The sequence below is a fragment of the Salvelinus fontinalis genome, chromosome 37 (genome assembly GCF_029448725.1).
Source record: "Salvelinus fontinalis isolate EN_2023a chromosome 37, ASM2944872v1, whole genome shotgun sequence".
Classification (NCBI taxonomy): Eukaryota; Metazoa; Chordata; class Actinopteri; order Salmoniformes; family Salmonidae; genus Salvelinus; species Salvelinus fontinalis.
The window spans coordinates 15,832,597-15,969,566 of NC_074701.1; the positions used below are offsets into that span (position 1 = coordinate 15,832,597).

At 41.9% G+C, this 136,970-nt stretch overlaps 4 protein-coding genes across 11 annotated transcripts; 2 read left to right on the forward strand and 2 right to left on the reverse strand.

Moving 5' to 3' along the window:
- The first annotated feature begins 5,568 nt into the window (after positions 1-5,568).
- Positions 5,569-59,408, forward strand: LOC129836228 (synapse differentiation-inducing gene protein 1-like). 7 transcript variants are annotated; one of them, XM_055902103.1, is made up of 5 exons: positions 5,569-12,964; positions 13,599-13,689; positions 19,042-19,696; positions 21,656-21,793; positions 54,936-59,408. In XM_055902103.1, the coding sequence occupies exons 3-5, from the start codon at positions 19,148-19,150 to the stop codon at positions 55,092-55,094; spliced, it is 846 nt and encodes a 281-aa protein (XP_055758078.1). In that variant the 5' UTR covers positions 5,569-12,964; positions 13,599-13,689; positions 19,042-19,147; the 3' UTR covers positions 55,095-59,408. The 7 variants fall into 7 exon arrangements, with proteins under 7 accessions (XP_055758078.1, XP_055758081.1, XP_055758082.1 ...); XM_055902106.1 differs by having other exon boundaries at positions 5,569-11,204; positions 12,689-13,689; XM_055902107.1 differs by having other exon boundaries at positions 5,569-11,204.
- A 23,000-nt stretch (positions 59,409-82,408) lies between these two features.
- LOC129835946 (cystatin-F-like) lies at positions 82,409-85,010 on the forward strand. The gene is made up of 4 exons (XM_055901640.1): positions 82,409-82,514; positions 83,571-83,734; positions 83,905-84,027; positions 84,247-85,010. The coding sequence occupies exons 1-4, from the start codon at positions 82,475-82,477 to the stop codon at positions 84,349-84,351; spliced, it is 432 nt and encodes a 143-aa protein (XP_055757615.1). The 5' UTR covers positions 82,409-82,474; the 3' UTR covers positions 84,352-85,010.
- A 684-nt stretch (positions 85,011-85,694) lies between these two features.
- On the reverse strand, positions 85,695-95,492 carry apmap (adipocyte plasma membrane associated protein). The gene is made up of 9 exons (XM_055902110.1): positions 95,201-95,492; positions 92,808-92,924; positions 91,831-91,946; positions 91,088-91,180; positions 90,566-90,685; positions 90,143-90,317; positions 89,762-89,896; positions 88,582-88,774; positions 85,695-86,770 (listed from the first exon to the last, which is right to left on the reverse strand). The coding sequence occupies exons 1-9, from the start codon at positions 95,290-95,292 to the stop codon at positions 86,561-86,563; spliced, it is 1,251 nt and encodes a 416-aa protein (XP_055758085.1). The 5' UTR covers positions 95,293-95,492; the 3' UTR covers positions 85,695-86,560.
- A 14,986-nt stretch (positions 95,493-110,478) lies between these two features.
- acss1 (acyl-CoA synthetase short chain family member 1) lies at positions 110,479-131,912 on the reverse strand. Of its 2 annotated transcripts, XM_055902111.1 has the most exons (14): positions 131,367-131,912; positions 130,988-131,084; positions 129,052-129,251; positions 127,140-127,315; positions 126,131-126,283; positions 125,130-125,277; positions 124,115-124,252; positions 123,548-123,640; positions 122,443-122,555; positions 118,483-118,609; positions 112,969-113,096; positions 112,740-112,803; positions 112,105-112,226; positions 110,479-111,767 (listed from the first exon to the last, which is right to left on the reverse strand). In XM_055902111.1, the coding sequence occupies exons 1-14, from the start codon at positions 131,725-131,727 to the stop codon at positions 111,588-111,590; spliced, it is 2,100 nt and encodes a 699-aa protein (XP_055758086.1). In that variant the 5' UTR covers positions 131,728-131,912; the 3' UTR covers positions 110,479-111,587. The 2 variants fall into 2 exon arrangements, with proteins under 2 accessions (XP_055758086.1, XP_055758087.1); XM_055902112.1 differs by lacking the exon at positions 130,988-131,084 and having other exon boundaries at positions 131,367-131,454.
- Between the last annotated feature and the right edge of the window lie 5,058 nt (positions 131,913-136,970).

The window sequence follows — 136,970 nt, forward strand, 5'->3', positions numbered from 1 at the left end:
CAGCAAGCAGCCACGCAAAACTGTCTTGAGTGGCAACCAATCTGCCCAATTAGCTGTTATGTTTCCTTACGCCCACTTACACTGAGTTTACAAAACATTTGGAACACCTTCCTAATATTGAGTTGCACCCCCTTTTGCCCTCAGAATAGCCTCAATTAGTTGGGGCATGGATTTTACAAAGTGTCAAGCGTTCCATAGGGATGCTGGGCCATGTTGACGCCAATGCTTCCTACAGTTTTGTCAAGTTGGCTGGTAGTGGATCTCTACTCCAAATAGTTTGTGTCCAGTGTTTCCGTTCCTTAGCCCACTGCAATTGCAGTTTCTTGTTTTTTGCTGAAAGAAGTGGAACTCTGTAAGGTCGTCGGCTACCATACCCCAATCGTTTCAAGGTGCGATGAGTTGTGCATTCTTTTATGGGTCTTTTGGCACCAATATTGTACTGGACTGTCAGTTGACTAACTGTAGCCTGTCTGTTGCTCTAAACAATTCGCATCAACCTCCTTTGTCCTCTTTTGTCAATGACCCATTTTCGACCACTGGGCGGCCATTGGTTGGGTGTCCTTTGGGTGGTGAACCATTCTTGAAACACATGGGAAACTGTTGAGCATGAAAAACTCAGCAGCGTTGCAGTTCTTGACACACTCAAACCGGTGCACATGGCACCTATTACCCACAATGGACTGATGACACCATTGCCCAGCTCCAGGGGTCCCTCGCCTGTATGAACTGGGATGCACACGTGTCTGGTTCCAACAACAATATTGATCAAATGGTTACCACAATAACGGACTATATCAAGTTCTGTATACACTGTGTGATCCCCACGAGAACAACCATGGATAAATGGCGAATCAAAAACGCATTACGCATGAAGATTGCATTCTCCCATTTGGATATGCAGTCCCTACACCAACTGAACATACCATTCAACAAGCCAAACTAAGGTACAAGGACAAGATGGAGGAGGAATTCAGCAACATGAACGCTAAGCATGCCTTTCAAAAAGTCAGGAAGTGTGCAGGCTACTCCGAAAAACCATCTCCACAGGCTCATGATGACACAAAGCTAAGTGCAAGGCAGCGGGGCCACAAGGGACACCGGGTCGAGTCCTAAAAGCCTGCGCTGCTGAGCTCAGCCCCATCCTCCACAGACTGTTTGACCTATCACTATCCATCAGCACAAAAACATCTACCATTGTCCCCATTCCTAAAAGTCTCCTCAGACTGAGTTCAACCATTACCGACCTGTTGTCCTCACTTCACTGATCATGAAATGCTTGGAAAGACTGGTTCTTAACATCCTACTGCCCACCATTCACTCCTCCCTTGATCCCTACCAGTTTGCTTACAAAGTGGGGAGAGAAACGGATGACGTGGTGGTCTGCATGCTGCACAGGCTCCTGGAACACTTGGAGGGAACAGGGAATTGCGCACACATCTTGTTCGTGGATTTCAGCTTTGTCTTTAACACCATCCAACGCCACACTATAATCCAGAAGCTCAATAACCTGGACGTATCTCCCACCATCAACCTCAGGCCGTGAGGATAGATGACACCCTGTCCTCTGTGCGCATCACCAACACGGGCGCACCGCAGGGTTGCGTTCTTAGTCCGTTAATCTACACCCTGTATACCAATGACTGCCAAAGCATGGACCACAATACACTCCTTTTCAAGTACCCTGATGACACATACATCCTGTCCCACCCCCTCTCCTTCCAGCAATATCAATCATCCTTTACCCAATTCAGTGAATGGTATCGCAATAACTACCTGGATCTCAAAATCTCCAAAACAAAATAAATACCAACCAACTTCCGCAAAAAAAACGTGACAACCCTTTCCTCATCAACTGAGAGGCCATCGAAATGGTTCCTTCATTCAAATATCTCGAAATATCAATAGACCACAAACTCACCTTCGAATAACACACCACTGAAATAACTAAGAAATCACAGCAATGTCTGTCTGTCATCAGATGTATGTGCAACCTGTCCGTCAAACTCAAACTCCTTCTGCTACTATACCGGAGCATAATTGAACCACTACTCATCTACGGCAGCATCTGTTATCACAATACGCTCAGAGTCTCACAATGCAACAAACTAAAGAATTTAAACTGATTGGCCTCCCCGTTCTCAACTCTCCCTTCAGAATGATCGCCCTATCCACCGCAAAGCCCGCCACATAATCTTCAGCCCGGACCACCCACATCACCTTTTACTTTGATCATCACCTTTGCTTTGATCACCTCCCATTAGGTCAAAGAAACCGGTTGATCCTGTGGTGCACTGAGCATTTCAGGAGGAGTTTCATTCCGGGGGCTATCACCTTAGTGAACAATTCCATGTAATTTCTCCCATGAAAGGGGGGGGGGGGGGCACTATTTATGCCTGACTGTTTTTTTGTGTGTTATTACATGCCACCAGGTGGGTAGGGCTGCTACACTGCGTCCGAATCAGGTCACCTGGATATAATGAAAGCTACCAAAACACAGCACACCCATTGCCACACAATAACATTAACCCTGGAGCAGTACTCATAGTTCATAGTTCAATTTGCACTCAATGTCCAATAACTACTCACTCTGTCATGTTGAAATGTTATGTTGCAGCTGTGACAGTCACACCAGGATCCATACAGTAAGCAGTCCTGCAGAAGGGAGAGGGAAAGGGCAAACACGCAGGTGGTTTTCTGAAGCCATGGATTACAGGCAACATCCGCACTGAGCTAAAGGGTAGAGCTGCCGCTTTCAAGGAGCGGGACTCTAACCCGGAAGCTTATAAGAAATCTCGCTATGCCCTCCGACGAACCATCAAACAGGCAAAGCGCCAATACAAGACTAAGATCGAATAGTACTACACCGGCTCCGACACTCGTCGGATGTGGCAGGGTTTTCAAACTATTACAAACTACAAAGGGAAGCACAGCCGAGAGCTTCCCAGTGACACAAGCCTACCAGACGAGCTAAAGTACTTCTATGCTGGCTTCGAGGCAAGTAACACTGAAACATGAATGAGAGCATCAGCTGTTCCGGACGACTGTGTGATCACGCTTTCCACAGCCGATGTGAGTAAGACCTTTAAACAGGTCAACATTCACAAGGCTGCAGGGCCAGATGGATTACCAGGACGTGTACTCCGAGCATGCGCTGACCAACAGACAAGTGTCTTCACGGACATTTTCACACGGGACAATATGTACATAAAGATATATGAATGAGTGATCGAATTATAAGCTCGCTTTGTTAATAGGTATATCATAACTGCATACGTATTTAGTAACGTTTTCAACATTTTCATGTCTCTGTGTCCAGTATGAAGGAAGTTAGACGTAGTTTTTCGAGCCAATGCTAACTAGAGTTAGCACAATGACTGGAAGTCTATGGGTATCTACTAGCATGATCGCAATGACTGGAAGTCTATGGGTATCTACTAGCATGCTAGCAGATAACCATAGACTTCCAGTCATTGTGCTAACGCTAGTTAGCATTGGCTCATAAAACTACCTCTAACTTCCTTCATACAAGACAGAGAAGGGAATTATATGCCATCAAAATGAACATCAAATTTGACATACCAATTAGGATCTGGCTAAAAATACTTGAATCAGTTATAGAACCCATTGTTCTTCATGGTTGTGAGTTCTGGGGTCCGCTCACCTACCAAGAATTCACAAAATGGGACAAACACCAAATTGAGACTCTGCATGCAGTATTCTGCAAAAATATCCACTGTGTACAATGCAGAACACCAAATAATGCATGCAGAGCAGAATTAGGCCAATATCTGCTAATTATCAAAATCCAGAAAAGAGCCGTTAAATTCTACAACCACCTAAAAGGAAGTGATTCCCAAACCTTCCACAACAAAGCCATCACCTACAGAGAGATGAATCTGGAGAAGAGACACACACACCCCACCTCACAAACACACCCCACAGAGCACCAGGACAGCAACACAATTAGAACCAACCAAATCATGAGAAAACAAAAAGATAATTACTTGACACATTGGAAAGAAATAACAAAAAAACTGAGCAAACTAGAATGCTATTTGGCCAGAATACCTGACCACTGTGACTGACCCAAACTTAAGGAAAGCTTTGACTTTGTACAGACTCAGTGAGCATAGCCTTGCTATTGAGATTGGCCACCGTAGGCAGACCTGGCTCTCAAGAGAAGAATGGCTATGTGCACACGGCCCACAAAATGAGGTGGAAATTAAGCTGCACTTCCTAACCTCCTGCCCAATGTGTGACCATATTAGAGAAACATATTTCCCTCAGATTACACAGATCCACATAAATTCGAAAACAAACCCGATTTTGATAAACTTCCATATCTACTGGGTGAAATACCACAGTGTGCCATTACAGCAGCAATATTTGTGACCTGTTGCCACAAGGTCAACCAGTGAAGAACAAACACTATTGTAAATACAACCCATATTTATGCTTATTTATCTTCCCTTTTGTACTTTAACAATTTGTACATCGTTACAACACTGTATATATACATAATATGACATTTGTAATGTCTTTATTATTTTGGAACTTCTGTGACTGTAATGTTTACTGTTCATTTGTGTGTTATCTACTTCACTTGCTTTGGCAATGTTAACATATGTTTCCCATGCCAATAAAGCCACTTGAATTGAATTGTATTGACATACAAATGGTATCCACGATTTCATCTGACTCTGGGGAAGTAGATAAAGGGCATCATTGCCAAAATCCCAAAGTGTTCCTTTAAATAGAAAATATCATACAACTGTCTCCCATACTTTTACTTTTAGATTTGTGTGTACTGTTGTGAATTGTTAGATACTACTGCACTGTTGGAGCAAGGAAAACAAGCATTTCGCTACACATGTAATAACATCAGCTAAATATGTGTATGTGACCAATAAAATTTGATTTGATGTGCACAAATAGAGCAAGCGAAAGCACTGTCCTCATACACAAAATGTTCTTAATGTTTTCAGTGGTTATGTGGTGGTACTTCGTTGCCTACAGATTTCTTCTCCCTCACTATGCTGCTGCACACACTGGGCTCCAGGCTGTGCTCCAGTGCTAGTGCACATGTATTAATGGGCTCCTGAAACCGGAAATAGCAAGATGTCAGCCCCCACAAATTGGTGTATGCAACCATGAGTAGATTAAATTGAAAACAATGGTCGGCCATCTTGGAGGCTGTCTCTAGTTCTTATTAAAGCTCAATGTTCCAAACCTGGGACTTGCAGTACATCAACCCTTATTATTTGTTTGACGTGTAGCCTACACCTGGGGGCAGCATTGGATAATTTGATAGGAGAAACAACAGCGAGGTAGAGACCGAGGTCAATCATTCTTCAACATTCACAACATTAAATTGTGTTATTTGTGAGTCAATATACAATTCAGTATAGGATTTACCTATAGTACCAGATGGGTTACTAAACCATAGTTTATTATAAACCTTTGATATTGTAATCCCTTTGAAATATGGCATAAAATCCCTATTTCAGCACAAAAATATTTTGAAATAACAGGCATTCTTTAGGACCATGGGGTGAACTGTTCCATTTGATTGGTACCTTCACACTCACCCAGCACTAGATTGATAGCGGGTAAGGTCTGAAATGCTGCTATTTGACACTTTTACACACAAAGCACAGTGCAGCTGCCTTCACTTCACAAGTAAGAACTGTGGTAGCTGTAGCCGGTGGTGTGTGTCTGTCTGTATGCCGCACGTGTTCCCCGCTGTATTCATCCCATCTGAGCAGAAGATAGAATGCAACACCCCCTTTGCAGGCACACAAAATACAAATGTCATTGATGTTTTTCTTCAGGGTGGACATCGGACTATTGAGGCTTTGGCTAAACACTTTTTGTTAGACTAGGTGGAGACAGAGTCCTGGATAGATTTATATGGGATAGCCTGTAGAGAATTCCTACTGTAAGGGAAGGATCGCTGACGGATTGTTAAACCCTCGGTCCACTTATGTTTCCGACGGGATCTAGTCTACTCGCCGCAGAACGCGCTTTCACGTTGGAAGGTAAGTTTGTGTGAATGTCTTGCCAGTCAGATCACGAACTTGCAGGTTACAGCAACAATTGATTGCACCAAGATGACACCAGCGCATAACCGAATAACACTGTCTTCGTAAATTATTCGCAATGCAAATAGTGTATCGTACATTTGTCAAGTTTTCTAGAAGAGACTGCGGAGAACACAAGCAAGCTAATAAATGTTATTTTCAGTGATTCGTTTTGGGTGATTCTGGTGAATTATAAAACGATAAAGGGTATGCATGTAGACTACTAGTTAAAAAAAAAAAATTATATATATATATGTGTCACTAACAAACATTGCCGCATCTCCGCGTGGGCCATTGGGCCATAGCCTATAAGGCAATTTTTTCTTTCTTTATAGAGTGAGCTGTTTGGGAACTGTTCCGTACTCATTACAAACACGGTAAATAAAGGACCTTGAATGACAACTCCATGGACAACTCCTCCGTTCACCCGGAGACTTCGTGCAATTATTTTGATCCGCCGCTGACCACGTTTTAGCCTACTTCTCTGTTTACATTGTGTCATAGGTAGTCTATGAATTACAGTGTAGGCCAGGGCTCTTCGACCCTGTTCCTGGAGAGCTACCGTCCTGTAGGTTTTCGCTCCAACCCGAATCTAGCACGCTTGAATCAGGTTAGTTCAGCGTTTTTCAAACTCTGGGCTGGAGACCCCAAGGGGTGCACGTTTGGGGTTTTGCCCAAGTACTACACAGTTGATTCAAATAATAAAAGCTTGATGATTATTTGAATCAGCTTAGTAGTGCTACGGCAAAACAAAATGCGCACCGAGTTTGGGAAACGTTGGGTTAGTTAAGTCTGGGGTTGGATTGAAAACCTATAGGAGGGTAACTCTTCAGGGACAGGGTTGGAGAGCCCTGCCCTACACTGTAATTCATTAAACTGAACTGGATTCCTTTACTTTACCAGAATTGCAATCCAGTGCATGCACCTTTTATGGAATTAAAATTCTAGGAAATTGTGCAACCCGTAGGCGCGCTATGTTACCCGTTGCACACAACCCACAAACTAAGAGTGCATTCAGAAAGTGTTCAGACCGCTTTCCTTTTTTATTTATTTTATTTTATTTTTAATGTATTTTTTTACATTACAGCCTTATTCTAAATAGATTCAATTATTTTATTCCCTCAATATACACACAATACCCCATAACGACAGCGAAAACAGGTTTTTAGAAATTTTAGCAAATGTATTTGTTTATATTTTGAATATGTTATTTACGGAACTATTCAGATCCATTGCAATGAGACTCGACATTGTGCTCATGTAACAGTATAACTTTAGTCCTCGCCCCGACCCGGGCGCGAACCAGGGACCCTCTGCACACATCAACAACAGTCACCCACGAAGCATCGTTACCCATCGCTCCACAAAAGCCGCGGCCCTTGCAGAGCAAGGGGAACCACTACTTCAAGGTCTCAGAGCAAGTGACGTCACCGATTGAAAGGCTATTAGCGCGCACCACCGCTAACTAGTTAGCCATTTCACATCTGTTACACTCAGGTGCATCCTGTTTACACTGATAATCCTTTAGACGTGTCTACATGATTGGAGTCCACCTGTGGTAATTTCAAATGATTGGACATGATTTAGAAAGGCACACACCTATCTATATAAGGTTCCACTGTTGACAGTGCATGTCAGAGCAAAAACCAAGCCATGAGGTTGAAGGAATTGTCCGTAGAGATCCAAGACAGGATTGTGTCGAGGTACAGATCAGAGGAAGGGTACCAAAAATATTTCTGCAGCATTGAAAGTCCCCAAGACAAGTCCCCCATAATTCTTAAATGGAAGAAGTTTGGAACCACCAAGACTCTTCCTAGAGCTGGCCGCTGGGTCAAACTGAGCAATCGGGGGAGAAGGGCCTTGGTCAGGGAGGTGACCAAAAACCCAATGGTCACTCTGACAGAGCTCCAGAGTTCCTCTGTGGAGATGAGCACTTTCCAGAAGGACAACCATCTCTGCAGCACTCCAACAATCAGGCCTGGTCTTATGAAACCAAGATTAAGCTATTTGGCCTGAATGTCAGGCGTCACGTCTGGAGGAAACCTGGCACCATCCCTACAGTGAAGCGTGGTGGTGGCAGCATCATGTTGTGTGGATGTTTTTTAGTGGCAGGGTCTGGGAGACTAGTCAGGATCGAAGGAAAGATGAATGGAGCAAACTACAGAAAGATCCTTGATGGAAAACCTGCTCAGGAACTCAGACTGGGGCGAAGGTTCACCATCCAACATGCGACCCTAAGAATACAGCCAAGACAACGCAGGAGTGACTTTGGGACACGTCTTTGAGTGGCCCAGCCAGAGCTCGGACTTGAACCCGATCGAACATCTCTGGAGGGACCTGAAAATAGCTGTGCAGCGACGCTCCCCATCCAACCTGACAGAGCTTGAGTGGATCTGCAGAGAAGAATGGGAGAAACTTCCCAAATATGGGTGTGCAAAGCTTGTAGTGTCATACCCAAGAAGACTCGAGGCTGTAATCGTTGCCAAAGGTGCTTCAATAAAGTTCTGGGTCTGAATACTTACACTACAGTTGAAAAGTTTGGGGTCAATTAGATATTTCCTTGTTTTTTAAAGAAAAGCAAAAAAATATATATATATTAAAATAACATCAAATTGATAAGAAGTACAGTGTAGACATTGTTAATTTTTATGGAATATCTACATAGGTGTGCAGAGGCCCATTATCAGCAACCATCACTCCTGTGTTCCTATGGCATGTTGTGTTAGCTGATCCAAGTTGATCATTTTAAAAGGCGAATTGATCATTAGAAAGCCCTTTTGCAATTATGTTAACACGGCTGAAAACTGTTGTGCTCATTAAAGAAGAAATAAACTGGCCTTCTTTAGACTAGTTGAGTATCTGGAGCATCAGCGTTTGTGGGTTTGATTACAGGCCTAAAATGTCCAGAAACAAAGATCTTTCTTTTGAAACTCATCAGTCTATTCTTGTTCTGAGAAATGAAGGCTTTTCCATGTGAGAAATTGCTAAGAAACTGAAGATCTCGTACAACGCTGTGTACTACTCCCTTCACAGTACAGCGCAAACTGGCTCTCACCAGAAAAAGGAGGGGGAGGCCCCGGTGCACAACTGAGCAAGTGGACAAGTACATTAGAGCGTCTAGTTTGAGAAACAGAAGCCTCACAAGTCCTCAACTGGCAGCTTCATTAAAGCGTGCCTGCAATTCCCATCCAACCTGACAGCTTGAGAGGATCAACAAATACAGGTGTGCCAAGCTTGTAGCGTCGTAACCAACAAGACTCGATGCTGTAATCGCTGCCAAAGGGGCAGAGTAAGTAAAGGGTCTGAATACTTATGTAGATGTGATATTTCATTTTTATGTTTTATAATTGAGCAAACATTTCTAAACCTGTTATTGTGTGTAGATTGATTGGGGGGGACAATTTAATCAATTTTAAAATAAGGCTGTAACGTAACAAAATGTGGAAAAAGTCAAGGGGTCTGAATACTTTCCCGAATGCACTGTATATTGCTTTCATGGGAAGTTAGGATAGCCTATCAGTCGACAACTTAACGTTTATGTTTTAAAATGAGTGTTATCTGGCCTGATTGATTACTTCCTTCCCATTGTCATCTCTTGTAACCAATATGTGATACCGTTGTGTTAGGTGACGTTGTAACCGTTCAGATTTATAGGCTATAGCCCCCAGTTCCCACTGCATTTTTTTCATTGTTCCCCTCTAATCAGGGACTGAAAAGTGCGGTAAGAGCTGGCAGACGCAACACCTGTGAAAAAGCCATGCGAAAATGTGATTAACATGACATGGCAGGACTATAGCCTAACAACTGACTATAATGATTTCTGTCAAACCTACTGAAATTCATATTTTACAACTTCATATTCTTTACATGGAATCCGACCTCCAACAAAACTGTCATTGGACTTTAGGGGAAAATAATATAAAAATAAAAAAAGTTTACATTGTATTTTAGTGTTGAGAGGTGGGACTGATTGTCACTTCACATTCTCACTTCATTGATTTAGATTCTTGTCAAGATGGAGCTATAGTCCCTTTCAAAGTGGCCAATCTATACTGAACAAAAATATAACGCAAATAAATTCATTATGCCCTAATCTATGGATTTCACCTGACTGGGAATGCATACAGTATATGCATCTGTTGGTCACAGATGCCTTTAAAAAACAAACAGGCATGGATCAGAAAACCAGTCCGTATCTGGTATGATATGACCACCATTTGCCTCATGCAGCGCGATACATCTCCATTGCATAGAGTTCATTGTGGAATGTTGTCCCACTCTTCTTCAATGGCTGTGCGAAGTGGCTGGATATTGGCAGAAACTGGAACATGCTGTCGTACACGCCAGTCAAGAGCATCCCATACATGCTCAATGGGTGACATGTCTGGTGAGTATGCAGGCCATGGAAGAACTGGGACATTTTCAGCTTCCAGGAAATGTGTACAGATCCTTTCGGGAATGAGGGGCCGTGCATTATCATCTACTTCCGGAGCCGACCGAGATGGCCGCCTCGCTTCGCACAAGCATTTCGCTACACTCGCATTAACATCTGCTAACCATGTGTATGTGACAAATACAATTTGATTTGATTTTATCATGCCATAATATGAGGCGATGGAGGCGGATAAATGGCACAACAATGGGCCTCAGGATCTTGTCACGGTATCTCCGTGCATTCAAATTGTGACGACCCTCCCACTCTGTCTGCTGTATTCTTTCTCTTTGCTCTTGTTTTACTTATTAGGATGTTCGGCGGGAGGAGCTGGGTGAGTCGTCAGCGAGATGGGGACACACCTGGGCTCGGGTGTGTCCCGGGATAAATACACCTCTTCCCCATTCATTGAGGAGACTCTCTCCATGCAGACACACTGTTATATTTTGGTTATGGCATTTTTGTGGCTGTTTACTTTGGCACCTTTCAACACCCATCATAATCACATTTTATGCATGCAACCAGTCACTTACACTACTGATTACAGACTACACACACCATTGTCAATTGTATTCACGTTACCTCAGATAATAAATATGTTTTTGTTATTCCTTATCTCCACGTTGTCTCCCTTTTTGTTACGGACTTGGAGCCGGTTCGTGACAAGTGGGGGCTCATCCGGGATCTTGCAGGTATGGTGTTTGGGAGAAAACGTGGAGTTAATGTTTATCTCTGTTGGTGCTTTGTTTGCATCTTTTGTTACAGCTTTTTTGAGTTGTAACGTTTGGTGCTCAGTACTGGTTGCCTTTGTTTGTTTGGTAAACTTGACATTGCGGTGGATAGTTGGTTGTGTGCTGCATTGGAGAGAGTATATTGGTTAGTTTCCAGGCCCCTTCCCAGGCTGGAGACTCTTGCTCTACTCGCTGTTGGGACAGTGGTCAGAGGAAGTGAGTACAATCGGCTGTGTACCTCAGTGGGAGATTTGGGTAGGGTAGTGACACTTGCTACCTGAAGCTATAGCCTTTCTCTTTCCCCTGTTAGGCTTAGCAACGGAATACGTTGGGCATGGTTTCACTATGGAATACGTTGGGCATGGTTTCACTATGGAATACGTTGGGCATGGTTATTTTGTTTGTTATTTTTGTGTGGTGTCCGTGAACTGAGCAGTTGTCTCGGGGGCACATTCGTGGCTTGGAGGGAATCTGCCAGCGTGCTGTTTTTTTTATTTATTTTTTTAACCTTGCCAGCGGGCTACAGTGCGTAATTACTCACCACAAATCCGCACGAAGACTAGGGTTGAGTTATTGTGGGGTTTGGGCAATCTCCATATATATCTCATCTCTCTTCTGTGGTGCCCAGTGTGATTGGCATTTCTCTTGTTGTGGTCCGGTCTGGTGTGCTCAGTGGAGGGGAAGAGCGAGATGTTTTTTGTTTTTGTTGTATTTACTTGTGACTATGGCGTCTAATGTAGACAAGTTCATTCGCTTTCCATCAGAGGAACTGTTTGAATTATGTACTAAAGAACAGCTGTTGAAGATCGCTGAACACTACAAGATTGAAATTAGTGATAAATGTCAAAATAATTCTGTTATGTTGATATTGAAAGCCAATCTGATTGAGAGTGGTATTCTTGAAGTTAACACTGGGGCAGCCTCTGCCGAGGACTCGCCACCTCCCCAGCCGTCTCCCCGTTTCGTTACAATGGCCGCCCCATCTGTTAGACTTAGTGGTCTGTCTTTTGAACAACAGAAGGAACTGCTTCTGTTACAACTAGAGCATGGTCATGTAAAGTGTGAAAAGGAATTGGCATTTACACAGGATTTGGAGCATGCAAAAATCAAGTTGCAACAAGAGCGGCTACAGTTGGTTAGGGAAGGAAAGCTCTCAGGTGAGAGTTTCCTCTGGGAAGGTGACCCAGATTTACCTAGGGGTTGCTCCTCTCTCGGTCATGCCCCTGACTCATTTGATATTGTTGGAAACTTAAGGTTGTTGCCAAAATTTAATGAGAAGGACCCTGAGACGTTCTTTTCGTTGGAGCTTATTGCTGACGTTCTCTCTCGTGCGCCCTGTTTCTGAATGTCTACGTGCCTGACCATTGTTTATTTTGTTTGGTATTGTTCTGTTCTGTCGCTCCTGTCCGCTCCTTCTGGTCTCGTTTTCTTCTTTCCTCTTAAAGGTTGCTTCCTGTGCGCAAAGGTTGCTGAAGTCTGTGGAGGACGAGGTTGGCTGGGGCAAGTGGAAGTGTGAACACATGGATTTGGGACGCTGGTTGGGTCAATTTGGGATGCAGGCTGGGTCTTCTGCTAGTATCCATCCAGGGCAGTATTTTGTTTGTGTGACGACTCTCCCACTCTGTCTGCCGTATTCTTTCTCTTTGCTCTTGTTTTCCTTATTAGGATGTCGGCGGGCGGAGCTGGGAGGGTTGTCAGCGACATGGGACACCTGGGCCCGGGTGTGTCCCGGGATAAATTCACCTCTTCCCCATTCATTGAGGAGACTCTCTCCATGCATGGCATTTTTGTGGCCGTTTTGTTTGTTTGCTTTTGCACCTTTCAACACCCATCATTATCACATTTGTGCACGCAACCACTCACTTACACCTACAGATTACTGACTACACACACCATTGTTAATTGTATTTACGTTACCTCAGTTAATAAACATATTTTTGTTATTCCTTATCTCCACGTTGTCTCCCTTTTTGTTACGGACTGTGAGCCGGTTTGTGACAAAATATAAAATGCAATTGTGCTCGTTGTCTGTAGCTGATGCCTGCCCATACCATAACCCCACTGACACCATGGGGCACTCTGTTCTCAATGTTAACATCAGTAAACCGCTCGCCCGACACAATGCCATACACGCTGTCTACCAGCTGCCCGGTAAAGTCGAAACCGGGATTCATCTGTGAAGAGCACTTATCCAGTGTGCCAGTGGCCATCGAAGTTGAGCATTTGTCCACTGAAGTCGGCTATGACGCCAAACTGCAGTCAGGTCAAGACCCTGGTGAAGACCAAGAGCACGCAGATGAGCTTTCCAGAGACTTTTTCTGACAGTTTGTGTTCTTCTGTTGTGCAAACCCACAGTTTCATCAGCTGTCCAGATGGCTGGTCTCAGACGATCCCACAGGTGAAGAAGACAGATGTGGAGGTCCTAGGCTGGCGTGGTTACTTGTGGGTAGGGCTGGGCGATATGACGATATACAGTTGAAGTCGGAAGTTTACATACACTTATGTTGGAGTCATTCAAATTAGTTTTTCAACACCTCAACAAATTTCTTGTTAACAAACTATAGTTTTGGCAAGTCGGTTAGGACATCTACTTTGTGCATGACACAAGTAATTTTTCCACCAATTGTTTAGATAGATTATTTCACTTACAGTGAATTATATCACAATTCCAGTGGGTCTGAAGTTTACATACACTGTTGACTATGCCTTTTAAACAGCTTGGAAAATTCCAGAAAATTATGTCATGGCTTTAGAAGCTTCTGTTAGGCTAATTGACATAATTTGAGTCAATTGGAGGTTTACCTGTGGATGTATTTCAAGGCCTAACTTCCAACTCAGTGCCTCTTTGCTTGACATCATGGGAAAATCAAAAGAAATCAGCCAACACATCAAAAATAATTGTAGACCTCCACAAGTCTGGTCCATCCTTGGGAGCAATTTCCAAATGCCTGAAGGTACCACGTTCATCTGTACAAACAATAGTACGCAAATATAAACACCATGGGACCACGCAGCCGTCCTACCGCTCAGGAAGGAGATGCGTTCTGTCTCCTAGAGATGAACGCACTTTGGTGCGAAAAGTGCAAATCAATCCCAGAACAACAGCAAAGGACCTTGTGAGGATGCTGGAGGAAACGGGTACAAAAGTATCTATATCCACAGTAAAACGAGTCCTATGTCGACATATCCTGAAAGGCCGCTCAGCAAGGAAGAAGCCCCTGCTCCAAAACCGCCATAAAAAAGCCAGACTACGGTTTGCAACTGCACATGGGGACGAAGATTGTACTTTCTGGAGAAATGTCCTCTGGTCTAATGAAACAAAAATAGAACTGTTTGGCCATAATGATCATTGTTATGTTTGGAGGAAAAATGGGGAGGTTTGCAAGCTGAAGAACACCATCCCAACCATGAAGCACGGGGGTGGCAGCATCATGTTGTGGGGGTGCTTTGCTGCTGGGACTGGTGCACTTCACAAAATAGATTGCATCGTGAAGAAAGAAAATTATGTGGATATATTGAAGCAACATCTCAAGACATCGGTCAGGAAGTTAAAGCTTGGTCGCAAATGGATCTTCCAAATGGACAATGACCCCCAAGCATACTTCAAAAGTTGTGGCAAAATGGCTTAAGGACAACAAAGTCAAAGTATTGAAGTGGCCATCACAAAGCCCTGACCTCAAGCCTACAGACAATTTGTGGGCAGAACTGAAAAAGCATGTTTGAGCAAGGAGGCCTACAAACCTGACTCAGTTACACCAGCTCTGTCAGGAGGAATGGGCCAAAATTCAACCAACTTATTGTGGGAAGCTTGTGGAAGGCTACCCAAAACATTTGACCCAAGTTAAACAATTTAAAGGCAATGCTACCAAATACGAATTGAGTGTATGTACACTTCTGACCCATTGGGAATGTGATGAAAGAAATAAAACCTGAAAGAAATAATTCTCTACTATTATTCTGACATTTCACATTCTTAAAATAAAGTGGTGATCCTAAGGGAATTTTTACTAGGATTAAATGTCAGGAATTGTGAAAAACTGAGTTTAAATGTATTTGGCTAAGGTGTATGTAAACTTACGACTTCAACTGTGTGTATGTATGTATATACAGTGGGGCAAAAAAGTATTTAGTCAGCCACCAATTGTGCAAGTTCTCCCACTTAAAAAGATGAGAGAGGCCTGTAATTTTCATCATAGGTACACTTCAACTATGACAGACAAAATGAGAAAAAAAATCCAGAAAATCACATTGTAGGGTTTTTAATGAATTTATTTGCAAATTATGATGGAAAATAAGTATTTGGTCACCTACAAACAAGCAAGAATTCTGGCTCTCACAGACCTGTAACTTCTTCTTTAAGAGGCTCCTCTGTCCTCCACTCGTTACCTGTATTAATGGCACCTGTTTGAACTTGTTATCAGTATAAAAGACACCTGTCCATAACCTCAAACAGTCACACTCCAAACTCCACTATGGCCAAGACCAAAGAGCTGTCAAAGGACACCAGAAACAAAATTGTAGACCTGCACCAGGCTGGGAAGACTGAATCTGCAATAGGTAAGCAGCTTGGTTTGAAGAAATCAACTGTGGGAGCAATTATTAGGAAATGGAAGACATACAAGACCACTGATAATCTCCCTCGATCTGGGGCTCCACGCAAGATCTCACCCCGTGGGGTCAAAATAATCACAAGAACGGTGAGCAAAAATCCCAGAACCACACGGGGGGACCTAGTGAATGACCTGCAGAGAGCTGGGACCAAAGTAACAAAGCCTACCATCAGTAACACACTACGCCGCCAGGGACTCAAATCCTGCAGTGCCAGACGTGTCCCCCTGCTTAAGCCAGTACATGTCCAGGCCCGTCTGAAGTTTGCTAGAGAGCATTTGGATGATCCAGAAGAAGATTGGGAGAATGTCATATGGTCAGATGAAACCAAAATATAACTTTTTGGTAAAAACTCAACTCGTCGTGTTTGGAGGACAAAGAATGCTGAGTTGCATCCAAAGAACACCATACCTACTGTGAAGCATGGGGGTGGAAACACCATGCTTTTGGGCTGGTTTTCTGCAAAGAGACCAGGACGACTGATCCGTGTAAAGGAAAGAATGAATGGGGCCATGTATCGTGAGATTTTGAGTGAAAACCTCCCTCCATCAGCAAGGGCATTGAAGATGAAACGTGGCTGGGTCTTTCAGCATGACAATGATCCCAAACACACCGCCCGGGCAACGAAGGAGTGGCTTCGCAAGAAGCATTTCAAGGTCCTGGAGTGGCCTAGCAAGTCTCCAGATCTCAACCCCATAGAAAATCTTTGGAGGGAGTTGAAAGTCCGTATTGCCCACCAACAGCCCCAAACATCACTGCTCTAGAGGAGATCTGCATGGAGGAATGGGCCAAAATAGCAGCAACAGTGTGTGAAAACCTTGTGAAGACTTACAGAAAACGTTTGATCTCTGTCATTGCCAACAAAGGGTATTTAACAAAGTATTGAGAAACTTTTGTTATTGACCAAATACTTATTTTCCACCATAATTTGCAAATAAATTAATAAAAAATCCTACAATGTGATTTTCTGGATTTTTTTTTCTAATTTTGTCTGTCATAGTTGAAGTGTACCTATGATAACAATTACAGGCCTCTCTCATCTTTTTAAGTGGGAGAACTTGCACAATTGGTGGCTGACTAAATACTTTTTTGCCACACTGTATTTGGCCTATTTTTATTTTGTTTGCAACTATAGTTGAAGTGTTTTCTATTTACCTTTTTAGATTTCTTACATTCATATTTTATATTGTTACATGCTTAATTGAAAATGTGCACAGGTTCTAAATAAAAGGAAATTAAATATGAGTAAGTACCTTTTTTATTTGTTGAGTGTAATTCAAAATGTAATAAGAAATAGGCATTTACATGTGGTCATTTTATGTAAACTATTTATTCATTAATAATAGAAAATGTGCTATATCGGGATATGAGATTTTGTCCATATCGCCCAGCCCTACTTGTGGTTTGCGGTTGTTAGGCCGGTTGGACGTACTGAAAAATTCTCTAAAAGGACTTAGGAGGTAGCTTGTGGTATGAGAAATTAACATTCAGTTCTCTGGCAACAGCTCTGGTGGACATTTCGGCGTCAGCATACCAATTGCACGCTCAACTTGAGACATCTGTGGCATTGTGTTGAGTGACAAACATTCTAGTGACCTTCGATTGTACCCAGCACAAGGTGCACCTGTAATGATGTTGTTTAATCAGCTTGTTGCTATGCCACACCTGTCAGGTGGATGGATTATCTTGGGAAATGGGAAATGCTCACTAACAGGGGTGTAAACAAATTTGTGCACAAAATTTGAGAGAAGTTTTTTGTGCGTATGGGACATTTCTGGGATCTTTTATTTCGGCTCATTAATAACATGTGAACAACAGTTTACATGTTGCGTTTTATATTTTTGTTCAGTGTAATATATCTTCAGGAAAAGGACTGTGCCATTATTGTCCTTATTGCAATTAGACTCAGTTGTGAGTTAAGCCTGTAAAAGCTTGTTCTTGTAATGGCCACTTATGTTCAAATGCTCAGATATAGCACTGTCATTGAGCCAAAATGTGACCAGCTAGATATTCTCATAATCTAAATAGAGATTTTGTAATGTTGAACAGTTGTCCCTTCTATAGGCTTTAGCTTGACCTTAGCTTTGATTTTTGAAGGGGATAGAAATGGAATAGTGGCAGTCCATTTTAATTCCACTGGAGCCTTTAATTTGCTAATGAACCATTAATTTGCTAATGTTTTGATATGTGCTTAAAGGCTGTTGGTTTACTGTCCCTGAGGCATTGAATACAAAGCAGCATGTTGAACTCTTTTGCAAAATACAAAAAAGAAAACAAATAAAGGTTTGAACTCAAGCCAAGGAAGTCCCAATACCTCCCACATTCAGCGAGGTGTCTAATTTGTCACAGGATGCTGCACAAGAAGCTGCTCTCACACACTGTGGCAATACACTTAAAAGCTGACTTGGACATGGCATCCATTAGAGCCTCATCCTGCACACACAGTTTACTGCTGAACTTAGCAAAAAGGGCCTTTCTGTTCCAGGCCTTGGCAAGGTATAGCATGCAGATAGATAATGCAATTGGTGGAATCTATGGCTCTGACATGCAACGTTACTGCTTACGCAGGGACTATATTGGCATGGTTGAGGACCAAAAGCTTGCAGGGCTAAGAGGGAATGAGGGGGGTGAGGTGTGTGCATGTGCACATGCAGTCATGTATGTGTTTGCCAACAAAATGCATTTGTTGGTACACACCCCACCAGATGAAATGCAAAGTGATGTAGGCCGGGAGTTAAAGTGCCTTAGGCAGCACCGAACCTCTCAGGATTTAATGCTTGGCAGGGTTGATGTTTTGTAACTGGCAGCTAGCTGTGCAATTAAATCTTCATAGAGATGGTGGATATTAATTGACAAAACACTCTTCACTTTTTGATAACCCCTTTACCTGACCATGTTTCTGACTGAGCTGGATTTACCAAAATAACTCTGCACAATTAAATACATTTACAACTGAGTGCAAGATTATATGAAAATAGGCAGAAAGCCAATCACTGATTAAACCCCCTCAAAAAACTCAGTTTTTCTCATCTGAATTACCAATTCAGTAACATGAATAGAGGAAGCATGTACAGGCTTAAAGCTCTGTCGGTGTTTTATACTGCTTTTGATGGAGGAAAAAACAACAATGTAAATCGAATACAAAAGCCCTTTTTTATCTGATAAGCCATTTTAATCTGACCTCCCACAGGAGAGTGCAGCCTACCATCCCATGCCTTCCCCAACCCAAGGCCCCTATGAGAGAGACCTTTAAAGAGGAGGGGATTTGACCAAACAATCCAGCTCTGTAAGTCAGGATGGAGGGTGGACAGGGAGCAGGGTCGTGCTCCAGCCAGGCTGTGGAGGCTGAGTACCCCACCCAGGGGACAACTTCTCCAGCCAGCGGAGGAGGGGATGCAGGGCTGAGCTCTTGCAAGCACAACGGACTGATCAATACACGCAGCTTGATGGTGGAGACTGAAGGGCTGGTGTCGGTGTACTCGGCCCCCAAATACCAGGGTCACATGGTGGTCAACCTATCCCCCCAGCAGGAGCAGAATGGCCGGGGAGTGGGTGGAGGAGGGGGACACCCACAGCTGCTCAACCCCAGCGCTCTACCCCAGGGCATGGACCCATGCTTCAGGCCCGACCTGATCCTGTACTCTGAGAACACGCTGCGGGCCTGGGGCGATGGAGGAGTCGGGGATTGCTGTGAGACCACCTTCATAGAGGACTTGGCATCCGGTTCCTCTGCCGGCTCCAAGGATACGCTGATGTTTGCCGATGGCAAGTTCCTGGACATGTCTGTGGAGGATGCAAAGATCCAGACCCTGTCCTATGATGATGATGAGTTCCAGGACCTGGAGGTAAGGTTTGGGGCTCTGTCTTTTATCATAACACATTACGCTGTAAGGTATGTAAGAAACGCATGAATATATTGCTGTATGGTTAGACGTTTGTGTTATTGCATTTAGAGCCAAATAATAATGGACCAGATGGATTTCTGAGGTTTTTGTTTGAAGGAGAAAGATCTCTTGGGTCCTTTAAGATGTCTCAACACCTCTGATTCAGCAGGCATTTCCCTGCTCAATAGGCCTCAGCACAGACCAGGCAGGGAAAAATATGTACATTATGTGGGCTCGGGTGGATATATTGTTTCCCTATCCCTGGGTCTATGTGACCTTCAAAGACTAGTTATTTTAATACTAAATGTTTGCAGGAAACATTTGAGTCGTCACTAAATTGTTGGTTTCTGGTGTTGCCATGGTTTCTGGTGGTTGTCACTGGAGCAATCAAGGTATGCAACATTTTTATAGCTCATTCTTAATTAATATGATCTTTGTTACAGTATGTTGTAAAATTCTAGAGAAAGCTAAAAATACCGCCACTGCTTCATTTGGCCTTTTATTCACTACAAAAGTAGCTCCTTGGATTCTCATCGTGGTTTGTTTGAAATACACAGCAATTTAATAATATGTGAGGTTCCCACAGAATATTTGTAGATGACGACCATCCTTAAAATGTATTGCACATACTATACCTCATACTTAGAGATTCTCTGGTAGTTTTCTATACTTAGCCAGTAGCCGGCCTTCACAAGCCAAAAGTGGTCCCCGAAAATTGCATACTACGTCACGTGTAGATATGTGCACACCGTTATTGCTCTCTCTTTCACTCTGCTGTGTGTGCATCTTGCTAGCTGTCACTCAAATAGCAAGGGGCTAAAGCTCATTGGCTGGAACTCAAATTGCTTGGGGGCTGGCCCACTTGGGGGAACATTTTGGGAAAATGGTGCTGCACAGCTTCCAGTAAACAGTCACTTTCAAACTAAGGATTTTGTGGCTAATTGAGGTAAAAGATGAATTCTGTTTATAGATTATGCATTTATGAACTACATATTAACACATCCAGCCCAAAGCGGGAGGTTTTAAAAAAGACTTACCAGTCGCCAAAGTTCCAGAGCATGTCAACATAATTCCCCTGGGTTTACAGTATTGGACTGCCCTTCACAATGTTCTTGCAGTACTTGTGGAGTAAAACATGTCTAAACCTTCCAAATTTACATAGATAGTAACCTAGACAGCCTAAGTCCTTTCAATATCTTATAATTTACTGTGCCCTCTGACCTTTTTATTACCGTCAGATTTAGGCACTGTGTGTGGAATGAGATTAGTGAATTATACATTTTTGGCGTCTTGTTCCATACCCATCTGAAGTTAATCAGCTAGTCTGAGGAGGTGTAATGATTTTAATGTCTTACTAATCCACCCTCCAGGGCAAGAATGCCCTCATAATTAGGGCCACGCTTTTTGGGCTTTTTTGGGGGCATTTTTCTTTTACCGGTATTTCAAGCATGATCCACTAGGTTTGCTCAAGCTGATTGTAGCTAAAAACAGGTACATTTAGGAGCAGTTAAATGGGAGAGTCAATGAAACCAACCATGGAAGTATAATGTTGTGAATTCGGGGGTAGCCCAGACCGGTTTGAGATATACTGTGTTGGCTTGGCAGTCGCTGGACCCGGGTTTCAGTTTGCCCATCATTGTCCAATTGGCATGATTGGTTGTGCCCCTGTCTGGTTGAACATATGTACAGTGCCCTCTCGGTGCAAATCGACTGCTAGAGAGCACAGCGGTGCAAGCTCAGTGCCTGAACAAATGTGTTGAGGTGAGGAAAACCAGAGCCATCTGAAGTAAAGAGAAGTAACATTTATTTCTACAACACATCAGCAAGACCACCATATGCTGCGATATAGTGCAGTCTTCTGTAAACCTCTCGCCTTTCTTGACCTGCATCTAAAAGTAGTCACTCTTTGTGCTTTCACAGAGCGAGTACTCGAGCGACTCAGAGAGTGAAGACAACTTTCTCATGATGCCACCGAGGGACCACTTGGGCCTGAGCGTCTTCTCCATGCTGTGTTGCTTCTGGCCCTTGGGGATCGCTGCCTTCTACCTGTCCCATGAGGTAAGGACTACTACACTGTCAATGACACTACACACACCACGGTTGCGTCACCACTAGTAGTTACAGTAAATATCAAGGCAGTCTTAGGAGAATGTGTATACTCTCACACAATAAATAACCTAAAGAAGTAAATCATTTATAGTTTTAGGTCATCATAGTATTAGGTGCAAGGCTCAAAAGTTCAGTGCCTAGTGAAAGTCTACACACCCCTTGCACACATCTTCACATTTTGCTGCCTTAAAATTTAATCTAAAAAGGATTCCATTTTTATTTAAAAAATGTATCTACACATTTTCAAAGTGTCCTAATTAATACATGTCTTGATTGTGTATGTCCTCACACCCCTGAGTTAATACTTGGTGGAAGCACCTTTTGGCAGCCATTACAACATACCGTGCCTGCAGAAAGTATTCATACATTTTGTTGTTACAGCCTGAATATATATTTAAAAAGAAAATGTTTGCAGATTTATTGAAAATAAAATCTAAGAAATATCTCATTTACATAAGTATTAACACCACTGAGTTATTACTTTGTAGAAGCACGGTGATTACAGCTTTGAGTCGTCTTGGGAATGTCTATATCAGCTTTGCACCTTTGGATTTGGGGATTTTCTCCCATTCTTCCTTGCAGATTTTCTCAACTCATAATTATCAGCTTCCATTCAGTCAGCGCATAAAACCACCCCCCCAGGCCAAATGTATACAATATTAACAGCCTTTATATCTATTATAGACATAGGCCTTCAGTGTGTGACAGGTTGGTGATTCTGAAAGGACAGCAACCGTAATACCAGTGCACTCATGTAGGAGAGTGCAATTTCTGTTAAACACAAAGGGCCAATGGTGTAGTGGAGGGTAAACGCAGGTATAAGCTGCATACCCACTTTTTCAGTGGGCATTGCTTATACTCACTTCTTATTCCCTACTGATGCATATCCAAATAGTGTAGTGGAGGTATACGATTTATCAATTATGTAGAACAACAGGGAAATCATGCACAAAGTAACCTACACAATCGCAAAGCATGTGAAATATATTCACATAGCCTAGTTTCAGCGGAATATCATTTGCAGGCAGCAAGAGTGTGCATCTCTCAACTGGTTTTGGCATGGAGCAGCTCACCGAAGAATGACATCGGTAGCCGGTACGGTAGCAAAGACGTTTGAACTTATATCTACCAGTAAATGCTAACTAAGGCAACAATGGGTATGCAAACCAGGTATGGAAAAAGTTAAGTCCGAAGTGTTGGTTAGTAGGCTATTTGTGATGCGCAACTGTCATATGCTGTTTGCGTCAGGGGCGTAGTTATGGATCGGGCCTGGGTGGACAGGGGAGCCAGGCCCTGACAGGCACACCCAATCAGATTGATGTGGTTTAAGCATTGTTGTGGACAGACCATTACATGTTTTTATTTTCATTTTATTTTAAAAAGTGTGATTTTGAGAGTGGGGGGAAAAAACAAGAAAGAAAAAACTTTGGGGCAAAATTAGAGTATACCCACTTCTCCAGGTACCACTACACCACTGCATAGGGCCGATGGAAAGCATGATGTTAAAGGATAAGCAGTCCATAAACTAGGACATAATAAGCCAGTAGGTCCCAATTAAAATAATACAAAAACACAACTTAACCAGCTCTGCTACAGCGAGTAAAAAGGTCAGACTGAGGTGTTCTCTCATTTGTGTCTGGAAGTAGCTAGCTAGCCAACATTAGCCAGTTAGCTTGGGTGATTTGGTTGGGACAAGCATGCATTGGCTGACAAGCTGCAGAAGGACGAGTAGGCTATAATTCCCCATCGTTTATCAGTGCAATTGTGACAGCCAATTGGCTGAATTTCAGAGGGTTTGTCTAATGTTCCTTTGTTAGATTTGAGCTCATCTTGCTCTGGCTAGCATTAGTTGTTGATCTTGTTGATGTGCATAACTGAGGGAGAGCGAGAGTCTACCTTTTCATGGTTGTTTGATCAATAGAACTGTAAAGTTCCCAAAATTAAGAGGACTCCCGTTGTGTTTACATATTTCTAGAAATCCATTCAGGTGTATTTTGTGGCTTTTGGCAAATGCTTTCTAATGATCTAATGTCGTGCTGTTGCAACTGCCTGTAAACACAGTCTAGTTCAAAGTGAATGATGGCAGGCCCATGTTGCAAATTACTTATTTGTATAAAGGTCTATTGTAGTTCTGATTGGCTATAGCACACCGGTCTGTGTAGACTCCGGTACTGGACGAGACAGATGTTTTTATTTTATTTCTGAGGTTGTATTATAAACATATTTCAATAAGATTTAATGTTGATAAAATGCTGTCAGTTCCACTTTAAATGCAACAGTGTTTCACACACACACAAGTTATTTTCAAGGAAATGGCTAACAGCAAGTGTGTTGCAATAAAACAAAGTTCCACTCACCAGGTGATGATCATTTGAAATGTAACTTCTTGTTGAAAGTTCTTCTTGAAAAGAGAGAAGCTAACAAATTAGCAACAACATCCTCTTTAATAACACCTGCTATAGCCGACAACGAAAGCTAGCTAGCTAGACCATGGGAAAACTACTGCTCACTATTGCGCAGTAACTTGTTGGCCTTCAAGAAGGCAGAAGTTTCCATACGTTTTAGTAAAAACTTGAGATTAAATCCGAACAGCATTGAAAATAATACAATTATCATTATTATAATCATTATTTTATAAATCCTTAGCCCTTCTCTGAAGGCGTAGAAAGCCCATTGTTCCCCACTGTGTTTGGGGTTAGCAATAATTTGTAGAGTTGCTCTATTTTCCCTCGGCATGCATCTTTTCACTATTCCGAATGTCTAAAGAATCCATATGTTCTGAAATATGAATATAGAAATACTGGACATTTTGAACTCTTATGGTGGTGATTTGACACAATTACAATCATGGTCTTGAATTGGACTCGCATTTTTCTGGTCTCAGTCTCGCCCCTCCTGCGGTCTTGGTCTTGACTTGGATTCGATTTGGTCTCGAACACAACACTGCTTCATGGTAGTGATGGTGTTGGACGGTTGATGAACTGTGATTGGTTTTCTCCAGACATAGCGCTTTGCATTCAGGCAAATTAATAATATTTTCGTCTCATCAGACCACAGAATATTTTTCCATATGCGCTCAGTCTTTCACATGCCTTTTTTGCAAACTTCAGGTTTGCCGTCATGCTTTTTTCTCAGGTGTGGCTTCTGTCTGGCCACTCTCCCATAAAGCCCAAATTGGTGAAGTGCTGTAGTGACTGTTGTCCTTCTGGCAGGTTCTCCCATCTCGAACAAGGAACTCTGTAGTTCTGTCAGAGTGGTCATTGGGTTCTTAGTCACCTCCCTGACCAAGGTCCTTCCTGCCCTGTTGCTCAGTTTGGGCGGATGGCCAGCTCTAGGCAGTCTGGGTAGTTCCATATTCTTTTCAATTTCCCCTTTGATGGAGACCACTGTGTTCTTGGAAACTTTCAACACTTTTAGAAATTGTTTTATACCTTGTATGCCTCATCACAATTCAATCTATGAGATCTACAGACAGTTCCTTGGACTTTATGGTATAGTTTCTGCTTTGACATGTACTGTCAACTGTGGGACTTTATATAGGCAGCGTTTCCAAACTATCATGTACAAACAATTGAATTGGCCACAGGTAGACTCCAATCAAGTTGTAGTGACGTCTCAAGGATGATCAAAGGAAATTGGAGGCATCTGAGCTCAATTTAAAGTGTCATAGCAAATTATATATTCTGTATTTAATATTCAATAAATTTGCAAATATTTCTAGAAACATATTTTCACTTTGTCATTATGGGGTATTGTGTGTGTGTAGATGGGTGATAAAATAATATTTTTTTAAATGTATAATTTGTTCTGTCTCAGTACATTTATTAGCTAGCTAGCCAGTTAATTAGCGATTAGCATTAGCAGCTAACACGATTTAGGCCCAACTTGCTAAGAAAAGACAAACTAGCTGTTTGCAGATGTAAGAAATAGAAAATACAGTGGGGAGAACAAGTATTTGATACACTGCCGATTTTGCAGTTTTTCCTACTTACAAAGCATGTAGAGGTCTGTCATTTTTATCATAGGTACACTTCAACTGTGAGAGACGGAATCTAAAACAAACATCCAGAAAATCACATTGTATGATTTTTAAGTAATTAATTAGCATTTTATTGCATGACATAAGTATTTGATGCATCAGAAAAGCAGAACTTAATATTTGGTACAGAAACCTTTGTTTGCAATTACAGAGATCATACGTTTCCTGTAGTTCTTGATGTAACGGTCCTGACCTGTTTTATGTTGTTTTTTGTATGTGTTTAGGTCAGGGCATGTGTTTTGGGTGGGCAGTCTATGTTATCTGTTTCTATGTTGGTTTTGGTTGCCTGGTATGGCTCTTAATTAGAGGCAGGTGTTTTGCGTTCTCCTCTAATTAAGAGTCATATTTAGGTAGGGTGTTCTCACTGTTTGTTTGTGGGTGATTGTCTCCTGTGTCGTCGAATGTATGTACCATACGGGACTGTTTGGCTGTTCGTTTATTTTGATGTCGTCTGTTTCCTGTCCGTGAGTTTACGTTTAGTTATGTAAGTTTATGTTCAGGTTTCGTCAACGTCGTTTTCTTGTTTTTGTATATTTGAAAAAGTGTTTTGTTTTTTCGTGTTGCCATCGTCGTTAATAATAAAAAGATGGCTTATTTCCCGAATGCTGCATTTTGGTCTGATGATCCTTCTCTCCTCTCCTCGTCCGAGGATGAGGAGAGAGACAGCCCTTACAGAATCACCCACCAAACGAGGACCAAGCGGCAAGGGAATGCTCAACTGAGCAACAAGGACTCCTGGACTTGGGAGGAGATCCTGGACGGTAGAGGACCCTGGGCTCAGCCAGGGGAATATCGCCGTCCCAAGGAGGAGTTGGAAGCAGCGAAGGCTGAGAGGCGCTGGTATGAGGAGGCAGCGCGTCGACGCGGTTGGGAGCCCGTGAGTCAGACCCAAAAATTTCTTGGGGGGGGGGGCACACGAGGAGTGTGGCAAAGCCGGGTAGGATACCCGAGCCAACTCCCCGTGCTTACCGTGGAGGTAGAAGGCGTCGTACTGGTAAGACACCGTGTTATGCGGTAAAGCGTACGGTGTTCCCAGTACGCGTGCTTAGCCCAGTGCGGGCTATTCCACCTTGCCGCACTGGGAGGGCTAGGTTGGGCATCGAGCCGGATGTCATGAAGCCGGCCCAACGTATCTGGCCTCCAGTACGTCTCCTCGGGCCGGCGTACATGGCACCAGCCTTACAGGTGGTGTCCCCGGTTCGCTTGCATAGCCCAGTGCGGGCTATTCCACCTCGCCGCACTGGCAGGGCTACGGGGACCATTCAACCTGGTGGGGTTGGGGAGGCTCGGTGCTCAAGAGCACGTGTCCTCCTTTACGGTCCGGTAGACCCGGTGCCACCTCCATGTACCAGTCCTCCGGTGGCAGCCCCCCGTACCAGGCTGTCTCTCCGGGTTCTCTCTCCAGCTGTTTCCTCCTCTCCAGCGCAGCCAGTGCCTAGACCACGCACAAGGCTGTCTCTCCTTCTCCTCCCTACAGAGCCGTCCTGCCATGACCAGCCAGAGCCGTCCTGCCATGACCAGCCAGAGCCGTCCTGCCATGACCAGCCAGAGCCGTCCTGCCATGATCTGCCAGAGCCGTCCTGCCATGACCTGCCAGAGCCGTCCTGCCATGACCTGCCAGAGCCGTCCTGCCATGACCTGCCAGAGCCGTCCAGCCAGGACCTGCCAGAGCCGTCCAGCCAGGACCTGCCAGAGCCGTCCAGCCAGGACCTGCCAGAGCCGTCCAGCCAGGACCTGCCAGAGCCGTCCAGCCAGGACCTGCCAGAGCCGTCCAGCCAGGACCTGCCAGAGCCGTCCAGCCAGGACCTGCCAGAGCCGTCCAGCCAGGACCTGCCAGAGCCGTCCAGCCAGGACCTGCCAGAGTCCCTCAGCCAGGACCTGCCAGAGTCCCTCAGCCAGGACCTGCCAGAGTCCCTCAGCCAGGACCTGCCAGAGTCCCTCAGCCAGGACCTGCCAGAGTCCCTCAGCCAGGACCTGCCAGAGTCCCTCAGCCAGGACCTGCCAGAGTCCCTCAGCCAGGACCTGCCAGAGTCCCTCAGCCAGGACCTGCCAGAGTTCCTCAGCCAGGACCTGCCAGAGTCCCTCAGCCAGGATCTGCCAGAGTATCACAGCCGGGACCTGCCCTTTGTCCCAGTGCTGCCCCTTATCCCGGTGCTGCCCCTTGTACCGGTGCTGCCCCTTGTCCCGGTGCTGCCCCTTGTCCCGGTGCTGCCCCTTGTCCCGGTGCTGCCCCTTGTCCCGGTGCTGCCCCTTCTCCCGGTGCTGGCCATTCATTTAGGGGATGTTAGTTTTAGGGTGGTCATTGGGAGGGGAAGACAGAAGCGGGGAGTGACTATGGTGGTGTGGGGACAGCGTCCAGAGCCGGAGCCACCACCGTGGTCAACTGCCCACCCAGACCCTCCCCTGGACTTTGTGCTGGTGCGCCCGGCGTTCGCACCTTGAGGGGGGGGTTCTGTAACGGTCCTGACCTGTTTTATGTTGTTTTTTGTATGTGTTTAGGTCAGGGCATGTGTTTTGGGTGGGCAGTCTATGTTATCTGTTTCTATGTTGGTTTTGGTTGCCTGGTATGGCTCTTAATTAGAGGCAGGTGTTTTGCGTTCTCCTCTAATTAAGAGTCATATTTAGGTAGGGTGTTCTCACTGTTTGTTTGTGGGTGATTGTCTCCTGTGTCGTCGAATGTATGTACCATACGGGACTGTTTGGCTGTTCGTTTATTTTGATGTCGTCTGTTTCCTGTCCGTGAGTTTACGTTTAGTTATGTAAGTTTATGTTCAGGTTTCGTCAACGTCGTTTTCTTGTTTTTGTATATTTGAAAGTGTTTTGTTTTTTCGTGTTGCCATCGTCGTTAATAATAAAAAGATGGCTTATTTCCCGAATGCTGCATTTTGGTCTGATGATCCTTCTCTCCTCTCCTCGTCCGAGGATGAGGAGAGAGACAGCCCTTACACTTGACCAGGTTTGCACACACTGCACCAGGGATTTTGGCCCACTCCTCCATACAGACCTTCTCCAGATCCTTCAGGTTTCGGAGCTGTTGCTGGGCAATACAGACTTTCAGCTCCCTCCAAAGATTATCTATTGGGTTCAGGTCTGGAAACTGGCTAGGCCACTCCAGGACCTTGAGATGCTTCTTACGGAGCCACTCCTTAGTTGCCCTGGCTGTGTGTTTCGGGTCGTTGTCATGCTGGAATACCCAGCCACGACCCATCTTCAATGCTCTTACTGAGGGAAGGAGGTTGTTGGCCAAGATCTCGCGATACATGGCCCCATCCGTCCTCCCCTCAATACGCTGCAGTCGTCCTGTCCCCTTTGCAGAAAAGCATCCCCAAAGAATGATGTTTCCACCTCCATGCTTCACGGTTGGGATGGTGTTCTTGGGGTTGTACTCATCCTTCTTCTTCCTCCAAACACGGCGAGTGGAGTTTAGACCAAAAAGCTCTATTTTTGTCTCATCAGACCACATGACCTTCTTCCATTCCTCCTCTGGATCATCCAGATGGTCATTGGCAAACTTCAGACGGGCCTGGACATGCGCTGGCTTGAGCAGGGGGACCGTGTGTGCGCTGCAGGATTTAATCCATGACAACGTAGTGTGTTACTAATGGTTTTCTTTGAGACTGTGGTCCCAGCTCTCTTCAGGTCATTGACCAGGTCCTGCCGTGTAGTTCTGGGCTGATCCCTCACCTTACTCATGATCATTGATGCCCCACGAGGTGAGATCTTGCATGGAGCCCCAGACCGAGGGTGATTGACCGTCATCTTGAACTTCTTCCATTTTCTAATAATTGCGCCAACAGTTGTTGCCTTCTCACCAAGCTGCTTGCCTATTGTCCTGTAGCCCATCCCAGCCTTGTGCAGGTCTACAATTTTATCCCTGATGTCCTTACACAGCTCTCTGGTCTTGGCCATTGTGGAGAGGTTGGAGTCTGTTTGATTGAGTGTGTGGACAGGTGTCTTTTATACAGGTAACGATTTCAAACAGGTGCAGTTAATACAGGTAATGAGTGGAGAACAGGAGGGCTTCTTAAAGAAAAACTAACAGGTCTGTGAGAGCTGGAATTCTTACTGGTTGGTAGGTGATCAAATACTTATGTCATGCAATAAAATGCAAATTAATTACTTAAAAATCATACAATGTGATTTTCTGGATTTTTGTTTTAGATTCCGTCTTTCACAATTAAAGTGTACCTATGATAAAAATGACAGACCTCTACATGCTTGGTAAGTAGGAAAACCTGCAAAATCTGCAGTGTATCAAATACTTGTTCTCCCCACTGTATTTTCTATTTCTTACATCTGCAAACAGCTAGTTTGTCTTTTCTTAGCAAGTTGGGCCTAAATCGTGTTAGCTGCTCATGCTAATCGCTAATTAACTGGCTAGCTAGCTAATAAATGTACTGAGACAGAACAAGCGTAACTGGCTATACAGCTTGATAATACCAGTGATGGGATAGACCTAAATCAGTATGTTGTTTGTTTGACAGTATCTTCTAAATCAGAGAGGAATATGCGAAGCATGAATATGTTAGCTACATGAAGTATTATAGCCAAATATTATAGGGTCCCTTAGGAAACACTTATTAACACTTTTCTTCCTACCCTGTCACAATAACTCCTCCTGACATTTTCATTCGTTGTCATGTCAAACAACACTGTATTCAAAGTGCCCGCTATTATATTCTAACTATAGAATTGGAACAATCATTCTATTTTCATGATTCCAACAGTTCACCAAATTGTTTTGCTCTAAATCGCAAGTCAAATCACAATTGCAACATTTGGTTAAAAATAAGGCCTAGATTGTTTGCCATTGTGCAGCCCTATGCCTATGTGGCAGTGTGGAAATTACCTCAAATGAGTGTAGTAAATGCAGAAAATTATTTTGGGTTGAATTGAACAGTAAAAAAACAATCAGAATGAAGAAGGACACATTCTAAGTGATTTCAATGGATGTGTTGCCACCCTAGGGTCACTCACTACAAATAAAGCAAATGTAGAACTTTTATTATTCAAAAATATAAAATACAGTCGGTCATACTGTGATATAAACTCAGAAAAAAATAACCGTCCCCTTCCAGGACCCTGTCTTTCAAAGATAATTGGTAAAAATCCAAATAGATCAGACCTAAACAGATCTTCATTGTAAAGGGTTTAAACATTGTTTCCCAATGAACCATAAACAATTAATGAACATGCACCTGTGGAACGGTCGTTAAGACACTAACAGCTTACAGACGGTAGGCATTTTTTTATTTTACCTTTTATTTAACTAGGCAAGTCAGTTAAGAACAAATTCTTATTTACAATGATGGCCTAGGAACAGTGGGTTAACTACCTTGTTCAGGGGCAGAGCGACAGATTTTTACCTTGTCAGCTTGGGGATTCGATCTAGCAACCTTTCAGTTACTTGTCCAACGCTCTAACCACTAGGCTACCGGCCACAATTAAGGTCACAGTTATGAAAACTTAGGACACTAAAAAGGCCTTTCTACTGACTTTGAAAAACACCAAAAGAAAGATGCCCAGGGTCCCTGCTCATCTGCGTGAACGTGCCTTAGGCATACTGCAAGGAGGCATGAGGACTGCAGATGTGGCCAGGGCAAGATAATGCAATGTCCGTACTGTGAGACGCCTAAGACAGCGCTACAGGGAGACAGGACGGACAGCTGATCGTCCTCGCAGTGGCAGACCACGTGTAACAACACCTGCAGACCTGCGGGACAGGTACAGGATGGCAACAACAACTGCCCGAGTTACACCAGTAACGCACAATCCCTCCATCAGTGCTCAGACTGTCCGCAATAGGCTGAGAGAGGCTGGACTGAGGGCTTGTAGGCTTGTTGTAAGGCAGGTCTTCACCAGACCTGCTTTAATTTGGAACATTCAAAAAATCTTTCACTTTGAAAATGTGGAGTATGTGTAGATCAGTGTGTAGATCAGTAGGGGGGGGGGGGAAATCGATTTGTCATGCATTTTTAGATTTTATTTTAAAGCAGCAGAATGTGACGACTGCAGGGGGTGTGTAGACATTCACTAGGCACTTTTTGCCTAGTGAAGCCTATTCCCCCTCAGGAAACTAAAAATATTTGGCATGGGTCCTGAGATACTCAAAAGGTTCTACAGCTTCAACATCGAGAGCACCCTGACTGGTTGCATCACAGCCTGGTACGGCAATTGCTCGGCCTCCTACCGCAAGGCACTACAGAGGGTAGTGCGTACGGCCCAGTACATCACTAGGGCTAAGCTGCCTGTCATCCATGACCTCTACACCAGGTGTCAGAGGAAGGCCCTAAAAATTGTCAAAGACCCCAGCCACCCAAGTCATAGACTGTTCTCTCTACTACCGCATGGCAAGCGGTACCGGAGTGCCAAGTCTAGGACAAAAAGGCTTCTCAACAGTTTTTACCCCCAAGCCATAAGACTCCTGAACAGGTAATCAAATGGCTATCCGGACTATATGCATTGTGTGCCCCCCCCTTTACGCTGCTGCTACTCTCTGTTTATCATATTTGCATAGTCACTTTAACTATACATTCATGTACATACTACCTCAATTGGCCCGACCAACCAGTGCTCCCGCACATTGGCTAACCGGGCTATCTGCATTGTGTCCCACCACCCACCACCCGCCAAGCCCTCTTTTTACGCTACTGCTACTCTCTGTTCATCATATATGCATAGTCACTCTGACCATATTGTCACTGCTCTCGTCGTAATGAGGATCGGACCAAAGCGCAGCGTGGTAAGTGTTCATGATTTTATTTGATCACAAAACACTCGAACAAAATAAACAAGAGGGAAAACCGAAACAGTTCTGGAAGGTGCATAAACTAAACAGAAACCCACAACTACCCACAAAACACAGGTGGGCAAAAAGGCTGCCTAAGTATGATTCCCCATCAGAGACAACGATAGACAGCTGCCTCTGATTGGGAACCACACTCGGCCAAAAACAAAGACATCGAAAACATAGAAATAAAGAAACTAGAATGTCCACCCTAGTCACACCCTGGCCTAACCAAAATAGAGAATAAAAGCCTCTCTATGGACAGGGCGTGACACATATGTCCATACTACCTCAATCAGCCCGACTAACTGGTGTCTGTATGTAGCCTCGCTACATTTATAGCCTCGCTACTGTTATTTTTCACTGTCTTTTTACTGTTGTTTTTATTTCTTTACTTACCAATTGTTCGGCTAATACCTTTTTTTGCACTACTGGTTAGAGCCTGTAAGTAAGCATTTCACTGCAAGGTCTACACCTGTTGTATTCGGCGCACGTGACAAATCAATTTTGATTTGATTTTGTCAAGATCTACTGGCAGGAAGGTATTCATTGTTAAAATGGAAAGAAAGTATCTCAATATTCTTTATTCCTTTCCAATGTGCCAGACAGTGGATCTGTTGCCTGTGTGCCTGTTTTTTTGTTGTTAGATGCATCATATATTCAATATCAGTATTCAATATTCCTGTGTGTTTCAGTATTTAGCATTTTGTAATATAGGACAGCAGAGCTACGGTCCCAGGGGGCTGCCTAGTAGGTAGAGAACGGGATGAAATCTCTGCATTAGCTGTTGCTTTTTTTCAGCTCACAGGTCACCAATGGCAGTTAGGAGAAAAAAAGAAGATGGTTTATTTTCATATAAAATAAATCAGGGACCTGATTAAGGTTTTTTTCAGTCCATCCTTTTTCAGTCCATCCTATTTGGAAAAATAGGACAATTTGTTTACAGCCAAAGCATGCGCCTAGATAATGTTATTTTCTCTGTAATGTAAACCATGGGTTTGTTATGGCACCATGGGGACCACTAAGGACACCATGAGATTGAATCCTTGCTATTTGCAGGAAGGGCTTAGCTGTAATAACAGTATAACACAAAAAAACATGCCTTTAGTGAAAAGTCCCTGTTGTTTCAGACCATGTACAACATAAATCCCCTATAAAAACATGTAACCTTGTACTTTGTATAGTTTTACCATCTTGATTGCATCTTAGAGCCAGGATAATGAGCAAAAAGACATTGATTCAGTTGATAGATGAGAGTGGGCTTGATGAAGATGTTAGACAGTTGTTTTCCGTGTGTGTGTAATGATCTCTGTAATGATCTGTGAGCTGCTCGAAGCCTCTGGCAGCAGCCTGCTACCCACACTGAATCACTCTGATCTGACTGCACGTCACGACTCACACACCTACATCTCTCTCTTATGCTCCAGGTTTTTATAAAGTCTGCTTGGTTGGCATGGGCAACACAGCCCACGCTAAAATCAATTTCCTAAAATCCAACTACAAAGCCTTGTAGCCACAGGATACAAAATGTTGCAATCTGAAATTAAAACAGAAAGCCACATCGCCATGGTGGTAGGTTTTGAAGAGCTTTAGGGCACGTTTCAAACTCAATCCACGGAGGGATTGTCTGCTGGCTTTTGCTCCTCACTTGTACTTGATTGATTAATTAAGGTCACTAATTAATAAAGAACTCTCCCCATCTGGTTGTCTTAACAGAAAATAACTAAAAACCCACAGACACTGGGCCTTCCATGGAATGAAATTGACACCCCTGGTTTTGGGTATCATCAAAGATAAGTGTAGTGAGGTGCGTACTGGCGGCAGAGAAGTCAGGCTCAGGAGAGAGCGAAAACTGATTTACAACGGTGTTGTTTAATATCCATAAACCACCGTCAACAGAACAATACAATAAATGGTTCAAACAAAACCCGATAAATACCAGCATACCGTGCATAAGCACTACAAGAAACAATTACCGAGAAGGACATGGGGGGAAACAGAGGGTTAAATACACAACATGTAATTGATGGAATTGGAACCAGGTGTGATGGAAGACAAGACAAAACCAATGGAAAAGGAAAAGTGGATCAGCGATGGCTAGAAGGTTGGTGACGTCGACTGCCGAATGCCGCCCGAACAAGGAGAGGGACCAACTTGGGCGGAAGTCGTGACAATAAGCTATTCAAAGCAACTAGTATAAGTTCCTGAATGGAACAGGAAAAAGGTTTTGAGTCTCAGTGAATTGAAAACCCATCCACAAGCATGTTAGACATGCTCCAGAACTTTGGCAACTAGTAAGTATTTTTTGAAACCTCCCACTTTGGGCTGGATGTGGCAATTCTATAGTTCATATTTTATTTATTTAACTAGGCAAGTCAGTTAAGAACAAATTCTTATTTACAATGATGGCCTAGGAACAGTGGGTTAACTGCCTTGTTCAGGGGCAGAAAGACAGATTTTAACCTTGTCAGCTCAGGGATTCGATCTAGCAACCTTTCAGTTACTGGCCCAATGCTCTAACCACTAGGCTACCTGCCGCCCCGTATCTGTATAATCTATGAGCAGAATTACTGTCTTACCTCAATTAGCCACGAAGTGACTGTTTTCTGGAAGCTGTGCAGCGCCATTTTCCCTTCATTTTCCCACACTTGGGCCAGCCCCCCCCCTAGCAATTAGAGTTTCAGCCAATGAGCTTCAGCCCCTCGCCATTTGAGTTCCAGTTAGCAAGATGCACACAGAGCAGAGGGAAAGAGAGAGCAATGCACATATGTGACGTAGTACGTCATTTTCTGGGTCCACTTTTGGCTCGTGATCGACTACTTTCAGAACTACTGTCTAAAAAGTATACAAAATTACCGGAGAATCTCTTGAATTAAATATCTGCTGATCATCTTCCTCCTATGAGTTGTCCACGTTGGCTTTTTAGGAAAATCGAAGGTGGTCTGCAAAAAATAATGAAATCAAGGAAAATGCAGTCTTGAGAAAGCCACCTACGTACACACAAAAGCTGTTGAAATCATCTCTTCAAAAAATGCTACAGACACAACTTCCTGTTTGTGCAGAATGGATCGGCACTGACGTGTTTATTGGATCAAGAGGTAGAAGCCAGAACATAATTAAGAACATTATTGGTATTTACATTTATGGAAATTGGGTAATATGACAATGTGATAATTGGATGGAAAACCATGCATAGATTGACAAAGGAACTGCTTCAGTAAGGCTCAACAATTTTCTGCTCCAGCCTGTATTTATGTAATATAAAGATAATCCATGTTGTCTACAGCCCACACATACAGAGTGTGTGCCATAGCATAGGTTTCCTTTCAACACCTCCCCCAGGAGTTTGTTTCAAATATCAATCACCTTGAGTGCACTTTAATCAAGATCAGGTTATTGCTTATGGGCTCTCTCTGTGAAGATGTGCCTCAGTCTCACGCTCAAAGCAGATCAGAAAGCCGCTTCTGTGTCGATTGGTAGAACGTTAATAAGAGCTGTGTTTTGAGTGGTGCACTTGGTTTCTGCATCTCGAGAGCAACTAAAGGCCGTTGCCCCATTTTAATTGGTTCCCGTTACCTTTTGTACTGCTCGCACTCCAATTAATATCCTCCTTTTGAGGAGGAACGAAGCAATCAATACGCAGCTCTTTGGGGCGACATGGTGTAGGGGGAAAACAGCTTTAATCACAACCAATCTAGATTTCATGGATGAGATTGCAGGGGACCCCCCCACCCTCTCTATTAGATAAACAACCCAGTAGCTATACAGTTGCCTGTTAAAAGGTAAACTAATCTGTCAGAATGACTTGGATTTCTGCACAGTATTAGCTGCAGTTTTTGCTCATTAGTATTTTCTTCCTCCTATTCTGTTGTGACAACGTATCAATGTGATAAACTGATTGGCTTTCCAAAAAGTCATCAACATAAGAGAATTTCGTCTTTTGTTCACCCAACTTTGAACATAAATCCAATGCTATGGTGACATAATTTTTTTAATTTCATGTTAGTTGACAACTCAACCAAATGTAATTTAAAAAATAGACGTTGAACTGACGTCTGTGCCCAGGGGGATCCTTACTCCTTACTGTTACTGTCTCAAACTCAAAGGAGAAGCATGAATTGGCTTTCATCGAAGTGAAACTCCCAGACTGACTCGGATAGAATTGATGGCAATTAGGCTGAAACTTAAGCCTGTTTTGTATAATAATAATACATTTGAATTTGTATAGCGCTTTATATTAGTTATCTCAAAGCTCTACTGAGGATTTTTATATATATATCATACATTTAGAATGAAGGCAGGTAAAATGGCAATAGTGTGCTAGGTGCTAAATACATTTTAGATTGGGACTAGGACTCAGAAATATATAGTCTGCAGTAGTGGATTTTAAGACCAGTTTTAAAAGTTCAGAGTGATGGAGTGGCTCTCAGATGGTCAGGGAGACCATTCCATGGGCAAGGGAGCAGAAGGCTCGGTCCCCCATAGACGTGTCTTGGGGACATGAAGCAGTAGGGAGTGGCTGGAGCGGAGAATGCGAGGTGGCTTGCTGATTGAGATGAGGTCGCTGATGTAGGAGGGACTCCATCCATTCAAGGCTTTAAATACAAGCATGAGCCTTTTGAAGTTGACCCGGTAGTTGACCAGTAGCCAGTGGAGTTGGGCCAGGATTGGGGTGATGCGGTCTGACTTCTTGGTCCTGGTCAGCACACTGACAGCACTGTTCTGGATTGGTTGGAGCCTCTGGGGGTCTCCCAGCCAAATCACTACAAACAGTGCTTTGTCGTAGTCGATCCGAGAGAAGATGAAGGCGTGGATGAGTTTCTCTGTGTATGTCCTGTCAATAAATACTCAGATCATTGCAGACACAGTTCCCGTTTTTCTTTTCCTGGGGTAAGGAATGTTTTTGGGATTTTCAAGTCCCTCAGTTGCCTGATTCCCTTTTTTTTGTTCAAGCTGGGCTGAAAAGTGTTTGGGTACAGTTTCTTTCCACTTCCATTACTGTTATCTGCAGTGAAACAGTTGAGGATGACTATGTCCCTCTGACTCATCTGGCAGAGTGGAGAGCTCCGTTGATCATGCATATTGCAACCACCACCACACTACTTCCCATCTCTTCTGGGACTTAGAGGAAACTATCAGAGCGAGTAAATTGTGAAATACATATTCAAGCAGGGGTTGATCTCATCTCTAGTTAGGCACCAACCCAAGGGAAACCTGGAGGAGAACGGGCCAGTTTGGGATGAAATCCTTCCATTTTTCTCTGGGGATGCTATTTGGGGAACATGCATGCAAAAAAAAAAATGCAACTCTTTCAACATTTTAAAGTGCATTTATTTTAGTGCTGGGCTATATATCGAATTAATTTGAGTTTATGTTTTAGCGTGCCTGTATTGTAAGAATGCCTGTATTGTAAGAATCAAGTTTATGTTTTCTTTTAGTTTTTATGAATGCAAATGTCTGCTTGTTCTCATGTTGTCTTTTGGTCTCGTCTCCTTCGCTCCTTCTGCTGTGACTGTGCACCTATGCTGTGCACCTTCCCATTTACACACACACACACACACCAAGGCCCTCCCCTTGCCACTCGTAATTAAAAGAGTGAAAAGTATTAATTTTCATAACCGTGATATATGGTCTGATATACCAGGGCTTCCAACCAATTAGCATTCAGTGCTCGATCCAGGTTTATAATTGTAAATAACGTAACTATAGAGAAATCGGACAGGAGAGTTTGAGTGATGAAAGTTGGACAGACGATCTGAAAATCTCTGAGCAAGAAACAGATGAAGAACATAAAAAAACAGTTTGGGAATTGGGCCGTTATTATGTGCCAGATGTTAAGACTATACGCCGTTATAAATGGCCTATTTGTGAGATTGACATTTCAATAGGCATAGGCTACAAACTAAAACCTGGGTTTATGATTGTAATTGAATTTTGACATGGGTTTGCTAAGATAAAGGCAGGTAGCCTATAGCCCCTGATAGGCCTACATCTCATTTCAGATAGTCTATAGTAGCCTAGACAAGATGTAGGCAAGATGTGAACTGAACGATTTAACAGCTTGCCTAGTTCAAATTAACAGACAGATTTATCCAACATGAATAGATAATACAGTGAACATCATAGGCTTTGAGCTCCAACATGCAGGACCAGGTAAAATAAAGAAAATGGTAATGAAAAACAACAATATAACTATATACACAATAACAACTGTAGCAGTGATGAATAAATACATGTCCATTGGGGTAGAGGCAGAGTAAAGACTGATGAGGGGGTGTGGGGGAATGACCATAAGGGGAGAAGCCTGACCATTGGGGGGGTGTGGGGATCAAGTGAAAAAAATCTATAACAATTTTAATAAAAAAAGTTATAATATACATATTAACAAATGCAACAGTGACTAATGTCGTTGGGGTGGGGGCAGAGTAAAAGTCTGTGGGGGTGGACTGTCCATAGGGGGACACATATGTAGCAGGGGGAATAGCTGCATGAGAAAGACTGTCCATAGGTGGAGCAGCAGGTAAGGTAAGTGACCGTTGAGGGTGTGAGGGGAACATGTCCATAGGGGGAGTAACAGGGGGGAGGTTGGAGCAGGTGGTACCCCTGTAGAACTCTGTGCGGGCCCTCTGGGACAGGGCAAATTTCTTCAGCCTCCTGAGGTTGGAGAGTCACTGTCGTGCCTTCACTACGTTGTCTGTGTACAGCGGTACTGTTGATGGGGGCGTGTCCAGCCTGGTTCCTCCTGAAGTCCACAATCAGGTCCATTGTTTTGCTGTTAATGTTGAGGAAGAGGTTGTTTACCTGGCATGTTTACTATCACCTGTAACACTCAACCGCTTCTTCTGTCATTGGCTGATTTTGTGCATTCATTGGTGTCGTCAAGGAGGATTGTATTGGGATTATAATAACTACTCTCCTGAGCATACTTTTTACCATGTAGTTGTTATTCTTTAAATAAGGTGGTGGTGTACACAAATGGTGAGATGGAAAAACACAGGATTATATGTGCAGCTTAATAATTACCCTTTTTTGTCACAAGATGATTATTATTACTGTATTATTATTACTGTAGATCTTATTTAAATTAATCTCTGTCATATCACATGGACAAAGTTGAATAGGTCCCGACACCCTAAAGAGAGGTCTCAATGTTACGATACCAAACTGAAACAATCTGTTTTTGCTACGCCGGTGTGTATAATCTGATTCACTGCTTTTAGAACATGCCCCACACAAATTGGGTAAGCTTTTTACATAATATTTTGGCGCGATTGTGTGAGAGTGGGCCTTGTATGGAATAAGCTAGGAACAAAAATCCTCCTTGAGCGATAGCGGACATATTCCACAAAGCAAAGGTTTTTATCATGTATAAAAATGTTTCACTCATAGATACAGTGGCAAGAAAAAGTATGTGAACCCTTTGGATTTCTGCATAAATTGGTCATCAAATTTGATCTGATCTTCATCTAAGTCACAACAATAGACAAACACAGTGTGCTTAAACTAATAACACACAAATGATTGTATTTTTCTTGTCTATATTGAATATATAATTTAAACATTCACAGTGTAGGTTGGAAAAAGTATGTGAACCCCTAGGCTAATGACTTCTCCAAAAGCTAATTGGAGTCAGGAGTCAACTAACCTGGAGTTCAATCAATGAGACGAGATTGGAGATGTTGGTTAGAGCTGCCTTGCCCTATAAAAAACACTCACAAAAATTGAGTTTGCTATTCACAAGAAGCATTGCCTGATGTGAACCATGCCTCGGACAAAATAGATCTCAGAAGACCTAAGATTAAGAATTGTTGACTTACATAAAGCTGGAAAGGGTTACAAAAGTATCTCTAAAAGCCTTGATGTTCATCAGTCCACGGTAAGACAAATTATCTACGGCACTGTTGCTACTCTCCCTAGGAGTGGCCGTCCTGCAAAGATGACTGCAAGAGCACAGTGCAGAATGCTCAATGAGGTTAAGAAGAATCCTAGAGTGTCAGCTAAAGACGTACAGAAATCTCTGGAACATGCTGACATCTCTGTTGACGAGTCTAAAATACGTAAAACACTAAACAAGAATGGTGTTAATGGGAGGACACCACGGAAGAAGCCACTGCTGTCCAAAAAAAACATTTCTGCACATCTGAAGTTTGCAAAAGTGCACCTGGATGTTCCACAGCGCTACTGGCAAAATATTCTGTGGACAGATGAAACTACAGTTGTGTTGTTTGGAAGGAACACACAACACTATGTGTGGAGAAAAAAAGGCACAGCACGCCAACATCAAATCCTCATCCCAACTGTAAAGTATGGTGGAGGGAGCAACATGGTTCTGGGCTGCTTTGCTTTCGCAGGGCCCGGACAGCTTGCTATCATCGACGGAAAAATGAATTCCCAGGTTTATACATTTTGCAAGAGAATGTTAGGCTATCTGTCCGCCAATTGAAGCTCAACAGAAGTTGGGTGATGCAACAGGACAACGAGCCAAAACATAGAAGTAAATCAACAACTGAATGGCTTCAACAGAAGAAAATACACCTTCTGGAGTGGCCCAGTCAGAGTTCTGACCTCAACCTGATTGAGATGCTGTGGCATGACCTCGACAGCAGTTCACACCAGACATCCCAAGAATATTGCTGAACTGAGACAGTTTTGTAAAAAGGAATGGCCCAAAATTCCTCCTGACCGTTGTGCAGGTCTGATCCGCAACTACAGAAAACATTTGGTTGTTATTGCTGCCAAAGGAGGGTCAACCAGTTATTAAATCCAAGGGTTCATATACTTTTTCCACCCTGCACTGTGAATGTTTACACAGTGTGTTCAATAAAGACATGAAAACGTATAATTGTTTGTTATTAGTTTAAGCAGACTGTGTTTGTCTATTGTTGTGACCTAGATGAAGATCAGATCACATTTTATGGTATTTCCAAAGGGTTCACATACATACTTTTTCTTGCCACTGTATATCCACAGTGATCTATACTTTCATGTAGTGTATACAGTACATTTATGTCCCTGTGAATGATAGTGTAGGAGCACTAAGTGTTTTGTTGAAATGTAAAAGATTATTTTCAGGCAACACCCTCAGATCTCAAGGGTAGAAGATAATTGTCTAATGTGTTTGTAAAACACGTTTTTCATTCTGAAAATTGTTGTTTTTTCTTTCTCCTTACTGCATCTGAGGAACTGCGGTTGCTCCGTGGTGAATTCGTTTTTGTTTTGATTTGATTGTAATTAATTAAGCCAACTTAAATTGAGCCAGTAATTACAAAGAACTGTTTCTCGCCTGTGCAGAACAATAGGGTTGTTAATCATATTTACATACTTAGTATGCTCATTAACTGCTGGGGAGGGCTGGGTGGAAAATGGTAGTGTCTGTAAGACTCAGCAACACCCTATGTGGCATCCTCTAGTTAAAACTGAAGATAGTTAGAATAATGAGACACAGACTGGGACCACTGTGGCATTCTGTCAGTCATCTGAAACAAACAGTGTGTATTTTTGAAGGGCTCATGAGAGTTACTAATAAATCTTGATCTCGGTATGTTATCCTTCTCTTATCCTTTAAATAATAACATCGAAGCCATTCTATAGAGATATCTCTCATACACTGAGTGCACAAAACATTAGGAACACCTGCTCTTTCCATGACACAGACTGACCAGGTGTATCCAGGTGAAATCTATGATCCTTTTTGATGTCACTTGTTAAATCCACTACAATCAGTGTAGAGGAAGGGGAGGAGACAGGTTAAAGAAGGATTTTTAAGCCTTGAGACAATTGAGACATGGATTGTGCTTACCATTCCAAGGCTGAATAGGCAAGACAAAAGATTTAAGGGTTCCCAAGTGGCGCAGCAGTCTAAGGCACTATACCTCAGTGCAAGAGGCGTCACTACAGTACCTGGTTCGAATCTAGGCTGTATCACACCCGGCTGTGATTGGGAGTCACACAGGCCCGGAGCATAATTGGCCCAGCGTCGTCCGGGTTTGGCCAGGGTAGACCGTCATTGTAAATTAGAATTTGTTCTTAACTGACTTTCCTAGTTAAATAAAGGTTAAATAAAAAATAAGTACCTTTTTGAATGGGGTATGGTAGTAGGTGCCAGGTGCACCAGTTTGAGTGTGTCAAGAACTGCAACACTGCTGGGTTTTTCACACTCAACCATTTCCTGTGTGTGTCAAGAATGGTCCACCACCCAAAGGACATCCAGCCAACTTGACACAACTTTGGGAAGCAGTGGAGTCAACAGGGGCCAGCTTTCCTGTGGAATGCTTTCGACACCTTGTAGAGTCCATGTCCCATGAAATTGGGGCTGTTTTGAGGGCAAAATATTAGGTTAGGTGTTCCTAACATTAGGTGTTCCTAATGTTTTGTACACATTCATCAACAGTCATTTTCATGCCCACCTGCATGTTTCATTGTCCTCATTTACAATTCTGCTGGCAGCCTAAACAACCATGTCCTGCTGACCTTTCCAAGTATGCAGAAATTACTCATATTTTGTTTCCTACACTGTATGTAATGTGATAGACAACACAGATCTATCATGGTTCATTGTCATGTTAACAAAGGCCTATATTACCTTCGCATAACTCTGTGAATGATTATACTGTGCATGTGTACTCACAACTTGGAGATAGTGAAGGTTTGTGTCATGTCCGACTCCCCCTCCCCCTTGCGTAAATGTGTGTTACATCAAACACAGAGACTAGAGCACTAAAAAAAGCTTCAGATTTTAGTTCTTTAGTTCAGTTTTCTGCGTTCAACAGCGTTCAACAACAACAAACATACGTCGTGCTCCGGTGACGTAGTGAAATCTTACTCAGACTTCCACTATAACTATGTTGTTTTTCGGTTTGGTTTATTTTTTGGTTTATTTTTTGGTTTATTGCTTTATTAGAATCCCCATTAGCTTTTGCTGAAGCAGCAGCTATTCTTCCTGGGGACCACAAAAAACACTAAACATGGCAAGTAACAAAACTCTGATACAGTGATCGACAAGGAAAGTCACACAGATGTAAAATACAATGATATACAAAAATGATGGTACAAATAATACAACTAAAACGTGTGTCCCCACAGTCCCAACCGTCCCATAAAATGTTGTTTCATCTTTTTTTAAAGGTAATTTTGCTGTTTGCTAATTGGAGATGGGAGTTCCATGCAATCATGGCTCTGTATGTTGGAGGCAGTGGGTGGGAGTTTGATCTCTTCAAATTAAATAATGTCATCAAGCCCAGATTAACCATGGATCATAGATCCCCACGCAGGGGATGATAATCAGCCTTTGGTCCTCATGGTAGCATTGTTTGGAGTTGGACAGTTGGACAGAGACTGTGTGCGGATTTGTGCGTGTGTGTGTGTGTGTGTGTGTGTGTGTGTGTGTGTGTGTGTGTGTGTGTGTGTGTGTGTGTGTGTGTGTGTGTGTGTGTGTGTGTGTGTGTGTGTGTGTGTGTGTGTGTGTGTGTGTGTGTGTTAGGGGTGGGTTGTCCACCCAAACACAGTAAATGTAATCTATTATATACGTAAGAGAGTATATTTGACCTCAATGCGAAGCAGCAGCAAAAACTGAAATTAATTGTTTGAATTACCTTGATTACCTTGGCTTCCAAGAATTAAGCTTTTTGATTGGAGAAATCATTATGCTTCCTTTTTTAAAGATGATCACCTTGTTTTGTATATATCCTTATTGTCACGCCCTGACCATAGATTGCTTTGTATGTTTTTATGTTTTGTTTGGTCAGGGTGTGATGTGGGTGGGCATTCTATGTTGTATGTCTAGGTTGTCTATTTCTGTGTTTGGCCTGGTGTGGTTCCCAATCAGAGGCAGCTGTCTATCGTTGTCTCTGATTGGGAGCTATACTTAGGTAGCCTATTTTCCATTGTGTGTTGTGGGTGGTTGTTTTCTGTTTAGTGTATGTTCACCTGGCAGAACTGTTTGTTTATCGTTTTTGTTGTTTTGTTAGTATTCATTAAAAGTAATTATGAGTACTTACTACGCTGCACCTTGGTCTTCTCCTTCTCCTCGATACGACGATCGTTACACTTATCTCTAATGAGTACTAGGTTTAAGTTTATATCACCAATTTTCAAGTAGGATGATTTTTAGTCGATCCGAAAATGAAGGGATTATTGCGTAATATATTATTCGTCTTCTTCTTCTTCTCTCTTGTAAGTGCGTCTTTAGTATACTTGTCACTGAGGGATGTAGGCAAGAGGGTGAAATCACATCTTCAATAAAAAACTTTCTACAGTTTGGAGTACCATTAAGTTCTTCAGAGCTAGGGTTAGTCTTGTTGACATAGCAAGTCATTAGGTAATGTCCTCATTGATTCAAGCACATTTTATCAGCGGTGAGTCAAATGAAAAACAAGATAATAGCCTTCCAAGAAAGATTCTAACTGAGGCTGCAGACAGGGCTGAATCCAAAAACCGAATTCTCTTTTTCTCAGGCCTAGACATACGCCAGTAATATAAATAGATGACAGAACTGCCTGTGCTTAAGGACTGAAATGTATGTCCTGACAGAAACAATTACATACATCTATTTGACTTGAGTTTGCATTGCAGGGCCACAGGGGAAAGTGTTCAGAGGAACCTTATGTAGACTAAGGAGGCATCGGCACACACTGTGGACGTGTTTGCCTTATTAACAATGGCACTCCACGATCATGTGTCAGTGGAAAGATATTCGATCACATTGACTAAATTCGATTTTTCTGTATTACAGAAAGCAGTGGACTGAATGACAGCTGTGTCTCTCCTCCAGACTGCATTAAAACTGTTATTGTATTGATCATTGTAATGGAAAAATGTTTTCCTCTTGACAATATTTATGTTTTGGCATGTGCATATTTAATCATTCTAGGCATCATGAGAACTGTATGAGAGAAAATGCTTGTTCACTTAACCTATTGGGTTTATCTAGTGTATATGATGGAGCAAGAGAAGAATCCTGGTTCTGTTGAACATAAAAAGCCTGGAATTTATGAACGATCCCACAACTTGAGTCACAAGTTACACAGATCCTAACACAAAGGTGGTGTTATCCCTCCCTGTGATTCCACATGATTGGTTATGGTCTTTTCACACACTGGTAACACATTTGAATTGAACCATGTGTCAATTATTCCAACACCTCTGTTCTTTGGCACTGTTTGGTGTGAAAATGAAATTGTCATGACAGGACGGACCGGTTCCACTGAATGACATCTCCGCTGCCAGCCTGGTGTTCACAATTATCAATTAGCCCCAACTCTGTAACCTTGAACAGCATAGGCTGTTACACAGGCAGCCCAATTCTGATCTTTTTACCAATTATTGACAAAAGAGCTGATATGATATGAAAAAATACCAATTAGTGACAAAAGAGCTGATATGATATGAAAAAATACCAATTAGTGAAAAAAGAGCTGATATGATATGAAAAAATACCAATTAGTGAAAAAAATATCAGAATTGGGCTTACTTGAAAAACACAGCCTTAAATCAAATCAAATCAAATTGTATTTGTCACATGCGCCGAATACAACAGGTGTAGTAGACCTTACCATGAAATGCTTACTTACAAGCCCTTAACCAACAATGCAATTCAAGAAATAGAGTTAAGAAAATATTTACAAAATAAAATAAAAAGTAACACAAAAAAATAACAATACCGAGGCTATATACAGGGGGTACCGGTACCGAGTCAATGTGCAGGGGTACAGGTTAGTTGAGGTAATTTGTACATGTAGGTAGGGGTAAAGTGACTATGCATAGATAATAAACAGTGAGTAGCAGCAGTGTAAAAACAAAAGGGGGGAGGGGGGAGTTGTCAATGTAAATAGTCAGGGTGGCCTTTGATTAATTGTTCAGCAGTCTTATGGCTTCGGGGTAGAATCTGTTACCTCTTAAGGATTAGCCCCTTTTTTTCAATTTTCCCCTAAAATGACAGTCAAATCTAACTGCATATAGTTCAGGGCCTGAAGCGAGGATATGTATATTCTTGGTACCATTTGAAAGGAAACACTTTGAAGTTTGTGGAAATGTGAAAGGAATGTAGTAGAATATAACACAATAGATCTGGTAAAAGATGATACAAAGAAAAAACCAACTGTACTTTTGTATTGTTTTTGTACCATCTTTGAAATGCAAGAGAAAGACCATAATGTATTATTCCAGCCCAGGTGCAATTTAGATTCTGGACACTAGATGGCACCGGTGTATGTGCAACGTTTTAGACTTATCCAATGAACCATTGCATTTCTGTTCAACATTTTGTATCAAGACTGCCCAAGTGTACCTAATTTGTTTATTAATAATTTTTATGTTCAAAATTGTGCACTCTCCTCAAACAATAGCATGGTATTATTTCACTGTAATAGCTACTGTAAATTGGACAGTGCAGTTAGATGAACAAGAATTTAAACTTTCTGACAATATCAGATATGTCTATGTCCTGGGAAATGTTCTTACTTACAAACTCATGCTAATCACATTAGCCTACGTTAGCTCAACCGTCCCGTGGAAGGGACACCAATCCCAAATAAGTTTTTTTAAGGAGCCTTTTGGCGCTCCGGTACCGCTTGCCTTGTGGTAGCAGAGAGGACAGTCTATGACTTGAGTGACTAGAGTCTTTGACAATTTTTTGGGGCCTTCCTCTGACACCGCCTAGTTTATAAGTCCTGGATGGCAGGAAGCTTGGCCCCAGTGATTTACTGGGCTGTACGCACTACCCTCTGTAGCGCCTTACGGTCGGATGCCGAGCAGTTGCCATACCAGGCGGTGATGCAACCGGTCAGGATACTCTCAATGTTGCAGCTTTAGAACTTTTTGAGGATCTGGGGGCCCATGCCAAATCTTTTCAGTCTCCTGAGGAGAAAAAGGTGATGTCTTGCCCTCTTCACAACTCTCTTGGTGTGTTTGGACCATGTTAGTTTGTTGGTGATGTGGACACCAAGGAACTTGAAATTCTCGACCCGCTCCACTACAGCCCTGTCGATGTGAATGGGGGTTGTTTGGCCCTTTTTTACCCCTGTAGTCCACGATCAGCTCCTTTGTCTTGCTCACGTTGAGAGAGAGGTTGTTGTCCTGGCACCACACTGCCAGGTCTCTGACCTCCTCCCTATAGGCTGTCTCATCGTTGTCGGTGATCAAGCCTACCACTGTTGTGTCGTCAGCAAACTTAATGATGGTGTTGGAGTCGTGGTTGGCCACGCAGTCGCGGGTAAACAAGGAATACAAGAAGGGCCTAAGCACGCACCCCTGAGGGCCCCCCATGTTGAGGATCAGCGTGGCAGATGTGTTGTTGCCTATCCTTACCACCTGGGGGCGGCCCGTCAGGAAGTCCAGAATGCAGTTGCAGAGGGAGGTGTTTAGTCCCAGGGTCCTTAACTTAGGGATGAGCTTTGTGGGCACTATGGTTTTGAAGGCTGAGTTGTAGTCAATTAACCGCATTCTCACATAGGTGTTCAATTTGTCCAGGTGGGGAAGGGCAGTGTGGAGTGCAATTTGAAATTGCGTCATCAGTGCAGCTCGTGGCTGGGTTTCCCTTTGTAGTCCGTAATAGTTTGCAAGCCCTTCCACATCCCATGAGCATCAGAGCCGATGTAGTAGGATTCAATCTTTGTCCTGTATTGACGCTTGGCCTGTCTTGATGGTTCGTCTGAGGGCATAGCGGGATTTCTTATAAGCATCCAGATTAGTGTCCCGCTCCTTAAAAACGGCAGCTCTAGCCTTTAGCTCAGTGCGGATGTTGCCTGTAATCCATGGCTTCTGGTTGTGATATGTACGTACGGTCACTGGTACTTCCAGCTTTAGTTTTGGCTTGTAATCAGGAATAAAGAGGATATAATTATGGTCAGATTTGCCAAATGGAGGGCGAGGGAGAGCTTTATATGTGTCTCTGTGTTTGGAGTAAAGATGGTCGAGAGTTTTTTTTTCTGGTTGCACATGTGACATGCTGGTAGAAATTAGGTAAAATGGATTTACGTTTGCCTGCATTAAAGTCCCCGGCCACTAGGAGCCCCGCTTCTGGATGAGCATTGTCTTGTTTACTTAAGGCTTTATACAGATCATTGAGTGCGGTCTTAGTGCCAGCATCGGTTAGTGCTGGTAAATAGATGGCCACGAAAAATATATCGATGGAAACTCTCTTGGTAGATAGTGTGGTCTACAGCTTATCATGAGGTACTCTACCTCAGGCAAGCGATACCTCGAGACTTCCTTAACTTCTTGACGCTAGGGGCCAGAATGTTTTTTAAATTCTTTAAAATAACGTTCCCAAGGTAAACGGACTATTTCTCAGGCCCAGATCGTAGAATATGCATATAATTTACAGATTAGGATAGAAAACACTCCAAAGTTTCCAAAATTGTCAAAATATTGTCTGTGAGTATAACAAAACTGATTCTGCAGGCGAAAACCTGAGGAAATCCAACCCGGAAGTGCTTTTTTATTTTTTTTATCCCTGTTTCATTGCCTGCCCCTCGTCCATTTAAAGGGGTATCAACCAGATTCATTTTCCAATGGCTTCCTCAGGCTGTGACCAGGCTTTAGACATAGTTTAAGGCTTTTATTTTGAAAAATGAGCGAGATTTTTCAAAACGAGTCAGGTGTCCTTTGAGTAGTTCCTGCCCGTGAGAGGGGTAGCTCGACATTTTCTTTCTCTCTTTTATTGAATAGATTACCGTCCGGTTGAAATATTATTGATTATGTATGTTAAAAACAACCTGAGGATTGATTATAAAAAACGTTTGACATGTTTCTACGAACATTACGGATACTTTTTGGAATTTGTCTGCCTTTCAGGAACGGAACGAGGCTGTCGTTTTCTGAACATAACACGCAACCCAAATGGCGTTTTTTTGTTATAAAACTAATATTTTTATAGTTCTAGTATTGATTGATACACTCATAAATGCTTGGATTGCTTTCGCTGTAAAGCATATTTTCCAAATCTGACACGATAGGTGGATTAACAACAAGCTAAGCTGTGTTTTGGTATATTTCACTTGTGATTACATGATTATAAATATTTTTAGTATTATTTTTGAATCTGTTACTTTTTGGAATTTTCTTCTGCCTTTCAGGACCGGAACGAGCATGTGGTTTTCTGACCATAACACGCAACCCAAATGGCGTTTTTTTGTTAGAAAACTAATATTTATCGAACAAAAAGAACATTTATTGTGTAACTGGGAGTCTTGTGAGTGCAAATATCAGAAGATTATCAAAGGTAAGCGATTCATTTTATTGCTTTTCTGACTTTCGTGACCAAGCTAATTTAAGGCTAGCTGTTCTAGCATTGATTGATACACTCACAAACGCTTGGATTGCTTTCGCTGTAAAGCATATTTTCAAAATCTAACACGATAGGTGGATTAACAACAAGCTAAACTGTGTTTTGGTATTTTTTACTTGTGATTCCATGATTATAAATATTTTTAGTATTATTTTTGAATTTGGCGCTCTGCAATTCAGTGGTTGTTTAGGAAAATGATCCCGGTAACGGGATCCGTAGCGTCAAGAAGTTAATATTAGACATTGCGCACCAGCTGTTATTGACAAATGGACACATAGCACCACCCCTCGTCTTACCATACATAGCTGTTCTGTCCTGCCGATGCACGGAAAACCCCAGCCAACTGTATATTATCCGTGTCTTCATTCAAAAGTAATCATCCCCCTTGGCGTTTTTCCTATTTAGTTGCATTACAACCTGTAATTTAAAATAGATTTTTATTTGGATTTCATGTGATGGACATACACAAAATAAAGTGTATTTGAAGTGAAATATGGAAAAGTGGTGCGTGCATATGTATTCACCCCCAAGATCTGGTGCAACCAATTACCTTCAGAAGTGACATCTTTTGTTAAATAAAGTCCACCTGTGTGTCACATGATCTCAGTATATATACACCTGTTCTGAAAGGCCCCAGAGTCTGCAACACCACTAAGCAAGGGGCACCACCAAGCAAGCGACACCATGAAGACCAAGGAGCTCTCCAAACAGGTCAGTGACAAAATTGTGGAGAAGTACAGATCAGAGTTGGGTTATAAAAAAATATCCAAAACTTTGAACATTCCACGGAGCACCATTAAATCCATTATTAAAAATGTTTAAGTATATGGCACCACAACAAACCTGCCAAGAGAGGGCCGCCCACCAAAACTCATGGACAAGGCAAGGAGGGCATTAATCAAAGATGCAACAAAGTGACCAAAGATAACCCTGAAGGAGCTGCAAAGCTCCACAGCGGAGATTGGAGTATCTGTCCAAAGGACCACTTGAAGCCGTATACTCCATAGAGCTGGGCTTTGAAGAGTGGCCAGAAAAAAGCCATTTGCGTAAAGAAAAAAATAAGCAAACATGTTTGGTGTTTGCCAAAAGGCATGTGGGAGACTCCCCAAACATATGGAAGAAGGTGCACTGGTCAGATGAGACTAAAATTGAACTTTTTGTCCATCAAGGAAAACTCTGTCTGGCGCAAACCCAACACCTCTCATCACCCCGAGAACAACATCCCCACATTGAAGTATGGTGGTGACAGCATCATGCTGTGGGGATGTTTTTCATCGGCAGGGTCTGGGAAACTCGTCAGAATTGAACGAATGATGGATGGCGCTAAATACAGGGAAATTCTTGAGGGAAACCTCTTTCAGTCTTCCAGAGATTTGAGACTGGGACGGAGGTTCACCTTCCTGCAGGACAATGACCCTAAGCTTACTGCTAAAGCAACACGTGAGTGGTTTAAGGGGAAACATTTAAATGTCTTGGAATGGCCTAGTCAAAGCCCAGACCTCAATCCAATTGAGAATCTGTGGTATGACTTAAAGATTGCTGTACACCAGCGGAACCCATCCAACTTGAATCAGCTGGAGCAGTTTGCCTTGAAGAATGGGCAAAAATCGCAGTCGCTAATTGTGCCAAGCTTATAGAGACATACCCCAAGAGACTTGCAGCTGTAATTGCTGCAAAAGGTGGTATTGACTTTGAGGGGCTGAGTAGTTATGCACACTCAAGTTTTCTGTTTTTTTTTGGTCTTATTTCTTGTTTGTTTCACAACTTAAAAAATTGCATCTTCAAAATGGTAGGCATGTTGTGTAAATCAAATGATACAAACCCTCCAAAAATCTATTTTAATTCCAGGGTATAAGGCAACAAAATAGGAAAAATGCCAAGGGGGATGAATACTTTCGCAAGCCCCTGTACTCGTGATACATAAGATATTACAGTTGTTAAAACCTCTCTAGGGTACGTGAGACAGTAGCGTCCCACCTCTTCAACAGCCAGTGAAACTGCAGGGTGCCAAATTCAAAACAACAGAAATCCCATAATTAACATTCCTCAAACATACATGTATTTTACGCCATTTTAAAGATACACTTGTTGTAAATCCAGCCACAGTGTCCGATTTCAAAAAGGCTTTACGACGAAAGCAAACCAAACCAAACGATTATGTTAGGCCTATTCACAGAATAACACAGCCATTTTTCCAGCCAAAGAAAGGAGTCACAAAAAGCAGAAATATAGATAAAATTAATCACTAACCTTTGATGATCTTCATCAGATGACACTCATAGGACTTCATGTTACACAATACATGTATGTTTTGTTCAGTAAAGTTCACATTTATATCCAAAAATCGGAGTTTACATTGGCGCCTTACGTTCAGAAGTTCCAAAACATCCTTTGATTTTGCAGAGAGCCACATCAATTTACAAGAATACTCATAATAAACATTGCTAAAAGATACAACTGTTATGCATGGAATCTTAGATGCACTTCTCCTTAATGCAACCGCTGTGTCAGATTTCAAAAAAGCTTTACGGAAAAAGCAAACCATGCAATAATCTGAGTCGGCGCTCAGAGCCCAATCAAGACACAAATATATCCACCATATTTTGCAGTCAACAGAAGTCAGAAATAACATTATAAACATTCACTTACCTTTGATGATCTTCATCAGAATGCACTCCCAGGAATCCCAGTTCTACAAAATGTTTGTTTTGTTCGATAATGTCCATTATTTATGTCCAAATTCCTTCTTGTTGTTCTAGCGTTCAGTACACTTTCTAAACTCACGACGCGCAGGCAAGTCCAGCAGAAAGTACGGACGAAAAGTTTAAAAAGTTATATTACAGTCCGTAATAACATGACAAACGAAGTATTGAATCAATCTTTAGGATGTTTTTAACATAATTCTTCAATAATGTTCCAACCGGAGAATTCATTTGTCTTCAGAAGTGCGATGGAACAGAGCTCGGTCTCACATGAACACGCATAGTCAGTGCATGTTCAGGTCATGATAGACCTTACTCAATCCCCTCTCATTCGCCCCCACTTTACAGTAGAAGCACCAGACAAGGTTCTAAAGACTGTTGACATCTCGTGGAAGCCTTAGGAAGTGCAACATTACCAATATCCCACTGTATCTTCAATAGGAGCTATAGGAGTTGAAAATCGACCAACCTGGATTTTTTCTCAGGTTTTTGCCTGCCATATGAGTTCTGTTATACTCACATCCATATTCTAGCTTTTATGGCTTTGTAGCAGGCCGTTTACTCTGGGCATGCTTTTCATCCGGACGTGAAAATACTGCCCCCTACCCCAAAGAAGTTAATGTCACGTTGGTGGGATAGTCCCGAACGGTGCTCATCCATTTTATTCTCCAGTGATTACACGTTGGCCAATAGAACGGATGGTAGAAGCTGGTTACCCACTCGCTGCCGAATTTTCACAAGGCACCCCGATCCCCGCCCCCTGTACCTCCGTCTTTTCTTCATGTGAATGATGGGGATATGGGCCTGGTCACTGGAGAAACAGTATACCCTTCACGTCGGACTCATTAAAGAAAAAGATATTTGCCCAGTTTGAGGTGAGTAATCACTGTTCTGATATCCAGAATCTCTTTTCGGTCATAAGAGACGGTAGCAGCAACATTACGTACAAAACAAGTTACAACCAATGCGAGGAAACACAGGAGCCCGTAAAATGGCAGCCATCCCCTCCAGCGCCATTCTTGGTCACACGGTTACAACTCTATTATGTGTGGCCTGCAGGAGTACTGCATGGCCGTGAGGCATAATCTTCACAATTACCATTTGCATATTATGTAATCATAGGTTCCTCTAAATGAAAACACATTCGTAGCTACCTTGAGAAGAACATGAGCTAAAACGAACAGACCATGAGTACCTCTTGAATGCTATAAGTACTATGGTTTAATTGACTATCACAGCACCGCTCTAGTCATTCCTTGTTACGACTACCCTTTCCTCACTCTCCCTCTTTCTTTGTCCTCTCTATCGCTGGCGTACTGTGTCTAAGGGATGGTGTAAAGCTGACGTCTCAGCGGGGCTCCCGTGGGACTCTGGGGCCGGCTACATGCATTAATATTTCAGCTACCCTGTCACTGGCCACATTCACACAGAAAAAAACATGGCATCAAATTCCAATCATTTTAAAAGAAAAAAAATCATAATGAAGCTTTCAATAGCCCGCAGGACTCCATCTCCTCTGACGCCCTTCCTCCCACTGCATCAGTTATTTCAATGTAACATTGTGTTCACTCTACATTAAAATGTGAAATAAAGTTTTTTGCCCCAGGGAGCCCTCACATGAGTCCATGTTATGCTCCTGTCTGAACATAGAAAATAACAAGATAAAAACATCACAATCCCTTAATCTCCTGTCTTCACCCTCCATTTACCCAAAGGACCGTTTTTTTCAACCTTGGGCCAAGCACCAGTAGGGTTATCAGCTTTCAGCCGCTACCCACCTCGTGATGAACTTTGTCTGGAATCTTTAAATGAGGATTGGGTTCATTAATAAATGTTTTGGTATTCACACTTGCACAATTTACAATGTTAGAGGGGGCCTGTCTACAGGCGGCCTTTTGATTGCTACCCATAATGCTGAAGATAAAAGGACTGCTTGCTAACAAACCAAGAATGGTCCTCAGCAAGGTCAGGGACGGTATATAGATGACATAATAAGGAATACTTCTAGGGGATTGAGCTATATTAATCAGAATATCCCTCTTTAGTCTTGATAATTTCTCGTGGACTTCAGAAGGATACAGGCCCAGTTGGCGAGTTGAGTCACAGTGGATTTCATTATTTATCCGCTGTGGGTTGCCATGTTTTGCTTAGCGCCTCCACAAGATCCCCCATACATTTCACTGGAAAGGGCCAATTTCCTGTTTAATTTCCTCCTATTAATTGGGTAATTCTGTCTCTCTCCCCTTTGCCCTCGGTCTCTCTCTCTTTCTCTCTCTCAGACGAACAAGGCGGTGTCTAAGGGGGACTTACACTTGGCCAGCTCCAGCTCCAGACGTGCCCTCTTCCTGGCTGTGCTGTCAATCACCATCGGCACAGGCATATATGTGGGCGTGGCTGTCGCGCTAATCGCATACCTCTCCAAGAACCACCACTTGTAGCCTTGCCCTGCCCCCACTGCACTGTACTGACTGCACTGGGGGTATGGTTCACTTGGGAGCAATTGAACAATGGAATATGGGCCTGCAAACTATGGGACTATCAGGATGGACAGAACCTGGCCATATGGTTGACACAATTCGTGAGCTCTAACATGAGGTTCCTGATATGGATAATGGTATTTTAACGGTCAAGTTATTCTCTCATTTTGACCAAGAAAAACTGGAGACTCTTAGTCGTTCCATACACGACTGATTGTCACGATCGTGTGGCGGATTAACGGACCAAAATGCAGCAGTTGGAAAATATGCCATCTTCTTTTATTTTTAACACGAAGATGAACACGACACAAAAACACTTTAACAAAACAACAAAATAACAAAACGACCGTGAAGCTACAAACGTTGTGCACAAACATACAGGCTACTAACGTTCTTACATAGACAATTACCCACAACCAATGAGAGCCTATGGCTACCCTAAATAAGGCTCCCAATCAGAGACAACCGAAATCAGCTGTCTCTAATTGGGAACTCATTCAGGTAACCATAGACTCTCCTAGATAACTAACCAACATAGACAACACTAGACATATACACTCAACACAAAACCATCTACTACACCCCATAACCCCTTTACCAAATAAACACCCAAAACCAACAAAACATAAACATTACCCATGTCACACCCTGACCTAACTAAAATAATAAAGAAAACAAAGAATAATAAGGCCAGGGCGTGACACTGATTTTCTTATTTAGATGTTTAAAATTGGTTTGAGTTTTACCAACGAAAAACACAGCCTGTGAGAGGTCAAACCAACATGCACTAAATATTACCTGTACCAAGAGCATACTGTACGTTTACGGGGCATGTTCAATGCTCAGTTAACGGTGAGTTGTGGATGTCCAGCTACATTCACCACACTATCAGTCACATTTGGCAGCTCCTGTCGGGGATAAAAGGGCTGCTAAAGATGTCACTCGTCCATACATTCAACCTGTATACATTTATTCTACGTCACATTGAATTGATCCGTGGCTGTCACATAGTGCAGCTCAACTGGATCATTTCTCGGGTGAATACTACAAGTCCTATAAAGTAATGTGATGGTTTATATACAGTGCCTACAGAAAGTATTCACACCGCTTGATTACAGCCTGAATTTAAAAGGGATTAAATTGAGGTTTTCATTATCACTGGACTACACACAATAACCCATAATGTCAAAGTGGAATTATGTTTTTGGAAATTTTAACAAATTCATAAAAAAATTCAAAGCTGAAATGTCTTCAGTCAATAAGCATTCTACCCTTTTTTGTCATGGCAAGCCTAAATAAGTTAAGGAGTAAAAATGTGCTCCAATAATACGTTTCATGGACCGTGTGCAATAATAGTGTTTAGCATGATTTTTTATGACTACCTCATCTCTGTACACCACACTTAAAATTATCTGTGAGGGGGGGGCAGCAGACATTGAATATCCCTTTGAGCATGCTGAAGTTATTAATTACACTCTGGATGGTGTATCAATACACCCAGTCACTACAAAGATACAGGCCACCTTCCCCACGCTTGTGGGGTATTGTGTGTACATGGGTGAGAAAGAAAATCTATTGAATCCATTTTGATTTCAGGCTGTGTAACAACAAAATGTGGAATAAGCCGAGGGGCATGAATACTTTCTGAAGGCACTGTACATTAAAGTGCCACTGCACTCCAATACAGTATCTTGGTGGCCCTATTATCTCAAGGGAGAACTGATGTCTCCTCGCAGCACAATGTCTTTTAACACAAGCTTCACACCTGAAATGTGGAGCTTTTGTTGTAACCCTACGACGGCATGCTTTTGTGTTCCGTCAGGGATAGAACGTGCACAGGCTGCAGCTCCCCAACAGAACCAGCATACACAGAGATACAGTACCTCAATGTTGATAGGCACAAATAATGGGGGGGGGGGGGGGGGGGGGGGGGGGCAGATGAGTCCTTGGAGGCAGAAGCCATGCTGTAAATACCTCTATGCTTTTTGTTTATAAACATACTGGAATTGATGTGATCATTTTTTTTTTGCAATCTTTTTTTTCTCCTGCTGTATACTGCTACTATGTCAACTGTCAATGTTTTGGAGACTCATTGGAGAGTCAGTGTTTGAGATACAAGTGCTTGCAAATGAAATGTAGTGTTATGTCTGACGTGCCTGTGGTTTCACAATCTGACTTTGGTTGGTTCAGCTGCAACGTTATTAAAATGATTGTATTTTTTCTTCATGCACAATAGCTTTGCTTATTACAACATATACAGTATTACCACATTAAATAATCTGGTCAAAATGTTTTACAGGTTAGGCTATTTTGTTGCATATGCTGTACATTATAAAATATGTAAAAAAATATATATAATATGCACAACGTAAAGGCTTCTAAAAAAACAAATATTACTTGAACACACAAAAAATGATTAAGTGTTTATTGAAATCAGCACAGACCTAAATGATGGACACTGCTCAAGCATCAGGTTTCCCCACTCACTCCTTCCCTATCCTCACCTCCACTGCACATACTAGTACAACTCTATTACATTCAGCCTTTCCCCAAGAATGACTAATGACCTGCACGCACTGCATATTTCATGGCAGCAGAAACCTCTCGCTGCCTGTCAAATATTAGCTTGCCAAGCGCCCAGACGATTCATCCATTTTACATGACATTGAGGGCGCCGTAGTAGTTAGCGCGGCTCTAAGTGCATGCCAAGACTTCCATGTCAGATAGGTGGGTTGGGAGAGGGTGGGATTTAGTTGTATCATATCTATATGTGACATGAGAGAGACTCAGTGATAAAGGCCTATTGTATTGTAGGTTGTAGGTTTTTAAGTGCTGAATGCCTTTCATGCCTTTTCTATGAATCCTCAGTGGGTCTGATCCAGGTGCTTTACACTGTGTGTCCTGGGCTAACCACTGGGAGAATAGACACACCTGCTCAGTGAATCCCGGGGACCAGGCTGATTCATACCAATAGGCTATAAGACTCTGAGTCACAGGGGCTGGAAACCCAGCAGAGGCAATTACAACAGCTAGGCTGTAAATGCAAGGATTTTGATGGTAAAGAAGATATCTACCACCTAACGTTTATGGCTATAGACAGGGTTGGGGAGTAACTGATTACATGTAATCTGATTACAAAAAAAACGAATTTACATTAGCAGCAAATGTTTTACAAATCAGATTACAGATACTTTTGAAAAACTACACTAAACATAAATATAAACACATGTAAAGTCCCATGTTTCATGAGCTGAAATAAAAGAACCCAGAAGCACAAAAAGCTTATTTCTCTCAAATTTTATGCACACATTTGTTTACATCCCTCTTAGTGAGCGTTTCTCCTTTGCCAAGATAATCCATCCACCTGACAAGTGTGGCATATCAAGAAGCTGATTAAACAGCATGATCATTACACAAGTGCACCTTGTGATGGGGACAATAAAAGGCCACTCTAAAATGTGCAGTTTTGTCACACAACGCCACAGATTTCTCAAGTTTTGAGGGAGCGTGCAATTGGCTGTTCATTTCTCTACCATAAGCCACCTCCAGCGTTGTTTTAGAGAATTTGGCAGTACGTCCAACCGGCCTCCAAACTGCAGACGCGTCATGTGGGCGAGCGGTTTGCTGATGTCAATGTTGTGAACAGAGTGCCCAGTGGTGGCAGTGGGGTTTTGGTACGAGCAGGCATAAATTACGAACAATTAACACAATTGCATTTTATTGATGGCTATTTGAATGCACTGTGACGAGATCCGTGAGATACCTTGACGAGATCCTGAGGCCCATTGTCGTGCCATTCATTCGCCACCATCACCTCATGTTTCAGCACAGCCCCATGTCGCAAGGATCTATCTGTACACAATTCCTGGAAATTGAAAATGTCCCAGTTATTCCATGGCCTGCATACTCACCAGTCATATCAAATGTCACACGTCAGCATTTTTGGGATGCTCTGGATCGACGTGTACGACAGCGTGTTCCAGTTCCTGACAACATTCCACAGGCCACATTCAACAGCCTGATCAACTCTATGCGAAGGAGATGTCGGGCTGCATGAGGCAAATGGTGGTCACACCAGATACTGATCCACATCCACTGATTTTCTGATCCACACCCCTACCTTTTTTAAAAAGGTATCTGTGACCAACAGACGCATATCTTTATTCCCAGTCATGTGAAATCCATAGATTAGGGTCTAATTACTTTATTTCAATTGACTGATTTCCTTATATGAACCCTATCTCAATAAAATCTTTGAATATGTTGCATGTTGAATTTATATATTTTTTTGTTCAGTGTAGATGATTACTTCTTGGATTACTTTTAAATTCAGAAAGGATCTTTGCGGGAAAAAAATACATTGACACCTCTCTGTTTTTGCAATGTTATGATGATTGTGCCTTTTTTCAGCATTGAAAAAAGGCACAAGTTTAAGTTTGTTGCACCTAAGCAAGTCTGACCATAAGTCGGAGAGACAACTATGATGACACACCAAAAGAGTTTGAGGATAATTTTTGTCTTCTTATATTGCCTCCTAAGGGGAAAGTAATTCCAAAGTAACTGAAAGTAATCAGATTACGTTACTGAGTTTGGGTAATTAAAAAGTTACATTACTGATGACTATTTTGGATAGTTAACTAGTAACCAATGGATTACATTTAGAAATTAACCTACCCAACCCTGTCTATAGACTGGAATGGTTAAGATACCCGTTTTCAGAAGGCATAGGGAATTAGAATTGCAACAATAGCCATGGAAATCAATAGCCTATTCCAATATCTTCATTGTCTAGACCTCCAACATGTGTTACAATACAATAAAGAAGCAGAGGACAGTCTTTTGCATTTGGCCGTTATAAATGTATTGACAGCATGAATTGAAAGCACTGGAACAATGAATTAGAGCTCTCATTGTTAAGCAGAAGACACCTTATCACCAGAAACCTCAAACTAGCAACTCCCAGGCAAAGAGCTGCCATTAGCGACAAAACAAACATAGCCTGCTGTAAACAGCTGTTTGCTAGGAGCAGGCCAGTGAGCCCACAGCTCTATCTAATAAGGATTTGGAGAGCGGGGGACTGAGGGAGTGGGAGAAGATGGGTTATTAGCTTAATGCACGGTGGCTTCCACCATGTTTATGTTAACTGGCAGGACATCTGATCTGAAAAGCAGGGATGATGATAGTGCAGTCTATTCATATGCATTGCTGTCGTCAGTATCCTCCAAAACAAGTGAAGGGCATTGATTATGGTTGTGTAAGACTGCAATTTGAGGCAGCATCGACTTCCCCAAATTGTAAGGCTGTCATTTGAAGCCGAGTATCACATCATTGTCGTTTAGCTTATCAGTTGGCAGGGTAAGATATTAAAGGCGATACATTGTAATTCAAATGTCGATTAGCACAACACCCCCATTTGACACTACTCTCAATGTCAATCATTGAGTCAAATAGAGAGTGTTCGGCTCAAGAGTTTTGATAGGTCAGACAAATTACATAGCACAAGCAAAAATCATTGCTGGTCTGAACCAGCAACACAAAGTGAACGAAATGGGAAGATGCTACCATTCATCACAGGGTGTGGTTCTTGTGCAGTTAGAGCAGTAATTATTAGTTAGAGCATAGAGCAGTAAATATTAGTTAGAGCATAGAGCAGTACATATTAGTTAGAGCAGTAAATATGTCATGTTTTGTCATTGATTACCATGTCTTGTCCCTGTGCTTCCCTTCTATTCGTTTTCCTCTGCTGGTCTTATTTGGTTCTTTCCCTCTTTCTATCCCTCCCTCTCTCTCTCTCTCGCTCTCTCTATCGTTCCGTTCCTGCTCCCAGCTGTTCCTCATTCCCATAACTACCTCATTTACTCTTTCACACCTGTCCCCTATTTTGCCCTCTGATTAGAGTTCCTATTTCTCCCTCTGTTTTCCGCTTCTGTCCTTGTCGGATCATTGTTTGATGTTTGCTGTTCTGTGTCCTGGTTCCGCCCTGTCGTGTTTTTGCCTTCATCAGATGCTGCGTGTGAGCAGGTGTCACCTAAGAGATATCCAGGAGTATCGTTTTGTTTAAGACTGGAATAAAGACTCTGTTTATGTTAAGTCGCTTTTGGGTCCTCATTCATCAGCATAACAAAATATTAGTTAGAGCAGTAAATATTAGTTAGAGCATAGAGCAGTACATATTAGTTAGAGCATAGAGCAGTAAATATGAGTTAGAGCAGTAAATCAGTAAATATTAGTTAGAGCATAGAGCAGTACATATTAGTTAGAGCATAGAGTAGTAAATATTAGTTAGAGCAGTAAATATTAGTTAGAGCATAGAGCAGTAAATATTAGTTAGAGCAGTAAATATTAGTTAGAGCAGTAAATATTAGTTAGAGCATAGAGCAGTACATATTAGTTAGAGCATAGAGCAGTAAATATGAGTTAGAGCAGTAAATCAGTACATATTAGTTAGAGCATAGAGCAGTACATATTAGTTAGAGCATAGAGTAGTAAATATTAGTTAGAGCAGTAAATATTAGTTAGAGCATAGAGCAGTACATATTAGTTAGAGCATAGAGCAGTACATATTAGTTAGAGCATAGAGTAGTAAATATTAGTTAGAGCAGTAAATATTAGTTAGAGCATAGAGCAGTAAATATTAGTTAGAGCAGTAAAGCAGTAAATATTAGTTAGAGCAGTAAATATTAGTTAGAGCAGTAAATATTAGTTAGAGCATAGAGCAGTAAATATTAGTTAGAGCAGTAAATATTAGTTAGAGCAGTAAAGCAGTAAATATTAGTTAGAGCAGTAAATATTAGTTAGAGCATAGAGCAGTAAATATTAGTTAGAGCATAGAGCAGTACATATTAGTTAGAGCATAGAGCAGTAAATATTAGTTAGAGCAGTAAATATTAGTTAGAGCAGTAAATATTAGTTAGAGCAGTAAAGCAGTAAATATTAGTTAGAGCATAGAGCAGTACATATTAGTTAGAGCAGTAAAGCAGTAAATATTAGTTAGAGCATAGAGCAGTACATATTAGTTAGAGCATAGAGCAGTAAATATTAGTTAGAGCATAGAGCAGTACATTTTATTTAAAGTCACAGAGGCTATTGCAAAAAACCACATAAGATAATTTTTCAGTTAATATAAATTATTGCCAGTTTTTAGAATGTTTTTTGGAGAGTTTGAAATTGGGATCTTTTGCTACACACAAAGGCATTTCCAGGCATAGAGCCGGCATGGAAATGAATAATATTGAAAGCTCGTGGGCCCCCCTGCTCAACACTGCTACGTCAGTGTTCTTGTGGCGAGGAGGAATCTAGTCGATGAATCGCAGCAGCTGTTTTCCCTCCAAGGCCCATTAATCGGAAATGAACAGTGATTGAGTTTTCTTCCACAGAAACACTGGGCCTGGCTGAACTGGGCTATGATGAGGAGGAGACACAGAGGGGCAGACAAGCTTACTGAGATTTTGCAGCAGTGAGACATTTACACCTGTTATGTTCAAGCGGGAATAAGGCAGGAAAGGATGATAAAGGGAATATATATATATATATATATATATATATATATATATATATATATATATATATATATATATATATATATATTTTTTAATGTATTGTACATTATGATATTTGGTCATGCAAAATGTATGCAAACAAGAAAACCAATTGCGGTGGGTAACTGAAAACCTATAGCGTTTCTATCGTTATACACTGCCCTTAATACTGTACATTACGGGAGGTATGATATCTTCTTTAATGATCTTTTCTATTGATGCACCACTGTGGTTTGCAGGTAAATAAGAAGAAACGTCAACCGAGATCTGTAGAGTGTGCATCCTCTCCTCTGAGCCAAAAGGTTCATCGTGACGAAATACTGGAGACATATTGTCCCTAAGATCCATGTTAGAGTCACATCGCAGAATATCTGCCACATGAATAAGGTATGAATAATGGCCACACATGTACACATGTGCACACACGCACGCAGGCACGCACACACACATTGTGACATGCTATGCACTACCTGCATAGGACAGCACATAAATCATTTCACAGAAGAAATAGATTGTCTGTATAATACTGAGCCAGGTTTGTATCTCAACCCTCCACTCAGATGTTTCACCCAAAATTCAATATGATCATCATATGGGTAAATTGAAGATTGCTGAGATTAAGCTGGTCATAATACAGCACAAAAAGGAATGAAAAAGGCCCTGGTCTTACCCTATTCGATTAACTCTAAAGGGTTCGCTCTCGGGTTTCCATGAAAGCTGAAAATGTTAATTAATGTGCGAGTTAATTAAGAGCCCACCTTCTGTGACACGGAGCAGTGATGACTCAACCCACTCTCATCTCTGAATGATTTATTCATCCAGCCTTCTCCGAGGCCAACAGCTCTCTCGATGGGCCAGTAGTGGGGAGAAGTGGTTGGGGAGCAAGGCAGGTCAACAGGAGGTTGTTGCGTACTCTGATACAGAATCGGACTCATGTGTTCCAACTGAGACATCATGGATAGTGTCATATTATCTAATAAAGAATACGGGGACTGTGGCTAATCAGATGTTAGCCTGTAATGAACAATCAGAGTTGGGTCACCTCACATACACAGAGTGTTACTGTCTCTCCTCCTCTGTTGTGTTCCCCCGGCTTATGCCATAGAGAGTTCTTGTGTGATCACACAGACTCCAAGCTGTTCCGTCATACAGTAGAGAAAAATAAAGGAAGAAGGCAATCACGGCCTGGTCTCACAGGATCGGAGCAGCAGACCCAAACGCTTTTGACTGTGTGATGGCGCTGCTATCAAGCCCTGCCTCTGGGGAGGTCGAATCAAGCGTGTCTGCACATTGAAGATCATGCTTGAGCCACTCAGCATATCGCACCATCGTTGTAGCTACATATTGTCCAAATTCTACCTTGACCCTTCAGTGAGAGTGAGTCTACTTCTGAACAATGCCTGACTGAGAAATGTAACAAATCTTTGGTGGTAATGCAGTTATTTGTGTCTAATGAGGTAATCATTTCACTTGGGTGTTTGAATTCAATTATAATGTACTGATTACTAAGTTAATCAGCAATATGAATGCAATTGACCACAGGTTAGACGGAGACTTCAGAGACAATAATGAGGATTTATTTTCAGTGATGCAGAAAATGCCACCTGGTTAAGAAGGAGACCACAGCAGCGCTCTGCTAGTCACCCACTGCCATTAGAAAATGGAGCCTGAGGAGAGACCAGACAGGAGCAACCGCAAACCAAAATGGATTTCAGATCGAGAAGTGGCGCAGAAAACAGAACGATAGGGGGACTATAGCAAGTTGAGAAGGAAAGAGGCAGGATGATGAAGACTCAATAAAGCAGACAGTACTGTTGAATAAATCAACCTTTAAAAAGGACATTTAATGCAGACAAAAGAAAATCACCTAGAAATTGAGTTTTAATTGCTATGCAAATGCTGGCTACGCCTCCTGAGGCTCCATATGTGGGCTCTGGTTCCCACTGCTGCAATCCCACCACAGCAGAGCAGACACTCTCTCCCTCCTTTAAACAACTGTGTACTATTACTGGTGTCTCTGACACATTGGCTTCATAATTTCCACTGTTTCCGTCATTACCAATCTGTCGCTCCTATCATCGCCACCTAATCATCCCCTGATTAATTGGTATGCATCACTCCTCACCTCCCCACTGTGATAGCTAATGTGTGATGATAAACTCTGGCACAAAAATGTCTGCCGTGGCATCACTCTGGTGGGTGCTATACATTGATAGTGGATGATGTGAGTTTCCCCATACAATGTAAAGCCTTTTGAGCAGCTGGTGGAAAAGCTATGTACAGCGATATGAATTGCTAATATTTATGACTCTATGCCAACAACACTGTCAGATATCCGATCATTCCTTGCCCATAGGGGAAACTGTACAATACAGCGACAAATTCCTCTTTTAGAGCATTTTAAAACAATGAAAAAGGCCAATTAAAGGCCATATAACTTCATTGAGCAGTGGTAATGCAGTTAGTACATCGCGTATCTATTGGTGTTTGAGGAAGTAGTTACCATTTTGTGCATGTATTGGCAGCCATCCATCAAGTAAGCAGCAATAACCAGTCAAGACCAGGAAGTGATGTTCTGTATCAGTGAGGTCAGCTGACAGAAAATCCATCTCCCAGATTATAGCTGCCCTACGTGGGAGAGTACGGGAAGAAGTGGAAAAGACACACAGAAAAGGGTAGGAAAATGAAATGCAATCACATAATTAAATCCAAATGTGCAAGTTCAATCCCTAGCATTCCTAATGTCAAGCTTGTTACAAATGTGTTTGCTGGATGTTGTTTTAGCCATTTACTCAAGTTAACAAGCATTCATGCCAAAGGCAGAGCCATGGGTTACAGACAAGCAACAGACAAACAACGAGCAACTCTTACATTGGGGTGGACATATTTTGATACGGGAGTTTTTGTGTGTATTTTTTAACAGGTTTTAAATGCTAATTTTTAGTGACTTTTGAGAAAAGGATACAGACAAATCTTAACTTATTAATGGGCAAATTTACGAGGTTTAAGGGGGGCCTTGTAAAGGGGCACTTTCTCTTGTACAGTCCAATCAGGGCCATGGCCATTCATACTGTACTGAAAACCAGTGTGACTGTTCATGTGGATATATTCAATTAAACAAACATTTGTTTTCTTTCTCTGCTACTATACGATGAATGTCTTAGTATTTTTTTCACTTCCCCTACGTTAGGTTGTTACTACTGCTGCTCAACATACTGTATTGCAGGGGCCGGCAACAGGTGGAAAGCTGTTAAATATTTTGGGGTCAATAAAGTCTGTAAAATCATCAGTAATTCAGGGAAATTGAGTTGAATTAATTTGAATGGGATTGTGTCTCATTGTAATCAAGGTAGAAAATTATTGTTATAATCAAGGTATAAAATTATTTATATTTTCAAATACAATCTCTTTTTGGGCTTAGCTGTGGTTAATTTGCAGTGTACAAATGATTATAATTAGGTTCCGGCTCCTGACCAGCCACTCGCGGTTGAATCTATCTGCCTACCCCTGCTGTATGGTTGGAAATTTTACTTAATATTTTTTACTTTTAATACGGTTATTATACTGTAATAATAACCAGCAACATACACAGTTAAAAACTGTTTAAATAAATAAAAGAAGTAGCCATGAAAGGTCAAACTGAAATTAATCACACAATTATCAAAAATAAATTAAATGAATGAATGAACAATGAATGAATAAATGATCATGGCTGCATCTCTCCTGTATGAAGTTAACACATGCAATACACCCTCTACACTTAAGTGTTATCAGAGTTCATATATGATCATTCAGATTTATTCATACTAGGTCCGACTCCAGGATGCTGGCCTTCTAGGCAGAGTTCCTCTGTCCAGTGTCTGTGTTCTTTTGCCCATCTCAATCTTTTATTTTTATTGGCCAGTCTGAGATATGGCTTTTTCTTTGCAACTCTGCCTAGAAGGCCAGCATCCCAGAGTCACCTCTGGTGTTTTACGGGTACTATTTAATGAAGCTGCCAGTTGAGGATTTGTGAGGCGTCTGTTTCTCAAACTAGACACTAATGTACTTGTCCTCTTGCTCAGTTGTGCACTGGGGCCTCCCACTCCTCTTTCTATTCTGGTTAGAGACAGTTTGCACTGTTCTGTGAAGGGAGTAGTACACAGTGTTGTACGAGATCTTCAGTTTCTTGGCAATTTCTCACATGGAATAGCCTTCATTTCTCAGAACAAGAATAGACTGATGAGTTTCAGAAGAAAGGTCTTTGTTTCTGGCCATTTTGAGCCTGTAATCAAACCCACAAATGCTGATGCTCCAGATACTAGTCTAACTAGTCTAAAGAAGGCCAGAATTATTGCTTCTTTAATCATAACAACAGTTTTCAGTTCCGCTAACATAATTACAAAAGGGTTTTCTAATGATCAATTAGCCTTTTAAAATGATAAACTTGGATTAGCTAACACAACGTGCCATTGTCACAGGAGTTAAGGTTGCTGATAATGGGCCTCTGTACGCCTTTGTAGATATTCCATAAAAAATCAGCCGTTTCCAGCTACAATAGTAATTTACAACATTAACAATGTCTACACTGTACTCCTGATCAATTTGATGTTATTTTAATGGACAATTTGTTTTGCTTTTCTTTAAAAAACAAGGACATTTCTAAGTGACCCCAAACTTTTGAACGGTAGTGTATGTTTCCCATGCCAACAAATCCCTTAAGTTGAATTGAAATTGAATGCTGAGGAAGGGCCAGAGGGGTGTGTGCGTTGAGAGCATTGGTTGAGAGAGTGCTGCAGCAAAGGCAGCTGAGCCACGGAGACAGAGCAGCACTTAGGTCGTAACAACTTTTTACCAGTTGTAAGTAGGCTATTTAGATTGGTCATTATAGAGACACCCTTTTTCCATAAAAGATATTAACGCTCTAGAACTGATGTAACAGCGATGAAAAGGAATTTAGACGCACTAGAGGCCGTTAGATAACTCTTTAGACAACTCCTAGGTGGTTTAAAGCAAACTACATTCTAATGTCAACTTTTCTTATGGATAACCGTGTCAAGCGAAGGGATTTAATCATGCTCATTTCTCAGGTCTGGAGCACTGAGCGAGTGGAAATTTGAAATGGAAGTTATTTAACTCCCTCCCATGCTTCCGACATTAAATGTGGAGAATGAAAGGCTACATTTGCATCTGCTGGCCATCAAGTAGGCTTTTCATTTCTAAGCCATTGTAAGTTACTGTAGCCCTACCAGGAACAACAAACACAATTGCATTTTATCAATGGCATTTTGAATGCACAGAGATACCGTGACGAGATCCTGAGGCCCATTGTCGTGCCATTCATCTGCCGCCATCGCTTCATATTTCAGCATGATAATGCACGGCCCAATGTCACAAGGATCTGTACACAATTCCTGGAAGCTGAAAATGTCCCAGTTCTTCCATGGCTTGCATACTCACCAGACATGTCACCCATTGAGCATGTTTGGGATGCTCTGATTCGACGTGTATGACATCGTGTTCCAGTTCCCAACAATATCCAGCAACTTCGCACAGCCATTGAGCAGTGGGACAACATTCCACAGGCCACAATCAACAGCCTGATCAACTCTATGCGAAGGAGATGTGTCATGAGGTAAATGGTGGTCACACCAGATACTGACTGGTTTTCTGATCCAAGGTATCTGTGACCAGCAGATGCTTATTGTTTCCAGTCATGTGAAATCCATAGACTAGAGCCTAATGAATTTATTTCAATTGACTGATTTCCTTATATGAACCGTAACTCAGTAAAATCTTTTAAATTGTTGTGTTTTGCGTTTCTATTTTTGTTCAGTATAATTACTTGTCAGCCAGCAACGTTCGCCTGTAAAACGAAAAGCAGACAGCCAGCTCTAGCAAACACCATAAAACGAATCCACTAATTGCAGGCAGGAGCCAATATTTAGGGTATTAAGCCCAAGGACACACACAGACACACAGCACATGGGGATTTTTAATTATATCAAGACACAAATGGGAGAATCTGCTACCTGCTACAGTTCATGCAGAGCATAACCAGTTCCAAAGAAACTGTCATATGATAAACCAGCTAAACTCAGGTTAACATGTCAGAAACAGCTTTATTCACCAAAGCTATTTGCATGTACAGGAATTTAACTCTGTAAAATGGTGCTGCCACAATAAACAGACTATACAGACCAAAAATATATATAGATGCAGAATTTCCACAGATCCACATACAGTGTGTACACTATATGAACACTATAAACTAAATGATGCATGTAAGAGATGTGCAAAGAGACATGTGCAGTTCTGGGATTAGTAGTGCAGAGTGCAAAGTCCATGGATGAGAGGATCATCATGGACCAGGTGACCGGTTGGTGAGGAGCGTGCAGGGCCTCGATGGAAGGCAGGTGGCAGCCAATGACCCTCTCAGCAGACCGCACAATCCATTGCAGTGATCGCGGAGGTGAGGATGGATTTTATAGTAATTGTCTGATTGGGAACTACCATTGTCTATTAATTACAGAATCTCAAATTATTTCAATTTGGCACTGGAAGTTTTATTGTATACATTCAGTAATACAGGAGTCAAATCGCAATCGGGAGTATAATCAGATCAGATGTTATCAGCAAGCCAGAGCCATCTGTGGAAAGAGCACGTAGAACAAAGATATAAGTGCAAACAGATAATAAATGTTTCATTCAACATAGAATCCACCTAAAACAATGGCATGAGCTCTGTCCCAATGAATTTCTTCTCAACTCCTCACTTCCTCTCTACACGCAACCTTCTCAAAACCCATTGGAGGAGGTCTGAGGCGAGGAACCTTGGGTCATCTCCTCCAATGGGGTTTTAGGAGGCGCGATGGTCAGTCCTTGCATCCATAGCTCTGTGTATGAATTTGAGAGTGGTTACATTTCTCTGGCCCCATCCCTCAGCGTTTTACCCAAACAGGGGCTGCTGATTGCCCCTTTAAGAAACACATACATGAGCATACATCAATGTTTAATTACACATGACTAATAGGAGTGCAGCGCCATACCTTTAGCTCCCAGGTGCAGCAGAGCTGACACACTAAAGATGAAGTTGCAGAAGATGTCTTGACCACCCTCTGGCTGTTCTCCAGTGTCCCAGGCACTGCGGAATTGCCCTGTACCAATCCATGCCATATGTAATTCAGCATCACTCAGTATTGAACAGCCTGCTGTCATTTTATGCCCAACCCACCTTGTGGAGAGCTATCTTCCTATAGGTTTTCACTTCATCCCTTACCTACACTACTCATATTGTTTGGCAATGACTATCACATACAGTACATTCAGTATAGAACCATCCTCTGTATAGAACCATATTTTTAACCAATAGACAGCAGCTGGTCATTATCCTCCCTATGTGACAAATGTCCTATGCACAATGCCTCCATACAGTGTCCTAGAAATTAGAGGAACTCTCAGTACCACTCATGATTAAGTTACGGGGGTGATTGGTGGATGTCACGGTTACCTGCAGGAAGTCCCTAGGCTGCTGTGCATAGAGGAGAGCCAAGGTAACCGACTTGGAACAGAATGGACTCCTGTATCTCCTGTCTCTGCCATCTGAGCAGAGAACAACTTCACTGCCACATATTAGTGACAGTGGACCTGTATGAAGACAGGGATGGAGATAGAGAATTAGTTTGAGGTCATTCTTATTTATTGTAACTGCACAACAACTGACAAAGTAAAAGTGATCAAATCTTTATTTCAATCAGATTCTATCTCGAAGTATGTGGTTAACGGTTTACAATATTGGCTATTATTTGGTTCAGAGCCTGACTGGCTCCCCCTCCTCAATCACTGACCTCTTCCCCAGTGAGGGTCTGCCCTAGCTGTTCTCACCCGCCTCCCCCCTCTTCTACCACCCAGTCATGCTGGTCTTCCAAGTCTTCATCCACTACTAAACCCCTCCTAGACTTCGGGATAATGCTCTTAGTTAAACCAGCTTGGCTTTGGTTAAACCACATGGTTAAATGTTAGCTAGCTAACGTTAGCTAGTTAGCTTCCTAGCCTGCTTTAATAAAAGAAGACCAAATAACTACCTACTTCCATTTCAATAGTATATATCATAGTTGATTAGCTAGCTAGTTGGTTAGCTAGTTTCTTTACTAAAAAACAATCAAACTTACCTTTCTATAATTGTCAGTCATTGTTCAACTTTAATTGTTCCCTTTCATCTCTATGATAAAAAAAATCAAGTTAGAGAGCAGTCAAGACTTGATTGGTCCAAAAATGTGACCAATTGCGTTTCATTGGCTTGAATTTCTCCCCATTATAAAATGATATCTTCTCAGGATATCTTCCCTTTGATAGCAGCAGGGTACAAAGTCCAAACTGATGCCCATTAGGTCCAAATCATTGATGTTAGGGTGACGTCAGGATCAAATCACACACATTTCTTGTGTTCCTACTCCTAGAGGAATAACCTGTGATGTTATCAAATGTCAACCTCAACAAAAGACAAGTTTCTGCTTTGCAAAACATGCAATGTGATCACAGATCTATAATGAAAGAGTCACAGAATGACATTTGCTGATTTTATCACCAGCTTGACAAGTCACAAAGCTCCCGCTCAGTCATTTTAACCAACCAGGTCTGTTGTTCCACAGTAACAGGGGGCTTTGGATGCAATTCTCTCTACAGGTACAGTACTCGCAAAGCAAAGAGAAAACAATGCATGGCCGGTTGGCTTTTTCCTCCTACCTCCCGCAATGCACTCACAGCCTACTGTAATTTACTACAATAATTTTTATTTTTTCTGCATCAAAAGCAGCTTGAAGCAAGTTATGGATTTGTGTGTGGCAGGGGGCTAATTTATATGTTTAGTGCAGCAGCCTATCGGTGTTCTCAAACGGGGAAGGCAAGGGACAGGGGAGGGAGGGTGACTGCACCGCTCCATGCCTGGGAGTCATCAATCACAAACCGCAGTCAACTGGATGAGCAACACAGGGATTCCATTCTCAATCAGTTTGCCCCAATGCCTCTCTAACTTACCTGTTATCACTTAATTTACTGTATGTACGACTATGAGTCCCCTTCAGTTAAGACTGGTCCTGCTTTTTATCCTTCACTCTTTGCAGTGCATATTGTACAGGCTTATACTGAACTAAATCTGATTTCAATTAGTATACAATTAACAATCACACATACAATACAGACAAAATAGTAATGTAAAAAAGCACTGCTATCGTTGGTGGTGTGGGGATGAACAGGTTTGAGTTTAGGGGATCTAGACCGGGGAATAAAAATTAATCCACTTTGGGAGCCGTTGCTAGGTTACATTCAGTTTAACAGAATAATGATCCGTCCTGGTTTAAACTGGTGAGAAATATCCCTCTACTATTTCTATTTTAAAAAGTTTTGAAGATGTGGCGTATACCAATGATATAACAGATAGATATCCACAAAAGACAGAAATGTGTATGTTTTTCTCGCCTCCTCCAAGCTGTCGCATTGCATGGCAAAACAAAGACAGACCATGGACACAGGACAAAGTGTGACAGATGCTATACGTTTTAATGGGTATAAACATAACATTAGTTAGGCTAAAGCCTGGTTTTGACTCGTGGCTGCATGGGTTTCTGCCATCGAGTACGTCAAATGATGGGAGATGACAGCATAAACGTTACTTAAAGAGCATCCCTTTATCTCTGAACATTACACCCTTGGACAGATGACCTTGGAAAAGAAGGATAGAAGCGAGAGTAAATAAATAACAAAATGTTGGCCTATCTTATGCCTGCGGACTGCATGACTAGCTGTATTGTGTAATGCTCATTTGTAGTTGGAAAAGAACAAACACACTTTATTACTCTTAAAATAGTCAACCAGATAGTTGCCATTTAGCACAAGCCTTTTGTGAGTCATCATACAACACACTGCACTACAGAAGGGTTAAACAAGCCCTTTTAAAAATGTTAGTAATTAGGGTATTTTAGTCACTGTAAGTCAAACATTTGTAAAATAACTGGAGACATTCACGCCAAGACTGAATAAATAGGCAAATGAACCTACATTACATCCCATCCACTTGATACACTAAAGAGAAGCACTTTCACTGCTGATGTCCACAAGGTGAACAAACGTTTCATGTTGACACTTGAGATGTGGAAAAACTGTCAGGTCTCAATACATTGAAAGAAATTGAGAAGAAACTAATAATCTGTCTATTGCCATACTTTTAGGAATACAAATCATGATATTTGACATTAAACATTAGACCTTAGATATGAGGGAGAAAATCTATATTATCTCAATTTGAGATCAGTTAAGTTATTTCATGTTGTCTACAGCGCTCAGTAAAGTAATCCTATTTTTTATCCTGTGTATTGAAAAGGGTATTAGGCTATGCATAGCCTATATTACATAATCTCCTCACTAGGGAGTCAGGCTTTGATCTGAATGCCAACCCATCCCTAAATTCTCATCTACTGTAGCATTGTGACGTTCCTCACATTGCACACTGTGGTCACATGATTAGGGCCATGATTTGAAACAAAAACTATTGATGTCCCTGACTGATGTACAAATAAGGCAGTCGAAATGGAAATGGTTCTTCTTCAACTGGCAGGGAGGTGATGACATATCTTCAAATGTCTAGGGTGGAAATAGCATTGAAATCTTTCTATTGCATGCAATCGTCTGGCAGCTTTAATAGAGACATGTTTGGGACAGACAGTTCAAACATTTGGAATTTACAAAATCTTTTCATATCTACTTGATGAACTGACTGATCGTCTATTTACCTGGAGATATTCCCACAGGACTCAACACCAACACAGTTGATAGAACATCTGATTCATCCAATCATCCAATCTGATTCATCCATCTGATTAAGTCAGTTGACATGTGTTCATCAATGGATTTTGCTCACCCTGTCTCCACACATTGCATTGAGGTGTGTGTTATTTATACACAACTCAATATTGTACACATAGCCTATAATACTGCTGTCACTGTCTCATGGGAGGGCTCAGAGGCTGCCTATGCTGGAGTAAAAGCATGGTATTAATATTGCAATGTGGGAGGATCATTGCAGGAAGACTCAGCTCTATTTTAACCTCCACTGTACTTTATTATTTACTCATTTCTGCAATGTGAGCAAATTATTACTATGGTTAAAAGATGAACTGAGCAGAAGTGAAAGCAATATAATAAGCGATGCTTCTGTGGTTGGAAGTACAACCGCTACAAAAATTGGGAGAGTACTGACTGAGTCATTGGGCTTTTTCTTGCAATCGATAAATAAACACAGAGAAATTCAGTGACAGAGATTTCCATCCGCCTATTGACAGCAGCAATTATGGAATGTATCCTCCTGAAAGGGTCAGCAACAGTGTGAGATAGAAGGAGCTGGCTGATGATTGGCACAATGCACTTCGGCACTCATTGTCAACGGTGATGTGAAGGACAAACCGTTTGACATTGATGCTGGGCTAGGGGATAGGGGAGGGGGCAGAGGCGGTGCTGTCCCTAGACAGCACAGGTATTCTGTATGAGACATACAGAATCATACAGTCATACAGATTTAACAATGAATAGACCCCAGATGTCAAACTCATAATCTGCGCTCCTGTTCCCATCTACAACAATGAACATAATATGGCATTCTAACTATTCAAAGGTGTTGACAGCAAGTCTCAAAAAGTGTGTACAAAATTAAAGAGCTGCAGGATATAACAACATAGAACACCTTATCACTTCCTCTAAAGTGAAAAACATTCATTTATAATGACTTTTCATGTCGACAGGCAGTGTGGTTTGCAAAACCCCTGAAGACAGAGTTTAGAAAATGCCAAAGCCTTAATTTCCTGAGTAATTTGATTCACCACATGCACATTGTGCACATTAATATAAAAAATGCTCTCCAAAAGGGCTGAAAGGAGTCCATTAATTGTAGACAAGGGAGTGGGGGTTGCATGGTTCAATACCTCTGGCTTATTAAAAAGGCGTCTTACCAGGAATCTAAATGTCAAAAGCCCTACAGGGAGGATCATGAGGATCCACAAGGAAAACAGGTGAGGAAACAAAGATGAGGGAAATGCAGCAGGAAAATAATATTAATGTTGTCTGATGTTTGTTTACAGGATATGAGGCAGACGCTCTGTGACTGGAGGCGTTAACTAACCAGTGTCTGAATGAACAAACACAAGGTGGTTTGTGAATGCAATCTGAATAGTGCTCTGTATTACACATCACTAATACAGTATGCTTGTGTGTTAATTGTGTTTATTGTTTCAAGCTTTTCACATCTCCTTGAAGGATTAAATACAAGAGGATGAGGCATTATGTTGCATCTAATTGAGGGTAACCAAGGAAACTAAAACAGACCCATCCTCTAAATGTTCCCACCCAGTTCTGAAAGCACTAAAGTTGACTATCAACAACATGCTCCAATAGATACTGATAAAAGCCACATTGCTAGAGGAGAGAAATATATCATAGATCTAGACCAGTATCAAATAGATACTGATAAAAGCCACATTGCTAGAGGAGATAAGTATATCATAGATCTAGACCAGTATCAAATAGATACTGATAATAGCAGGGGTGTCAAACTCATTCCACGGAGGGCCTAGTGTCTGCAGGTTTTTGGTTTTTCCTTTCAATAAAGCCCTAGACAACCAGGTGTGGGGAGTTCCTAACTAATTAGTGATGTTAATTCATCAATCAAGTACAAGGGAGGAGCGAAAACCCGCAGACACTCGGCCCCCCGTGGAATGAGTTTGACACCTGTGGATAATAGCCACATTGCTAGAGGAGAGAAATATATCCTAGATCTAGACCAAATACAACTTTCCAGTGAGTTCAAGAGTTCATAAGAAGTTGGCAAAATATGAGGATGCATTCCGTATCAGTGTGCTGCTCAATTTGAACTATGACCATTCCGACTGATAGCTTTTGGTGGTACAGTATTATGACAGGTCTTCAGGCCTATGACCTTGGCACTAAACAACCATCTTTTCTTACTGCGTATTGCTCTGCTGCCTCTCTCGTCATCTGGCAGCCACTGGCAGGGTCACATTCAGAACTCAAATCCACTGATGACAACATGCACACACAGAGCAACGCCTGCAGTATACCGGCTGTATGTGCGCAGTATAAAACGTTGCATCCCCAAGCTGCACATGGCTCCCCGGCTGCTAAATCAAGTCATATTTAAACAACAGCCACTTTGTGATATAAAAACAACCTCTCTTTTTCAAACTGAATCCTCCTGCAAAAGCAACATGAGCTCAGAACGAACGCTCACATTGTTGGGCTGAGACCAATTTAGAGAACTCCATCAAAATGGCGGGAACCACTCAGTCCATTTGATCGTTTACCTCTTCCAACAAGGTTGGCCTGCAAAAGGCCCACAAATCAATACAGTATTTTTTGACAAACCCATTTGCATCACGTTACTGTAGCAGTTTTGGCTACACAGAGTGTTCATAAACGCTGATTTTGAGCTGATGGGCATTTTGTTTATCAAGAAATGAAGATTCTGGACCATGTGAGTATGTCTCTTTGTAATGCAGGAGAAGTCCCACATCAAAGTCAATGTATATTCAATTACACATCAAAGTCAATATTTCAAATCTATCATGGTTTCTCACCTTGACCTAGAGCAATAAGAAAAATCTTCTTTTTTTTTACAGATCAGTATGGCAAAAAGCTATTTCATGTTGAAGACAAATCTCATCTCACATAACAAGTAGTTAGAATGCATGCATTTTTTATCTTGGGAACAAATTAAAGGGTATGAAGCATGAGTTTTTACTCACAAATGTAACAACACAGTGTAGTCAAAGACTTAGTAAGTAAATTAGTTGTCCTGATCTGGTTACAAACATAGTTATATTTTTGGGTTATTACCACTGGGTTATTACATATTTATTCACTAATTTCCGGATATCTTCTAAACTACCCACAGTGCACTATTTTTGTCAACGTCCTATGAAGGAGCTACTCAGTGCTACCAGATATTTGGATATAATGATGAGAAACTTGTCTCCACCCTAGCAATGGGATGTGTTGTCCACAGAGGGAACCGGCGGGTTGTCAAGCTCCTGCCTATTCCTCTCTTTGGATTGGTGGATATTTTAATACTTTAAAAAATATTCGATGAGGGGTTGATAGAGATACTACAATTGATAGAGATACTATGCTACTAGCTACATGTCATAAATATGCATAGCTGTCTCGAGACAGCTCCGATATAAAGTGTTTTTTCTCAAAGTTGCCAGGATGTCACATTTCCTACTTATATCAGCACGCTCGTAACAACCTATGCATTACGAAACTTCTATTTCATCAAATAAACCCCACGTATCAAATAACCCATAAAAATGTTTGTGGACCAAATTCGACACTCATTGACCTCCATGCAACATGCAACAGCCACCTGATGGAAAAGACAGATTTTTGGCCCACTTGTCCCTCGCTTCACCTTTTCCTCTCTGGTGCTACCGATTTCTTATCAGTGGATTTACTAGCATGTAATTATATTCCAGACCAAATGTTTGCAGTGGTGAGCTACAATCCACCAGTTACAGGAAGTGTGATCTGAACGAGAAGCAGACGTGGCAAGGGCATTCAGTGTGCTCGTCATTGACTTTGTGGCTGGGTTATCTAGTGGGAACCAGTTTGCGCTGCAGGCTATGGTGCCTTCTCGTGGGCTCAAAACGAAAGAGAAAATTACCTTCTGCCTCTAATTTTCTATTACCTCGTCTGTTCTCCTTTTGGTTTTGTCAACTTTCCGGCATGTTCGATGTGAAGTAGGCTACGGGAGTTTTGTAACATTTCCACATTATGCAACCCAAGGGCACTATTGCAGGGAATTTCTGACAAAATGTCACCCTATTCTAGGACAGGGGAGTGAGATTGCAGTCAGTGCAGTTCTGCTAGTATAGAGACATCTATACTAGCAGAACTGACCTGATTTCTGGCCATGAGACTTGTGTCTAAACGGTCAAATCTGATTTACTTGCCCTCAAGGTGTTTTTATGTAGTTATTTGGCTTGTTGCTTGCTATCTACTCAATTTGACACAAACATGTGGTAGTTTGGTAATTGTTTACAAACAAATTAGTAAATGTACTAGAAAGGTAATCAGCTACCTAGCTAGTGGCTTGCCAAAAAGGGCTACTTTTGAAAGTTGGATTGTCTTATCCTTTGAGGTTTTAAGTGTTCTTACACTATGATTTTGAACATTCAAAGCAACTGGGAAACGTTCATTGCAGTAATTGTCACCTTAGCTTGCTACATAACTGAGTGATAGGACATATGACCACCACCAATCAGCCTACACTGCTGAGCACACACCCTTGTTACTATGACAACTAGGGTAGCCATGTCAGTAAATGACTGCTGTCTGAACCAATGATTAATATATACACTAGATGACTGAGAGGGATGCTGTGTTGAAGCCACCGTGTCTCCATATTTTTACTCCCCCACCATTGTAAAAATTAGTTTGGAAGCTATAGAAATGCGTCTATTAATGTCTACATTCGTTTTTGACATATGTATTCTATTACAGACACCTTAATATATGCAGACAAAACGTCTGGAAAAGCAAGCTACATGTACCACCTGCTGGTGGTAATTTGTACTACTGTATACAGTGCATTCGGAAAGTATTCAGACCCCTTCTCTTTTTCCACATTTTGTTACTTTACAGCCGTATTCTAAAATGGATGAAATACAACATTTTATTCATCAATCTACACACAATACCCCATAATGACAAAGCAACAGCAGATCCTTTCAAGTTCTGTCAGGTTGGATGGGGAGCGTTGCTGCACAACTATTTTCAGGTCTCTCCAGAGATGTTTGATCGAGTTCAAGTCCGGGCTCTGGCTGGGCCACTCAAGGACATTCAGAGACTTGTCCCGAAGCCACTCCTACATTGTTTTGGCTGTGTGCTTAGGGTCGTTGTCCTGTTGGAAGGTGAGCCTTCGCCCCTAGTCTGAGGTCCTGAGCGCTCCCAGTCCCCACAGCATAATGCTGCCACCACCATGCTTCACCGTATGGATGGTGCCAGGTTTCCTCCAGACGCTAAATCGTTGAGTTCACATCTTGCCTACATCTTGCCTAGCCTACTGTAGACTATCTGAAATTAGATGTAGGCCTATCAGGGGCTATAAACTACCTGCCTTTATCTAAGTAAACTATGGCAAAGTTTAATTACATTCATAAACTCAGATTTTAGTCTGTAGTCTTTGCCTATTGAAATGAAATTGCCAGAAAATAGCCTAACATTCTTTTTCGTATGTTCTTCCAAGGGTTTCTTGCTCAGAGATTTCGAGATCCTCTGTCCAACTTTCATCACTCAAACTCTCCTGACAGATTGATCTATAGTTATGCACATCAGCAAAGGGGATTTATTTACAACTATAAACCTGGTTCGAGGCCTGAATGCTGATTGGCTGAAAGCTGTAGTATATAAAACCATATACCACGGGTATGACAAAAAAAAATGTTTTACTGTTTTAATTATGTTGGTAACCAGTTTATAATATGAATAAGGCACCCCGAGGGTTTGTGGTATATGGCCAATACGTCATGCTTAAGAACAGCCCTTAGCCGTGGAATATTGGCCATATATCATAACCCTTTGTGCCGTATTGCTTAATCATAGCAGCCAAATTAGTTAAATTGACATCCAATGATGGAAAATAATCTGACGAGTTTAATAAGGGCGAATTGTCTTTTCTTTTACGACATATTCAAATGCCTTTATTACATCATGTCATAGCTCGTAATTATTAATATTTTGAGGAAAACCTCATTTTGCTTCTAACGTCATTACAAGTTACTACGATATTCCTTCTTAATTGCCTCGACAACGTTATCGAAAAAGGGTTTATTGTATAAAAATGGCAACTCCTCTCTTGCTTAAAAAAAAATGTTGGCCTAGTTTTCAGGCCTTTTGGGCTGGTTTCGTGGACATTGGGCTTGCAATTTTAACTAGACCTGACAACCCTCCTTGTAACTTGCTGTTTGGACAGTCAGTATTCCGAAACTGATTTTAGCATTAAGGCAAGCAGTGTGAACAAGGCTTAAAGTAATGTTTGACATCCAAAGCCACTGAAGCGTAGGAGAAATGGAGTGTTGTACAGTAGCACGGTGAATTTAGACCAATTTCTTCTAACATGAAGAGTGAAAATCTGGATTTTCCCTGAAGGGGGCAGCTGTGAAAAACAAGACGAAGTTCTCTGTCAAGTGTGTGAGCAACAACAGACGGGGAGGGACTTTGATGACAGAGGTTCAACTCGAGTGCATCAGCATCTCTCTTCTCTGCAGTAGAACGTCTAGAGAGCTGATTATTTTGCCGCACAATGACTAAGTTGTCAAAAACAGAATGCAATTCATGGTCAAGCGATGTGACAGGGAATGAAGAGACAATGATGATACAGGCAATGAAGACCAAATATGCCAGACATAACAAAATGTGTAGGGGTTCCCACTTCTGGCTATATCCAATGTATGGGACCAGATCACCAGTTGACTGAAAGTATTATGAGTTGAGTATTAGTGTTAGAATGAACTTGATTTTACTTCTACATACTGGAAGTGCAGTGCACTTTATAGACAAGCCTGTGGAAATAGCCTAATAAATATCAAATAAAAAAAAAAAAAAAAGTAATCAGACATTTTGAGGAGTGCAGCTTGGTCACTCAAAACAGGACTGTAATCCTGAAGACAGAAAATGTTCCGTTTCCATGCAAAGATTTATCTACAGGGTATAGTTTACAAAAATATCAAAATTTAAGTCACTCTGACATGGCCTACCCTGATTCCCCCACTCAGTGTAATCGTCAAAGTGTTAAAGCTCAGACAAAGCTCCTGGAAAAGCAAGCTACATATACCACCTGCTGGTGGACATTTGTACTACAAATGATGTACATTTGGAAAGTATTTAGACTCCTTGACATTTTCTACATCTTGTTAAGTTGCAGCCTTGTTCTAAAATTGATTAAATCGTTTTTTCCCTTCATCAATCTACACACAATACCCCATAATGACAAAGCAAAGACAGGTTTTTAGAAATGTACATACACTACCGTTCAAATATTGGGGTCACTTAGAAATGTCCTTGTTTTTTAAAGAAAAGCACATTTTTGGTCCATAAAATTGATCATAAATACAGTGTAGACATTGTTAATGTTGTAAATGACTATTGTATCTGGAAACCGTAGATTTCTTATGGAATATCTACATAGGCGTGCAGAGGCCCATTATCAGCAACCCATCACTCCTGTATTCCAATGGCACGTTGTGTTAGCTGATCCAAGTTTATCATTTTAAAAGCCTAATTGATCATTAGAAAACCCTTTTGCAATTATGTTAGCATAGCTGAAAACTGTTGTGCTCATTAAAGAAGAAATAAAACTGGCCTTCTTTAGACAAGTTGAGTATCTGGAGCATCAGCATTTGTGGGTTCGATTACAGGCTCAAAATGGCCAGAAACAAAGATCTTTCTTCTGAAACTCGTCAGTCTATTCTTGTTCTGAGAAATGAAGACTATTGCATGTGAGAAATTGCCAAGAAACTGAAGATCTCATACAACGCTGTGTACTACTCCCTTCACAGAACAGCGCAAACTGGCTCTAACCAGAATAGAAAGAGGAGTGGGAGGTCACGGTGCACAACTGAGCAAGAGGACAAGTACATTACAGTGACTCGTTAGAGAAACAGACACCTCACAAGTCCTCAACTGGCAGCTTTATTAAATAGTACGCGCAAAACACCAGTCTCAACGTCAACAGTGAAGAGCCGACTCCAGGATGCTGGCCTTCTAGGCAGAGTTCCTCTGTCCTGTGTCTGTGTTCTTTTGCCCATCTTAATCTTTTGTTTTTATTGGCCAGTCTGAGATATGGCTTTTTCTTTGCAACTCTGCCTAGAAGGCCAGCATCCCGGAGTAGAACATTACCAAAATTAAATTAAACATAACCATGTTTGAACTCTTAGGAAACGTTTTGTTAAAGTAATGAAATACCAAGAAAATAAGGTTTATTTTGTCAAGTTCCTTAAATTTGTGAAGAATGCTCCAAAGACAAGCAACTATTCTGCACCATTCCCAGAAAGTTGTGGGAAGGTTGTATGCAAAATCGCCATAGGACAATCCCACTCTTACAAAACTCTAGAAACATATGATTTTCAGAACGTTATGTGCTAGCTGGGTCATTTCAGATGAAAGTCTCCGATTGGACTGTTGGTAGTACTTCTGTGGCTTTCAGTTCAACTAACACAGGAAGTGATGTCAACCCAGGCTCTGCCTTTCTGCTGTCTTCTGCTGTCTTCATAATGATGCTATCACACAGGACTCTGTTGAAAGGCAGCTTTAAACCAGTTTAAAGCCAATTCAAAATTGCTCGTGGTGCTTTCCCACTGGGTATACAAGGGTTGAATCATCAACGTTGTTTCCACGTCATTTCAATGAAATTCTGTTGAACCAACTTGGAATAGACGTTGAATTGACATCTGTGCCTAGTGGGTTTCTTCTCTTATGTACTTACTGTATGCACCACCTTTCCAAGTAAGCACAATTCATTAAAATAATGTTCTGTTGCAAAAAGATTAAAGAATGTCAATCAAAAGATAATGAAAGAATCAAACTATCTCTTCAGTTTTCACTATTGACTGTACCTGCTAGTTATAATTGGTTGAGATCATGTCCTGTGGGAGGGGGGCCACGGTACGTTTTGCTAGGCTGCAATGTGTGGTGAAAGTGTTGCCTTACAGGAAGTAAAATAAACAGAACAGTGTTGAGAAAGCTCCAACAGGTATTGGCAACATGCTTCTCCTCTTCTCTGGCTTGTGCCTGTGCTCAATTGGTAAGCTCTTTTAATTAACAGGATGACATTGTGTGTGTTCAATTGAAGTTGGAGGTTTTGCATGTCATGTTTGTGAAGCCAATTGGTTGTCTTGGTTTTCTGAGGATTTTGTCAACTTCTTCAGTTTAACACTTCTGATTACTTTACCATAACATAACTACACCAATATCTGTTATTACAGAACATTTAAATAATTAATTGCCTCTTTGATCAGTAGCAATGCATGACAGTTAATGATCATTCCTATGCAATATAATGGATTTATATCCTGCTTGATTTCTGTAATCGTGTTAGGGTTAGGCCCTTATGGCTTGGCTTCAGTTTGTTTATGAGGAGTTCTCTGCTCATGTTGGCTAACTATTTATCAGTATGAGAAAAATATATTGTGTGTCACTTGTCTTCAGTTCTTACTGTCAGTAGTAGCACACAGTCTCATGTAAGTGTGTGTGTGTGTGTGTGTGTGTGTGTGCGTGCGTGCGTGCGTGTGTGTTTCTCGCGCAAAGACTGTGAAAATGCAGTGTAGATAGGGATGCCAACACCACGTAGATGAGTAACAACCAACAAAAAACAAGTAGGCCTACATAAATGAAAACAATAACATGTCAGGTACAGTACATGACCACTGCCCAAGCCAACACCAAACAAAGGATACCTTGTTTATTTTATTTTTTCATTAGTATTAGTCTTTTTTAGTATTAGTTCTTAGGATCAACAATTACCTGTCTCATGTTACTAATTATATTGCCTTTCAATATGCTGATTGTTGGCCTGTTTACTTATGTTTTGCTTATTTAAAAAATATATTTTTGTTTATTATGTATTGTTTTTCAGGCTAATTATTATACTTTTTGGGGGGTGGGGCAGGGGGGAAATTGTATATTTATTTTGTTGTGATTTTGTTGTGATCTAAAAGCTTTAAATACAAAAATGTCATATATATAAAAATGATTTACTGTTTGTAGGAGTGTAAAACCTGTAGTACTGTAAACAGGCTGTTACCCTAATTTAACAAACATTTGTGAATGGTGTTGAGTAGACACTTTTATTTGTTTCCAGTCAGTTGCCAAAGGTATACGTCTGTGCCTGGCTCTCCCTATAACATCAGCACGGATAACAAGGGGGTCCTAAAGGCGGTCCTTCACGGGGCCTACTCATTTAACAACCAGACCAATGATGCTTTTCTCTTCAAGCCATCTGCAATCGAGAAAGCAGAAAGACAGGTATGGAGGGCAGACAACAACTTTGACCTTCATGCTGAACTTCTTTGGCTAAAAACCTGTTAGTGAGAATATATAAAATGTGTGGCATATGGTATGGTTCACAATATACTGTAGTTGGTTTTACCAGCGAGGCATAAACGTCTTCGGTTCAACATAGCTTTCTGTTACAGCTTGTAAAGGGGTTCAAATACATTCTGGAAGTAGACCTCTCACGGACTGTGTGCCGCAAAAAGGGGCACAAAGACGCAGACCTGGCCAACTGCAAGTTCCAACCAGATGGTTTGTTACAGCAGGTATTGTACAGTACACATTGTTTTTAGTGCAGAATTAACAAAAGTTGGAAGAACAGCAGTGTGGATTGAATTTAAATATGATATAGTATGTCAAAGTTGTATGTATAGCAATTGGGTAAAGACCAGCACTCATTTTGGCTGACAAGTGGAATGGATCATGGCTAAATGTCATAACATTGTGGATTATTATTTTTAATAGAGGGCATGTTTGTCTTTCAGACATTCCACTGTGACTTTGAGGTTTGGACTATGCCTTGGCTCCACTTCATGAAGACTATCTATTTTGTTTGCAGTCCATCTGACCGACCTTCCACTTCTTCATGAAACCCAATCCTTCCTCATTTCAATATTCTGAGGAAATCACTAAGCCGTTTCCTTCTTAACATGGTCATATAACTGAGTATATTAAAATAGTTCACTATTTTACAACTTGATGTTAGATGGTTCCTCACCCTGAAAGTAGTCTACGGGCCAGGAGAAACTGTCATCCATGGATCAGTTTTCTTTAAACAGCCACTACGAACTTCAGATAAGTTTATCCACTACAAGATATTAACCAATGGAAGTGATGGGGTCATGTGAGCATGTTTTTTTGTTGTTGAAATGGCCAAATCACCTTTAAGTAACATCAGAACAAATGTGGAGTTGATTTGAATTTGGACATTAAAAAACTTCCATCATTTTCATTGATTGTTAGCTTGGGGTTGGTTAAGGTTAGCTGAAGTTTGTAGTGGCTGTTTAAAGAAAATGGAACCATGGATTACAGTTTATCTTGGCCCATAGACTACTTTCTGGGTGAGGAACCATCTAACATCAAGTTGTAAAATAGTGAACTACTCCTTTAACGTATAGTCAAACAATGGCAATTTCCATGTCTTGAGTAGCAATATGATTTTCAGGCCTTTCAAGTCTAACTTACACAGCTACAACAACCGAAAGGCACCTAACCTTGTATTTTATCCTATAATAAAATGGTAAACTGCTTTGACCCTTGCAAATTGTATACCGAATTATAAATAATCACATTTTGGCCTGAGGTAGGGTCTGCACAGACTCTAATCAACAAGCTCTGATAAAAAAAAACGGAACCTTGTGAATAAGGACTTGACAACCAAGCACGATTATATTAAGCCCATGTAAACATAAACCTTCTACAGAGTCCATCTGAAGGCTTGCTCCACCGGGCCTGTTAAACAGCTAGGGTTATCATTCTCCCTCAGCACTCAGTGACCTGAACCCTGACCTTGGGTCTAATAGTCTGTGATACACCTTAATTATTCAAAGGCTCTTATGAAACCAGTGCAGCAGCATCAGCATCTGATCTTGAGGAGGGAGTAGAGAGCAGAAGAGGCTGACAACTGTAGCAGCGGGCGGCTCTTGGGGTCAACACTTTCCTCGCAGAGCTCCCGGCACCCTCTTTGACGCAGCGCTCTGAGCACCCTCTTTTAATGAGCTTCACTGGCTCTGAGGCAGGGTAGGGTTTCGATCTGCTCTCATGTAGATGTCTACTGTACATTGCTGTACACCGACACTGGTTTCTCTCATTTAAGACATGTAGTCGGTCAGTAGCAGGCTAATCTTTATGGCAGTAGTATGTAAACACTGGTAAGTAGCTAAACAAACTGTAGAAATGTGTCACCCTGTTTTTCATATTAGACAAAAGCCAGTTTTAAAACATTACTGTTTTAATTCAAAGGAAACTCAGCTGAAGGCCAGCAGCATTCAACAACGAGCAAAACATTTACATTACGTAAGGTAGTTGACAGTGCAATATGCAAAAGCAGATGAAATGTATCAAAACGAGAGGAAATGATTCATACTTATTTTGGATTCTTTTTGCATCACCTTTATTATGATGAACAAGATCTTTGATTTCTAAATATACACAACAAAATAAATCAGTTCAAAGTGGCACTCCTAAAATAATACTGATTCGGTGTGTATTTCAACTGATAAAATTAAGACTTTGAAATTCTCCCAAGTACAATAATAACATTGTCAGTTATATTTAAGGGTGAGATGAGAGCTTAGTGCAAAAATTAAATTAAAAGTTGAGATACTGAATGGTTTAAACAAACAAAAATAAGAACAAATTTGGCACATTTCAACAACCCAAAACACAGACCTGAAAAACAGTGTACTTACAACATGGGGATTTTTGGGCAAACTATTTGGCCCAAAGACTGTTTGGTTAAATAAAAAACATTCCTAAATAAAAAACTACTGAGATGCACTGTCAACAGAAATTAAAGGGTTAATAGTTAATTGTAGGCTGATAAGACTAGAAAGGATGGATATGCATCCCAGTCAAATGTGCCTTAATAGTGCAGATACTTAATGAAGACTAGTCCATTTTTCCTGAAGCTGGTGAAAAGCAATGCAAATGCAGCACATCAAGCATTAAGCCATTCTTTTCAATTCTGATGTATTTGCTGTTATTGGAAAACAGACTAGGTAGTGAGGTGTTAGGTAGGTAGACAGCAGTCTCATATATAGGTTTCGTCTGAGAAAGTGGTTGTGCTCAGCTCCCAGCTCACACCTTGCTGAGATCCAGCTTGCAGAGGTAAGGGGAGCGGAAAGAGCCTAAGTAGAGGTGGCCGTCGTGCTCGTGTGCCTCACTGACGTAGGCCGCCACCATACCGTGGGGGTCATGGAAGCTACGCACGCACGTCCCGCTCTCCTGCAGCTCTATCACCAGGCTGTAGCGAGGCACAAACTTCATCAGCATGTCTTGGCTGAAGAGCTGCAGGGAGAGGGAGGGAGGAAGAAAGGAGGGAGGGATAAGTCATAGCACCAAAACACGACTGAAGTAGACGACATCACGCATAAAGAAACAGTCTAACAAACTGGTCTCATGGTCACAATGAATGAGGTGTGTGTATCCCGTCAATATTTGTTAGGCAGGTTTCCAGCTGGCAAGATTCTATAGTGGCTTGCGAAAGTATTCACCCCCCCATGGCATTTACAAAAAAAATACATTTTTGGGGGGTTTATATCATTTAATTTACACAACATGCCACTTTAAAGATGCAAAATATTTTTTATCGTAAAACAAACAAGACAAAAAAAACTAAAAAAGACAATAAAACTTAAGCATGTAGAACTATTCACCCCCCCCAAAGTCAATACTTTGTAGAGCCACCTTTTGCAGCAATTACAGCTGAAAGTCTCTTGGGGTATGTCTCTATAAGCTTGGCACACCTAGCCACTGGGATTTTTGCCCATTCTTCAAGGCAAAACTGCTCCAGCTCCTTCAAGTTGGATGGGTTCTCTGGAAGACAAACAGGTTTCCATCAAGAATTTCCTTGTATTTAGCGCCATCCATCATTCCTTAAATTCTGACCAGTTTCCTAGTCCCTGCCGATGAAAAACATCCCCACAGCATGATGCTGCCACCACGCTTCACTTTGGGGATGGTGTTCTCGGGGTGATGAGAGGTGTTGGGTTTGCGCCAGACATAGCATTTTCCTTGATGGTCAAAAAAAGCTCAATTTTAGTCTCATCTGACCAGAGTACCTTCCATATGTTTGGGGAGTTTCCCACATGTCTTTTGGCAAACACCAAACATGTTTGCTTATTTTTTTCTTTAAGCAATGGCTTTTTTCTGGCCACTTCCATAAAGCCAAGCTCTGTGGAGTGTACAGCTTAAAGTAGTCCTATGGACAGATACTCCAATCTCTGCTTTGAAGCTTTGCAGCTCCTTCAGGGTTATCTTTGGTCTCTTTGTTGCCTCTCTGATTAATGCCTTCCTTGCCTGGTACGTGAGTTTCGGTGGGCGGCCCGCTTTTGGCAGGTTTGTTGTGGTGCCATATTCTTTCCATTTTTTAATAATGGATTTAAATGGTGCTCTGTGGGATGTTCAAAGTTTCGGATTTAAAAAAATTATATAACCCAACCCTGATCTGTACTTCTCCAGAACTTTTCCCCTGACCTTTTTGAAGAGCTCCTTGGTCTTCATGGTGTCGCTTGCTTGGTGGTGCCCCTTGCCTAATGGGGTTGCAGACTCTGGGGCCTTTCAGAACAGGTGTATATATACACTGAGATCATGTGACAGATCATGTGACACTTAAAGTCCACCTGTGTGCAATCTAACTAATTATGTCATATCTGAAGGTAATTGGTTGCACCAGATCTTATTTAGGGGCTTCATAGCAAAGGAGGTGAATACATATGCACGCACCACTTTTCTGTTTTGAATTTTTTTGCATTTTTCAAACGTAATTTTTTTTCATTTCACTTCACAAATTTGGACTATTGTGTATGTCCATTACATGAAATCCAAATAAAAATATATTTAAATTACAGGCTGTAATGCAACAAAGTAGGAAAAACGCCAAGGGGGATGAATACTTTTGCAGGGCACTGTAAACCCTTGTATGTAAAAACACAGAACAATCAGACTAACAGCAATGAAGACCAGACTCAGTCACAGTAAATTGGACATGCAAATTGTTCTCCCTGTAGTATTTTTTAAAACTTCCATGTAAATGGACAAAGCTATTGGTTTTATATAATATAACGGCATATGACATCAAGTCTTGTCATATCATCTACCTTAAAGATGAGCTTCTTGATCCAGGGCTTCTGGGACAGGAAGTCCAGCATGGAGAAGCCAGGGTTGGGCCGCACCGCTGACATGGCCACCCAGTACCCTCCAGAAGAGCTGCGACGGATGTTGTCAGGGAAACCAGGCAGGTTGTCAATAAACGTGTCCATTCCTCCTTTATTTAGACCTGACACATGAACCCTAGGAGGGACACAGACACACAGTCAATTGAATGGAAATTCAGGAGATGAGGGAAAGAAAGTCCATTGCCTCATGCTTACGGTATGTGTGACATACAGAGGTATTATGGGAAACAATTCAAAACATTTGACAAAAAAATATATATTTTACGAACAGTCTTCATAATACTTTGAAGTCTGTTTTGGAAAGACCACCCAGATTCAGAGTTTTCAGCAGCACCAGGGTATTTGTCTCAGCAAACTGTCTGCATTGATAAAGCAAAAGGAAAATGTATGACTTATAACTATTATAAACTAGTTATGGGAGGGAGGAAAGAATCTACTTGCTGGGAAAACCAAAAACAACATTTAAAATAAATACAAAATAATGCCCCGTTTTTCAAGGAATCAATTTACTGATTTCCATTCTGCACAGTCAGCAAATAGAAAACGTCCCCAAACAGTCTGTATTACCATACAGGCTGAAATGAACAAAGAATTAACACCTCCCTCACACTCATTCCCCCTCACCCCCAAAACAAATTCAGCAGGAAGAGCTGCCTCCCTCCTCTACCCACACTAGTATTACTACTAGAGAAAGGACAAGTTAATTTTGTCTTTCTACTCAGGCAGCTTGGTGAAGGGGCTCTGTTACCGAGGCAACAGTCTGCTTGCATCATTTATCCAGGTGAGGCTTGGGAGAATTGACTGTGTTCCTTGCAGGTTTTAAAAAGTGTGATATTACAAAGGCGAAATAAACCCATGAAATCTTGTTACAGTGGAAGGAAAATAATGAAAACCAGAGGAGAATAAAAACCCTGTGGGCGCACTTTGAGCACGTTCAAAAAGTGGCCACCACAACAACTTAGCATCTGACGAAACATGAGATCGTTCCAAAGGAGGAAGAGAGAGAGATACGCAGGGGGGGGGGGGGGGGGGCCGACCTCTTCACTCAGTGAATTAGTTAAATAAGGCTGGTCGTGTTGCTCAGGAGGATCAACTACAGCACCTGCGAATCCTAGCCATGGTAGTCTCAGTCACCAGCACAGACTCCTCATCAGGGAAAAGCTGGATCCCGTTGGCAAAGCGAAGGTTCTCCATCAACACGGTTACCTCCTTGGTCTCTGTGTCGTACTCTAACACACTGAAAGACAGACAAAGGGTTACATATGGACAGCTTTTCTCAGACTTCAGGTTGTTGTCATTATAAACTGTTCCTTTTCTTCAAAATGAAAGGTACCCACATCATGTATGAACACGCATGCTTTTAAGGCCCTATACTGATCTAAAATCTATATTAACTATCAATAGAAACTCTTTACAAAGGGAGACAAGACCTTGCTATTAGAATGTGCTCAAAGCTCTCCCTAAGGTTTGTGGTAACAGTTACCGTCCATCTGCTGTGGCCTCCATGATGAGATTAAGGTAGTCTCTGCGCTGCCACCTGCTGCTAGAGTCTGTGAAGTACACTTTCCTCCCATCCTGTGTTACATCCAGGTCATTGACGAAGGAGAGCCTCCGGCCCCCAACCATCTGCCCAGCCGACACCAGGTTGGTCACCTCACCTTTACGATGAGTCAAGGAGTGAGAGTTACATCACTAAAATGTCTTGCATAATACCACACTTTTATTTGGAAGATATTATATGCAACAAAATTGATTATACTGAGTAAAAGGTGAAAATTGTTGGGGAATTCCTCGCAAAAAAAAATGAACCGGTCTATGTCACATTACTGATGTGAAAATCTATCCTATAAAGGAAATAAAGCCATTGCTATGTAGAAGCTTGCCCTTGGCTGTGTGTGCTGCTGACCTGTGACAGGGTTGACCTCGAACAGCCCCAGATAGGCATCAGCTACAAACAGGGTGCCGTTAGGACCCACTCTGATACCCAGGGGTCGTCCACAGCTAGGCTCCTGCTCACGGGATCCATCTAAAACATACCACACAATCCCAGTGGATATGAGGTATCTGAAGTAATTCCTTATTTATTGGGTGCTATTTATTATTTCAATCATTTTGAACAGGCTAATCTGATTAATATGAGCAAATACTAGAGTTCGAGCTCGGCCTTTCTTTGACATGTCATTTCAGTTTTGAGCCACACTGCAAGGCCTGTAGTGCATTAAGCCATCCTTGTTGTGCAAGTATAAAAACAATCCATAAAAGGCATGAGTGAAATGCAACTGCTAAGAGTTGCTTATGATTGAACTGTTGTGTCATTTCTGTCTAAATCATGTCATGTTGAGACAACATTGTGAAATTGAAGCTTGTGAAATCAGGTCTAACGCAATGAGTGAGGAATCAATCACAGCTCTAGTCCTTGCTCACTTACCACACGGTGGCTTGCCAAGTCTGGCTATAACAGTGATGCTCTTGCCTTCAATCTTCACTATCTTCCCGTCAGCCGTACCTGTGTAAATCACATCTAGAGAAGGAGATAGACAATAACAATTAGCATTTACAAACTGAAAAAATGCCTGGGCAATATGTTGGACACGGTTCACCATTATGACCTCAGAAAAGCAAAACAGTTGCAGAGGAACACAAGTCATGTCATGTGTGAAAATATGTGTCATCTCAAATATCCATCTGTCACTAAGAAATCAAGGTGTAGCGAAATGCTTATGTTTCTAGCTCCAACAGTGCAGTAATATCTAACAAGTAATATCTAACAATATACACAAATCTAAGTAAAGGAATGGAATTAAGAATATATAAATATATGGACCAGCAATGTCAGAGTGGCATAGACTAAGATACAGTAGTATAGAATACAGTATATACATATAAGATGAGTAATGCCAAATATATAAACATTATTAAAGTGACTAGTGTTCCATTATTAAAGTGGCCAGTGATAAGACCACGCTTATCATAGCTCATTTGGAAAACCTAAACATCTGCTATTATTGGTCAACAGCGTGTCTGCAATCCAGACTGCATTACCCTATCACCTTGAAATATCAGCTGATATTACTGTGGCCACACCATACATTACACAAGCCCAAACAAACTGGGTGAAGGACATTGTCATGTGGCGAGACTCCAGCTGGAATGCTTTACTCCCATACTGACCTCCGAAGTTGGCAATGGACTCTGGGCCAACAAGCTGGTCCTCAAACAGCCGCTGTGCCTCCCTCAGCTTAAAGTTGGGCTCGTAACACCCAGACATAAGGGGAGGCTCATTGAGGCTAAAAAAAACAAAAACAAGAGAAAACAAATTAGGAAACAGAATCAGTATGAATCACTGATCAACACCCTTGCCCTAGACTAGCCTGTACCCTGAAGCCTAGTTCTGTGGAGAAAAGGGAGAGAGGAAATCCTTGGCCCCAAGCCGTCAGAATGGATCATTAACTGTGGATGCAGAATTTAGAAATTCATTCTAATGAGGACAGGGAGTCGCATGCTATTTGTTCTGAGGGGCAGACACTGGTTACAAATGAGATCAGCCACTGTGCAAGTTGGGGCAGCAAATCACTCAATCTAATAGCATTAGTAGAGAACGCAGTATGGAGAAATACAGCTATGCAGTTGTGGAGAGATCAGGGTTGTGGCAGTGGAGTGGACAAGAGTGATTCTGAACTGACTGGAGGCGCCTAAAAGGAAATCGCACCCGTGCATTCAGACTATGAGCAGTGCCTTATCAATCTTGTTTGGCTAAGCATTTTATATTTGCATCAGAACATTAGGCCTACATGATGAATTCTATTGCTTAGGGATGATTGAAACCATTCTACATACTAACATTATATACTGCTACATAATGTATATTATACAAGTAGTATACGCCTAGTCATTCAGTGGCGTAACATCTGTGAGAGGGACTTGTGGTAGAAATGTACAGAACAGTTTCCACAAAACTATTTCACAAAACTAAGAGTTGAAAAGTAAGCAGAAATGTTGACTATGCAGACGGACTAAAGTATTTTGCAGTAAAGCTGATTAGTGTAAACATTCCTTGAAGTCAATACATTTCTGAGCTATTACGAGTTAACATGATTCTAAAGACCAGGAGAAAAAAAAGAGAAGGATTTAAATTCTTGACATCTCACCTGAGCAGCTCAGGGTGAATAGGAGACTCGAGCAGGAAAAAGACTACAAGCAATGGAAGGATCAGGCATCCTCCCAGGGTCACCAGGGTCACACGGAATACCTTTCCACTGTAGGTACTGGGAAAAACAAAACATAGATCAATTAATGCCGCCCGACACTTTTCTATAGAGCTGAGGGATGAGGCTGAGGAAATGTACCCTCTCAAATTCATAGAGAACTCTAGATGCAAGGACTGACATCCACATGATAAATATTAGGAAGCTTTACAGTACCAGTCAAGTTTGGGCACACCTACTCATTCAATGGTTTTCTTTATTTTTTTTACTATTTTCGAAATTGTAGAATGATAGTGAAGACATCAAAACAATGACATAACACATATGGAATCATGTATTAACCAAAATAAAGTGTTAAACAAATCTAAACATTTTATATTCTTCAAAAGTAGCCACCCTTTGCCTTGATGCCAGCTTTGCACACTTGGCATTCTCTCAACCAGCTTCACTTGGAATGCTTTTCCAACTATCTTGAAGGAGTTCCCACATATGCTGAGCACTTGTTGGCTGCTTTTCCTTCACTATGCGGTCCAACTCATCCCAAACCATCTCAATTGGGTTGAGGTCGGTTGATTGTGGAGGCCAGGTCATCTGATGCAGCACTCTCCATCTTGGTCAAATATCCCTTACACAGCCTGGAGGTGTGTTTTGAGTCATTGTCCCGTTGAAAAACAAATGATAGTCACACTAATAAGCACATCCCAGATGGGATGGCGTATCGCTGCAGAATGCTGTGGTAGCAATGCTGGTTAAGTGTGCCTTGAATTCTAAATAAATCACTGACAGTGTCACCAGAAAAGCAGCCCCACACCATCACACCTCCTCCTCCATGCTTCACGGTGGGAACCCACATGCGGAGATCATCTGTTCACCTACTCTGCGTCTCACAAAGACACAGCGTTTGGAACCAAAAATCTCAAATTTGGACTCATCAGACCAAAGGACAGATTTCCACTGGTCTAATGTCCATTGCTCGTGTTTCTTGGCCCAAGCAAGTCTCTTCTCCTTATTGGTGCCCTTAAGTAGGTGTTTCTTTGCAGCAATTTGACCATGAAAGCCTGATTCACGCAGTCTCCTCTAAATGTTGAGCTGTGTCTGTTACTTGAACTCTGAAGCATTTATTTGGACTGCAATTTCTGAGGCTAGTAACTCTAATGAACTTATCCTCTGCAGCAGAGGTACCTCTGGGTCTTCCTTTCCTGTGGTGGTCCTCATGAGAGCCAGTTTCATCATAGCGCTTGATGGTTTTTGCGACGGCACTTAAAGAAATTGTAAAAGTTATTTTATTTTCCGGATTGACTGACCTTCATGTCTTAAAGTAATGATGGACTGTCGTTTCTCTTTGCTTATTTGAGCTGTTCTTGCCATAATATGGACTTGGTCTTTTACCAAATAGGGCTATCTTCTGTATACCACCCCTACCTTGTCAAAATACAACTGATTGGTTCAAATGCAAAGAAATTCCACAAATTAACAAGGCACACCTGGTAATTTAAATGCATTCCAGGTTACTACCTCATGAAGCTGGCTGAAAGAATGCCAAGAGTGTGCAAAGCTGTCATCAATGCAAAGGGTGGCTACTTTGAAGAATCTCAAATATAAAATACATTTGGATTTGTTTAACACTTTTTTGTTACTACATGATTTCATGTGTTATTTAATAGTTTTGATGTCTTCACTGTTATTCTACAATGTAGAAAATAGCAAAAATAAAGAAAAACCCTGGAATGAGTAGGTGTGTCCAAACTTTTGACTAGTACTCTACATAGTTTATGTTCTTGTTGTTTGTAAACAATGGAGTAGGCTTATAACCTGTATGTTGTTGGTTAAATACAGGTTTAATTGCTGTGTTAAGCTCCTGAAGCATAGGCCTAAATTACATTCTTCAAGAATCAATGGGTATTTTGAACAGATTCCCAGATCTCAAACTGTAGTTTTAATAATATCAATATGTTATTGGGTGTTTGAAGAGATCCATGAGGTCAGTTCAGGTCAACAGTGGATGATGCAGTACACAAACATACACACTGAATGCAAATGCATATATTTTCTTTCAGAGAGAATGCATCTATAACAAACCTGAATAAGCCTTACCGTCACCAGCGCATGCTAGCCAATGCTCTCTCCACTGACTGGTTTGGTTCATGCCATGCACGCATAATGCAAAGTAATTCATCCACTGTTACCTGTCAGTGAGTGGAAAACTGACCTAGATGTGGATTGTGTTTACCTCTGCATCTGTCATCAGCTAGCAAGTGCAATACATACTACATAGCAAGGAAAGCAGTATCTGATGATAATATGAATACTGTATTATTTAGAATATGCTAGTTTACCTGGTGCCCTTGTATTGGGGTTCCTGTAATTCGTCTGTGATAATCTGTGGTCTGTTCAGCCTCCTGAACCGCAGTCCCTCTGGCTCATTCATACTGAAATGAGACTTCTACTATCACTCTATCCAAAAATGAGGTTTCAGGTAAGCAGCTTGTTACATGAGAAGGTTGATAATTCGATTGCTTGTAAAGACAGATACATGCAGGACATCGTAGTGATAGCTACAGTATTCAACGACGAGCTTTCCCGGCCGTGGACAGTTTTTACGCAATACGCATTTTTTTATTCTACGTCAGACGACAGGTGCCGTCTCTAATCCTTGATATTCAACGCCACCTGCTGTTGTGGAGTGTGCGCTACAGATCTTTTTTAAAAGGTCATATCAAACACGGAAGAGGAAGCGAGACATCCCACTTCCTCATTGTTTCTATTTTAACGGAAGTCCAGACCCTGCTACTATCGCATTGGAGTGTATGGAGAGCCACCCCCTTTTTTTCAAATGGTTTACCACCTGAGTTAACGATCTTAATTTAGCCACCGTCTTTGGTCATATGATCTGAGGAAGGTCAAAATTGGTCCTAGGAGAACACAGGGATAAGCGTGGTCTATAGACTACCACAGTATGAGTCATAATAACCCAAAAACCAAGCATTCAAACAAGGAAATTGTTCCAATAATTTTTTCACAATTTATTTTTCCCATATGGGATTTTAGAAACACTTAAAATAATGCCTGTGTTTTGTGTAAGCTTACACTGGCCTGACGTTTTGACAACAGTGTAAATCTCTCCAAGACAAGGTGACTTTTATCAATATATTCGCCTGTATTTACCCCCCCCCCCCCCAAAAAAAAATGCATACCAATTAGCTGTTAATGTGGCTATCATAAATAACTACCAATAAGATGATGATCTGGACGAGACTGCTGAATTAAGGAAAAGTTAAGAATCTCTGGATAAACTGCAGTATCTAATGTTGGCCAAATTTTGTAATTAATAAATTGCCTAAATTTTTTAAAATTGATAATTCTGTGAACTGTCTTCTGCAAGTTTTAAATTGAAGTGGATGCTATCGAAATTCTACTTCACCTACACAATTTAAATGAATGAATACCATGATAAGTAAATATGATACCAGACCAAGGTTTTTGTAACATTCACAAGACTTGTTTTGTATTTTTGTGATGATTTTCTCAAAATATAACCAGGTAGTGAGTGCAAGACCAAAAATATAAGTTACTGAGTTACAGTTCATATAAGGAAATCAATCAGTTGAAATAAACGCATTAGGCCCTATTCTATGGATTTCACATGACTGGGAATACAGATATGCATCTGTTGGTCACAGATACCTTTTGTAAAAAAGGTAGGGGTTTGAATCAGAACCAGTCCCTATCTAGTGTGACCGCCATTTGCCTCATGCAGCGCGACACATCTCCTTCGCATAGAGTTGATCAGGCTGTTGATTGTGGCCTGTGGAATGCTGTCCCACTCTTCTTCAATGCCTGTGCGAAGTTGCTGGATATTGGCGGGAACTGGAACACGCTGTCATACACTTCGATCCAGACCATCCCAAACATGTTCAATGGCTGACATGTCTGGTGAGTATGCAGGCCATGGAAAAACTGAGCAATTTTCAGCTTCCAGGAATTGTGTAAAGATCCTTACGACATGGGGCCGTGCATTATCATGCTGAAACATGAGGCGGCGGATGAATGGCACGACAATGGGCCTCAGGATCTCGACACGGTATCTCTGTGCATTCAAATTGCCATCGATAAAATGCAATTGTGTTCGTTGTCCGTAGTTTATGCCTGCCCTGTTCACAACGTTGACATCAGCAAACCATTCGCCCACACGACGCCATACACGCTGTCTGCCATCTGCCCGGTACAGTTGAAACCAGGATTCATCCATGACTAGCACACTTCTCCAGTGTGCCAGTGGCCATCGAAGGTGAGCATTTGCCCACTGAAGTCGGTTACGACGTCGAACTGCAGTCAGGTCAAGGATGATAGGTCGAGGACGACAAGCATGCAGATGAGCTTCCCTGAGACGGTTTCTGACAGTTTGTGCAGAAATTCTTTGGTTGTGCAAACCAACAGTTTCATCAGCTGTCCGGGTAGCTGGTCTCAGTCGATCCCGCAGGTGAAGAAGCCTGATGTGCAGGTCCTGGGCTGCCGTAGTTACACGTGGTTTGGAGGCCGGTTGGACTTACTGCCAAATTTTCTAAAACAACGTTGGAGGTGGCATATGGTAGAGAAATGAACATTCAATTCTCTGGCAACAGCTCTGGTGGACATTCCTGCAGTCAGCATGCCAATTGCATACTTCCTCAAAACTTGAGACATCTATGGCATTGTGTTGTGTGACAAAACTGCACATTTTAGAGTGGTCTTTAGAGTGGTCTTTTACTGTCAGGTGGATGGATTATCTTGGCAAAGGAGAAATGTGTGCACCAAATTTGAGAGAAATAAGCTTTTTGTGCATATGGAACATTTCTTGGATCTTTTATTTCAGTTCATGAAACGTCGGACCAACACTTTAGATGTTACGTTTATATTTTGGTTCAGTGTACTAGAATGATAACATATTGGTGTTTTTGCAGCATATATGGGATGCTGTTGTTTGCCCTTGTGTATACCTTCTTCATTATTATTTGTGATAGTGCAACATGGAATTGTAACAGATGTGATTAAAATGGAGCAGATCTTCAAAACGTTATACAGCTGCACCATTGAGAGCATCTTGACTGGCTCCATCACCGCTTGGTATGGAAACTGCTTGGCATCCGACCGCAAGACGCTACAGAGGGTAGTGCATAAGGCCCAGTACATCACAGGGGCCAAACTCCCAACTACCACTTACTACTGCACATTGTCTTGGTACTGAAACTCCTTGTATATATCCTCGTTATTGTTTTATTGTTACTCTTTCCTTTTTTATTCAGCAAATATTTGTCTTACTTTTTAACTCTGCATTGTTGGAAATGTAAGTAAGAATTACACTGTAAAGTGTACACCTGTTGTATGTGGCCAAGCAGTCAAATGCACTTGGCATTGACCCCTGGTATCTGAGGTACTTGCTTATTAAGGTCCGGTTTCCCAGACAGGAATTAAGCCTTGTCCTGGACCTAAAAGCAAATTTAATGGAAATTCTACATAGAACATGCTTTTTAGTTTGGACTACTTCTGGGTGCGACTTTTTTTAAATTATGTCACTTAGATTGACGCATGGGTGTGTGGGGGGGGGGGGGGGGGGGGGCGGTACTAAGCTAACATATGGAATTGTTTTATTCAGCTATTTGATTTTGAATTTTAGAACCCCTTTAGGTCTCCCCCAAAAATAAAAAAATATTTGGTAAAATACTGAATTTGGCCATTACTACTATAAAAACGCTTTGAATAACACATTCATAAATGGCAAAAAATACAGTCACAAATATATATCATAAGGAATAAGGTTTTGAAGTGTCTGTCCTACATCTAGGAGATATAAGAAAGCTCAGGAAATAAACTCAGCAAAAAAAGAAACGTCCTCTCACTGTTAACTGCATTTATTTTCAGCAAACTTAACATGTGTAAATATTTGTATGAACATAACAAGATTCAACAACTGAGACATAAACTGAACAAGTTCCACAGACATGTGACTAACAGAAATTGAATAATGTGTCCCTGAACAAAGGGGGGAACATAATCAAAAGTAACAGTCAGTATCTGGTGTGGCCACCAATTGCATTAAGTACTGCAGTGCATCTCCTCCTCATGGACTGCACCAAATTTGCCAGTTCTTGCTGTGAGATGTTACCCCACTTTTCCACCAAAGCACCTGCAAGTTCCCGGACATTTATGTAGGAAATGGCCCTAGCCCTCACCCTCCGATCCAACAGATCCCAGACGTGCTCAATGGGATTGAGATCCGGGCTCTTCGCTGGCCATGGCAGAACACTGACATTCCTGTCTTGCAGAAAATCAGGCACAGAACGAGCAGTATGGCTGGTTGCATTGTCATGCTGGAGGGTCATGTCAGGATGAGCCTGCAGGAAGGGTACCACATGAGGGAGGAGGATGTCTTTCCTGTAACGCACAGCATTGAGATTGCCTGCAATGACAACAAGCTCAGTCTGTGACACACCGCCCCAGACCATGACGGACCCTCCACCTCCAAATCGATCCCGCTCCAGAGTACAGGCCTCGGTGTAACGCTCATTCCTTCGACGATAAATGCTAATTCGACCATCTCCCCTGGTGAGACAAAACCGCGACTTGTCAGTGAAGAGCACTTTTTGACAGTCCTGTCTGGTCCAGCGACGGTGGGTTTGTGCTCATAGGCGACGTTGTTGCCGGTGATGTCTGGTGAGGACCTGCCTTACAATAGGCCTACAAGCCCTCAGTCCAGCCTCTCTCAGCCTATTGCGAACAGTCTGAGCACTGATGGAAGGATTGTGTGTTCCTGGTGTAACTCGGGCAGTTGTTGTTGCCATCCTGTACCTGTCGCGCAGGTGTGATGTTCGGATGTACCGATTCTGTGCAGGTGTTGTTACACGTGGTCTGCCACTGCGAGGATGATCAGCTGTCCGTCCTATCTCCCTGTAGCACTGTCTTGGGCGTCTCACAGTACGGACATTGCAATTTATGGCCCTGGCCACATCTGCAGTCCTCATGCCTCCTTGCAGCATGCCTAAGGCACGTTCACACAGATAATCAGGAACCCTGGGCATCTTTCTTTTGGTGTTTTTCAGAGTCAGTAGAAAGGCCTCTTTAGTGTCCTAAGTTTTCATAACTGTGACCTTAATTGTCTACAGGTCTGTAAGCTGTTAGTGTCTTAACGACCGTTCCACAGGTGCTGGTTCATACATTTTTTTATGGTTCACTGAACAAGCACTGAAAACAGTGTTTAAACCCTTTACAATGAAGATCTGTGAAGTTATTTGGATTTTTACTAATTATCTTTGAAAGACTGGGTCCTGAAAAAGGGACGTTTCTTATTTTGCTGAGTTTATATTTGTATTTTTGGACACACATTTAACCCCTTTTTTTTGATGGCATAAACTACCTCCATTTGTTTGTATGGGTTACCTTCAGACAGTACCGTGACAGAGAACACCATCGGAGAACATTGTGTTCATGAAAGTTTCCCCTTTCCAAAGAGTGGTCATAATAGTTTGTAGGCCAAACCGTTCGGACGCTACAGACATGTATTCCTGAGAAGACTGATTTTCGGGATGTCTCATGGTCTGACAAACTGACTGCTGTAGCTTGGTCACCTTCCACTGCAGATGCGGAAGGCCGGCCTAGGCGGATGCGGTGGATTGAGATGCATTGAAGAGTTTGATGGGGATTTTGAAAATATGTTACTTATAGACTCTTAAGGACTTAATCTGTGTCCGGGAAACTGGCCCTTAATGTCTTATCTGCATGACATTTAATCCATTCAAGTGAAACAGCATTTTAATTTTATTTAACATTTAACTGTAGGATACAATTTTACGATATAAACCTCTTCACTCTAAAATTGGCAGTGTAGAAATCCCCTACAATAACCCATGTGTATAAATGTATTACATTTTATTCACACTTAAGACAATCAACAATGGTTGAATTTGTTTGACAACAATGTTACAGACAAGACAAATTACAGGCTATAACATTACAGTGGCATCTACACTGAGTGTACAAAACATTAGGAACATCTGCTTTTTCCATGACAGACTGACCAGGTGAAAGCTATAATATTTTATTGATTTAATTACTTAATTAAATCCACTTCAATCAGTCTAGCTAAAGTGGAGGAGACAGGTTGAAGAAGAATTGTTAAGCCTTGAGACAATTGAGACATGGATTGCATGTGGCATTCAAAGAGTGACTGTGCAAGACATAATATTTAGGTGCCTTTGAACGGGGTATGGTAGTAGGTGCCAGGCATACCTGTTCGAGCGTGTCAAGAACTGCAACGCTGCTGGGTTTTTCAACCTCAACAATTTCCTGTGTGTATTAAGAATGGTCCACCACCCAAAGAACATCCAGCCAACTTGACACAACTGGAGTCAACATGGGCCAGCATCCCTGTGGAATACTTTCTACACCTTGTAGAGTCCATGCCCTGACAAATTGAGGCTGTTCTGAGGGCAAAAGGCAGTGCAACTCAATATTAGGAAGGTGTTCCTAATATTTTTTACACTCAGTGTATAAATGAATGTGATATGAGACTCTCACTAATTTATTGTAAAATGTACACACATTTGATTTCAGTTTGTGAGTATGTGATATAGATAGGGTTGGAGGCATGTTTATTTCGACATTATAAAATACAACTTTTATACACTTGTTTGACATTGCAGGCGACTGCCGACTGACTGATCTACAAATCACCATAAATAACTTCACATCATTATTTGTAGATCAGTCAGTCCTTTTTCTCCCCAATTTCAATCTTGAATCATCGCTGCAGCTCCCCAATGCGTCCTCCGAAACATGACCCCCCCAAATCACGCTTAACACCCGCCCAACCATCAAACCGCCTACAAGCGCCCGGCCCGCCACAAGTAGTCGCTAGAGAGCGAAGAGCCAAGTAAAGCCCCCCCGGCCAAACCCTCCCCTAAACCGGACAACGCTGGGCCAATTGTGCGCCGCCCTATGGGACTCCCGATCACGGCCGGATGTGATACAGCCCAGAATCGAACCAGGGTCTGTAGTGACATCTCTAGCACTGTCATGCAGTGCCTTATGGCTCCCGAGTGGTGCAGCGGTCTAAGAGTGGTACAGAGAAACTGTATCTTCCTCCATGAGACTATGCTTTGACGCCAGAGTGAGTCTGTTGGTGTCTGCGGAGGTTGGGTGCTAAACTGAAACATCTGTCGCAGATCTCACAGCGAAATGCTTTCTCACCGGTGTGAACTCTGTGGTGGGTTTTAAGTGCACTTTTCAGGCTGAAGCCTTTTCCGTATTGATCCCATATGTAGGGCTCCTCTCCTGTATGGGTCCTTTGAGCCTTGAGGCCACTTCTCTGAGTGAATCTATTGCCACATATGTCACAGCTGAAAGGTCTCTCTCCTTTGTGTACAGTCAGCACATGTACATTTAAACTGCGTCTAGCTGTAAAAGGCTTCCCACACGTTGTACATTTTAAATGGTCTTTCTCCTGTGTGTACACATTGTATTATCAGGTCTCTCTGCCTGGCAACAACCTTCCCACACTGAGAGCACTTGAATCTCTTCTCTCCTCTGTGTACAGCTATTATGTTATCTTCGAGGCTACATTTGGCTTGGAAAACCTTAGCACACAAAGTACATTTTAACACCTTCTCTTTATGTCTTTTGAAAACCACCTGGTGTTCTTTAACCTGGCTCTGGGTGCCAAATATCTTCCCGCAGTACATGCACTTGAATTCCTTCTCTCTTTTGTGCACTATAATGTGGTGTACTTTTAGACTGCACTTTGCTGTGAAGCCCTTCCCGCACTGTGTGCACTTAAATGGTCTCTCACCCGTATGGACGACCTGGTGGGCTTTCAGGTTACATAGTTTACTAAAAGCCTTCCCACACGGTACACAGCTTAAATGATTGTCTCCTGTTACAGATTTCTGGCACTTTGTGTGTCTCACCACACGCAGTCTCCTTTGTCTTACGGTGAGAACCACCATCTTAGCATCACTGGATGTCTGTAGGTGCATTAGGCTGTAAGTCTTGGTCGTCTTTGGTGTCTGCTGGTGAGAGTGGTGTAGTGATTTCCTTCTTCAAGTTGTGGTGAATAGTAGCATTCTCCCCAGCCACTGTCCTGGATTCTCCATCTGGGCAGCAAAAGGTTAAATTAATATCACTGCTGTTGTGCTGCAGGTTCAGCATTTAATTTCAACAAAGTTCTGAATATGAGATGTAACAATTACCCATACAATGTATTCCATGTTACACACACCTCCGTGCCAACACAAAGCTAGCTGGCTAGCTAGACAAATGTAAACACTACTTGTAACCCACTAACGCATAGTAGACCGTATAGCACCAACCTCAGTCCCGGGGCAAATGCTCTGCTCTGTGAATAGGTGTCAACGTTTTGACTCGTGCACTTGTCAAACAATTGACTTATTTCCATCACTGCTGCATTTAATAAAAGCCCCATGACTGTGACCAGTTGATCCTTTAAACGTGACATTTTCCTTGAGATATAAAAGTCAACATTTACACAAATAATACGTTAGGATTATGCAATTGATCCTGTCACGTTTTGATTTACTAGCTAACTATTATAGTAAACTAAACTCATCAAAAAGCAACGTCCTCTCACTGTCAACTGCGTTTATTTTCAGCAAACTTAACATGTGTAAATATTTGTATGAACATAATAAGATTCAACAACTGAGACATAAACTGAACAAGTTCCACAGACATGTGACTAACAGAAATTGAATAATGTGTCCCTGAACAAAGGAGGAGGGGGTAAAAATCAACAGTAACAGTCAGTATCTGGTGTGGCCACCAGCTGCATTAGGTACTGCAGTGCATCTCCTCCTCATGGACTGCACCAGATTTGCCAGTTCTTGCTGTGAGATGTTACCTCTTCCACCAAATCACCTGCAAGTTCCCGGACATTTATGGGGGGAATGGCCCTAGCCCTCCCCCTCCGATCCAACAAGTCCCAGGCGTGCTCAATGGGATTGAGATCCGGACTCTTCGCTGGCCATGGCAGAACACTGACATTCCTGTCTTGCAGAAAATCACACACAGAATGAGCAGTATGGCTGGTGGCATTGTCATGCTGGAGGGTCATGTCAGGATGAGCCTGCAGGAAGGGTACCACATGAGGGAGGAGGATGTCTTCCCTGTAACGCACAGTGTTGAGATTGCCTGCAATGACAACAAGCTCAGTCCGATGATGCGGTGACACAGCGCCCCAGACCATGATGGACGCTCCACCTCCAAATCGATCCCTCTACCGAGTACAGGCCTCGGTGTAACGCTCATTCCTTTGACGATAAACGCTAATCCGACCATCTCCCCTGGTGAGACAAAACCGCGACTCGTCAGTGAAGAGCACTTTTTGCCAGTCCTGTCTGGTCCAGCGACGGTGGGTTTGTGCCCATAGGCGACGTTGTTGCCGGTGATGTCTGGTGAGGACCTGCCTTACAACAGGCCTACAAACCCTCAGTCCAGCCTCTCTCACAGCCTATTGAGGACAGTCTGAGCACTGATGGAGGGATTGTGCGTTCCTAGTGTAACTCGGGCAGTTGTTGTTGCCATCCTGTACCTGTCCCGCAGGTGTGATGTTCGGATGTACCGATCCTGTGCAGGTGTTGTTATATGTGGTCTACCACCGCGAGGACAATCAGCTGTCCATCCGGTCTCCCTGTAGCGCTGTCTTAGGCATCTCACAGTACGGACATTGCAATTTATTGCCCTGGCCACATCTGCAGTCCTCATACCTCCTTGCAGCATGCCTAAGGCACGTTCACGCAGAGTAGGGACCCTGGGCATCTTTCTTTTTGTGTTTTTCAGAGTCAGTAGAAAGGCCTTTTCAGTGTCCTAAGTTTTCATAACTGTGACCTTAATTGCCTACCGTCTGTAGACTGTTAGTGTCTTAACGACCGTTCCACAGGTGCATGTTCATTAATTGTTTATGGTTCATTGAACAAACATGGGAACCAATGTTTAAACCCTTTACAATTATTTGGATTTTTACGAATTATCTTTGAAAGATAGGGTCCTGAAAAAGGGACGTTTCTTTTTTTTGCTGAGTTTAGATGCCGACGATGATGCACCACACTGGACAGAGCGAGCTTATTCCTAGCTGAAAGGGGACTGCTGCCATCTACCGGGCTGGAGTGAGAGTACAGGTAGGTGTGTGTAGATCTGGCTGGCATTTATTTACATATCACTAAGTATGGGTATCTCCTCCTCTTTATCGGAGTGGATTCGGATCCGACATTTACTACAGGGGTTCACAAACTTTTTCACTCGGGCCCCCCTGTCAGTAGTCTATTTCTATGGGTACTAGCGTTGTTCATGTTCACACCCCTCTTGTGGGTGGAGAGCATTGTGCAGGATATTTCCTGCAATTCTACACATGTTGTCATGGTGTGCAAAGACAATTTTCAGTATTAAAGCAAATTGTCTTGCAATTCTTTACATTTTGCCATGTCTAATGTGTATTCATGTGATATTTAAGTGGGAAAAAAATTACAACAATATCTTTGGGCTAGAAAACCTAAATAAATAAATATTAGCTGACATGGGCGAGTTGATCTGGACATTTCTGACAAGTTATAAATAGCTCTCTAAGGTATGCAACGACTAACATGACAAGTGGAACTGATGATGTACTTCGACATTTCGAAATTGCACTTTGTGCATTCTACTATTACAACTATTACAAATCAAGAGTAAGTTTAAAGCTGAGTTCCACTGATTTACTGGACCTTTCCTCCCGAAGCTTCTGCCACAGATTATTTAATTATATTGACTAGATATTTAGTGGCCGCTCTAACAATGAAAATAAATGTCTTAAAAAATGGAAGACAGTCAGGAGGAGGTAATATCAGGTGGGACCATTCTAGCCAATGAGAGGGCTATACGCGTGTGAACAGGCACAACTTCAAAATAAAGTGTTTTTTCTCAAAGTTTACCGTGATGTCACGTGTCCTACTTATATCGGTACTCTCATAACAACCTAAACATTACGAAACTTATATTCGATCAAATAAGCCACACGTAGCAAATAAGGCATTCCATTTTTTTGTTAACCAAATTCGATACTCTCATTGACCTCAATACAAAAACGAATCGCTTGACGAGCGCAAGAAACGCCACCTACTGGAGAAGAAGATTTGGGGGCCAGGTACTCAATTCAGAGATATTAGAGAAAGGAGATAGGAATCCAGCACTCTGTCGACCAATCACGTTCAAGTTATCATGCTGCGTCACACGGTTGCTAAAACAATCGTCACGCAATCCCGCCACAAAGTCAGTAAATGAGTCGAGAAACCTGCTTATTTTCATCGAAAGTACGTAATGTCACGATTCAAAAGCTATAACATAATACAGAGAACCAGTTAATTATTTTATATCTAGGAAATGATTTGTAATGTTGCAATTCATGTTGACAAAAGTCATGCTAATGTTGAGTTTTTGAGCTAGCTCCCAATTGACCCATTTACTCCACGAAGGAGAGCTCTCCTTGTGCCAGAATAGCCCAGAATGAACCGCGCGGTCCATTGCCGAGGCATGGGCTACGCACACAATGGCTTCAATACGATTCAAATAGAGTGTCCCATCTCCTCAAAAGTATCTCTGCCAGTAATCCCTCTCGCTTCGCCTTTCCTCTGTCTCTGCGCATTTGCGGAATTCTCTACTTACGCAGTCTTCTCTACTCATAGAACGTCAATCAATCAAATGTATTTATAAAACATCAGCAGATGTCGCAAAGTGTTAAACAGAATTCCAGCCTAAAACCCCAAACAGCAAGCAATGCAGATGTAGAAGATTTAAAGAACAGGCTACTCTGGCAAATGATGGTTGTCAAATAAAGTTAGATCAAAGCTGTCAATGTCTGCAAGATCACATTATGATACTATTGTACATATAACCGTATATAAAAGCATAGTATAACCTTACTGTTAGAGACAAAAAACAGCACCTTATATTTTATGACAGGGGTTCTTAAACTTTTTCAGCCTGGACCCAAATGAGAAATTCTGTGTTTTCCTGGAGCCCAAGCTTAGGAAAATATGCAACGATACATAAATATTTGTACATTTCATTATACAATATACAGTTGTGGCCAAAAGTTTTGAGAATGACACAAATATAAATTTTCTCAGAATGTTATGAAGAGTGATTAGAGGAATTGCAATTACTTGCAAAGTTCTCTTTGCCATGCAAATTAACTGAATCCCCCAAAAAACATTTCCGCTGCATTTCAGCCCTGCCACAAACAGACCAGCTGACATCATGTAAGTGATTCTCTCGTTAACACAGGTGTGAGTGTTGACGAGGACCAGGCTGGAGATCACTCTGTCATGCTGATTGAGTTCAAATAACAGACTGGAAGCTTCAAAAGGAGGGTGGTGCTTGGAATCATTGTTCTTCCTCTGTCAACCATGGTTACCTGCAAGGAAACACGTGCCGTCATCATTGCTTTGCACAAAAAGGGCTTCACAGGCAAGGATATTGCTGCCAGTAAGATTGCACCTAAATCAACTATTTGTCGGATCATCAAGAACTTCAAGGAGAGCAGTTCAATTGTTGTGAAGAAGGCTTCAGGGCGCCCAAGAAAGTCTTGCAAGCTCCAAGACCGTCTCCTAAAGTTGATTCAGCTGTGGGATTGGGGCACCACCAGTACAGAGCTTGCTCAGGAATGGCAGCAGGCAGGTGTGAGTGCATCTGCACGCACAGTGAGGCGAGGCTTGGAGGATGGCCTGGTGTCAAGAAGGGCAGCAAAGAAGCCACTTCTCTCCAGGAAAAACATCAGGGACAGACTGGTATTCTGCAAAAGGTACAGGGATTGGACTGCTGAGGACTGGGGTAAAGTCATTTTCTCTGATGAATCCCCTTTCCGATTGTTTGGGGCATCTGGAAAAAAGCTTGTCCGGAAAAGACAAGGTGAGCGCTACCATCAGTCCTGTGTCATGCCAACAGTAAAGCATCCTGAGACCATTCATGTGTGGGGTTGCTTCTCAGCCAAGGGAGTGGGCTCATTCACGATTTTGCCTAAGAACACAGCCATGAATAAAGAATGGTACCAACACATCCGAGAGCAACTTCTCCCAACCATCCAGGAACAGTTTGATGACGAACAATGCCTTTTCCAGCATGATGGAGCACCTTGCCATAAGGCAAAAGTGATAACTAAGTGGCTCTGGGAACAAAACATTGATATTTTTGGTCCATGGCAAGGAAACTCACCAGAACTTAATCCCATTGAGAACTTGTGGTCAATCGTCAAGAGGCGGATGGACAAACAAAAACCCACATTCTGACAAACTCCAAGCATTGATTATGCAAGAATGGGCTGCCATCAGTCCGGATGTGGCCCAGAAGTTAATTGCATGCCAGGGCGGATTGCATGCCAGCATGCCAGGGCGGATTGCAGAGGTCTTGAAAAAGAAGGGTCAACACTGCAAATATCGACTCTTTGCATCAACTTCATGTAATTGTCAATAAAAGCCTTTGACACTTATGAAATGCTTATAATTATACTTCAGTATTCCATAGTAACATCTGACAAAAATATCTAGACACTGAAGCAGCAAACATTCTGGAAATTAATATTTGTGTCATTCTCAAAACTTTTGGCCACGACTGTAGACAAAAACAAATAACAATTAAATGAAATATCCATATAAATATCTATTAATGTTTATTTTCCCCAATTAAAACACTTACATATCTGTCTAGGTTGGAACTGTTGCTGTTAAAATACAAATAATTTTCATTCTGAACTGGAATAAACGGATTGATCACATCACACAGATGAATAACAGAACACACACAGGCTTTTTGATAGTGCAACCCTAAGTAACAGTACAGATGAAAAATGATCAGGCCTACTGTAGAAATTATTGTTGAAAGAAAGTCTAGGTTGGAAGTGTTGCTGTTAAAATACAATACATATTTTTTATTCTGAACTGGAATAAACTGATTGATCACATTACACACAGTCCTTTTCTGGTCTATATCTGTGTGATGTGATCAATCAGTTTATTCCAGTTCAGAATAAAAAAAGATGTATTTGTATTTTAACAGCAACATGCCTATGCTGGGCTCTGTTTTTAACAGTGCAACACAGAGGTCATGCTCAGCCTTGAAACTGTTTCTGTACTTGTTTTTAAGTATGTCAGAGTTGAGAACCCTGACTCACATTGGTATGTGGTGCGAAACTGGACCAGAACATCTACTGCTTTCTCAGTCAGGCAGGAGACCGCTTCCTGTTGTAGATGAGCAACCCCCGAACTGTGTGTGTTTGCCTCAAAAAGTATCTTGCTTCAATCAGTTTATTCCAGTTATTATTATTGTATTTTAACAGCAACAGTTCCAGCCTAGACTAGTTTTCAACAATAATTTCTACAGTAAGATGTACTGTAGGCCTGATTATTTTTCATCTTCATCTGTACTGTTACTTAGGGTTGCACTATCAGTAGCTAGCTTGCTTTGGCGAATGTTAGCTATTTGCTGTGTACAAGGCCAGGGGATTGTTTGAAAGAGAAACTCACATCTACTACTATGAGAGTTAGTTAGTACTCCCTTATTTCTGCTTATCATCACCTGGTATAAAATGACAACAATGCCTTGCTAGCTGACTTACTTTTCCACTGTCGAGGCACTGTTTCCTGAAGCATTCTGCCCTGTTCTGAAAGAACTTCCTCGGTTTACCATCATGCTGTGGATGTTTTATTAATTTGTTCGTTATGCGAGACTCATTACTAACCACTTCCACACACAAAACACATTGTGGACGCTCCTCGTTATAAGTGTGTATGAAAGAGAGAGAAACTCGTCGCTGTATATGCGTTCCATGACAATTGAGCGCAGTCTGGTTTTGTAGCTAGCATCTATTTGGTGACAGCGGTGTGGGAATGACAAGTCAGTGGCTGACAGCGCATAATCTGCCGCTTGAACGACAGCGCTGCATCGTGTGTGTCGCGGAGTAATCTTCAAGAAAACTGCAGAAAAAAAGATCCGGTAAACCGCGAATTACACTGGCATCTCCCTCTCACTCTCGCGCAGCTGCCAAACTGAGCAGAGACCGCTGCTTAAGCAGAAAGCGCCCTGAACAGAGAGCGCAGATGCACTTAGCCAAAGCAATTCCTGTAATTAATGAAACAATTATACATTTACACTAACACGTCGCGATCCACCATTAACTGGTCCGCGACCCATACTTTACTTTAAGAAAGGCTGTTTTATGATGATTGTGCAAATTGTCACATTTCTCTGGGGCCACAACTCAACAACGCGCACCACTCCGCAAAATGTGTCCATTGATTGAAACAAAACACCGGTATGCTAGAGTTTGTTTACATTATCTGCTCAAAAATTCGCGCAACACTGTAAATAACTAAATAAGAAGATCTAAATGTATATTTTCATGAAACTGATTGAGATCAAATGGTTGGCATGCAGATTGCAGATATGTATTTATACCAGCAGGGACTGGAGTTGTTTTGTTGCGGAGAAGTCGTTTCCTCCACTGCATATGTGTAACTGTAAAACATTTAATGTCATGGAATTGCTGAACAAAAAAGATTGTTTATGTCAGTTAATATAATCACTAATAAAGACTGCGAAATAGTTCTTCGATATTTTATTCCGTATATATGCGATACATATACAACAGCAATTGACAAGGCAAAAAAACAGTGCTCTTTTTTGTTAGTTGCTTTATTTTTTGTAAGAATTTACAACGTAAAGTCAATTAATTCTGTTATAATTTCAAAATGGCATTGATATTATAAAGAATTAATCTGGAAAAAAAGTTAATTCTCAAGTAAATGTTTCAATCAAGTGAACACGTCCTTGAGCAATTTATTTTTATTTCATAACATTTGTTTAAATGGGACCTTTATAAAGATAACATATATAAAACACCATTATTCTGGATGAATTATTCATAATTCATTACAGCACCTTTTCTTATTTAAAAGATGTACTATGCAGAAATCGCTTCGCCATTTCCTGGTTGCTAAATTTCTAATTGTTCGCCTAATTTCAGTTGATGTGACAAAACAAGCAGGTATAGTGTAGAGTAATTTTACCATCAAACCCCTGTGAAATATATTTGTAATAAAAAATATATTGTATTTTCAGCTGTTTGAAGCTGGTGTACAAAAATGAAAGTTAAAAGACCCAAAAACGAAATTTAAGAAGGGGAAGCATAGAAATAGCGCACAAAGAACAGATCTACCACTTCTTAGACTTGCATATTGCAGCTTTAAAGAGAACTGCCTTTAAAAAGCAAGAATCCATTTGAAAACTGCATATGTGGCATCTATGTGAGTAAGAAACAGTTATTCTAGTGTCAAAATTGACTACCAAGTGTAAATCTGATAATTTTGTTCATAAACTCAGTCTCTTCTAAAACAGAGTTTGGAACATCCGTGCATCACAACAGGTAAATAAATGAAGGTTGTGTTTTGATTTTAAAATGTCCATTGGCCTACTAACATGGGTTGAACAACGGTCAGGAAACATACATCCCAGACTGTATCTATCTTGAGTGTCTTGTGTCTTATATAAATGAGCCATACATAGTGAACAACTGAAGGACTGTGGTCATAAAACTAACTCCGCTTCAGCACAGTATAAAATTCAGAATGGAGTGAGTGAAGTGAGCTGTTACTCAAGTGACCAGTGCCAAGTTGCCAACACAACATCTTAGCAGTGATAAAGCCTACTTCATTATTTATTCTGAGATGTCAGGCTCTTGTACTGAGCATAGGCCTTGATGATCTCTGAAACAACAGATGGGTCATCCAGAGTGGACACATCGCCCAGGTCTCCTGTCTGCTCCATAGCCACCTTCCGCAGGATTCTCCTCATGATCTTCCCAGAGCGTGTCTTGGGAAGTCTCTTCACTACCTGAAAGAGGTCAAACGACAGATAGATGAAAGAAACCATCTATTATTAGTTTAAAACAAATGCCATTTCCATATAATAGGATCTTCAACAATAGCAATTTTACATACTGCCTTGAATAACAGGAATGCACAGTTTAGTAACCACAAACAGTGTGAATGTCCTCACCAGAAAGTGGTCGGGGACAGCATACTTTGTTATCTTAGTGGCCCCAGACCTCTCAGATCTTTAACGACTGCTGTCTGGTTCAGGGCATATACTAGGATCTTCAACAACAGCAGTTTTACATACTAACATAAATGCACAGTTTAGTAACCACAAGCAGCATGAATATCCTCACCAGAAAGTGGTCAGGGACAGCATACTTTGCTATCTTAGTGGCCACCAGGCCTCTCAGCTCTTTAACGACTGCTGTGTGGTTCAGGGAAGGGTCTTCTTTCAAAACCACAAAGGCAAAGGGAACTGTTGTACAAGGGAAGGAAAACATGCAACAAAGCGTTGATAGAATGTACCAATAACTATGAATTAATTGCAAGTTGTAAATAAACTTCAATGCACTTGATAGTCATATAGATGTACACATATGTAATTTCAGTGTACATAGATATATACATATGTAATTTCAGTGTACATAGATATATTCATATGTAATTTTATCAATCTTGATCTTCTTTTGGTTAGTATGTGGGTTGGTTTATTCTCATGAAGAACACCACATATATTACACTAGTATTGACACACCTGAAGGCTAGTGCCTATTCCACTAAAGGGGAACAGTGGCTAGATTCAAGGAGAGAGTTGACTCAAAGCTAAGAAGCTTTCCATTTCCTGGTGTACTGTTATTCAACGGTTTAGAAGCCATTTCAAAGCTCCAGAAATATCCAATTCACATACAGACTGTAAAAAATGTGTATTGTGCATGTTAATGTGGGATGATAGAGGTTTTGCACTGTATGTCTATATTCTTATTCTTACCCTCTCCTTTGATATCATGGGAAATACCAATCACCGCAGTCTCAGGAACGGCTGGGTGTTCATCCTAAAAGACAGAAGACAACCATTCAAGAAATGTATAAGAAATCCCCATTGACAACAACAGTACAGTGACTCTTTCACATAATCATGATATTGATTTTATTAGTGAGTCAATTGAACATAGAGCTGCCATTTATATAACAAATAGGCTAGGTGTGTTAGTTCTTACCAAGGCATCCTCAATTTCAGCAGTACCCAATCGGTGGCCACTAATGTTGATAACATCATCCATACGCCCAGTTATCTGATAGTAGCCTTCTTTAGACCGATATGCTCCATCCCCAGTGAAGTAAAGACCTGGAATAGAATCAACTCCAAAGCTCACCCTTGGGTAATAAACAGTGACCTAAGGTCTCTCAGTAATCGTTATCTTAACATTGTCAACACTGTTTGCCATGTTAGACAAATATACTGGTATTATTTTTTAGCCCTGCTATCACAAATCAAATTTGATTGGTCACATACACATATTTGCAGATGTTATTCGCAGGTGCAGCGAAATGCTTATGTTTCTAGCTCCAACAGGGCAGTAATACCTAACAATACAAAACAATACACACAAATTTAAATAAAGGAATTAAGAAATATCAGAATTAACAATGAATCCAAAATATAAATATACTGTATATACTGAGTAATAAATAAATAAATAAAGGTGTGTAAAGCAGTAGTTATATAGGATGAGCCTAGACTAGAATAAAGTATATAAACTCAGCAAAAAAAGAAATGTCCCTTTTTCAGGACCCTGTCTTTCAAAGATAATTAGTAAAAATCCAGATCTTCATTGTAAAAGGTTTAAACACTGTTTCCCATGCTTGTTCAATGAACTATCAACAATTAATGAACATGCACCTGTGGAACGGTCGTTAAGACACTAACAGCTTACAGACGGTAGGCAATTAAGGTCACAGTTATGAAAACTTAGGACTCTAAAGAGGCCTTTCTACTGACTCTGAAAACACCAAAAGAAAGATGCCCAGGGTCCCTGCTCATCTGCGTGAATGTGCCTTAGGCATGCTGCAAGGAGGCATGAGGACTGCAGATGTGGCCAGGGCAATAAATTGCAATGTCTGTACTGTGAGACGCCTAAGACAGCGCTACAGGGAGACAGGACGGACAGCTGATCGTCCTCGCAGTTGATGACCACATGTAACACCACCTGTACAGAATCGGTACATCCGAACATCACACCTGCGCAACAGGTACAGGATGGCAACAACAACTGCCCGAGTTACACCAGTAACGCACAATCCCTTCATTAGTGCTCAAACTGTCCGCAATAGGCTGAGAGAGGCTGGACTAAGGGCTTGTAGGCCTGTTGTAAGACAGGTCCTCACCAGACATCACCGGCAACAACATCGCCTATTGGCACAAACCCACCATCGCTGGACCAGACAGGACTGGCAAAAAGTGCTCTTCACTGACGAGTCGCGGTTTTGTCTCACCAGGGGTGATGGTCGGATTAGCGTTTATCGTCGAAGGAATGAGCGTTACACCGAGGCCTGTACTCTGGAGCGGGATCGATTTGGAGGTGGACGGTCTGTCATGGTCTGGGGCGCTGTGTCACAGCGTCATTGGACTGAGCTTATTGTCATTGCAGGCAATCTCAACACTGTGCGTTACAGGAAAGACATCCTCCTCCCTCATGTGGTACCCTTCCTGTAGGCTCATCCTGACATGACCCTCCAGCATGACAATGCCACCAGCCATACTGCTCATTCTGTGTGTGATTTCCTGCAAGACAGGAATGTCAGTGTTCTGCCATGGCCAGCGAAGAGCCCGGATCTCAATCCCATTGAGCTTCTCTGGGAGATGTTGGATTGGAGGGTGAGGGCTAGGGCCATTCCCCACAGAAATGTCCTGGAACTTGCAGGTACCTTGGTGGAAGAGTGGGGTAACATCTCACAGCAAGAACTGGCAAATCTGGTGCAGTCCACGACGGGGAGATGCACTGCAGTACTTAATGCAGCTAGTGACTACTCCAGATACTGACTGTTACTGTTGATTTTTACCCCCCCCCCCCATACAGCCCGACATGATGCTCTCAATGGTGCATCTGTAAAATATTGTGAGGGTCTTGGGGTGCCAAGCCAAATTTCTTCAGCCTCCTGAGGTTCTTCACCAAACTGTCTGTCTGAAATTTACCATTTCAGGTTGTCAATGATGTGCACACCGAGGAACTTGACAATTTTCACCCTCTCAACTGCTGCCCCGTCAATGTGGATGGGGTCGTGCTCTCTCTGCTGTCTCCTGAAGTCCACGATCATCTCCTTAGTTATGTTGACGTTGAGGGAGAGGTTATTTTCCTAGCACCACTCCACCAGGGCCCTCACCTCCTCTTTGCCACTGAAGATTGCTATCTACCATTTTCATATTGATTTCACTATGAAAAAAAACGAAAACTATTTTCTATAGCTATAGACTTCTGTAACGTTAAAAGCATTGGTTTCATGCATGTTAACATTAGAAGCCTCCTCCCTACGTTTGTTTTATTCACTGCTTTGACACACTCCGCAAACCCGGATGTCCTAGCCGTGTCTGAATCCAGGCTTAAGAAGGTCACCAAAAATCCAGAAATTTCCATTGCTAGCTATAACATTTTCTGAGAAGATAGAACTGCCAAAGGGGGCGGAGGTGCAATCTACTGCAGAGATAGCCTGCAGAGTTCTGTCATACTATCCAGGTCTGTGCCAAAACAATTCGAGCTACTTTTAAAAATCCACCTTTCCAGAAACAAGTCTCTCACCGTTGCTGCTTGTTATAGACCCCTCTCTGCCGCCAGTTGTGCCCTGGACACCATATGTGAATTGATCGCCCCCCATCTGTCTTCAGAGTTCGTACTGTTAGGTGACCTAAACTGGGACATGCTTAACACCCCGGCCGTCCTACAATCTAAGCTAGATGCCCTCAATCTCACACAAATCATCAAGGAACCTACCAGGTACAACCCTAAATCCGAAACCATGGCCACCCTCTTAGATATCATCCTGACCAACCTGCCCTCTAAATACACCTCTCCTGTCTTCAACCAGGATCTCAGCGATCACTGCCTCATTGCTTGTGTGCGTACTGGGTCCGCGGTTAAACGACCACCCCTCATCACTGTCAAACGCTCCCTGAAACACTTCAGCGAGCAGGCCTTTCTAATCGACCTGGCCCGGGTATCCTGGAAGGATATTAACCTCATCCTGTCAGTAGAGGATGCCTGGTTGCTCTTCAAAAGTGCTTTCCTCTCCATCTTAAATAAGCATGCCCCATTCAAAAAATGTAGAACTAAGAACAGATATAGCCCTTGGTTCACCCCAGACTTGACTGCCCTGGACCAGCACAAAAACATCCTGTGGCGTTCTGCATTAGCATTGAGTAGCCCACGTGGTATGCAACTTTTCAGGGAAGTCAGGAACCAATATACTCAGTCAGTTAGGAAAGCTAAGGCTAGCTTTTTCAAACAGAGATTCCCTTCCTGTAGCACTAATTCCAAAATGTTTTGGGACACTGTACAGTCCATGGAGAATAAGAGCACCTCCTCCCAGCTGCCCACTGCACTGAGGATAGGAAACACTGTCACCACCGATAAATCTACAATAATCATAATAATTTCAATAAGCATTTTTCCATGGCTGGCCATGCTTTCCACCTGGCTACCCCTACCCAACATCTCAGCACACCCTGCAGCAACTTGCCCAACCCCCCACCCTCGCTTCTCCTTCACCCAAATCCAGACAGCTGATGTTCTAAAAGAACTGCAAAGTCTGGATCCCTACAAATCAGCTGGGCTAGACAATCTGGACCCTCTCTTTCTAAAATTATCCGCCAAAATTGTTGCAACCCCTATTACTAGCCTATTCAACCTCTCTTTCGTATCGTCTGAGATCCCCAAAGATTGGAAAGGTGCTGCGGTCATCCCCCTCTTCAAAGGGGAAGACACTCTAGACCCAAACTGCTATGGACCTAAATCCATCCTGCCCTGCCTTTCTAAAATCTTTGAAAGCCAAGTTAACAAACAGATCACCGACCATTTCGAATCCCACCATACCTTCTCCCCTATGCAATCTGGTTTCCGAGCTGGTCATGGGTGCACCTCAGCCACGCTCAAGGTCCTAAACGATATCATAACCGCCATCGATAAAAGGCAGTACTGTGCAGCCATCTTCATCGACCTGGCCAAGGCTTTCGACTCTGTCAATCACCACATCCTCATCGGCAGACTCAATAGCCTTGGTTTCTCAAATGATTGCCTCGCCTGGTTCACCAACTACTTCTCTGATAGAGTTCAGTGTGTCAAATCGGAGGGCCTGTTGTCCGGGCCTCTGGCAGTCTCTATGGGGGTGCCACAGGGTTCAGTTCTTGGGCCAACTCTCTTCTCTGTATAGATCAATGATGTCGCTCTTGCTGCTGGTGAGTCTCTGATCCACCTCTACGCAGACGACACCATTCTGTATACTTCTGGCCCTTCTTTGGACACTGTGTTAACAACCCTCCAGACGAGCTTCAATGCCATACAACTCTCCTTCCGTGGCCTCCAACTGCTTTTAAATGCTAGTAAAACTAAATGCATGCTCTTCAACCGATTGCTGCCTGCACCCTGCCGCCCGTCCAGCATCACTACTCTGGACGGTTCTGACCTAGAATATGTGGACAACTACAAATACCTAGGTGTCTGGTTAGGCTGTAAACTCTCTTTCCAGACTCACATTAAGCATCCCCAATCCAAAATTACATCTAGAATCGGCTTCCTATTTTGCAACAAAGCCTCCTTCACTCATGCCGCCAAACATACCCTCGTAAAACTGACTATCCTACCGATCCTTGACTTCGGTGATGTCATTTACAAAATAGCCCCCAACACTCTACTCAGCAAACTGGATGTAGTCTATCACAGTGCCATCTGTTTTGTCATCAAAGCCCCATATACCACCACTGCAACCTGTATGCTCTCTTGGCTGGCCCTCACTACATATCTGTCGCCAAACCCACTGGCTCCAGGTCATCTATAAGTCTTTGCTAGGTAAAGCCCCACCTTAGCTCACTTGTCACCATAGCAACACCCACCCGTAGCACGCGCTCCAGCAGGTATATTGCACTGGTCGTCCCCGCGGCCAACACTTCCTTTGGCTGCCTTTCCTTCCAGTTCTCTGCTGCCAATGACTGGAACGAATTGCAAAAATCTCTGAAGCTGGAGTCTTATATCTCCCTCCCTAACTTTAAGCATCAGCTGTCTGAGCAGCTTACTGATCACTGTACCTGTACACAGCCAATCTGTAAATAGCACACCCAACTACCTCATCCCCATATTATTACTTACACTCTTGCTTTTTTGCACCCCAGTATCTCTACTTGCCCATCATCATCTGCGCATCTATCACTCCAGTATAAATGCTAAATTGTAATTACTTTCGCCTCTAGGACCTATTTATTGCCTACCTCCCTACTCTTCTACATTTGCACCCACTGTACATAGATTTTTCTATTTTTATTTTATTTTGTGTTATTGACTGTACGTTTGTTTATGTGTAACTCTGTGTTGTTGTTTTTGCCACACTGATTTGCTTTATCTTGGCCAAGTCACAGTTGTAAATGAGAACTTGTTCTCAACTGGCCTACCTGGTTAAATAAAGGTGAAATAAAAAATATTTAAAAAATAGAGAGGAGCTTACAGGGAAACGGAATTAGGCCAACTCACCAGGATATGGTTTGAAGTATGCATCCACAAATCTCTTGTGGTCCCCAAAGATGGTCCTGGCCATTCCAGGCCATGGTTGGCCAATACAAAGGGCTCCACTGACATCATTTCCTGATATAGGCTTACCCTGTTGGTGATAAAAGGAAAATGAATCAAACATTTTAATAACTTATTAGGTTCTCTCACATTAAAACATTGGAATTAATAAAACTAATCAGTATAGAATGTAAACATAAACATTACAAGTGCATTTAGAAAAAAATCATGCAGCAAGCATGTCACAACAATAATAACAATAAGAATGTGTCTGTTCATAAAGATCAACCTCTAGAGTAAAACACATAGCTAACAACAATATATAGAAATTCAGTGCATGCAGGTCATACAGTACTGCGTGTAGATTTACTGTTTACTGAAATTACTAGTAAAAGACACGGAGAGGGGAAATTAAGTTTCGAGGTCACGTTACCACTCCAACAAAGCCCTGTAAATATGTTAATCAAGGAAAGGGAAGCATATGCTGGTTAGTTTTAATTGCAATGTGAAAGGCAGTAAGGCGGGTGTGACCCATCTACCACAGGGACACGTTGGTTCAAGCTTGAGGGATTTCTGGACTTAAAGATATCTCTGTCCTTAAGTCTCTCTGTTCTAAAGCTGTCAAGACTGGGACTAACTAGAGGCTCCACATGTCTAACGTACAGTACCTAGTGCTTTGAAATACCAGTTCAAATCAAAATCTAATTTTATTTGTCACATGCGCCAAACACAACTGGTGTTTACCGTGAAATGCTGGCTTAGCCCTTCCCAACGAGGCAGAGTTTTAAAATAATTATACAAATTAAATAGTAATAAAATGCACCAGAATGGAGCTATATACAGGGAGCACCAGTACCAGGTCAATATAGAGCTATATACAGGGAGTACCAATACCAGGTCAATGTAGAGCTATATACAGGGAGTAACAATACCAGGTCAATATAGAGCTATATACAGGGAGTACCAATACCAGGTCAATGTAGAGCTATATACAGGGAGTACCAATACCAGATTAATGTAGAGCTATATACAGGGAGTACCAATACCAGGTCAATGTAGAGCTATATACAGGGAGTAACAACAATACCAGATCAATGTAGAGATATATACAGGGAGCATCAATACCAGATCAATGTAGAGCTATATACAGGGAGTACCAATACCAGGTCAATGTAGAGCTATATACAGGGAGTACCAATACCAGGTCAATGTAGAGCTATATACAGGGAGTACCAATACCAGGTCAATGTAGAGCTATATACAGGGAGTACCAATACCAGATTAATGTAGAGATATATACAGGGAGTAACAATACCAGGTCAATGTAGAGCTATATACAGGGAGTAACAACAATACCAGATCAATGTAGAGCTATATACAGGGAGCATCAATACCAGATCAATGTAGAGCTATATACAGGGAGTACCAATACCAGGTCAATGTAGAGCTATATACAGGGAGCATCAATACCAGGTCAATGTGGAGCTATATACAGGGAGTACCAATACCAGGTCAATGTGGAGCTATATACAGGGAGTACCAATACCAGGTCAATGTAGAGCTATATACAGGGAGTAACAACAATACCAGATCAATGTAGAGCTATATACAGGGAGTACCAATACCAGGTCAATGTAGAGCTATATACAGGGAGTACCAATACCAGGTCAATGTAGAGCTATATACAGGGAGTAACAACAATACCAGATCAATGTGGAGCTATATACAGGGAGTACCAATACCAGGTCAATGTAGAGCTATATACAGGGAGTAACAACAATACCAGATCAATGTAGAGCTATATACAGGGAGCATCAATACCAGGTCAATGTAGAGCTATATACAGGGAGCATCAATACCAGGTCAATGTAGAGCTATATACAGGGAGTACCAATGCCAGGTCAATGTGAAGAGGTATGAGGTAGATATGTACATGAAGGCAGGTAAAGTGACTAGGCATCACGGTAGATAATAATAATAAGAGTAAAAATACATAACAGAGCAGTAGCAGCAAATGATGAGTGTAAAAGTGTGTGAGTGTGTGTGTGTGTGTGTAATGTGTACATGTGTTTGTGTTGTGTATGTGTGTGTGCGTATGTAGTGTATGTGAATGTGTGGGAGTGTCAAGGTAGTGTGTGTGAGTGAGTGTATATATGGTGTGTATATATAGTCTAGTGGGTGTGCGTAGGGTCAGTGCAAGATAGAGTCAGTGCAGATAGTTCTGGTACCATTTAATTTACTATTTAGAAGTCTGGCTATAGCAGTCTTATGGCTTGGGGGTAGAAGCGGTAGCAGAATGAATAGTCTATGACTTGGGTGGCTGGAGTCTTTGGCAATTTTTCAGGGATTCCTCTGACACCGCCTGGTATAGGGGTCCTAGATGTCATGGAGCTTGGCCCCGGTGATGTACTGGGATGTCCCTACCACCCTCTGTGGCACTTTGCGGTCAAGGGCGGTGCATTTGCCATACCAAGCGGTGATGCAGACAGTCACAATGCTCTCGATGGTGCAGCTATAGAACTTTTGGAGGATTTGAGGACCCATGCCAAATATTTTCAGCCTCTTGAGGGGGAAGAGGCGCTGCCATGCCTTTTTCACAACTGTGCGTGTGTGTGTGTGGACCATGTGAAGTCCTTAGTGATGTGTACGCCAATGAACTTGAAGCTCTCGACATGCTCCACAACAGCTCCGTCAATATGGATGGGGGCGTGCTTTCCCCTCTTTGTACTATAGTCCACGGTCAGCTCCTTGGTCTTACTGACATTGAGGGAGAGGTTGTCGTCCTCGCACCACACCGCTAAGTCTCTGACCTCCTCCCTGTAGGCTGACTCATCGCCTTTGGTGATCAGGACTCCACCGTCATGTCATCAGCAAACTTGATTGATAATGGTGTTGGAGTCATGCGTGGCCACGCAGTCATGGGTGAACAGGGAGTACAAGATGGAACTAAGCACACACCCCTGAGGGGCCCCCGTGTTTACGGTCAGTGTGGCGATGGTGTTGATGCCTACCTTCATCATCTGGGGCTGACCCGCCAGGAAGTACAGGATCCAGTAGCAGAGGGAGGGGTTCAGTCCCAGGGTCCCTAGCTTGGTGATGAGCTTGGAGGGAACTATGGTATTGAACTCTGAGCTGTAGTCTATGAACAGCAGTCTCCCATTGTTATTTCCCCTCTTGTCCAGGTGGGAGAGGGCAGTGTGAAGTGCAATTGAGATTGTGTCATCTATGGATCTGTTGGGGCGGTATGCAAATTGGAGTGGGTCTAGGGTGTCTGGGATGATGGTGTTGATGTGTGTCATGACCAGCCTTCAAAGCACTTCATCATTACAGATCTGAGTACTACAGGGTGGTAGTCATTTAGGCAGGTTACCTTGGAGCTCTTGGGAACCGGGACGAGGGTGGTCAGCTTGAAACATGTTGTGATTACAGACTGGGACAAGTAACGGTTGAAAATGTCTGTGAAGACACTAGCTAGCTGGTCTGTGCATGCTTTGAGAATGCACCCTGGTATTCCGCCGGCGGGCCTTGTGATTGTTAACCTGTTTTCAACTTTTGAACGGAGAACGAGGTCACACAGTTGAGGAGGGGAAGAGTGGAATTTCCTTGGAGCAGTTGGACATGATCCAGCTTGAATTGTTATACTTTTTATGGCTTCTGAAGAACGAGAGTCCAAAGTCCCAGAATGCCGTCAGAGGAGAATGCGGTAATACAACTGACTACATTTCACAAGGACTTGATTCACAAAAATGGAAGGTAAAACATTTAAGGTTGTGCCTTAATGATGAACATAGAAGAATTACATTTGATATTTTTCTCTTAAGTTTTCTCTTAAGTAAAATCTGTTTAAAAAAAATACAAATTGACCATTTCATTCTGAAAAAGCAAGAGAGTTGAATTGATTTGAATTCAGCACAGACAGATCACCTTCTCCTCCATGAGAACAGGCTGAATGCCAAAGAAGGGCCTCATGGCCATGGCCGGAACAATTTCAGCACCCTCTTCAGCTGGCCTTGGAGCAATACACACACCTCCCGTCTCTGGGGACAGAGAGGGAGAGAGGAGATGCATGGAGAAGTGTAATAAGGAGGGTTAAAGGGATGTGCAGCTGACATATTGGAGAGTAGTTGATATGTACTGCATTTGACCTAAGCCTGGCTGTACTACAGATTGTCTATGTTTTGCTGATGGGGAAGAGGGGTGAGGATTGAACCCCTGTGGCTATGGCAAATTAGTAATAAGTGATAATCACCTTAATAAAAAAGGAATTGCAGTACTGTACAAGAAAATTACACTTCATTTTGATATTAAGCCTTTGGAAGAACCCCACTCTCCAGCCCCCCTTAAAAGACTTAGCACATACGCCCATGGAGAAAACCCCAGAAAGTGATTTTTGAGGAATTAGGTCATGACCCTCCCCACTTCACTCCTGCCAGGCCCTCACTGGAGAGCCTCCTCCTGCTGGCGGTTGGGGGAGAAGGGGGTAAGTGTGTTGGGGGTGAGGGAGGGATTATTTTAATTCATTTTCAGTGCAGATGTACATTGTGCTCATCGCAAATTAGGGTTAAGCCACCAATAAACAGAGTATCAGACAGACTTATTGTCTAGATCAGCACAGAAACCACCATAACAAATCAAGATGTGCCTTAGAGGCCGAGCTTTCTCCTCCACCAGCATGCAACATCAGAGAACAGGCGTTAGCATTCATTTGATGCACAAAATAAGCTTGCTTTTCAAGTCATGATTGTCTCCTCCTTCTTACAAACATAACTTGACCTGATTTTATATGCCTTTGATAAGCCCTTTGTTCCATGTCATGTAATGTAGTGTATTATGTCCTACATGGTAGTGCAAAAGATGTCCTACATGGTAGTGCAAAAGATGTCCTACATGGTAGTGCAATAAAAAATATTAAACTCTTTAAAAGACTGAGGAGATTTTATAACGCACAATTAAGCTAAGGCAATTTAAAGTTGAAGCATTTACCACGTCAGACAACCTTGGCCAAGACATTCAGCCGCCCTGATGTTACCTGTCTGCCACCATGTATCCACTAGGGGGCATCTTCCATCTCCCACCACGTTGTAGAACCACTCCCATGCCTCGTGATTGATAGGCTCCCCCACTGCAAGAAGACAGGTACATTCAATACAGTACACCCAGCTCTGGGCACACTCAGAGTTAGTTTAAGATATTGTGAAATGTACTCTAGGCATAAACATTCTGTATTATTTAGATAATGGGCTACCTTTTTACTGATAGAGTATTTCAGTAATAAGACAATAATAATAAAGATATGAAATGCTTTGAACTGATATGACTTATGATAATGTTGGCCTATGAATGTGATGATAGCTATAGCCAAGAACTCTGAAAATGAATTGTTTATTAAGGTCATTGTAACACTGACAGGAATCACTGGAATCAAGTCAAGTTTCCATAATGCGCAAAGCCACTGACGTTGAATTTGTAATTGAGTTGCAGCTATGCAACTCAATTACACACAGAACCGTTGATCAGTTATTTAATTAATCTGGTAGGATCAACTGTGTGCTCATTGGCAAATTATTATGCAGGGGGCACTGATCTAGTCTCTCACCAGAGCCGAGGGTCTTGAGGGAGGACCTGTCGTACTTTTTTACCCAGCTCTCCTCATATTTCAGCAGCAGCCTGATGGCAGTGGGAGCACCGTAGAACTGGTTAATGCCCAGTCGCTGCACTGTTTCCCAGTATCGCCCTGAGGGAACAAAGACACGTGGTCATTATGGTAAAGGAATACACACGCACGCAAATATCAGCAAAATATATCCTTCCTGTTTCCATAACCCACTAAATAGTGACACAGAAACAAGAACAGGAAATGTCCTATTATGCCAAGGCTATAGAGGGCATTGGCCAATGTCATATCACTACAAAGTTTACAGCAAACCTTAAAAATTAACTTATAACACTTTGAAGCACTCCTTCAGTCAACAAGCCATGGTAATAAACAAAGATTAAAATTGTCATCAAGACAGTTAATGAGTCACTCAACACTAGAGAAATGCCAGCGAAGCCAGTTACAACTACAGTGATCCACTTTATTCACATTTCTAAGGTTTTCTTGTTGTTCCAAACACTACATATACAAGTTATCCACGTGTTATAGAAAGAAAAATATTGCGCATTACGGTAATAGTTATACATTAGTTCTAGCACACATAGCAACAGGACGTCTTAACACATGCATAAATAATAGAGAACTTCTAACTTGTCTATAAAAATAGAATCAAAAACAATAATGATTTTTGTCCCTTATTGCCCCTAGCCCAGTGAATAAGTATTCCAATACTGCCAAAAGCTGTGACACCCACCCAGCTGGTAACAAGTCACCTGGCTATCTCTCTGTGGATACGGCCCGTCTAACTCTATGACCTCTGGTAAAGAGAACAAGTGAGTAAAAGGCACCAGAAAAGAAAGGACAAACTTTAATGCTTGATGTCAAAGTCTCCTGCCAAAGTATCCTCTGTCTCAATGTAACAGTTGTAGACACATCTTAATGATTAATAGTGGATGATCATGTCAATCAGATATTGTCAGGGTGCAGCCCTTGTACTTGTACTGTTATAGCTCACCGGGGTCTGGGTACACAGGAGTGCTCTCAAAGAGGACAGTGGTGGCACCATTACACAGAGGACCATACACCACATAGCTATGACCAGTCACCCAGCCAATGTCTGCCACACAGCCAAACACATCGCCCGGATGGTAGTCGAAGACATACTGCAAGAACAAGAACACGTAAGGTTAGAGACAAGGTCCATTGAGCAATGCTGTACTTTTCCAGACAATGAAATCATCAAAATTACAAGATTGCGAAATTCTGACTAATTCTGGCTAACGCTTTCCCACACAACATGGCTGCCACATTGATAGTTCTCTGAGCAGAACTGCTCAACAGCCTGGCAACAGCAACAGGTCTCTCTTTGGCATGGTCCCAAGAGGCCCAGTCTGTTTCAGGGGGATACAGATATAAAGCAGCTTTGTCTGTTATTTGAATCTAAACAGCCAACATGCCAAAAAGAGACAGTGCGAGCAATTGCCAAACGTCTGTTTGAGTCTGAGCTGGTAAGCTACTTAGAAATTAGCAGCACATCTCGTGCAGATTCATAGCTGTGTTTTCATTCTATTATTATCACTAACATCATGTAAGCTTTGTGTCTGTAAATCCCACCAAGCACAACATGCTCACCAGCATCGAAAAGCAGGGAGAAAACAGATGTTTTTATTTGTCAGTCAAATGGGGCTAATTTTGACCCAGAATATGGAATGCGGCTTCTCTCACAAAAGGGGAACACTGAATTCATTGTTCTGATCTAAGCTATGCCAAACCATGTGGCAGAATATATATATTGTTCAAACTGCCCTGTCGGTAGCCCCCTTTCTGTAGCCCTCATCAAAACATTCTCAGACAACACAGTAATTGGGCCTTCCTCCTCCTTTTATAGTTGGTTGTATTTATCAGCTAAACAAATGCATATTTTCTGCCACATCACCATTTTAAGGAAGGCACCATACCTGCATTTTCTTCTCTGAAGTAAGAAGTATTCCGTAGAGGGGTTAACTGAAGACATACCTGGTGAGTCAGTGCAGCATAGAGCAGATAGCCAGCCTGTGTGTGGACAATGCCCTTGGGCTTGCCTGTACTGCCTGACGTGTGGAGCATAAAAAGCATCTCCTCACTGCCCATAGGCTCTGGAGCACACTGTGCAGACTCACTGGCCATCGCCTGAGACAGAGAGGAAAAGAGTGGGAGACTGGAGATATGGTTTGGTGATATGAATGTTTCTTGCAGTGGAATTACTAAATGGGGGCAAAAAAGTATTTAGTCAGCCACCAATTGTGCAAGTTCTCCCACTTAAAAAGATGAGAGAGGCCTGTAATTTTCATCATAGGTACACTTCAACTATGACAGAAAAAATGAGGGGAAAAAATCCAGAAAATCACATTGTAGGATTTTTTATGAATTTATTTGCAAATTATGGTGGAAAATAAGTATTTGGTCAATAACAAAAGTTTCTCAATACTTTGTTATATACCCTTTGTTGGCAATGACAGAGATCAAACGTTTTCTGTAAGTCTTCACAAGGTTTTCACACACTGTTGCTGTTTTTTTGGCCCATTCCTCCATGCAGATCTCCTCTAGAGCAGTGATGTTTTGGGGCTGTTGCTGTTGCTGGACTAAATACTTTTTTGCCCCACTGTAAATGCAGTGGAATTACACTTGATTTGCTTCAAGTTAAATGTGTGCTATGTCATCACGCCTAGTAGGTCTGTCTATGTACTTTGTTCAATGGTACTGTACACAGGTTGTTCTTAAAAACAAAACACCTCAAGGTGTTTAATCTCGTCAGTGACAATGGCAGATGAAATGACAGACAAATAAATAGATCTTTCATAACAGATATTAACATGACAGATAACATCGCAAAACGATTCTTTCAGTTCACCACTTCATCTGTGAGCAGAGCTTGGCTGCAATGCAAACTGATCCCGTTACAGGACTGCCACTGGCTTGTCCCGCTACTCAGACTCATTATTACCTTCTCCATGACACAATAAAAAGCATGAAGAACAAGTTTTACCTCCTCCAATGGGATGTCTAGTTTGCCCATGGGAGTTGGGTTAGTGGTCCTCTGGGCCACAAACACATGTTGGACAGTGGGGCAGTTCTTCACTGCAGCATCTACTGTAGGTTTCAGGTCTATGAACCGGCCTCCCCTCACACCTTGGTTACACGTGATCACAGCTTTACACTGGGCTGCAGGGAGATGGGGAACACAGTCTGAGAGGTCTGAGATCATGCGGACACATCCCTACACAGTCTAACTGAGAATATGAAGTACTTTGAGAAAATGCAAGCAGCTTATCACAATTTCAAGATGTCAATAGGCCTAATTGCTATCTGTTGGTTCTGTTTGAGGTATACACTGAGTGTACAAAACATTAGGAACACCTTCCAAATATTGAGTTCCACCCCATTTTGCCCTCAGAACAGCCTCAATTCGTCAGGACATGGACTCTACAAGCTTTCTACAGGGATGCTGGCCCAAGTTGACTCCAATGCTTCCTACAGCTGTGTCAAGTTGGCTGGCTGTCCTTTGGGTGGTGTACCATTCTTGATATACACAGGAAACTGTTTAAGGTCAAAAACACAACAGTGCTGCAATTCTTGACACACTCAAACCGGTGCGCCTGGCACCTACCACCATACCCCATTCAAAGGCACTTAAATCTTTTGCCTTGCCCATTCACCCTCTGAATGGCACACATACACAATCCATGTTTCAAGGCTTAAAAGTCCTTCTTTAACCTGTCTCCTCCCCTTCATGAAGTGGATTTAACAAGTGACATCAATAAAGGATCATAGCTTTTCCCTGGATTCACCTGGTCAGTTTATGTCATGGAAAGAACAGGTGTTCCTAATGTTTTGTACACTCAGTACTGTACTGTACATGTTATAAAGGTTTGAGATGACATGTTGCTCCTAGTTTTCTGTCTCATCCTTCAGTTTGTGTCCTAAACTGCTGGCCTTGTGTTTGATCTTTCTAAATTGGCCTGGTTTCTGTCTGACCGCAAAATGCAGCTTGAATTTAAACAACCCTTGCCTAGTCTCATGATGTTAGGAGCGTTTGAGTAAAACAGGTTAGTTTCTCACTGGAGTTAAGTTGGAAAAAAGGGGAGTAAACTTGATGACTGGTGTATCCCAGAAACAATGGCCAAGAGCATGTTCAATTTAAAAAATCTGACATTGCTCTATGCATAATGACTCACTTGGGAGTGCTGAGAACTTGGCAGCCATTCATTCAAGCCATTTTAGGGGTCATGGCCATTGGAACTATATCCTGTTTAACTATCAGACATTTATCCTGTGCCTTTGAATAGAAAAGCTGAAATTCCTGTAAACTCTATGAGTACGCTTTATTTAAAGGCGCAAAGCTTAAGTATTATGTCAGCTTTGTATGATTACAGATAACAACCTCGAAAATCTCTCATTTTTATTTTAACTTGAACAGCTGCATGCATGCACAATTGAAATGACCTTGTGCCCTTCCCTTGTGCCCTTCCCTTGTGTTCAGTCAACCATTCAAATGTCATGTTTGGGCTTTAAAGGGAGCATCTGTATACAAAACACAAACGTCCTTGAAATGCATTCTTCACTCCAGTATTAATGCTATATTGTAATTATTTTCGCCTCTAGGGCCTATTTATTGCCTACCTCCCTACTCTTCTACATTTGCACCCACTGTACATAGATTTTTCTATTTTTCTTTTCTTTTGTGTTATTGACTGTACATTTGTTTATGTGTAACTCTGTGTTGTTGTTTTTGTCACACTGCGTTGCTTCATCTTGGCTAGGTCGCAGTTGTAAATGAGAACTTGTTCTCAACTGGCCTACGTGGTTAAATAAAGGTGAAATTAAAATGTAAAACAATTGTGACCTAACATTTCTAAAGAGTTCATCTCAAACATGAGTCCAGGCCCAGTATCACTCACCATCCTGAATCCTCCCAGCCAGGGCCTCTGAGCTGAACCCAGCAAACACCACCGTGTGCACAGCACCGATACGAGCGCACGCAAGCATGGCAGCCACGGCGATGGGCGACACTGGCATATAAATGGCCACCCGGTCACCTTTGTTGACCCCATGCCTCTTCAGGGTGTTGGCTAGGCGGCAGGTAGTCTCAAGTAGCTCCCTTTAGAAAAGTTGTATAAAGTTCAGACAGAAGTTATTACTTGGAGCAGCAGTTACCTCAAATATTGTTGCGTATGTAAGTGTAACAGTATAACTTTAGTATGTCCCCTCGCCCCGACCCGGGCGCGAACCAGGGACCCTCTGCACACATCAACAACAGTCACCCACGAAGCGTCGTTACCCATCGCTCCACAAAAGCCAAGGGGCAACACTACTTGTAGGTTTCAGAGCAAGTGACGTAACTGATTGAAACGCTAGTAGCGCGTACCCGCTAACTAGCTAGCCATTTCACATCCGTTACATAAGTTAGTAAAGGTATGTATTCTGTATTGATTCCATGAAACACTATCTGAAGTGTACACTCTTAGGAAAAAAATTTGCTATCTAGAACCTAAAAGGCTTCTTCGGCTGTCTCCATAGGAGAAGGATTTGAAGAACCATTTTTGGTTCCCGGTAGAACCTATTTGGTTCCAGGTAGAACCTTTTTGGGTTCTATTTAGAAGCCTTTCCACAGAGGGTTCTACATGGAACCCAAAAGGGTTCTCCCATGGTGATAGCCGAATAAGTATTTTGTTGTAAAATGAGAGTCTTTGAGAACTACTTTGAATCCCTACTCCTTGCAATCCATATAGGAAGATGTATATTAGTGACTTTGAGGCTTCTTTGAGGCACTGAACAATGAATAACTCTGATTAATAATTTTTGGGAGCACTGAAATTACCTTCCAGTACACTTTCAGTTTCATGTCTAGTGAACGTTCAGTTGGACACCCCACAACTTCCTGTTTACATTCTGATCCAGGAAGCAGCTTTAGTCGTTATTGCAGAAAGGCCTCATTTTGAAATCTCACACTACCACCTTACACCATAACTGTGACACCCAACCAAAAATTATTTTGCAATTTCAACAGCGCTTCCTTATGATTTAGTCTCATCAACAATAAAGTACATATGGTGTCTCATTCATAATATAAATTGTAATGGGAGTATTTAAGCCTTCATGATTTGCTGATTGTTGTAACACAGGACATCATTGAAAAAGAGACTCTGGTATCAATTGGTATTACTTGTATCAATAAAGGTTAAATGTTATGCTCTTTATGTACTATACAACATTAAAGTTAACAATATATCCATGCATATCCAGAACATGGTTCTTATCCAGTTCTTCTTTGGCACAGCTGAACATCTCACTGTGCATATCTAGAGAACAATTTGGAATATTGTAAATATTTAGATATTACTGCTGAATCTCTGCCATGTTTCCTCCTACCCTTTACAGTATAGCATAAACTAAAAAAAACAGAACCTAACATGGATACTTGACAGAGGACAAGATTATGTTTTTACAGGATACAGATGTAGGATCTTAATTTGATTACCCTGTTGCAGGAAAACGTCCTGCACATGTTCAACCTGTAGTGTATTTGAGGTTCAAAATTCACATTTCCTGTTGCCGCAGGATTATTTTCATGCTGTAGCAAACTGGCTGAGATGAAGATCCTACATCTGGAGGCAATCATCTCTGGTTAACACCAGTGTGGAATGTGAAGTATGTTGGTTTTATACCTCCTACTCTGTTGCACAGATCAGTATAGATTTCAGCTCCTCTGCTGAATGATGTGGACACGTTCATTCAGATAACTCATCTACATCATATCTCAAGCTTTCCAAGATAAGCGTTACGTTATAATAGTCCCCCACCCTGTCGAAGGTCCTTGCATAGGCATGAACTTACCTATAGGTGATCTTTACCTCCGTCCCAGGTTCATCCCTCTCCCAGACCAGGGCGACTCTGTCAGGATGCTTGGCAACATGCACATCCAAACAATTCACTGCCAATTAAATGGATGAATGGATGAACTAATGTAACTTACTGTCCAGTATTCGGGGGGCTGTCCAGTAAGCATAATGTACATTAAACATAGTTCGCAAACCTGAACAAGATCCACACAAACAAAAACAATATCAACTTAATCCTAGAAGAAAATAAGTCTTGAGCACGCACTTCCAGTCTATGTAGAATACTGAGTAAATGCTGTTATGCAATGGGGTAGTAAATATTTACGGTGTAGCCAATAATAATAATAATAATAATAGGGGATGGCAATTCTTACCAGAAACGTTCAACTGTCCCCCAAGAAACCAATTGATTTTCCCACTAGTAATTTCGCAGTCCCTCACTTGATCGAATGGTTTATTCCATGTAAGCCTCTCTTTAGCAATTGATCCCCAAAATGTTTCCGGATCTTTCACAGACAATTCGTATAACTCCTTGTATGACCATCCAGCGAGATTTGAGCTCAAGTGCGGTGTCAAGTTCGTGTTCCTATCGCCGATGCTGGAGACTGTTCGCCTCTGACACTGAACAGGTTTCAGAGAGGTCAATAAAATTCTCTTTCGGTAGCTGCCGTTTTTGAAGTATACACTGGCTCTATTTATTATATGTATCAAACTCACGTTTTTATGTGCAGCCATTTTCTGCTCCCCTGCTGCACGCAGAACTTGACCAGAGCCGGATCCTTTTCTTTCGAGTTTCCTTGGGTGGTACAGAAAGGGTGGGAACAAGTCGTTGATGAAAATGTATTTTGTGAAGTTCAGTGTTCATGACAGAGGACAGTTAGTTTCAGCCCTCGCTAAAGTGTATCTTAGCCCACTGTTTCCCAAACTCGGGAGTCGGGACATTTTTGGTGCATTGCAACCCCAAAAAGTTTTTTTTTTAAATAGTTAAAATTGGGATGGAAAAACGCTTTCGGTGTAAACTTAAAGCACTAAAACCAAATAGAAAGTATATAGAAAAGCTAAGGGACCTGTGTATGTTTTAATAATAGCCTATAATCTGAGAATTTATAGTAAACAAAGTAAAAGATAGACAATTTTGTTATGTTTGAGGATAATAACAGAGCATTAGCCATGTCAAAACGCGTAGAATTGCAGGAAATGTGCTATAAAACGGCTAAACATTCTCTCTGCTGCCAAGACAGGTATTACTTATTCTTTGGTCTGTGTATGTGTTTTTAAACGTTTATATTTCATGTATTGATATGTCCTAGTAGATTGTGGTACATAGAAGGCATGTCAAAACATATTAAAAACAATACGTGTGAAATAAATCATGATTAGCCTATTGAATTTCTGCATATGTGTGATAGTACATCTTCCTTCGAATTTTTCATCACCATCTCTTGTAGTCCCCTATAATTAAAAAATAACTTTTCAATTTAAACTCTTAAAATATGTTCATATTGGCCACTACTCTGTTATTACATGTATTTTCAAATTCAAGAATGATGCTGCCTCCTAGAGGACCATACAGATGGGTGAAATTATATTTTTATTTAATCCGGAATGAAATCTCAATCCCATCATCTGGATTAGGGGAAAACAAATGCAATAGTTTCAATGTAACCTGCAAACACACTCCAACACATTGTTCAACAACAATTCTCCCTTCAGTGTGTGATAACATTAGACTGTTTGCTCAAATCCCCAGTTGAAATATGAAACTGTATTGGGTTTGGCAATAGTCATATTGTCTAAAATACACTTATATATTATGCTACGGACAATCATTTCCATATGTTGCATTAATAGTATGAATTCTAATTAAACCAAAGTGAATAGTTCATTTGTAGTTGTATAATAAAAAAAACACCAACCGTACCAATTTAGACAGAAACAAACTTTTCATCAACACACTGCATAGGGCTATTTACTAAATAAACTTTAGGCCCATAACCTCTTTATTAATGATGTATGTGATATTAAAACACCATACAAGATGAATGCTTGTGAACGGAGTAAAACAAACATTTGACAGGCGGTTCCTGCTTGACAAAACAACAGATATTATTATTACATTTTGTTCTATAAACTAACACTGTTTTCCATTAGCAGTGTAACGTTCGTCTAATTCCTCCTCCTCGGATGAGGAGGAGCATGGATCGGACCAACACGCAGCGAGGTATGAAGACATGAATGAATTTATTAAACAAGACGAACACTGACACGAAATACACTTGAATAACTACAAAACAACAAAACGACGTAGACAGACCTGAACATGAGAACTTACAATAACATGAAGAACGCACGAACAGGAACAGACTAACCAAACGAATGAACAAACAAAACAGTCCCGTGTGGTGCAACGGACACAGACACAGGAACAATCACCCACAAACAAACAGTGAGAACAGCCTACCTTAATATGGTTCTCAATCAGAGGAAACGTCAAACGCCTGCCTCTAATTGAGAACCATATCAGGCAACACATTAACCAAACATAGAAACACATAACATAGACTACCCACCCCAACTCACGCCCTGACCAACTAAACACATACAAAAACAACAGAAAACAGGTCAGGAATGTGACAAGCAGATAATTCCAACAAAAGGCCAGATTATTTGCCCTGTTTTCTATAATGCTCTAACATATTACCATCATATAATTGTAGTTTAGTTTGGGCGAGGGGATGTAAAGGTATGAACGTGACTTGTGGATTTGTGGGATAAATTCTGATTGATGACATTTTAATAGATTTAATACCCCTCATTCTTAAAAATGAGGTGTCTCTAATCTCTTTGTGTTTTGTTTTTCTCCCTACTGCTAATCTGTTTGTTCAATCCATGGGAAAAGCAATCACTCACGTAATGTGACCACTGATTGGTTCACTGAACATGATCAATGGTCTAAAACTAATACAATGGTTGTAATTGTACTGAATAATATTATTCTGAGTTACTCAGCCTGTGTAGCCTAGCTGTATTGTTTTTGTCTGTTTGCTAAAATTCAGAGGTATTCTATATTGATGAGGCTGTGGAGAAAAAACATAACATAATGACATTTAAAAATATATATATACTAACACCCTTGCCTTTCATGAACTCACACTTGACCTTTTCTGACTTGACTTTACTGTCTTTGCTGATAGCTACTTTATAGAGGAAACATGTACTTACTATGACTGAGATATGTGGCTGTCTCACCTGGCTATCTTAAGGTGAATGCACTAACTGTAAGTCGCTCTGGATAAGAGTATCTGCTAAATAACGAGTATGTAAACGTAAGTATTCTGCTTGTTGGATTGCAAACCGAACAACAGCACTGTTTGATGAACTCTCTCCATTACTCATATGTATGATTTTTTGACACCCACCTTATCATGTTATAATCAATCAGAGTAGTATTTGTTTATAACTATGGTTTGGAAATGTGTGTTATTTATCATATTAAAGCTGTTGTTGTTGATGTTGTTAATCATGGGATTAATAATACAGGATAAATAAACCATTATTGAGCCCAAACCAAAATACAATTTCATTTGGAAATCTACTACCCTATTTGCTATTCAAAAACATTGTAATCTCAAAACAATATCAGATTAAAGGCAATGGGCCATTAGACTATAATGTGGAAAAATAAGGATAAGGCAGTAGAGCAATTATATGGTTTGTGAACCATTAAGTGGGAATTATATGTGATTACGCAGGGTTTTAAGGCTTAAACTAGACATGAAATACACAACTAGATATTAATGTGAATCTTAAGAACCATTAACCAAATAGGGCAACTGTGATGGTGTTTTGCATTTCCAATACCCACTCAAGCCATCATGATGAGGCATATAGGCTAAGCAAAAGCAATGTCAACAAGATACCTTTATTCTGTGAGAAAACAGCAATACAATTAGTCCAACAGGTATCTAAAAGTAGGATATTGAAACAAAAAGACTGTTTGAAAATACATCAACTGTATTTAAGTATGTGTAATAATAATTCATTAAAATGTTTATTGAGATGCACTTAGGCCCAAGTAAATATACATAGGTTGAATTTAATAAACAATTAACTTTATTCTACTTTTGGTAATGTAAAGAATTGACTAATGTAGCACTCTGTATCATACATATCAGTATTCATATTCAGTACCCATAGTAGGCCTACTGTACATATCTTCACCTGAAAAGCTAAAACAATTCTACTCAAACTGTGGACCTGCCTGTGGGTTTTCTTCAAGCTTCTTCATCAGTGTGAGCAGTCCTCATCTTCTGTTTTGTGTGTCTCATGATGAGCCTTCATAACTGGCAGAGACGGAATCTCTTTCCACAAGGGCATTTCACCTGTGTGAATACTGCTATGCCTGGAGAGAGACATCCGTGAACCAAAATCCTTCCCACAGATTCCAACATTTGTATTGGTTCTCAGCTGGATGGACATTATGGTGCTCCTTGAGATTCCAACAGAGACTGAATTGCTCTCCGCAAACATCCCAAGGGTGTGGCTTTTCCCCTCTGTGAGTAAACATGTGTTGCTTGAGGTTGAAGGCATGATAGAATATCTTTCCACAGGCTGCGCAGGTCAGTGTCTTTCTGGGACCCTCTGCGTGTTTTACAATCATGTGTGACTTGAGTTCGGAGGGTTGGTGTAAATTCTTTCCACAGACAGAATCTCTTCCCACAAGTCTCATAGCCGAATGCGTTCTCCTCCTTGTGTGCATCTAGATGTCGGTTCAGATGGGCAGCATAACCAAAACCAAAGGTTTTTCGCTGTGGTAAGTGTGCTGGTGTAACGGGTGTCGTAATCCTCCTCTTCAAACGAGGAGAGGAGAGAAGGATCGAAAGACCAAAATGCAGCGGGTTGTGAATACATAATGAATTTTAATAAACAAGACGAAACTAAACACACGAAGAACACTTGATACTTTACAAAACAACAAAACGAAGTAAACAGACCTGGACACGAACTTACATACAACGTGAAGAACGCACGAACAGGAACAGACTACAAATACCTAACGACAATGAAACAGTCCCGTATGGTGCGCACATACACTGACACGGAAGACAATCACCCACAAACAAACAGTGAGAACACCCTACCTTAATATGACTCTCAATTAGAGGAAAACGCAAAACACCTGCCTCTAATTAAGAGCCATACCAGGCAACCCAAAACCAACATAGAAACAGAAAACATAGACTGCCTACCCAAAACTGACGCCCTGACCATCACACACACACAAAACAACAGAAAACAGGTCAGGAACGTGACAGAACCCCCCCCCCCTCAAGGTGCGAACGCCGGGCGCACCAGCACAAAGTCCAGGGGAGGGTCTGGGTGGGCATCTGACCACGGTGGTGGCTCAGGCTCCGGACGCTGTCCCCACACCACCATAGTCACTCCCCGCTTCTGTATCCCCCTCCCAATGACCTCCCTCCAACTAAAACCACCTAAATGAAGGGGCAGCACCGGGATAAGGGGCAGCACCGGGATAAGGGGCAGCACCGGGATAAGGGGCAGCACCAGGATAAGGGGCAGCACCGGGATAAGGGGCAGCACCGGGCTGAGGGACTCTGGCAGGTCCGGGCTGAGGGACTCTGGCAGGTCCGGGCTGAGGGACTCTGGCAGGTCCGGGCTGAGGGACTCTGGCAGGTCCGGGCTGAGGGACTCTGGCAGGTCCGGGCTGAAGGACTCTGGCAGGTCCGGACTGGGTGGCAGCTCCGGACTGAGTGGCAGCTCATGACTGTAGGGCAGCTCATGACTGTAGGGCAGCTCATGACTGTAGGGCAGCTCATGACTGTAGGGCAGCTCATGACTGTAAGGCAGCTCATGACTGTAAGGCAGCTCATGACTGTAGGGCAGCTCATGACTGAAGGGCAGCTCATGACTGGAGGGCAGCTCATGACTGGAGGGCAGCTCATGACTGAAGGGCAGCT

Bases quoted from the DNA above. Each gene is read 5' to 3' on its own strand.
- acss1 (XM_055902111.1), bottom strand. From the start codon at position 131,727: ATGGCTGCACATAAAAACGTGAGTTTGATACATATAATAAATAGAGCC. The intron at 125,278-126,130 runs GTATGTCTTCAG...TTGTTCTTGCAG, and splicing joins ATGCTGCACTGACTCACCAG to TATGTCTTCGACTACCATCC. The intron at 123,641-124,114 runs GTGAGAGACTAG...GTCTTCTTGCAG, and splicing joins CCTCAAGACCCTCGGCTCTG to TGGGGGAGCCTATCAATCAC.
- LOC129836228 (XM_055902102.1), top strand. From the start codon at position 19,148: ATGGAGGGTGGACAGGGAGCAGGGTCGTGCTCCAGCCAGGCTGTGGAG. The intron at 19,697-21,655 runs GTAAGGTTTGGG...GTGCTTTCACAG, and splicing joins ATGAGTTCCAGGACCTGGAG to AGCGAGTACTCGAGCGACTC. The intron at 21,794-54,935 runs GTAAGGACTACT...TCTCTCTCTCAG, and splicing joins CCTTCTACCTGTCCCATGAG to ACGAACAAGGCGGTGTCTAA.
- apmap (XM_055902110.1), bottom strand. From the start codon at position 95,292: ATGAATGAGCCAGAGGGACTGCGGTTCAGGAGGCTGAACAGACCACAG. The intron at 89,897-90,142 runs GTAACTGTTACC...TCTGTCTTTCAG, and splicing joins GAGGCCACAGCAGATGGACG to TGTGTTAGAGTACGACACAG. The intron at 86,771-88,581 runs GTAGATGATATG...CTCTCCCTGCAG, and splicing joins TCAAGAAGCTCATCTTTAAG to CTCTTCAGCCAAGACATGCT.
- LOC129835946 (XM_055901640.1), top strand. From the start codon at position 82,475: ATGCTTCTCCTCTTCTCTGGCTTGTGCCTGTGCTCAATTG. The intron at 82,515-83,570 runs GTAAGCTCTTTT...ATTTGTTTCCAG, and splicing joins CTTGTGCCTGTGCTCAATTG to TCAGTTGCCAAAGGTATACG. The intron at 83,735-83,904 runs GTATGGAGGGCA...TTTCTGTTACAG, and splicing joins TCGAGAAAGCAGAAAGACAG to CTTGTAAAGGGGTTCAAATA.